This window comes from Cloeon dipterum, chromosome 1 (assembly GCF_949628265.1).
Source record: "Cloeon dipterum chromosome 1, ieCloDipt1.1, whole genome shotgun sequence".
Taxonomy (NCBI): Eukaryota; Metazoa; Arthropoda; class Insecta; order Ephemeroptera; family Baetidae; genus Cloeon; species Cloeon dipterum.
Genome location: NC_088786.1, coordinates 41,915,171 through 42,059,349, shown reverse-complemented (window position 1 = coordinate 42,059,349; position 144,179 = coordinate 41,915,171). Strand labels below are relative to the sequence as shown.

General features: G+C 37.6%; 6 protein-coding genes and 4 long non-coding RNA genes across 13 annotated transcripts; 3 read left to right on the top strand and 7 right to left on the bottom strand.

Moving 5' to 3' along the window:
- Window positions 1-32,660: 32,660 nt before the first annotated feature.
- LOC135947824 (uncharacterized) lies at window positions 32,661-37,482 on the top strand. Of its 2 annotated transcripts, none has more exons than XM_065496779.1 (3): window positions 32,661-33,253; window positions 33,517-33,649; window positions 36,273-37,482. In XM_065496779.1, exon 3 carries the CDS (start codon window positions 36,521-36,523, stop codon window positions 37,079-37,081), a length of 561 nt encoding a protein of 186 aa, XP_065352851.1. In that variant the 5' UTR covers window positions 32,661-33,253; window positions 33,517-33,649; window positions 36,273-36,520; the 3' UTR covers window positions 37,082-37,482. The 2 variants fall into 2 exon arrangements, with proteins under 2 accessions (XP_065352851.1, XP_065352850.1); XM_065496778.1 differs by having other exon boundaries at window positions 33,512-33,649.
- Window positions 37,483-45,076: 7,594 nt separating this feature from the next.
- Window positions 45,077-45,717, bottom strand: LOC135948505 (uncharacterized). Its single transcript, XR_010575828.1, has 3 exons — window positions 45,469-45,717; window positions 45,315-45,417; window positions 45,077-45,264 (listed from the first exon to the last, which is right to left on the bottom strand). It is a non-coding gene; the product is annotated as an uncharacterized LOC135948505 (long non-coding RNA).
- A 3,565-nt stretch (window positions 45,718-49,282) lies between these two features.
- LOC135936920 (uncharacterized) lies at window positions 49,283-49,743 on the bottom strand. The gene is made up of 3 exons (XR_010574406.1): window positions 49,693-49,743; window positions 49,523-49,640; window positions 49,283-49,472 (listed from the first exon to the last, which is right to left on the bottom strand). It is a non-coding gene; the product is annotated as an uncharacterized LOC135936920 (long non-coding RNA).
- Window positions 49,744-54,921: 5,178 nt separating this feature from the next.
- LOC135934276 (uncharacterized) lies at window positions 54,922-55,667 on the bottom strand. Its single transcript, XR_010574098.1, has 6 exons — window positions 55,589-55,667; window positions 55,451-55,529; window positions 55,372-55,394; window positions 55,161-55,181; window positions 55,045-55,103; window positions 54,922-54,989 (listed from the first exon to the last, which is right to left on the bottom strand). It is a non-coding gene; the product is annotated as an uncharacterized LOC135934276 (long non-coding RNA).
- Window positions 55,668-76,495: 20,828 nt separating this feature from the next.
- LOC135947783 (uncharacterized) lies at window positions 76,496-80,409 on the bottom strand. Of its 2 annotated transcripts, XM_065496720.1 has the most exons (7): window positions 80,156-80,409; window positions 79,920-80,075; window positions 79,048-79,721; window positions 78,415-78,696; window positions 77,996-78,171; window positions 77,667-77,934; window positions 76,496-77,332 (listed from the first exon to the last, which is right to left on the bottom strand). In XM_065496720.1, the coding sequence occupies exons 2-7, from the start codon at window positions 80,073-80,075 to the stop codon at window positions 76,504-76,506; spliced, it is 2,385 nt and encodes a 794-aa protein (XP_065352792.1). In that variant the 5' UTR covers window positions 80,156-80,409; the 3' UTR covers window positions 76,496-76,503. The 2 variants fall into 2 exon arrangements, with proteins under 2 accessions (XP_065352792.1, XP_065352791.1); XM_065496719.1 differs by having other exon boundaries at window positions 79,920-80,409.
- Window positions 80,410-81,027: 618 nt separating this feature from the next.
- On the top strand, window positions 81,028-85,745 carry LOC135947962 (uncharacterized). Of its 2 annotated transcripts, XM_065496976.1 has the most exons (12): window positions 81,028-81,631; window positions 82,466-82,715; window positions 82,784-82,953; window positions 83,020-83,375; window positions 83,435-83,776; window positions 83,847-83,941; window positions 83,996-84,046; window positions 84,119-84,199; window positions 84,253-84,404; window positions 84,465-84,663; window positions 85,080-85,250; window positions 85,627-85,745. In XM_065496976.1, the coding sequence occupies exons 2-12, from the start codon at window positions 82,490-82,492 to the stop codon at window positions 85,647-85,649; spliced, it is 1,866 nt and encodes a 621-aa protein (XP_065353048.1). In that variant the 5' UTR covers window positions 81,028-81,631; window positions 82,466-82,489; the 3' UTR covers window positions 85,650-85,745. The 2 variants fall into 2 exon arrangements, with proteins under 2 accessions (XP_065353048.1, XP_065353049.1); XM_065496977.1 differs by lacking the exon at window positions 83,996-84,046.
- A 4,307-nt stretch (window positions 85,746-90,052) lies between these two features.
- On the bottom strand, window positions 90,053-91,008 carry LOC135943508 (procathepsin L-like; the record flags this gene model as incomplete). The annotated part of the gene is made up of 3 exons (XM_065490072.1): window positions 90,053-90,270; window positions 90,424-90,781; window positions 90,916-91,008. Coding segments are annotated over 3 exons (669 nt in total), but the record flags the coding sequence as incomplete, so codon positions are not given.
- A 13-nt stretch (window positions 91,009-91,021) lies between these two features.
- LOC135943709 (uncharacterized) lies at window positions 91,022-91,429 on the bottom strand. The gene is made up of 3 exons (XR_010575237.1): window positions 91,356-91,429; window positions 91,150-91,302; window positions 91,022-91,098 (listed from the first exon to the last, which is right to left on the bottom strand). It is a non-coding gene; the product is annotated as an uncharacterized LOC135943709 (long non-coding RNA).
- A 20,201-nt stretch (window positions 91,430-111,630) lies between these two features.
- Window positions 111,631-113,046, bottom strand: LOC135943498 (procathepsin L-like). The gene is made up of 5 exons (XM_065490061.1): window positions 112,948-113,046; window positions 112,742-112,894; window positions 112,507-112,689; window positions 111,998-112,355; window positions 111,631-111,854 (listed from the first exon to the last, which is right to left on the bottom strand). Exons 1-5 carry the CDS (start codon window positions 113,044-113,046, stop codon window positions 111,631-111,633), a joined length of 1,017 nt encoding a protein of 338 aa, XP_065346133.1.
- A 26,957-nt stretch (window positions 113,047-140,003) lies between these two features.
- On the top strand, window positions 140,004-143,072 carry LOC135948573 (protein yellow-like). Its single transcript, XM_065497919.1, has 5 exons — window positions 140,004-140,063; window positions 141,054-141,369; window positions 141,515-142,117; window positions 142,414-142,570; window positions 142,635-143,072. The coding sequence occupies exons 2-5, from the start codon at window positions 141,064-141,066 to the stop codon at window positions 142,928-142,930; spliced, it is 1,362 nt and encodes a 453-aa protein (XP_065353991.1). The 5' UTR covers window positions 140,004-140,063; window positions 141,054-141,063; the 3' UTR covers window positions 142,931-143,072.
- The last annotated feature ends 1,107 nt before the right edge of the window (window positions 143,073-144,179 follow it).

The following is a 144,179-nucleotide window of genomic DNA, read 5'->3' as shown; positions in this document are numbered from 1 at the left end:
TTGCGGGTTCAACCCTCAAACCCGCGACCCGCGCAAAGCACTAGAGCGTTTATCCTCTTTAAAAGGTATTAACATTTTTAGAGAAAAGAAACAATTTATTTCCAAAATTCCATTAAAAAGAATTAAATTCAAATTGAGAGATTCTTCGAATGAAACATATCTTGTTCAAGAAATTACACTAATTTATTTATATTTAATTCGTCGTACTGAACATTATTGACATTCGTTTTTTCCAGATAATAGTAATTTCCACTAAATCAATTCAAAACTGCCTGTGTATGCCTACGTTTACTCATAAAGCGCGCAAATGCGCCAGCTAAGAAATTCTGCCACCTGTGTTTGCCTGCAGTACTTCTTACCTGGCGCATAAACGCGTCATATGAGTGAACAGGGGCTGGCCTACACAAGCATTATCCCTTTAGTCTATTTAATACCGTCAGGGGTTGGGTCTGACTGGTGATAGAGTTTCTATTAATACATTTGCATCACATCCTAAGGAGCGCAGTTCACGAGCAAACTCGTGGAATTCTTCTTCTTTGGAACGTGGGTAATCGCGAGGGACGCTATACCAAATGTGCAGCTTAGTCAACTTGGTCAAAATCTGGCGATTTCTAATCTGGTTCAAAAGTGACCCTATGTCACCCAGGTCTATTGGGACACTAGTGCGGATGTAAATATTTTCCAGAAGAGGCGCAGAAAAAAGTTTGTCAAGTGCTAGGGTTCCGTTCCAATTTACGAGAAGCCTGTAAAAAATAATCGAGTTAGATTATCGGCTAGTTTCAAAATATGTATCTTACAAGTGTGTCCAGAAAAATTTTTTCAATTGTCCAAAAGAAGCAATTGGATCTTCATGAGTCACACAGCTGTCGCATAATGCAAGTGTTTCCAGCACATGGCAGTGATCAAAGATATGCTTGAAAGTGATATTGAATTCTGGCCTCAAGGAGTCGAATCTAAGAGTTTTTAGGGTTCCTCCTATTCTGGGCAGGTTGCGAAGTATACAGCTTCTTCCGCTTTGGATGTCAGCCATTATGCAGTCGAAAATCTTCAAAAAAATCATTTTATAATGAATAATTAACAGCTGGGCCAAAAATATCTTACTTCTATATTCGTCAAAGCTGAGGGAATCAGGTCCAGGAAGTCATTGGAAAGACGACCCTTTGCTCTTCGATAAGGTTGAACATTTCTTGTCTTCATCAAAGTTATTTCAATTTTTCTAGGAAACTTCAATTCCTCATACTCTTGGAAGTCAAACTTGGAGCCGACAGTCTCCAGAATGTTCTTCATGGAATTAGTTGGTTCCATGTCGACCAGAATATTATTTGCTTGAATGGACTGCAAGTTGTGGCTTTCTCTGCAGACACGCACAAATTCCGTAAATTTGATGGAAACATCGTGAATGCCGACTTCCGTTAAGTTTTCCATATTCAAGAGCAGGTCAGTGGCAGCTGGCTGTAGCCGTATTTTTTTGAACATTTTCCCTTCGGAGCATGAATATGCCGCCCTTGGGTCCTTAATCTCGAGCTTTTTCAAGTTTGGTACAAAGTCAACCAGGTATTGGAGGAACTAAAACCAAAAGAAATATTATTAATTATGTTAATTTCGACAACACGGCTCTATTTTTACCTCTTCCATTGAAACGCAAGCTTCAGAAAAACCTCCTGTTTTTCTCTTCAAGCGGAAAATACTGGCAAATTCTTTGGTCGAAAAATTTTCAGTCGTCTTGTGCTGGTCAAGGTATGGAAGAGCAGCCCAAACCTGGTCTTCTCCAATTTCTTTTTTCCTTTCCATTGCTTGGTCAAACACAATTTTGCGCAAGGGTGGAGCTAGAATATTTATTAATTATGGAGAGCTCAAATAATAAATAATTAAACAGTACCAATCTTCTTGGTAATGAGGTCTCTGTAGCCTCCAACATTTTCTACAATTGTGTTAATCGCCCATTGTTGCAAGGGGAGAAGGGAAGGGACGAACCTCACCCCTATATTTAGGGCGTCATTACGATTCATCTGGAAAAATAAATGGTATTTTGGTTAAGAAAAAAGATAGAGTTTCAATGATGCAGTAAATTCAAAAATTTAAATCATTGGTTCCTTATTTCCCATATTTCATATATTTAAACTCGAAGCCAAACGTTTTGGTTTCACGCTGCAACAGCGCAAAATCTTTGGTATGCAGCTTGAGGTTTAAGAATCAGCGGGTGCGGGTTTTTGTGAACGAACCTCACCGCGGGTGCGGGTGCAAATATAGAATCATTGGAGAAATCCGCCGCGGAAATCTGCGATCGCACGCCAGCGCCAGCGGCCGTCAGTGAAGCATCACCAGACAACAAATGACGCCACCAAGCGATCTGATTGGTCAGCCGTCAGGCACAGCTGCTCGGGAAAGAAACATGTGCCTGCGAAGCGACCAATGAGATCGCTCGATGACGTCACTTGTTGTCTGGTGAAGCTTCGCCAACCGCCGCTGGCATGCGATCGTCGCTGCCAGGGCGCGCAGCGATATTGGCAGATTTCCGCGGCGGAATTCTTGAAACCACTATTGTTATCAGACTCGGGTTCCGAGCTATGATATTAAACAACTCGTGCAATTTCGATTGACACCAAGAACTCCGCGAGTGGCTTCATAAAGTTAGCTGTAGCGCCAATCGCGTGCGCTCATTTTAACATGGGAAGAGATAGGGAAGCGGCGGTGCGCCGGCCACAGCCGCATTTGTCACTTTCACCCGCTTACTCTCGTTGTAATCACTCTATCCTGAGACCTTTTTGTGTTAATTTAATCTAGTGTAATTACAAACTCACCTTAAATTTGGTTGGAATCGAGAAATTTGAAAGCAAAACTGCTGGGTAAAAGCGCACACGAAGCTCCGATAGCGAGACGAGATGTAAACAAATCTTCTAGTTATGGCATTGTGGCGCTTGCGAGCATCGGAGCTAGGGATGCCAGCTGCTAATATTTTAAAATATGAATTTGCTGAGTGTAACATTCTAGAAACGGGCATTTTATAGTCGATTCTGTTGAATTTTATCATATTAAGCAGGATTTTGTGCCCAAAACGATCTGAACCTTACTGCTTATGAAACATCTTTGCGTCAATTCTCACATGTGGCAAGCCCATCAGTGCATAGTACCAGCTGGATTCTGCTGGACAGATTTCAATTGTTTTTTATTACTCATTTGAAATATATACGTGCATAAATTATTACGATTTATGAACAATTGCTGAATGAACACGCGAAACAAAAAATTGGTTCGCTCTCGTCACGTGCCGTAAATTAATAAATTAGTTAATACTCGCACACATTTAAAAAAAACCGTACAGAAACTAATCGCTAAGGGGGATTTTAATGCGTCACAGTCCTTCAAACTCGGTGGCAGGTCGTTTCAGGGCTTTTTTGCGCGCTAAAACTGACCCGCCAAAACGCGGGAGGCTGTCGGCCGGTTTCGATACACACACATCCTGCTTCGTGCAACTCAATGAAAGCAGCTGACTTGAATGGTGTTGTTGCATCCGGCCGGCCGGTACATCCCTGACAAAATTTTTATTCCCTCAATGTATGGGGTGAGTGGCTGCTTTTAGGCCGATTTGCCAGCAATCACAATGCGCCAGGTGCCTTTTGTTCCGCTCTCGGCTTTCACCCGCTGCGATGCAGGCGAGCGGGCCAAGAGTCAACAAAGTGACAAGTGCATCTTCCTTCTCGAGCCGGCACTGCTTGCTATTCGAGTTAAATTTTATCTCAAAATCAACTGTTTCCAGAGTGGTTAATTAAAATTCTATTTAAATATGACTAGTAGAACTGTTTCTGCACAAAAAGTATTTTTTTTTAAATTCACTGGACGTGTAATTTATTTTTTACTTCCCATCGTTGGCAGTGTTTCTCCTGTAGTTCTTCATCCATTTGTTATTCTTCCTGAAAGGTCCGACCTTCAAAACTAGTTTTGCTGCCGGCTTGACGAACTTTTGTCACAAGCTTCCGCTTTGTCTTGATCTGAAAAAGGTTTGCCACGTACTTGATTTGTCGTCCTCTTCGGCCAACAACTTTATTTCACTGACTTCACTACAACTATGCTCGCTAGAAGACACGCCAGTCACTATATAAATTTATTTTAATAGAAAAATTGGTAGCAATTTATTTCAAATATGAATTTTCCGTTTAATAAATTGAAATTGGGAAATTTTCTTTGAGTGAAATGAATTTTTAACTAAAAATTACAATTATTTTGTTTCAATTTTATTTATCGTAATAAACATTGTCATTCGCTTTATCCTAATATTAGAATTTTAACTAAATCAAATCAAAATTGTCTTTGTATAACCTACACAAACATAGCCTATTATTCTATTTACGGTAAGATTCAGAGTCTGTTTAATACTATCGTCTAATTACAGATACATTTACATGACATCCTACAGAGCGCAGTTCACGAGCCAACTCGTAGAATTCTTCTTCAATGGAATGTGGGTCATTGGGAACTACGAAATGATGTATCTTTATCTTAGTCAATTTGGTCAAAATCTCTCGATTTCTAATCCTGTTGAGAAGTGACCCTATGTCACCAAGATCTAATATGAGGTAAGTGCGGATGGACATTTCTTGCAGATGAGGCGCAGAAAAAATTCTATGAAGTTCAACGTTGCCATAATCTGCTGATTCTCTGCGGAACCTGTAAATTAATAATCGCGTTAGATTTGTATTGTTTAGTTTTAAAATATATAGATTACGGGTTTCTCCAGGTAAAGCTTTTCAGTTGACCAAAAGAAGCTAAAGGACCTTCAAGGTTAAAAAAGGAGTTGCTCAATTCAAGAGTTTCCAGCTCATGGCAGTGTTCAAAGATATCATTGAGCTTGATATTCAATTGTGGTCTTAACTTTTCGATGATTAGAGTTTTTAGAGTTCCTCCTACTCGGCGCAGGTTGCGTAGCATACGGTGTCTCTTGTTTTGGAAGTCAATTGATTGCCAATTATAAATCTGTAATATAATATATCACATTTTAATGATAATCTGCACAACATTAGGGCATAAAATATATTACCTTGAGTTCCGTCAAACCAATCGGGATCAGGTCAAAGAAGTCATTCAATAGAGTGACCTTTGCTTCTCGATGAGGTTTAGCATTACTTGTCTTCTTCAAAGTTATTTCAATTTCTTCAGGATACAGCCATCCATCATACTTTTGGTAGTCAAATTTAGAGGCGAGGGTCTCCAGAATGTTCTTCGTGGAATTAGTTGGTTCCGTGTCAACCAGAATATAATTTGCTTGAATGGACTGCATGTTACGGCTTTCTGTGCAGACTCGCACAAATTCCGTAAATTTGATGTTAACTCCGATAAAGCTGATTTCCGTTAAATTTTCCATCTTCAAGAGCAGGTCAGTGGCAAGTGGCTGTAGCATTATTATTTTGAACATAGTCCATTCAGAGTATGCCCTCCTTGGGTTCTCAATCTCGAGCTTTTGCAAGTTCGGAGCAAAATCAACCAGGTATTGGAGGAACTAAAAGAAAAATAATTATTATTAATTATGTTTCGACAACACGGCTCTATATTTTACCTCTTCCATTGAAACGCTAGCGTCAGAAAAACCTCCTGTTTTTCTCTTTAAGCGGAAAATGCTTGCAAAATCTTTGGTTGAAAAACGTTCAGTCGTCTTGTGCTGGTCAAGGTATGGAAGAGCAGCCCAAACTCGCTCTTCACCAATTTCTTTTTTCCTTTCCATTGCTTGGTCAAACACAATTTTGCGCATGGGAGGAGCTAGAATAAGTTAAATATTAAATAAAGTTCAAATATGTGATGATTTTGCAGTACAAATTTTTTTCTTAAAGAGATCTCTGCTGTAGCCTTCAATATTTTTGACGATAGTGTTGATCGTCGATTCTTGCAGGGAAAGAAGAGAAGGGATGAACCTCACCACTTTAATTTTTGCATCATTACGATCCATCTGGAAAAATAATTGGCATTTAGATTAGAAAATTTAGCATGTTTAAATGAATAAGCAAGTTATACAAATTTATATCATTTTTTTCACATTTCCCGTTTTCTTTAAATTTTGAGAATTTAATACGGTCGAACTCTTTAGTTTTGAAGCGAAATCGTTAAGGATAATTGAGAATTATAAAAACGGTGTTTTTTGGTTTATTTCTACTCAAAATATTTATTGTTTTGGTCTCAGTTTGCCATTTTTCAGCGTTAGAATAAGTTATTTTTAATGGAATATCAAACCTACATAGTGAAAAAGACATGAAAAGGCCAAAAATGCCTGCTTTCGAACGGCGTGGCTTAAAAGTCGTGAATATTTTGATTTAATCGGCCGATATTTGAGGCCACGGGAATCCGGATACCCATTTAAAGTACTTAAGCAAGGGTTCTTTGAGTAATTTTTTTCTATGTGTGTTCATAACTCACCTTAAATCTTGTTGGAATCACGAAATTTGATAGCAAAACTGCGGAGAATTGGACGAGCCTCCGATCGCGAGAACGAGATGTAAACAAATGCTCAAGTTACAGCTTGCTGGCGCTGGCGAGCACGGGAGCTAGGGATGCCAGCTGTTTATACTTAAAATATTAATTCTCCGAGTGTTCTGTGCTTCTAACGGGCATTTTATTGTCAAATCCGGGGAATTTAATTACATTCGGCACTTATTAATGCCCAACAGGATCCTAACCTTATTGATTATGAAACATCCTTGCGTTAATTCTCACATGTGGCAACCCCAGCAGAAGAAGGGATCAGCTGGGAAGTTTCCATTTGATTACCTGTGAGTTAGAGCGGGAGAATTCAAAACTTTTTCCTCCTCATATAAACAATTTTTGTTACTAAAACCACTGGTTCCGCAAATTCCTTGGTGACTTTCTCTAGGGCGCTATATTTGCTGTAGCTTTCGTGTATTTCCACAAAATTGAGTCACGCAGAAGTACGGGGTGTGGCGTGGCGAGCTTTCAAACCCGAATATGCGGCCGCAACGTAATCCCGTCCCTTGCACTTGCCCTTCTGGCAGTGGCGGTGATTCGAGTGCACGTCTAAACTTGAAAGCCCTATGGAAATCAGGGTAAGCCAGTGCTCGGCTTCTGGGTGAATCTTTGCCGGGAGCAACACTAGAGCCCTGCACGGGTGGACTTTGTTTCACCCGCACCAACCCACAGAATTATAAATTTGAATCAGCGGAGAGGTTCTATGCAAGCTGATACCCTCAATGATTGGTCTGCAGAACGTTTAACTTCTTTAAATGTTTTTTTAAATTAAAGAAAGAAAATGTTCTTTATTTTTCCAATTTAATATATTGAAATTGAGTATCTCTTTGAATTAATAAGTTTTACAAAACTTTCATGTCAATTTCATTCTTCGTAATGAACATTACCATTCGTTTTATCCTAATAATAGAATTTTAAACAAAATCAAAATAAAATTGCGGTTTTTCCAAAGTATGATTACCAAATAGTATGGTGGGGTGTCTGAACAATGATCGGGGTCTAACGATTGTTACATGTACATTGCAACCTAAAGAGCGGAGTCCATCAGCCAACTCGTTTAATTCTTCTTCCTTGAATCGTGGATAATCGCGAGGAACGTAAGAACAAATCTCCATATTATTCAGTTTGGTCAAAATCCTACGATTTCTAATCCGGTCCAAAAGTGACTCTTTGTCACCCATATCTAATATGAGGTTAGTGTCGATGTAAATGTCTTGCAGATGAGGCGCAGAAAAGATTCTGTCAAGATGTAAGGTGCTGTACCGTTCAACTTCTCCACCAATCCTGTAATTAATAATCGAGTGAGTTTTAAAATTTAGATTCAAAACATTAATTTTACTGTTCTGTCCAGGTGAAGCTTTTCAATTGACCAAAAGAAGCAATCGGATCATCAAGACTCACATAAGAGTCGCGTATTTGAAGAGTTTCCAAATCATGGCAGTGTTCAAAGATATGTTTCAACGTTATCTTCAACTCTGGCTCTAAGTCTTTGATGATTAGAGTTTTCAGAGTTCCTCCTACTCTGCGCAGGTTGCGCAGCAAACGGTTTCTTTCGCTTTGAGTGTCAATTGTTTTACAGGGGGAAATCTGTATTTTAATTAAAATGATTATCTGCACAACATCAGGGCATAAAATATATTACCGTCAGTTCCGTCAAACCAATCGGGATCAGGTCAAAGAAGTCATTGAAAAGAGATACCGTTGCTTCTCGATGAGGTGTAGCATCGATTGTCTTCCTCAAAAATATTGCAAAAAATATTGGAAAATACTGTCCACTGTACATTCGGTAGTCAAATTTCGAGGCGAAGGTCTCCAGAATGTTCCTTATGGAATTAGTTGGTTCCATTTCGACCACAATATTATTTGCTTCAATTGACTGCAAGTTAAGGCTTTCTCTGCAGACACGCACAAATTCCGTAAATTTGATGAAAACTCCGAAAATGCGGACTTCCGTTAACTTTTCCATCTTCAAGAGAAGGTCAGTGGCAGCTGGCTGTAGCCGTATATTTTTTAACATCGTCCCTTCGTAGCATGAATATGCCGCCCTTGGGTCCTGAATCTCGAGCTTTTGCACGTTTGGAGCAAATTCGACCAGGTATCGGAGGAACTAAGCAAAATAATTATTATTAATTATGTTTCGACAACACGGCTCTATTTTTACCTCTTCCATTGAAACGGAAGCTTCAGTAAAACCTCCAGATTCGTACTCCAAGCGGAAAAAGCTAGCAAAATCCTTGGTTGAAAAGCGTTCAGTCGTCTTGTGCTGGTCAAGGTATGGAAGAGCAGCCCAAACTTGCTCTACACCAACTTGTTTTTTCCTTTCCATTGCTTTGGCGAACAAAATTTTGCGCATGGGAGGAGCTAGAATTTGTTAAATATAAACGAAAGCTGAGATAATAAAAATGATTAAACAATACCAATCTTCTTGGTAATGAGGTCTCTGTAGCCTCCAATATTTTTAACGATTGTGTTGATCGCCGATTCTTGCAGGGGTAAAAGAGCAGGGATGAACCTCAACACTTTGTTTTCTGAGTCGTTTTCATTCATCTGGAAAAATAAATGGGATTCAACTTTGGAAACCGATAGCGTTTATATAATTGAAAAATTCAACGAAATAAAATCAATTAGTTTCTTATTCCATAAATTTGGTAAATTCCATTAGGACTCTTTAGTTTCGAAGATAAAGTATTTGGAGTAATTTATAAATTAAAATAACAAATTTGATGGTTAGCTTTATTTTTAATTTGTTCTGTCTGTTGATAGATAAATTTACTGTTCAGGTCTACCTTTGTCTTTTATTTAGTTCTAGAATTATTTTTTTATGTAATTTTTAACTAACAAATGGAATAATTCTGTTAAAGTTTCGGAAAAACTAAATATTTCAGCCTTCAAACGTCTTATCGAACGCGTGGTAAAAAATTAATGAATATTTTTATTTATTTGGCTGATATTTGACGCCTCGGGGACCCTGATAAACCTTTTAAATTAATTGACGAGGCTTCTTTGAGCTAATTTTATTTCTTAAAATACCTAACTCACCTTAAATTTGGTTGGAATCGAAAAAATTTGAAATAAAACAGTTCTCACGCGCACGAACCTCTGGTAGCGAGAGCGACGTGTAAACAAATACTCTAGTTACGGCTTGGTGGCGCTGGCGAGCATGGGAGGTAGGGATGCCAGCTGCATTTACTTTGGAATAACAATTTACTTTGTGTTCTGTTCTAGAAACGAGTAATTTACTGTGCAATTCGTAGAATTAAATCATTTTGAGCGGGTTATCGGGCCCAACTCGACCCTAACCTTATTGATTTTGAAACACCTTTGCGTTAATTCTCACATGTGGCAACCCCAGCAGAAGATGGGATCAGCTGGGAAGTTTCCATTTGTTTACCTGTGAGTTTTAGAGCGGGTAAATTCAAAACCCATCTTGTCTCTTTACACAATTCAATTTACTGTAAAAAATGCCACTGAAATTTCTTTGGTGACTGTCTCACATACAAAAAATGCCTTTTCACAAAGAAGAAAATAAAAGAGATAAAAAATTTAGTCCATGCTGTTGCTGAGAGGAAACAATTTTTCTTTTTTTTTCACTTAATATCATCCTGAAGGCAACGCACCTTTGTCACTTCTCTTGATCTTTGTTTAAACTTCCCACTCTGTGCCCTCGAAGGGTGAGGAAGCAGGCAATTTTTACGAGACTTATAGGAAGTAGGACGAATTTTAATAAACCCCAAGTGCAAATAATTATGAGTAGTTTGTATTTTCCTCAGACAGAGTTTCAGACAGAGTTTTGGACGCCGAGGTTGCAACCCTTCCCCCATCTGAGATGGATTTGGTTGGTTTCCGGCTTACAGCACTATAGGAGTGCCGACCGGCGTAACATTACAATAAAACCGAAACTCTAGACCAGTTTACTGCGTTGCAATAGTAAATTTGATAATCAAATATTTTAAATTAATTCGCACAAAATTAGTTCTGGTATGAATAATCTCCAATAATGTAACTTAGAATTTCACGTAAATAATTGAAAGCCACTAATGAAGGAGAAATTGACAAGATGGCAGCACTTGGCCAGAAAAAGATTTTAAGAAATCATCTGGAACTCAGCAGCAGGGGCTCGTCACGTCAAGAATCCGTCACACAGAAAATACTTTTTCCAAATAAAATATTCCATAACAACTCGGTCCTTGCGGACCGTAGAGTAAAAAACATTTCTCCGTCGCAATCATGCTGCAATAAATAAACGTTAAATGGACCTGATAGCGGGGCAGTTTGTCCCCACAACCCAAAAATCTGCACAAAAAGTATTTTTTTAAATTCACTGGAAGTGTAATTTATTTTTTACTTCTCATCGTTGGCAGTGTTTCTCTTGTAGTTCTTCATCCATTTGTTATTCTTCCTGAAAGGTCCGACCTTCAAAACTACTTTTGCTGCCGGCTTGAACAAAATTTTGTCACAAGCTTTCGCTTTTTCTTGAGCTGAAAAAGGTTTGCCACGTACTTGATTTGTCGTCCTCTTCGGCCAACAACTTCTTTCGCAGTTCCGAGTTCTTGAGCGTTAGGAGGACGAAGGGGATTATTGGACTAAGAAACTTAAATTTAGTGCTACCCTACACTCGATCATTATTTCACTGACTTCACTACAAATATGCTTTTTAGATGACACGCCAGTCACTATATCAATTTATTTTCATAGAAAAAAGGTAGAAATTTATTTCAAATATGAATTTTCCGTATAATAAATTGAAATTGCGAATTTTTCTTTGATTTAAATACATTTTTAACTAAACAATTCTAATTATTTTTTTCAATTTTATTCTTAATAACAAACATTGTCATTCGCATTATCCTAATATTAGAATTTTAACTAAATCAAATCGAAATTGTCTGTGTACAACCTACACAAGCATAGCCTATTATTCTATTTACGGTAAGGTTCAGAGTCTGTTTAATACTATCCTCTAGTAACAGATACATTTACATGACATCCTACAGAGCGCAGTTCACGAGCCAACACGTGGAATTCATTCGAATGTGGGAAGCGACGATCAACGTAATAACAAATCTCCATGTTAGTCAATTTGGTCAAAATCTCTCGATTTCTAATCCTGTTGAGAAGTGACCCTATGTCACCAAGATCTAATATGTAGTAAGAGGTGATATAAATTTTTTCCAGAAGAGGTGCAGACAAAATTCTGTGAAGTTCTACGTTGCCATAACGTGCTGCTTGTCTGCGGAACCTGTAAATTAATAATCGGGTTACATTTACAATTTTTAGTTTAAAAATATATATATTACGGGTTTGTCCAGGTAAAGCTTTTCAAATGACCAAAAGAAGCTAAAGGACCTTCAAGACTCAAGAAGAACGTGCTTAATTCAAGAGTTTCCAGCTCACGGCAGTGTTCAAAGATATCATTCAGCGTAATATTCAATTCTGGCGTTAAGTATTTGAAGATAAGAGTTTTCAAAGTTCCTCCTACTCTGCGCAGGTTGCGCAGCAAACGGTTTCTTTCGCTTTGAGTGTCAATTGTTTTACAGGCGGATATCTGTGTTATAATTTAACATTTTAATGATAATCTGCACAACATCAGGGCATAAAATATATTACCTTCAGTTCCATCAAACCAATCGGGATCAGGTCAAAGAAGTCATTCAATAGAGTGACCTTTGCTTTTCGATGAGGTGTTACGTCGTTTGTCCTCTTCAAAGTTATTCCAATTTTTTTAGGATATTGCTCTCCATCATACTCTTGGTGATCAAATTGGTCAAGCGTCTCAAGAATGTTCTTCATGGAATTAGTTGGTTCCATGTCGACCTGAATATTATTTGCTTGAATTGACTGCATGTTACGGCTTTCTCTGCAGACTCGCACAAATTCCGTAAATTTGATGAAAACTCCGTTAAAGCTGACTTGAGTTAAGTTTTCCATCTTCAAGAGCAGGTCAGTGGCAAGTGGCTGTAGCCGTATTTTTTTAAACATCATCACTTCGGAGCATGGGTATGTCATCGTTGGGTCCTCAATCTCGAGCTCTTTCAAGTTCGGAACAAATTCAACCAGGTATTGTAGGAACTAAAACCAAAATAATTATTATTAATTATGTTTCTACAACACGGCTCTATTTTTACCTCTTCCATTGAAACGCAAGCCTCAAAAACACCTGTAGATTTTCTCTGCAAGCGGAAAAAGCTAGCAAAATCCTTGGTTGAAAAGCGTTCAGTCGTCTTGTGCTGGTCAAGGTATGGAAGAGCAGCCCAAACTTGCTCTTCTCCAATTTCTTTTTTCCTTTCCATTGCTTGGTCAAACACAATTTTGCGCATGGGAGGAGCTAGAATAAGTTAAATATTAAATAAAGTTCAAATATGTGATGATTTTGCAGTACAAATTTTTTTCTTAAAGAGGTCTCTGCTGTAGCCTTCAATATTTTTGACGATAATGTTGATCGTCGACTCTTGAAGGGAAAGAAGAGAAGGGATGAACCTCAACACTTTAATTTTTGCATCATTACGATCCATCTGGAAAAATAAATGGCATTTAGATTAGAAAATTGAGCGTGATTAAATAATTAAGCAAGTTATACGTATTTATATCATTTTTTCCACATATCCCATTTCTTTAAATTTGGAGAATTTCATAACAACTCTTCAGTTTTAAAATGAAATTGTTAATGATAATTGAGAATTATAAAAACATATTTTTTGTTTTATTTATACTCAAAATATTTATTGTTTTGGTCTCAGTTTGCCTATTTTCAGCGTTAGAATATGTTGTTTTTAATGGAATATCAAACCTTCATATTGAAAAAGACACGAAAAGGCTAAAAATGTCTAATTTCGAACGGTGTACGTGGCTTAAAAGTCGAGAATATTTTGATTTAATTTTTTTTGCTCTTTTTATCCCTGTCCGAGGACCGGGAAGGGCGCGCACTGCACTAGCACGAATGCTGAAACCCGGTTCCCAATAACACCGCGAACGGATAACATGGGCGCACCGGGCCGCACAGGGACCCAGCCCACTGAAGGGCCACTTGCCTCCGCACCGAGGACTGCATTCGTGTCCCGTGAAGCCCAATCACGCGTGTTGGAAAGGTGCAAAGCAGCAAGTAGCGAGTCGGCGCCGGTGCGCCTCCCAGCCCGTTGAGCAATTTGAGCAATTCGAGTCACTAAACTAACCACTTTTTGCCATCTCTGACATTGGGTAGCCAGTATTAGATCTCCGAACTGCTCAAATACCTCCCATTGCTTTGACACTCCTGAGAGTGCCTTAACAATGCGAGCCAACGGGCCGATATTTAAGGCCACAGGAACCCGGATACCCATTTAAAGCACTAAGCAAGGGTTCTTTGAGGTAATTTTTTCTACGAGTATTCATAACTCACCTTAAATATTCTTGGAATCGAGAAGTTTGAAAGAAAACCTGCGTACAAGTGGACGAGCCTCTGAATGCGAGAAGGAGATGTAAACAAATCCTCTAGTTACGGCTTGCTGGCGCTGGCGAGCATTGGAGCTAGGGATGCCAGCTGTTTTTACTTAAAATATTAATTCTCTGAGTGTTCTGTGCTTGAAACAGGCATTTTATTGTCAAATCCGGGGAATTTAATTATATTCGGCACTTATTAATTCCCATCAGGATCCTATCCATATTGATTTTGAAACACCTTTGCGTTAATTCTCACATGTGGCAACCCCAGCAGAAGATGGGATCAGCTGGGAAGTTTCCATTTGTTTACCTGTGAGTTAGAGCGGGTAATTTGAAATCCTTGCTTCTCCCTACACACAATTTATGTTACTTTAAATACCCTTAATATCCCGATGCTCTAGTAGCAGGTGTAATAATAAATTTTCGTAATTAATAATGGAATGAAAAGGTAATTATTAAGTTGAACCATTGATATGAAAAACACCGCTGGGTCAGCCAAAATCATCTCCATGAAATATAGTTTTCATCCAGAGACGCTTGTTTATGTTTTTAGAGGGAAAGTCAAAACAGACTGCTTGTGAATAACAAAAAGAACCAAATTCGACGCGCACATTATCTAGTTATTGTTTGTATGAACAGCATAAATAACTCCAGACCGAGAGAGGGTGACCGCCCCTGGCAACAGGACCCTGTGTACTGGAGAACAAGGTAAAAGACATTCATGAGTAAAAGTGACCAATGAGTGCATCTTTGAAAATAGCAAGGCTAAACTTCTGGTTATTTAATTAACCGCAATCAAGTTCAAAAGATTTCGGACGCGCAGGAGAGAAGGTCGGCGTCCGAGAGGAAGAAATCAGTCTCTCGAGACTGCCGAAACGACTGTCTCCTCAGCCCGCGTCCAACCGTGAAAAGTGAAAGTGCTAACTGAGGCCGCAGACTCTGAGCAATCAGGCCCAATCAGTCATCTGGACATAGGTTCTCTGTGGGTTTTCCAATGTCTGCGTGTCAGCAATCCAAATGGACAAAAGTTTTCCTGCTCCCACTCAGGAAAGGTCTGCAAAACAGCCACTTTCTAAGGGACCACAAGGACACTCTGTATGAAAAATTCTGCAACAGCGCAGAGGTCATCTATACCATATAGGTATATATATACACAGTCAAGCCGCGAAGTTCTTAATTTGCTAGAGGGGTGTCCTCCCAGGGACGAGCCGTCCTTATTTACGTACGACCAGCTTAGGCTACGCAAGAATAAGTCCGAAGAAACTGGAAGGAACACCAGCTTCATTTGAGGAAGAGAAAACCAACTGCATCTCGGCCTGATTCTTGAGTGCTCATTAGCCCTACCAGATGCAGCCTACGTCCTGGAAGAAGAAAGGTTTGAAGAGCCTTGAACTCAGGTGGGGCTGTAAATTTATTCGGAGACCGGCATACGAGTTTCATCCTCAGAGCGATCCTAAAATAAACAGTTGACACGAAACGTCCGTACCTCCGCTCGTCTTCGCTCAATGTAAGACGCCTTAGAGCATCTCTTGACAGAAGAAAGAAGACGAGACTTGCAGCTAATTAATTATTATATTGACATCTATCGGTACAATCTTAGGTAACGTTAAATATGTGTGAATCGCTACAAGAGTAAATAAATTAAAACAACACCCGTCAGAGTTGAAACGCGGCTTTTCTTTGAGGTTTAATTTTCAGTGAAACTAAGTTTAGAAAAAACACCGTGTTACAACGACACTGGCGCGGAAGTGGCGCCTTATCCTAAGAATAAGGCCTTGTTATAGCTCGCGGTCGATCCAGATGGGAGCTTTCGCTATTTTGCTACTCTAGCTTCGATTGGCCGCAATGCGTCGCCCAGAAGACACTGGCTAACCCTGCGATTACCAAATGGGGTTTCAGTTTAGTCGTTCACTCGAGTCCCGCCACTGCCAGAGGGGAAAGAGCAAGTAATAGAATTACGTAAAAAATATTAATAAAAAATTGACTTTCTTGGGAAAACTCGAAAATAAATACACAACTCATTTATAGCACTCATATTTTATTTGGGGAAATTCAAGTCTTAACAGAATAATCACTTCTTCGCCCGCAAAGGACGCAAAAAGGTGACGAGCGTTGACTTTTTAAATTAAATTGGGAGGGAAAACGTTTTAGTCGCCGCTGCAGAGACGAAAAGAAAATAGATTCGGCGGCATTCGGGTGTGTAAAAACACCACGTGAACCACGTACTTCTGCGTGGCTTAATTTTGTGGAAATCAACAAAAGCTGCTGCAAACCTAGCGCTCTGAAGACTATCACCCAGGAATTTGCAGTAGCAGTGATTGTAGTAACACAAATCATTTATTTGGAGAAGTCGGGTTTTGAATTTACCCGCTCTTACGAACAGGTAATCAAATGGAAACATTCCAGCTGTTCCAATCTTCTGCTGGGGTTGCCATATGTGAGAATTAACGCGAAGGTGTTTCACAATCAATAAGGATAGGATCCTGTTTGCCCAAAAACCGCTGAAAATGATTAAATTTTCCGAATTGGACAGTAGCTTTCCCGTTTCTAGAACAGAACATCCGGAAAATTATTTTATTCCAAAGAAAATGCAGCTGGCATCCCTAGCTCCCTTGCTCGCCAGCGCCACCAGCAAGACGTAAGTAGGGGATTTGTTTACGTCTCCTTCTTGCTATCGGAGGTTCGTGCGCGTGAGAACTGTTTTGTTTTCAAATTTCTCGATTCCAACCAAATTAAAGGTCAGATAGGAATTGTAAGAAATAAAGTTCAAAAAGAAGCCTCGCTTATTACTTTAAACGGGTAGCCGGGTTCCTGAGGCGTCAAATATCAGCCAAATAAATAAAAATATTCATTAATTTTTACCACGCATTTGATTAGCCGTTTGAAAGCTGAAATATTTAGCTTTTCCGAAACTTTAACAGAATTATTCCATTGTTGGTTAAATAATACATAAAAACATAACTCTAGAACTAAATAAAAGACAAAGGTAGACCAGAACAGTAAATTTATCTATCAACATACAGAACAAATTGAAATCAAATATAACCATCAAATTTGTTATTTTAATTTATAAATTTCCCGAATAATTTATCTTCAAAACTAAAGAGTCCATATGGAATTTACCAAATTGAGAGAATTTAGGGAATAAGAAAGTAATTGATTTTATTTCGTTGAAATTTTTAATTATATAAACGCTTTCGGTTTCCAAAATTAAATCCCATTTATTTTTCCAGATGAATGAAAACGACTCAGAAAACAAAGTGTTGAGGTTCATCCCTGCTCTTTTACCCCTGCAAGAGTCGGCGATCAACACAATCGTTAAAAATATTGGGGGCTACAGAGACCTCATTACGAAGAAGATTGGTACTGTTTAATCATTTTTATTATTCGAGCTTTCGTTTATATTTAACTTTAAATTCCAGCTCCTCCAATGCGCAAAATTTTGTTTGATAGAGCAATGGAAAGGAAAAAAGAAATTGGAGAAGACCAAGTTTGGGCTGCTCTTCCACACCTTGACCAGCACAAGACGACACAACGTTTTTCAACCAATGATTTTGCAAGCATTTTTCGCTTGGAGAGCAAATCTGGAGGTTTCTCTGAAGCTTGCGTTTCGATGGAAGAGGTAAAAAATAGAGCCTTGTTGCAGAAACTTAATAAATAATAATTCTTGTGCTTTTAGTTCCTCCAATACCTGGTTGAATTTGTTCCGAATTTGAAAGAGCTCGAGATTGATGACCCAAGGACAGAAACGAGCCGGGGGTATTACAAAAAAATACGGCTACAGCCACTTGCCACTGACCTGCTCTTGAAGATGGAAAATTTAATGCAAATCAGGATAAATGAAGTTTACATAAAATTTACGGATTTTGTGCGTGTCTGCACAGAAAGCCGAAACTTGAGGACATTTGACGCCCAAAATATTTTGGTCGACATAGAACCAACTAATTCCATGAAGAACATTCTGGAGACGTTCGTCTCCAAATTTGACCACCAAGAGTATTATCAATGGAAATTTCCTAGAAAAATTATAATTACTTTGAAGAAGACAAACGATGTTACACCTCATCGAGAAGCAATAGCTTCTCTTTCGAAAGAATTTCTTTACCAGATTCCTTTTGGTATGACGAAACTGCTGGTAAGATATTTACTCCCAGCTATTTCTAAGTTATTCAAAATAATATTGTTTCAGATTTGCGCCTGGGAAACAATTGACTTCCAATGTGAGAGAAACCGTTTGCTACGTTACCTGCGCAGAGCAGGAGGAACTCTGAAATCTCTTATCTTGCAATACATAAGGCCAGAATTGAATATCACTTTCCAACATATCTTTGAACACTGCATCGCATTGGAAAAAATTGAGCTACGCCATTCCTTTATGAGTCTTGAAGTTCCAATAGCTTCTTTTGGACAGTTGAAAAGTTTAGTATGGACAAACTCGTAAGATGTATATTTTGAAACAAAATAATTCAAAAACAACTCAACTATTTTATTAACAGGATAGGCGCTGGACAAATACGGTACGGCACCGTACAACTTGACAGAATTTTTCCTGCACCTCTTCTGGAAGACATTTCTATCTGCATTCCCACCAAATTAAATCTGGGTGATAAAGAGTTGCTTTTGAACCAGATTAAGAACCGTAAGATTTTGACCAAATTGACTAAGATGGAGATTTGGTATTATGTCGAATACAATTACAATTCCAATGAAGAAGAATTCCAAGAGTTGGCTCGTGAACTTCGCTCTGTAGGTTGTTATGTAAAATTATCAATAATTAGACGACCTTTTAGGAGACCCATTACCTTACCGTAAAATAGGCTAAAGAGCGTATCAGAAAACATCGAATCGAAAAATACAAAGAAAGAAATCTATACATAAAAAAATGGTTCATTCAAAGATAATCTTTCTATTTCATCTTATTGAACGGACAATGTATATTTGAATTAAATTTTCTGTAAAATTATATTGATATAGCGACTGACGTGACATTTTTGTAGTGAAGTCAATGTAATAAAGATGGTTAGTTGGTAGTTGGGTAGCACTAAATGCTATTTTCTCATTTCAATTATCCTCTTCATCGTGCAAGATGTCAGTTCTTACCGGACAGCTGATAACATTTTGGACAGGCTCCCCTTCGGCCTTCGTAGAAATTAACAGGGATAACACACCATCTCATTTGGCAGCGAGAATTCGCGAATTTTCACGTGCAAGCACTACCACGTTTATTGTCAAGAATTTCCGCCATGGCCGACGCAGCAGTTGAAACTGAGCAGCTTCTCATCGGGCTTCATGGACAGTCCCAAGATCCAGTCTTACGACCCAGAGAACGAAGACGGTGACCACGCCTTCTTGGACCACATGAAACTATCACTACGAAGAGCAGCGCAAGATTGTCTACAGGGACAAATGCTTCCGTAGAAAACAGGCAGCCGTATATGAGTCTTTGTCCAAATTCTCAGCAGACGTCGTCGACCTGAGCACCAAATGGTGGTACAGCTCAGAGACGAGATGCCGAAGATTGTGTCGGGGCTCAATATCTCGGAACTGCGAAAGAGGGGGTTTGGTTGAAGAGGAAATCAAGCCGATGAAGTACAAGTAGACGTGACAAACATTATTTCAGCTGAAGACAAAGCGGAAGCTTTTGACAAAGGGTTGTTCAAGTTGGCAGCAAGAGGTGTTTTGAAGGTCGGCCTTTTTTAGGAAAGAAATATCAAATAAAAATGATCTTTTTGAGCAGATTTTTTTGATTGAGACGACGGACGAGACCCGCTTTCAGGTCCATTCAAAGTTTAATTTAATTATGATTCCAATGGAGTAATGTATTTTTCCTCTACGATCTGCAGGAGATGAGCTATTATAAGGATTATTAATGTAGAAAAAGTCTCTTTTTTACTTTTTATCTGTTTCCGGGACGGAGAAGCAGGGCATGACACCCGGGTCCCAGTACATAACGGATAACATGGACGCGCCAGGCCGCACAGTAGGAACCCCGCCCACTCTGAAGGGCCGATTGCCTCTGCGCCCTGCGCCAAGGACCTTTTGAAACGCTAGGACTGTGTTTCAGAGTAAATTAATTGAAGCAACACCCGTGAGATATGTAACAAAGCTTTTCTAGGGTTTTATTATGAATTAATGTTGATTAATTAATATTAACCATATAACACGGCCTTGGCGCCAAATGGGCGAATTAGCCTAAAAGCAAGGTCTGTTTAAGACCACGGTTACCAGAAGCCGGCACTGGCTAACCCTGATTGCCAAATAGGGTTTCAATTTATACGTTCACTCGAGTCTCCGCCCCTGCAAGAAGGGCAAGTGCAAGGGATAATAAAATTACGTGTAAAAGTAATCAATGCAAAGTTGACTTTCGTGGGAAATCTCGAGATTAAATACACAACTCATTTATTGCATTCATATTTTACTTGGGGAAACTCGCGTCTTGCCGTCTTAGCGGCTCTAAACAGAATCCTAGACCTCTTCGAACGAAAAGGACGCAAAGAGGTGACGAGCGACACCATATTAAATTAAATTTGGGGTTGGGGAAGAAGCGTTTTTGTCGCCGCTGCAGAGACGAAAAGAAAGAAGATGCGGTTGCATTTGGGTCTGAAAAATCGCAACGTAACACCCCGTGCTTCTGCGTGACTCAATTTTGTGAAGATGAACGAAAACTACAGCAAATATAGCGCCCTAGAGACAGTCACCAAGGAATTTGCGGAACCAATGGTTATGGTATCAAATATTGTTTACATGGAGAAGAGGATTTTGAATTTACCCGCTCAAACTCACAGGTAAACAAATGGAAACATCCCAGCTGATCCCAACTTTCATAATCAATAAGGTTAGGATCGTGTTGGGCCCGAAATCCTTCTCAAAATGATTAAATTATCTTAACTGGACAGTAAATTGCCCGTTTCAAGCACAGAACAACCGAAATATTATTATTCCAAAGTAAATGCAGCTGGCATCCCTAGCTCCCATGCTCGCCAGCGCCACCAAGCCGTAACTAGAGTATTTGTTTACATGTCGCTCTCGCTACCAGAGGTTCGTGCGGCTGAGAACTGTTTTGTTTTCAAATTTCTCGATTCCAACCAAATTTAAGGTGAGTTAGGCATTTTAAGAAATAAAATTAGCTCAATGAAGCCTCGTCAATTAATTTAAACGTTTATCAGGGTTCCCAAGGCGTCAAATATCAGCCAATTAAATAAAAATATTCATTATTTTTTTTACTACGCGTTTGATTAGACGTTTGAAAGCTGAAATATTTAGCTTTTCCGAAACTTTAACAGAATTATTCCATTGTTGGTTCATTATTACATATAAACATAATTCTAGAACTAAATAAAAGACAAAGATAGACCTGAACTGTAAATTTATCCACAGATAGAACAAATCAAAATTAAATCTAACCAACAAATTTGTTATTTTAAATTACATATTCCTCCAAATAATTTATCTTCGAAACTAAAGAGTGTCCTTATGGAATTTACCGAATTTAGAGAATTTTAGGGGATAAGAAAGTAGTTGATTTTATTTCGTTGAAATTTTTTACTATACAAACGCTATCGGTTTCCAAAATTAAATCCCATTTATTTTTCCAGATGAATGAAAACGACTCAGAAAACAAAGTGTTGAAGTTCATCCCTGCTCTTTTACCCCTGCAAGAGTCGGCGATCAACACAATCGTTAAAAATATTGGGGGCTACAGAGACCTCATTGCGAAGAAGATTGGTACTGTTTAATCATTTTTAATATTTGAGCTTTCGTTTATATTTAACTTTAAATTCCAGCTCCTCCAATGCGCAAAATTTTGTTTGATAGAGCAATGGAAAGGAAAAAAGAAATTGGAGAAGAGCAAGTTTGGGCTGCTCTTCCATACCTTGACCAGCACAAGACGACTGAACGTTTTTCGACCAAAGAATTTGCCAGTATTTTCCGCTTGCAGAGAAAAACAGGAGGTTTTACTGAAGCTTCCGTTTCAATGGAAGAGGTAAAAAATAGAGCCGTGTGTATTGCAAAAACTTAATTAAAAAATATTGCTTTTGCTTTCAGTTCCTCCAATACCTGGTTGAATTTGTTCCTAACCTGCGAAAGCTCGACATTGAAGACCCAGGGACGGCATATCCTTGCCCCGAATGGAAAATGTTAAAAAAAATACAGCTACAGCCACTTGCCACTGACCTTCTCTTAAAGATGAAAAATTTAACGGAAGTCAGGATGCACGATGTTTCCATCAAATTTACGGAATTTGTGCGTGTCTGCAGAGAAAGCCATTACTTGCAGTCAATTGAAGCAAATAATATTGTGGTCGACATGGAACCAACTAATTCCATGAAGAACATTCTGGAGACCCTCGGCTCCAAGTTTGACTTCCAAGAGTATGCTGATTGGATGTTTCCTGGAAAAATTCGAATAACTTTGAAGAAGACAAACGACGTAACACCTCATCGAGAAGCACAGGTCACTCTTTCGAATGACTTCCTTGACATGATCCCGTCAGGTTTGACGAAACTGCAAGTAATATATATTTTTTTCCAGCTGGTACAGCAGTTTTTCAAAATAATACTAAATTACAGATTTGTGCCAGGAAAACAATCGACTTCCAAAGCGAGAGACACTGTTTGCTTCGCAACCTGCGCAGAGTAGGAGGAACTCTGAGAACTCTTATCCTCGAATACTTACGGCCCGATTTGGAGATGACGTTCAAACATATTTTTGAAAACTGCCAAGATTTGGAAACACTTGAATTACGTGACTCCTGTTTGAGTCTTGAAGATCCGATAGCTTCTTTTGGTAAATTGAAAAGTTTCTCCTGGATAAACGAGTAAAATTAATATTTTGAATTTAAATAATTTATAACTAACTCTATTTTTGATTACAGTATCGGCGTAGGAGTTAAACTGTCCGGAACCCTAGGACTTGGCATAATTTTTTCCGCCCCTCTTCTGCAAGAAATATTTATTCGTACTTCCTATATATTGGATCTGGGTGACATAGGGTCACTTTTGAACCGGATTAGAAATCGCTTGATTTGGACCAAATTGACTAAGCTGCGCCTTTGGTATCGCGTCCCTCACGATTACCCACGTTCCAAGGAAGAAGAAATCATGGAGATTGCTCGTGAACTTCTCTCTTTAAATTGTAATGCATATGTATTGATAGTAAGTCTATCATCGAACACACCCCCCACCTTACTGTAAATAGACTAAAGGGCTATGCCTTTGTAGGCATACTCAGGCGATTTATATTTTATTTGGTTTAAAATTCTATTTTAAGGATAAAACGAATGACAATTTTCATTACGAAGAATTAAATTGAAATTAATGTATTGTAATTTTTTAAATAAAATATAATCACTCAAGGAGATATTAAATTTTAATATACATATTTAATTGGAAAAATAAAACAAAATAATTCCTTTCTTTAATTTAAAAAAATGAAAAAGTTTAAAATGTTCTGCGGACAAATTATTGAAGATATCTGCACCCATTCAACCTCTCCAATGATTAAAATTTATAATTCCGTGGATTGGTGCGGGTGAAAGAATGTCCACCCATGCAGGGCTCTAATGTTGCTCCCGGAAAAGATTCACCCAGAAGCCGAGAACTGGCTTACCCTGATTTCCATATAGGGCTTTCAAAGTTTAGTCGAGCACTCGAATCACCGCCACTGCCAGAAGGGCAAGTGCAAGGGATGGGAATACGTTGCGGCCGCATATTCGGATTTGAAAGCTCGTAACGCCACATCCCGTGCTTCTGCGCGACACAATTTTGTGGAGATAAACGAAAGCTACAGCAAATCTAGCGCCCTGGAGACTATCACCAAGGAATTCGCGGTAGCAGTGGTTTTAGTAACAAAAATCGTTTATATGAAGACGAAAATGTTTTGAATTTTCCCGCTCTTACTCACAGGTAAACAAATGGAAACTTCCCATCTGATGCCATCTTCTGCTGGGGTTGCCAAATGTGATAATTCACGAAAAGGTGTTTCATAATCAATAAGGTTAGGATTGTGACTGGCCCGAAAACCTGCTCAATACAGTAAAATTCACCGGAATTGACAGTAAAATGCCTGTTTCTTGAACAGAACACCCGGAAAATTATGATTTCAAATTAAATGACGCTGGCATCCCTAATCCCTTGCTCGCCAGCGCCACCAAGCCGTAAGTAGAGGATTTGTTTACATCTCCTTCTCACTTTCGGAGGATCGTGTGCGCTTTCGCAGTTTTTGCTTTCAAGTTTCTCGATTCGAACAAATTTTAAGGTGAGTTGAATAGAACTAGATATTATCAGTTTTCTAAACCCAAATGCATTTTATTTTTCCAGATGGTTCAAAACGATGCAAAAATTAAAGTGTTGAGGTTCGTCCCTGCTCTTCTTTCCCTGCAAGAGTCGACGATCAACACTATCTTAGAAAATATTGAAGGCTACAGCAGAGACCTCTTTAAGAAAAAAATTTGTATTGCAAAATCATCACATATTTGAACTTTATTAAATATTTCACAAATTCTAGCTCCTCCCATGCGCAAAATTTTGTTTGACAACGCAATGGAAAGGAAGGAAGAAATTGGACAAGACCAAGTCTGGGCTGCTCTTCCTTACCTTGACCAGCACAAGACGACTGAACGTTTTTCAACCAAAGATTTTGCAAGCATTTTCCGCTTGGAGAGCAAATCTGGAGGTTTTTCTGAAGCATCCGTTTCGATGGAAAAGGTAAAAAATAGAGCCGTTTTGCCGAAAACTAATTTAAAATATAAACATTTACTTTTAGTTCCTCTTATACCTGGTTGAATTTGTTCCGAACTTGCAAAAGCTTGAGATTTTGGACCCAAGGACAGGTTTGATGATAAATTGGTATAAAAAAATACGCTTAGAACCACTTGCCGCTGACCTGCTGTTGAAGATGGAAAATTTAACGAGCGTCATACTATGGGATGTTTACATCAAATTTTCGGGATTTGTGCGAGTTTGCAGTGAAAGCCGAAGCTTGAGGTCAATTGTAGCACACAGTATTTTGGTCGACATAGAACCAATTAAATCGATGAAGAACATTCTGGAGACCCTCTTCTCTAAGTTTGCCTACCAAAAGTATGATGAATGGAAATTTCCTGCAAAAATTCGAATAACTTTGAAGAAGACAAACAATATTACACCTCATCGAGAAGCATTAGTGTCTCTTTCGAAAGACTTTTTTGACCTGATCCCGTCACGCTTGACGAAACTGCACGTAATTTAATTTTTTGTCCGGGTGTTTTGGAGTTTTTCAAATTTTTTTTATGTTTCAGATATGCGGCTGGGAAACATTTAACTTTGTAAGCGAGAGAAACTGTTTGCTGCGCAACCTGCGCAGAGTAGGAGGAACCCTAAGAACTCTTATCTTCGAAGACTTAAGGCCAGAATTAAGGATCACATTCAAATATATCTTTGATCACTGCCGTGAGCTGGAAACTCTTGAATTAGATTCAAAAATAATTTATTGCAGATCAACAGGGCAACTATGCCCCATACATCCCCATCGAGAACACAACCAAAATATATAACAAAGCATTCTTTGTTTTGATAACAGACGCAAAGTAAAATTAGTTTGTCAGTCAGTATTTGGCTAGAAACATTTGGCTTACTTTTTTTGAATGCACTTTAGTTCTCGTTCACAAACAGATTCGGTGACAGGGTGTTCCACAGACAATAGCAAATGACTTGAAATCACTGCTGAGACACTATTACACTTTCAAACGGAGCCCGATGTTGCATTCGATTCGCCCGCGACCTGCCCAAAAAATCGACATCAGTGCTTCAAATCACCCAAATATTCAGGACTGTTATTATGCAGAATTTTGTGAGTCTGCACTATCACGTGTAATTTGTGTCGATCAGTAACATTTGGCATTTGACAATTTTTATACAATGTGTAGAGTTGCTGCCCACTTTTCACTCTGAAAATAAACCTATGAGATGATTTTGCAATAATTGTAGCCTATTTATCTGCGCCGCGCTCAAATTACAAAACACAACATCAGAGTAGTCGAAATGGGGCAGTATCAATGCTTTAACTATATTTTAATTCTGATTTTTTCAGGAGTCACATTTCTAAATTTCTCCAAAGTTTTTAACGCACCATTGACTTCTTTAAAATTCACGAGACTTGCCCTTCCCATGATAGGTTTCGGTCGAAAACAATGGCTAAGTTTTTAACTCGGTCGCTGAAATCAGAAAACTAGACGTAATATCTACATCCACCTCGTCGCGATACGGCAATACACCGTTTCCATTGTGTGCACATTACTCAAGTCCTTTTTAAGTATCGAGCCTTGAGTGAATTCTCTCAGACCCCGACCAGCAGAATTTGCGTTTTCCGCGGGTTCAGCGTAAGGCCGTTTCGCTCAGACATAACGTCTTTTAAGATAGCATTCATTACTGAGACAGAATTTTCAATCTCATCCGGTCTGACGCTCAAGTATCCATTATTATGTCGTCAGCGTAAAGGTGATAATTGCAGCGCCCTTCTGCGGAACATTTCTATCTGCATTCCCTACAAATTAAATTTGGGTGACAAGGAGTTGCTTTTAAATTAAATTAGGAATCGTATGATTTTGACCAAATTGGCTAAGATGCAGACTCGGTATCACGTCGAACATAGTTACCCACGTTCCAAGAAAGATGAATTCAACGAGTTGGCTGTTGAACTGCGCTATTTAAATTTTGACGTAAAATGTATTGATAAATAGACTATCATCGGTCAGACCCAACACCTTTCAGTAAATAGACAAAAGGGCTATGCTTTTGTAGTCATACACAGGTGATTTATATTTTATTTGATTTAAAATTCTGTATTTAGGACAAAACGAATGACAATTTTCATTACGAAGAATGAAATTGAAATTAATGTATAGTAAATTTTTGAAATATAATATAATTCACTCAAGGAGATATTAAATTTTAATTTATTTAATTGGAAAAATAAAACAAAATAATTCCATTTCTTAATTTAAAAAAATTAAAGAAGTTAAATGTTCTGCGGACAAATTATTGAAGTTATCTGCACTATTCTGCACCCATAGAACCTCTCCGCTGATTCAAATTTATAATTCCGTGGGTGGGTGCGGGTGAAACAAGATCCACCCGTGCAGGGCTCTAGTGTTACTCCAAGAAATGCGTCACCCAGAAGCCGGGCACTGGCTTACCCAGATTTCCATAGGGTTTTCAAGTTTAGACAAGCACTCGAATCACCGCCACTGCCAGAAGGGCAAGTGCAAGGGATGGGATTACGTTGCGGCCGCATATTCGGGTTTGAAAGCTCGCCACGCCACAGCCCGTGCTTCTGCGTGACTCAATTTTGTGGAAATACACGAAAGCTACAGCAAATCTAGCGCCCTGGAGACTATCACCAAGGAATTCGCGGTAGCAGTGGTTATAGTAACACCAATTGTTTACATGGAGAAGCAGGGTTTTGAATTTTCCCGCTCTAACTCACAGATAAACAAATGGAAACATCCCAGCTGATGCAATCTTCTGCTGGGGTTGCCACATGTGAAAATTATTGCAAATGTGTTACAAAATAAATTTGGTTAGGGTCGTGTTGTGCCTGAAAACCTGCTTAAAATGATTAAATTCTCCGAATTTGACAGCAAAATGCCTGTTTCAAGCACAGAACACCCAGTAAATTATTATTTCAAACTAAATGCAGCTGGCATCCCTACCTCCCTTGCTCGCCAGCGCCACCAAGCCGTAACTAGAGGATTTGTTTACATGTCGCTCTCGCTACCAGACGTTCGAGCGCGTGAGAACTGTTTTGTTTTCAAATTTCTCGATTCCAAATAAATTTAAGGTGAGTTAGGCATTTTAAGAAATAAAATTAGCTCAATGAAGCCTCGTCAATTAATTTAAACGTTTATCAGGGTCCCCGAGGCGTCAAATATCAGCCAAATAAATAAAAATATTCATTAATTTTTTTACCACGCGTTCGATTAGACGTTTGAAAGTTGAAATATTTAGCTTTTCCGAAACTTTAACATAATTATTCCATTGTTGGTTTAATTATTACATAAAAACATAATTATAGAACTAAAAAAGGTCGACCTGAACAGTAAATTTATCTATCAACTGACAGAACAAATCAAAAAAAAATATAACCATCAAATTTGTTATTTACATTTATAAATTCCTCCAAATAAATTATCTTCAAATCTAACGAGTCCTTTCGGAATTTACCAAATTTAGAGAATTTAGGGATTAAGAAAGTAATTGATTTTATTTCGTTGAAATTTTTAATTATTTAAACGCTATCGGTTTCCAAAATTAAATCCCATTTATTTTTCCAGATGAATGAAAACGACTCAGAAAACAAAGTGGTGAGGTTCATCCCTGCTCTTTTACCCCTGCAAGAGTCGGCGATCAACACAATCGTTAAAAATATCGGAGGCTACAGAGACCTCATTACCAAGAAGATTGGTACTGTTTAATTATTTATTATTTGAGCTCTCCATAATATTTAAATATTCTAGCTCCACCCATGCGCAAAGTTTTGTTTGACGAAGCAATGAAAAGCAAGGAAGAAATTGGAGAAGACCAGGTTTGGGCTGCTCTTCCATACCTTGATCAGCACAAGACGACTGAACGTTTTTCGACCAAAGAATTTTGTAGTATTTTCCGTTTGGAGAGCAAATCTGGAGGTTTTTCTGCAGCTCGCGTTTCAATGGAAAAGGTAAAAAATAAAGCCGTGTTGCAGAAACTTAATTTAATATTTTCCTTTTAGTTCCTTCAATACCTGGTTGAATTTGTTCCAAACCTGCAGAAGCTCGACATTGAAGACCCAAGGATGGCATACCCATTATTCAATAGGAATTTGTTCAAAAAAATACGGCTACAGCCACTTGCCACTGACCTGTTCTTGAAGATGGAAAATTTAACGGAAGTCAGCATAGACGATGTTTACATCAAATTTTCGGGATTTGTGCGTGTCTGCAGAGAAAGCCATTACTTGCTGTCTATTGTAGCAAATAATATTGTGGTCGACATGGAACCAACTAATTCCATGAAGAACATTCTGGAGACCCTCGGCTCCAAGTTTGACTTCCAAGAGTATGATGAATGGAAATATCCAAGTAAAATTCAAATAACTTTGAAGAAGACAAACGATGCTCCACCTCATCGAGAAGCACAAGTCACTCTTTCGAATGACTTCCTTGACATGATCCCGTCAGGTTTGACGAAACTGCAAGTAATATATTTTTTTCCAGCTGGTACTGCAGTTTTTCAAAATAATACTAAATTACAGATTTGTGCCAGGAAAACAATTAACTTCCAAAGCGAGAGACACTGTTTTCTGCGCAACCTGTGCAGAGTAGGAGGAACTCTAAAATATCTTGTCCTCCAAGAATTAAGGCCAGAATTGAAGATCACGTTCAAACATATCTTTGAAAACTGCCACGATTTGGAAACTCTTAATATACACAACTCTCATGTGAGTCTTGACGATCCGATTGCTTCTTTTGGCCGATTGAAAAGTTTTACGTGGGATACCGAGTAATATAAAAATTTTGAAACTAAATTAATTTAATACCACTTCAATTTTGAATTACAGTATCGGCGGAGAAGTTCAACCGTACAGAACTCTAGGACTTGGCATAATTTTTTGCGCCCCTTTTCTGCAAGAAATTTCTATCTGCACTGCCTCCATATTAGATCTGGGTGACAAAGAGTCTCTTTTGGGCCGGATTAGAAATCGAAAGATTTTGACCAAATTGGCTAAGATGGAGATTTGGTATTACGTTCATCTCGATTACCCACGTTCCATTGAAGAAGAATTCCAGGAGTTGTCTCGTGAACTGCGCTCTTTAGGTTGTAATGTAAAGGTATTGACAGGAAGACTATCATCGGTCAGACCCAACACATTTCAGTAATAGACTAAACGGCTATGCTTTTGCAGGCATACGCAGGTAATTTTAATTTGATTTAGTTTAAAATTCTATTATTAGGATAAAACGAATAGCAATTTTCATTACGATGAATGAAATTGATATAAAAGCATTGTAAAACTCTTATTAATTTATAGAGATACTCAATTTCAATATATTAAATTGGAACAATAAAAAACACTGTTTTCTTTCTTTAATTTCAAAAAATTTAAAGAAGTTAAACGTTCTGCAGACGAATTATTGAGGTTATCAGCTTCCATAGAACCTCTCCGCTAATTCAAATTTATAATTCCGTTCCGTGGATGGGTGCGGGGTGCGGGTTAATCAAAATCCACCCGTGCAGGGCTCTAGTGCTGCTCACGGAAATGCGTCACCCAGAAGCCGGGCACTGGCTTACCCTGATTGCCATAGTGCTATCAAGTTTAGTTGCACTCGAATCACCGCCACTGCCAGAAGGGCAAGTGCAAGGGACGGGATTACGTTGCGGCCGCATATTCGGGTTTGAAAGCTCGCCACGTCACACCCCGTGCTTCTGCGTGACTCAATTTTGTGGAGATTAACGAAAGCTACAGCAAATATAGCGCCCTAGAGCAAGTCACCAAGGAATTTGCGGAACCAGTGGTTTTAGTAACAAAAATCGTTTATATCAAGAGGAAAACGTTTTGAATTTACCCGCTCTTACTCACAGGTAAACAGAAGGAAACTTCCCAGCTGATCCCATCTTCTGCTGGGGTTGCCACATGTGAGAATTCACGAACAGGTTTTTCAAAATCAATAAGGTTAGGATCGTGTTGGGCCCGAAACACTTCTCAAAATGATTAAATTTTCTTAATTGGACAGGTTTCTTGGTGAAAAAGAATGGGACTGCATCTTACGACTTGGCAAAATTTTATCTGCTTCTCTTCTGGAAGACAGTTTTATCTGCACATCTGCCAAAATAGATCTGGGGGAAAAATAGTTGCTTTTGAACTGGATTAGGAATCGAAAGATTTTGACCAAATTGACCAAGTCGTCGCAGATTTGTTATCACCCAAAATTTAATGATGAAGAATTTACACGAGTTGGCTCGTGAACTGCGCTCTTTAGGATGTGATGTAAAAATATTATTAATACTTAATTTGATGAGAGTATCAAACAGACTCTTAACCTTACCGTAAATAGAATAATAGGCTATGCTTGTGTAGGTTATACACAGACAATTTTGATTTGATTTAGTTGAAAATACAAATATTAGGATAATGCGAATGACAATGTTTATTATAAAGAGTAAAATTGAAACAAAATAACTGTAAGTTTTAGTTAAAAATTCATTTCACTCAAAGAAAACTTCCCAATTTCAATTTATTAAACGGAGAATTCATATTTGAAATAAATTGCTACCAATTTTTCTATTAAAATAAATTTATATAACGACTGGCGTGTCATCTAGCGGGTATTTTCGGAGTGAAGTTTGTGTAATAAAGAAGGAGTGTGGGTAGCACTAAATGCTTGTTTATCAGTGCAATATTAACCTCTTCGTCCTCCTAATGCTCATGATATATTAACTGGAAATCTGATATCATTTCGGAGAGGCATCCCTATCAGTAGAAGTAAACGCAAATTAACGCGCCATCTCATTTCGCGACGAAGATTCACGGATTTTTTGCTTGCAAGCACGACCACGAACATTTTCTAGAATTTCCACCATGGCTGACGGATCAGTGGAAACTGAACAGTGGGCAGGCTTTTCATCGGGCTTCATGGACCGTCCCAAGATCCAGCCTTACGACCCAGAGAAGGAAGACGGTGACCACGCCTTCCTGGACCACATGAAACTATTTCTACAATAAAGAGCAGCGCAAGATTGTCTACAGGGACAAATACTTCCGCAGACAACAGCAGCCGGAAGAGCCATCGTCCGAACTCTTAACTGACCTCGTCGAGCTGAGCAGCAAATCGTGGTTCAGCTCAAACGAGATGCCGAAGGTTATCTCGGGGTTCGAAAACTCGGAACTGCGAAAGAAGCTGTTGGCTGAATAGGACAACAAATCAAGTACGTGGCAAACTTATATACTCAAGACGAAGCGGAAGCTTGTGACAAAGGTTTGTTCAAGCCGGCAGCAAAAGTAGTTTTGAAGGTCGGACCTTTCGGGAAGAATAACAAGCGAAACACCGACAGCGATGAGATTAAAAAGGATCAGACAGATGGACAGGGGATGGACGAGCCCCGCTTTCAGGTTAATTAAACGTTTAATTGCAGCAGGATTCCAACAGAGAAATATTTATACCCTACGGTTCACAGGAGCCGAATTATTATGAATTTTTTAATGTGGTAAAAGTCTCATTTGCTACGGATCCCTGACGTGCCAAACAACAGTTGGTGAGTTCCAGCTGATTCCTTTAAATTGTTTTAGGCCTAAGTGCGGCCATCTTTTCAACTTCTCCGATGGGTGTAGCTTTCATTTATTTACGGGAAATCCTGAAACGTTGAAGATTTATTATTCCAGAACTCAGAAACACAATCAAGGATGACTTCATTTTGTGCGAATTAATAGAAAATATTTAATTATCGAATATATTTTATTGCATCGCATGAACCAGTCTAGAGTTTCGGTTTTATTATACTGTTACGCCGGTCGGCGCTCCTGAAGCTGTCCGGAATCGGCCTGCCTTTCGCGACCGCTGGCCGCACTCTCTTCTGGGGAGGCAGCGTATTTGCTAACTTTAGTAAAAGTTAACTTGGGTTCGTCGGGACACGACGTCGCAAGCCGGACAACAACCAAATCCATCTCAGATGGGGAAATTGTTGCATCCTCTGTTCCCAAAGCTCTGTCTGAAGGACAGTGGCAAAAAAGGAGCATTACGTGACTTGTACCCCAGGTGCCATTCTCCGTGGATCCACCGGGGGAATCCCGGGGGATGCGTCCACCGTTTTAGAAGTTGAATTTTCTAACGTAAAAGTCACGCGAAGTTAATTAATATTGCTTAGAGCTATTCTATTTGTAACTTGGATACCGAAAATGACGATAAAAGTGGGTATATAGAGCGAAAATTGAAGAGAGATCATTCTAGGAGGATCCACCTCGCGGTGGACCCAGCCACAACTTTCCACCACGAAAAAATCCAGATATTTACATTAAATATGCCTCCAGACAACTCTTCATGTCATAATTAATTGATAAAATTAACCCTCTCACTGCCGAATGCGTTCGGCGGCCGAATAAACTTCATCATTATCAGCCGGCTAAACTTTCGCGCCAAGTTTCTGCCGGGCATGCGTGGCAACACCGCTCATCACCTGTTCGCGACGGAGCATAACAAATGGCGAGCTCGCCGGTCGGGTGTTTATAATATGTTTGTCGTGAATTCTGTTGATTTTCTGCTAATTTATCTTGGAAAAGCGTATCGGCCTTCGTCCTTAAACCTTTATTAGGTGCCAAAGTATCGTTCGGACTACACGCAGCTGTTCAACATCCACGCAAGGTGCGATTTTATCCATTTCATTTTTACGAGTACATACATATTATACGAATTGATTATGTAGTAACTTACTATTTTCCAATTATCATTGCTTTAAATTGATGGGATGACTCACGCTTTTCCTATCACTCACATACTTCTCGCTCTGATGGGAAGAATCAATATCCAAGCGGGTAATGTGAGTTTGGCGAAAAGTGTGAGTCTCGAAAAATTCTGCTATAAATCATGAAAAATAAATTAAAGCTTTTAATTTTGTCACAGAACAGCTGGGCAGCTTCATTAGAACATTAAAAGCGTACTGTTCACCCAAGAGCTTGATGATGGGATATGGGTTGGAGAGGAACATATGAAATCGCTGCAGTTCTTTGGATCACAGAGAGGTCTTTCGTGCAAGCGGAGGTGAGTTTGAGATAAACCAGCCTGAAGGGCGCAAGACAAGTATGCCCTCTGATATATTTTAATATTTTTTCTTTTTGGAATTCCATTTTTCGTATTTTGTTGTTGCCCCTTATTTAAATTAAGCCTTGTTATTAATAATGAGATGACAATATTTGACAGTCAAAGAGCAGGTTGCAAAAATTGCTAGATTGAATTATTTTCTGCGAAAATTAAAAAATGATTTGAAATATTAAAAGTTTAAAATTCAATAAGATCTGAGCATGATTAAACCAAAATATTTTGCGTTATGAACGTTAAAAATATTTGAAATCTTAGAAAAATAACCCATCATCAAGAAAAACTAATTTTGATTGAGAGCAGTTCTCCGGGAATTTGGAGGACGATTTCTCGCCACTTTTTGTTTTGAAAGTTGAAATTGTTAGGTGACAATTAATTATATTTGCTAAAAGTACTTCTTCCTAAATGGATAAATTCCAAGTTTGAAGTTCGGGAATTCCCTATTTATTTCAGTATTTTAAAATTCCCCCAAAATCAAATTCTAAACTGTAACTCTTTACTGCGTTATGTTATCACCTTGAAATTTTCACTGCCCAATCTAGTATTCGATTCTGAACAACTTTTCAATTTGCAAAAAAAAATGGTAGGTCGAAGGTCAAGGTCTCCTTTTGCGACCTTTTTTCGGAAATTCAAAATTAAGGATAGATTTCCCCCTTCAATTTTTTGTGGGGTTCAAGACTGAAATTTAGCACCTGAAATTCTGCACAAGCACTACATTACAAGTTTTATTGTTTCGGCGATTGTTTTGCTGCAATTCGAATTGGATGTTAAAAAACCGGCTCGAGGCCGCTTGAGCTCGCATAATAATCGCCTTTGGGCAGCGAGTTCGCCTCTCTCTCTCTCTCATAAAGTATATATTTTTTCGCATTTAATTTGCTTACAAACACCAAGGAGGCCTAAGGTGGACCTATGAAGGTCGAAATCGACCTTTAGGGCCTGTCCCTGACGTGACCCTGACATCAAAAAATTCGAAAATTCCCAATTTCATCGATCTTGGTGTCTTTTTGTTGGTTTTCCCCAATGCAGAGCTCACATATAAAGCAGAAACTACCAAGTGACATTCCTGAAACCGGTCCTTATATAATTGTGGTAGCTATTAATCTTCGCGTGATGTCAAAACACTATTAAAATTTTGAAATCTTTAATTTAAGAAGAAATACAGACCTGAAGTTTATATTTCGTGCTGAAAACTAACGATGTTGTTGCAATGCAAAAAAATTTGATTCCAATAACAAAGAGTATTTAAAAAAATACCTAAAAAATTAGGGAACAAAAAGTTTTAATTTGTAACAGTAGCCTAATTGTTATTGCATTTTATAGTCATTATTTTTTACATTGTAAAAATAAGATTATCTAGTTTCAACAGGAAATATGAACTTCATGTGTACAAAACAAGTATTTATTCATAAATAAAAGATTTCAAAATTCTAATAATTTTGTGACATCACGCCAGGATTAATAGCTACCACAATTATTAAAGAACCGGTTTAAGGAATGTCATTCGGTAGTTTCTGCTTTATATTTGAGCTCTACGGAGGTGAAAACCTATTAAAGGACACCAAAATCGATGAAATTGGAAATTTTCGAATTTTTTGATGTCAGGGTCACGTCAGGGACAGGCCCTGAAGGTCGATTTCGACCTTCATAGGTCTACCCTGGTGGTTCTAAGCAAATGCGAAATATATATATGAATATACTCTTAAGAAAAAGAGGCGAACTCGCTGCTGACAGGACAGCCGTGGCCGAGCGGCGTTAAGCCGGTTTTTATTTATTTAATTCGAATTGCAGAAAAACTATTGCGATTGAATCTATGAAACTTGGTGTGCTTGTGCAAAATTTTACAGGCTACATTTCAGTCTTTAACCCAAAAAAATCGAAGAGGACTATCATGCTATAGTTTTGAATTTTCAAAGAAGGTCACGAAAGGTGACCTTGACCTTTGACCTGCGATTTTTTAGAAATGCAAAAGATTTTCGGGATCGAAAACTAGGTTGGTCAGTGAAAATTTCAAGGTGATATCTCAACCTAGTCAAGAGTTAAGTCTACCTTTCAATTATAGAATTCAATTTCCGGGTATTTTTGACATGCCGAAAAGTTGGGAACGCCTTTATTTTCGAGCTTTGAATTTGGAATTTCACTATCTATTAACAAGCAATATAATTATTGTCACCTAAAATATCAATGAAAAAATGGCGACATCCAAATTTGCAGAGAACTGCTCACAAGAAGCAGATGCAAAAGGCCTGGAAAATAAATTAAAAAGTTTTTTCAGATATCAAACACAATTGCACCTTCTAATCATTCTCAATATCTGAAATAATATTTTTAACGTTGTTTTTATGCTCAGTAAATATAACAATCTATCTACTTCATATCTGGCAACTCTTTCGAAGGAAAATATTAAAACGGCAGTTTGTTTTTAACCTCAGAATGTAAGAAAAAGGATCCGGCATTTATATATTTAGATTTTATTTTTCTTATACTTCATCCACGTGCAATTATTTCTTTTTAGTCATTTTAAGACCCTCATTTTGACGTGTTCTCTTCATTAATGGCTTGATTTTAGGTACTTCAACCTGCGGGGCTACTTCTACTGAAAGATCTTCTCGACGCTCAACATCGGGTTCAACCGCGTGAGCAAGAAAGACCCAGTGACCCATGGCCTTGACATCTCTGTGCACTGGCTGGGCCTGGATGTGTGTCTTCTGGTCGCAGCCTTCGTACTGGTTGGATGCATTGTGGCCACCTTGATCCTCGGGCTGCTGCTGACGCTGACCGTTCTTCTACGCCATCTCGAGCAGCAAGGTGTTCTCGATGGATCTGCAGAGCCTGCCCGACCAGCTGTGTCAGGCCTTGATCACCTACATCCCAAACGGCGCCGAGATCATCGCCCTCGACGCGTTCGATGCGCAGGCTGACGACCTGGTGGATGGCATCACGAGCGTCAAGCCAGCGTTGGCCGGCAAAGTTCCGCCTAGCCTAGCCTCTTTTCTGCTCCAATTGGGCGTGGCGGGCGGATCTCTGCTCAAAAGCGTTGCCCAGAACTGCTTCTCGCTCGAGCTGTTGTTCGCACCGTACCACCTGTTCCAAACACCGCTACCAGCCAGCTGCGAGATTGTGTGGCTGCTGTGTGGTGGTGACGAGCAGAGGACAAGCTCTACCTCTGCTATCAGGAGGAAACGCTGCAGCCGCTATTTCCAGAGCTGCACGAGCTTTCTTGCGGTGACATCCTCTGGATTGACGTCGTCTACTCGCTTGAGCGGCACAGACTCATCACTGAGCTCCTCGCCCTCTCCCTTGAAGTGGTCCACATCATGCAGCATAGTGTGGACCAAACTGTGCAGTTACTTTAGCAATAGTTTGACTGAATATTGATAAAATAAAATAAAAATTTGAAAATAGTGTTTATATTTCTTTTCGTGCACGAAATAAATTATTTCGCAAATATATAGCAATTTTCTAAAAATTAATATGGCTGCTCCTTTTTTAACCATATGATCCTCTGCATGCTCCTCTGTTGACCGGATTCCAAGAATACAAGAAATTGAAACAGGAATTCCTGCTTTTCCCTGGAATTCCGGCAGGACAAGAAATTATTTTCAGGAACAGGACATAACGGGAATTTTGTTTCAGAACAATTTCAATCTTGGTCTATATAAATCACGTTTATATCAAAAAATAAATTTGAAGATATGATAATATAGACTTAAAATACTGTTTTACGATGTCCAAAAACATTTCACAAAAATCATAATTATAAATATATAATCTGATATCCCTGTGATAGCAGTGTTGTTACTATATATATTTATAAAGTGCAAGGACCATATTGTAATTAATGGAATTTAATTAAATAAAAATTAAAAATCAAAAAAATAAAATCAGAAAAAGCAGGAATATAAGCTGACCGAGCAGACAGGCCAACATATTCGAATAGGAACAGGACAGGAAAAAGGACAGGAAAAAACCAGAAAAACCTTGAATATGCGCTTTATTCCTCTTCCACCACCTCGTCACTTTATTCCGCATCATCCTCGGTTTTGTTTACACAAGACGAGAAATATCTTTTACCAATTATAACAAGAAAAAATCAAAAATAAAAACATCTGATCAGCTTCTATCATTGTTTGTGGGATTGTGGGCGAGGTGATTGCGATCAGCCGTTCGGCGTGGAGGGGAGCGGTGTTGCCAATGAACCGGCTCGACCGGCTGAAGACGTTGCGCGGCAAATTGAAAAAACAGATCTAAATGGCTTTAATTAACCTCTCCTAATTAACTAATTAGTAAGTTTTATGACTGAAATGCGTGACAAGACCAATAAATATTAAGTTATTTCGCTTTTGGCTTCATATCATGACATTTCTGAGTGATTTTTATGAGGTGGAATGAGATCGAAGGGGATCGTTCTCTGGGGATCCCCCTCGCTCATTCTAAGTCGATTTATTTCCCAAATTAGGGTGAAAAAGTGGGGTGTGGGATCTAAAATCATCATTTTATGAACATATAGACCGACATAAGTGTGTTTCATCGCATCAATGGGCAAATTTCACTTGTTTAAGGAGTTCGCCAATTCTCGGGGGAATCCCCTCGCTCGTTCTAGGAGGATCCCCCGGGAATCCACGGAGAATGGCACCTGGGGTAAATCCCAAGTCTTCAAACTTAAATTAAATTACGAAAGATCTGAGGAAAATACAAACTACTCATAATTATTTGCACTTGGGGTTTATTAAAATTCGTCCTACTTCCTATAAGTCCCCTTAAAATTGCCTGCTTCCTCACCCTTCGAGGGCAGAGAGTGGGAAGTTTAAACAAAGATCAAGAGAAGTGACAAAGTTGCGTTGCCTTCAGGATGATATAAAGTGAAAAAAAAGATAAATTGTTTCCTCTCAGCAACAGCATGGACTAAATTTTTTATCTCTTTTAGTTTCTTCTTTGTAAAAAGGCATTTTTTGTATGTGAGACAGTCACCTAAGAAATTGCGGTGGCAATTTTTAGAGTAAATTGAATTGTGTAAAGAGAAAAGATGGGTTTTGAATTTACCCGCTCTAAAACTCACAGGTAAACAAATGGAAACTTCCCAGCTGATCCCATCTTCTGCTGGGGTTGCCACATGTGAGAATTAACGAAAAGGTGTCTCATAATCATTAAGGTTATGATCCTGTTGGGCATTAATAAGTGCCGAATGTAATTAAATTCCCCGGATTTGACAATAAATTGCCCGTTATAAGCACAGAACACTCAGAGAATTAATATTTTAAGCAAAAACAGCTGGCATCCCTAGCTGCAACACTCGCCAGCGCCAGCAAGCCGTAACTAGAGGATTTGTTTACATCTCGTTCTCGCGATCGCAGGCTCGTCCACTTCTCCGCAGTTTTGCTATCAAATTTCGCGATTCCAACAAGATTTAAGGTGAGTTATGAACACACATAGAAAAAAATACCTCAAAGAACCCTTGCTTAAGTACTTTAAATGGGTATCCGGGTTCCCGTGGCCTCAAATATCGGCCGATTAAATCAAAATATTCACGACTTTTAAGCCACGCCGTTCGAAAGCTGACATTTTTTGCCTTTTCGTGTCTTTTTCACTATGTAGGTTTGATATTCCATTAAAAATAACTTATTCTTACGCTGAAAAATGGGCAAACTGAGACAAAAACAATAAATATTTTAAGTATAAATAAAACAAAAAATTATGTTTTTATAATTCTCAATTATCCTTAACAATTTCGCTTCAAAACTAAAGAGTTCGACCGTATTAAATTCTCAAAATTTAAAGAAAACGGGAAATGTGAAAAAAAATGATAGAAATTTGTATAACTTGCTTATTCATTTAAACATGCTAAATTTTCTAATCTAAATGCCAATTATTTTTCCAGATGGATCGTAATGATGCAAAAATTAAAGTGGTGAGGTTCATCCCTTCTCTTCTTTCCCTGCAAGAATCGACGATCAACACGATCGTAGAAAATATCGCAGGCTACAAAGACCTTTTGAAGAAAAAAATTTGTACTGCAAAATCATCACATATTTGAACATTATTTAATATTTAACTTATTCTAGCTCCTCCCATGCGCAAAATTGTGTTTGACCAAGCAATGGAAAGGAAAAAAGAAATTGGTGAAGAGCAAGTTTGGGCTGCTCTTCCATACCTTGACCAGCACAAGACGACTGAACGCTTTTCAACCAAGGATTTTGCTAGCTTTTTCCGCTTGGAGTACGAATCTGGAGGTTTTACTGAAGCTTCCGTTTCAATGGAAGAGGTAAAAAATAGAGCCATGTTGCAGAAACTTAATTAAAAATATTGCTTTTGCTTTTAGTTCCTCCAATACCTGGTTGAATTTGTTCCGAACTTGAAAGAGCTCGAGATTGAGGACCCAACGATGGCATACCAATACTCCGAAGTGATGATGTTAGAAAAAATACTGCTACAGCCAGCTGCCACTGATCTTCTCTTAAAGATGGAAAACTTAACTCAAGTCAGCTTTAACGGAGTGTACATCAAATTTACGGAATTTGTGCGAGTCTGCACAGAAAGCCGTAAAATGCAGTCCATTCAAGCAAATAATATTCTGGTCGACATGGAACCAACTAACTCCATGAAGAACATTCTGGAGACCTTCGCCTCGAAATTTGACTACCGAAAGTACTGTGGACTGTATTTTCCAAGATATTTTGCAATATTTTTGAGGAAGTCAATCGATGCTACACCTCATCGAGAAGCAACGGTATCTCTTTTCAATGACTTCTTTGACCTGATCCCGATTGGTTTGATGGAACTGACGGTAATATATTTCCACAGCTGTTATGCAGATAATCAGTAAAATGTTAAATTATATTACAGATAAATGCCTGGAAAAGAGGTGACTGTCAAAGCGAGAGAAACTGTTTCCTGCGCAACCTGCGCCGAGTAGGAGGAACTCTAAAAACTCTAATCATCGAAGACTTAAGGCCACAATTGAATATCACGCTCAATGATATCTTTGAACACTGCCATGAGCTGGAAACTCTTAAATTAAGCATGTCTTTTGTGAGTCTTGATGATCCGATTGCTTCTTTTGGTCAACTGAAAAGCTTTACCTGGAGAAACCCGTAAAATATATATTTTTAAACTAAACAATACAAATCTAACCGGATTATTTATTTACAGGTTACGCAGAGTAGCAGCAGATTATAGCAACGTAGTACTTCACAGAATTTTTTCTGCGCCTCTTCTGCAAGAAATTTCTATCTTCTCTCGCAGCATATTAGATCTTGGTGACATAGGGTCACTTCTCAACAGGATTAGAAATCGAGAGATTTTGACCAAATTGACTAAGATAAAGATAGATCATTTCGTAGTTCCCGATTACCCACATTCCAATGAAGAAGAATTGCACGAGTTGGCTCGTGAACTCCGCTCTGTAGGATGTCATGTAAACGTATCTGTTACTAGACGAGAAGTATTAAACAGACTCTGAACCATACCGTAAATAGAATAATAGGCTATGCTTGTGTAGGTTGTACAAAGACAATTTTGTTTTGATTTAGTTAAAATTCTAATATTAGGATAATGCGAATAACAATGTTTATAATGATGAATAAAACAGAAACAAAATAATCTTAGTTTTTGTTAAAAATTCATTACACTCAAAGAAAAATTCCCAATTTCATTTCGTTAAACGGAAAATTCATATTTGATTTAAATTGCGACCATTTTTTCTATGGAAATAAATTGATATAGTGACTGGCGTGTCATCTAGCGAGCATATTTGTAGTGAAGTCAGTGAGATTAAGATGGAGTGTTGGGTAGAACTAAATTTAAGTTTCTTAGTTCAATTATCCTCTTCGTCCTCCTAACGCTCAAGAACTCGGAACTGCGAAAGAAGTTGTTGGCCGAAGAGGACGGCAAATCAAGTACGTGGCAAACTTATTTCAGCTCAAGACAAAACGGAAGCTTGTGACAAAATTTTGTTCAAGCCGGCAGTAAAAGTAGTTTTGAAGGTCGGACCTTTCAGGAAGAATAACAAATGGATGAAGAACTACAAGAGAAACACTGCCAACGATGGGAAGTATAAAATAAATTACACGTCAGGTGAATTTATAAAAAAAAATACTTTTTGTGCAGATTTTTGGGTTGCCGGGACAAATTGCCCCGCTATCAGGTCCATTCAACGTTTATTTATTGCGGAGAAACGTTTTTTATATTACGGTCCGCAAGGACCGAGTTGTTATGGAATATTTAATTTGGGAAGTCTTTTTCTTTGTTATGGATTCTTGACGTCACGAGCCCCTCTGCTGCTGAGTTCCAGATGATTTCTTAAAATCTTTTTAGGCCCGAGTGTGGCCATCTTGTCATTTTCTCCTTGATGAGTGGCTTCCAATTATTTACGTGATATTCTTAAACATTATTGGAGATTATTCATTCAAGAACTGTGAGAAACGCAGATCAAGGATGACCTTAATTTTTAATTGCGTTCGAATTAATATAAAATATTTGACTATCAAATTTACTATTGCAACGCACTAACTGGTCTAGAGATTTGGTTTTCTGAAAACGTTACGCCGGTCAGCACTCCTAGATAGTGCTGTCCGGAATCGGCTTGCCTTTTCGTGACCGCTAGCCGCACTCCCTTTGGGCGGCAGCGTGTTTGCTAACTTTTATAATTAATGCATGTTAACTTGGGTTCGTCGGGACACGACGATGGAAGCCAGACGCTAACCAAATCTTTCTCAAGTGGGTGGATGGTTGCGTCCTTGGTCCCCAAAACACTGCCAAAAGAGGAGCCATGCATACGTGACTTGTTAATCCCAAGTATTATTATCATGAAAGAAACTACGAAAGATCTAGGGAAAATACAAACTATTCCTAATTGTTGGCACTTGGGGTTTAAATTAAAATACGTCCTATATTTCCTATACAACAGCCTGCCTTCTAACTCTTCTAGTGCAGGGAGGGGACACATTAAACAAAGGTCAGGAGAAGAGGGAATAAGGTTCGCTGCATTCAGGTTGATAAAATAGGAATATAAAAGAAAATAAAGGTTCCTCTCAGCCGCAGCATGGACTAATTTTTTAATCTCTTTTAGTTCGTTATTTGAAACGAGGGCATTTGTATGTGAATGCTCTGTACTAGAAACAATGCTGACACCCTGGTCCCAGTAAATAACCGCGAACGGATAACATGGACGCGACAGGCCGCACAGTAGGAACCCAGCCCACTCTGAAGGGCCACTTCCTCTGTTGCAAAGGGAGCTTCCACTATAATTTGCTACTCTAGCTTCGACTGGCCGCAATGCGTCGCTTAGAAGCCGGGCACTGGCTAACCCTGATTGCCAAATGGGTTTCAGTTTAGTCGTTGACTCGAGTCACCGCCACTGCCGGAGGGGAAAGAGCAAGGGATAGAATAGCGTAAAAAATATTAAAAAAGTCGTCTTTCGTGGGAAAGCTCGAAAATAAATACACAATTCATTTATTGCACTCATATTTTGTTTGGGGAAATTCAAGTCTTAACAGAATGATCACATCTTCGCCCAAAAAGGACGCAAAGAGGTGACGAGCGTTGACTTTTTAAATTAAATTTGGGGAAAACGTTTAAGTCGCTGCTGCAGAGACGTAAAGAAAATAGATGCGGCGACATTCGGATCTGTAAAAACACCACGTGAACCACGTACTTCTGCGTGGCTCAATTTTGTGGGGATCAACAAAAGCTGCTGCATATCTAGCGTCCTGCAGACAGTCACCAAGGAATTTGCGGTAGGAGTGTTTATTAGTAACTTAAATTGTTTATTAGGAGATGTCGGGTTTTGAATTTACCCGCTCTTACGAACAGGTAATCAAACGGAAATTTCCGGCTGATCCCAACTTCCACATGGGAGAATTATCGCAAAGGTGTTTCAAAATCAATAGGGTTAGGATCGTGTTGGACCTGAAAACCTACTAAATGTAATTTAATTCCCAAGAACTCAATAAAATTCTAGTATCTAGAAAAGAACACTCGGTAAAATAGTATATTAAAGTAAAATCAGTTGGCATCCCTAGCTCCCATGCTCGCCAGCGCCACCATGATGTAACTAGAAGATTTGTTTACATCAGTTCTCCTCGCTGATGGTCGCGCGCGTGTCCGCTATTTCGTTTTCAAATTTCACGATTCCAACAAAATTTAAGGTGAGTTAGGTATTTTAAGAAAAAAAAATTAGAAGCCTCGTCAATTAATTTAAACGTTTATCCGGGTTCCTGAGGCGTCAAAGATTAGCCAAATTAATACAAGTATTCACTAATTTTTTTTACCACGCGGTCGATGAGACGTTTGAAAGCTGAAATATTTAGCTTTTCCGAAACTTTAACAGAATTATTCCATTGTTGGTTAAATATTACTTAAAAATCAAATTATAGAACTAAAAAAAGACAAAGGTAGACCTGAAAAGTAAATTTATTGATCAATAGGCAGAAAATAAAAAATAAATCCACTATTCTAATTTGTTATTTTAATTTTTAAAGTCCCCAGATAATTTCTCTTCGAAACTTAAGAGTCCGTATGAAATTTTCCAACTTAAGGGAATTTAGGGGATTACTAAGAAATATTGGTTTTATTACGTTGAATTTTTAGAATTATATAAACGCTATCGGTTTTCAAAATTGAATCCCATTTATTTTTCCAGATGACTCAAAACGACTCAGGAAACAAAGTGTTGAGGTTCATCCCTGCTCTTTTACCCCTGCAAAAGTCGGTGATCAACACTATCTTAGAAAATATTAGAGGCTACAGCAGAGACCTCTTTAAGAAAAAAATTTGTACTGCAAAATCATCAAATATATTTGAACTTTATTTCATATTTCACAAATTCTAGCTCCTCCCATGCGCAAAATTTTGTTTGACGAATTAATGGAAAGGAAGGAAGAAATTGGAGAAGAGCAAGTTTGGGCTGCTCTTCCATACCTTGACCAGCACAGGACCACTGAACATTTTTCAACCAAAGATTTTGCAAGCATTTTCTACTTGCAGGGAAAATCTGGAGGTTTTACTGAAGCTTGCGTTTCAATGGAAGAGGTAAAAAATAGAGCCGTGTTGTCGAAACATAATTAATGTTATATCAATTGGTTTTAGTTCCTCCAATACCTGGTTGATTTTGCTCCGAACTTGAAAAAGCTCGAGATTGAGGACCCACGGACAGAATCAAGCAGGAAGTTGTACAAAAAAATACACCTAGAACCACTTGTTGCGTAAAGAAGAATATAAATTTCGAGACTGACTCAAAATCCCAATAATGTTCTCAAGAATTCGAAAACTACACTCTCCCTTTATGAGTGGGTCCTCCGAGCCAGGAAATCCTCAATAAATTCCTCGACGAAAATTCTTATTGGAAATATCAGAGATAATTAATATGCGGACCAATCAGTCAAAAAATAATCTTTAATTTACATAGTTTAGAGCACACAGAAAAAACATAGATGGTACTCGGAGATTAGCCTTCACGCCAATATCTTCCCTTCTTCGCTCGACCACAAACCCGTGTCCGCCCTGCTACGCCGATTTCTCCGGCGAATTTCCAGCAGCGACTAGACCCAACACTCGCCGATAGCCTAAAAAGGAATTCTAAGTGAGGGTCCCTGTCTGAATGGAAATGCCCTACCAAATGGCCTTCGACGGGGCCCCCACAGCGGACGTCCTCGGCCAGTCCACGCGCGCCCACCAAAAGGGTCAGTTACCTGCAGATTAGTCGCTCTCAGCCTGCCCTGCAGATCAAATAATCAGCCACTAAACTAACTTCGGCGTCTAACACTTACTTGGTATACGCGTGAACCACGATTCCCCTCTGTCCGCCTAAATTCGGGCTTTTATAGGTCGTCTCTCCTCCTGGCTTAGGCTCCTCCCCGTTTCCCGTCCACGTCCTTCCGGCGCCCCACAATATTGGGACGATAGGTTGGCCACCCCTGAGTAACAAAAGAGTTTTAGCCCCCTCCAACATCCCTCTAAAACGGCAGCGTCTCTCTCTGCGGCAGCCACCTTCCAAATCCGTGCCCTTGCTTCACATCACACTCGCCACTGACCTGTTCTTGAAGATGGAAAATTTAACGGAAGTCAGCATAGACGATGTTTCCATCAAATTTTCGGGATTTGTGCGTGTCTGCAGAGAAAGCCACAACTTGCAGTCAATTGAAGCAAATAATATTTTGGTCGACATGAAACCAACTAATTCCATGAAGAACATTCTGGAGACCCTAGGCTCCAAGTTCGACTTCCAAGCGTATGATGAATGGAAATATCCAAGAAAAATTCGAATAATTTTGAAGAAGACAGTCGATGCTCCACCTCATCGAGAAGCAAAGGTCACTCTTTCGAATGACTTCCTTGACCTGATCCCGTCAGGTTTGACGAAACTGGACGTAATTAATTTTTTGTCCACCTGTAGCGCAGTTATTCAAAATAATATTACATTTCAGATTTCCGCCTGTGAATCAATTGACTTGCAATGCGAGAGAAACCGTTTTCTGCGCAACCTGCGCAGAGTAGGAGGAACTCTGAAAACTCTTGCCCTCGAATTTTTACGACCAGATTTGGAGATCACGTTCAAACATATTTTTGAACACTGCAATGATTTGGAAACACTTGCATTACGCGACTCCTGTGTGAGTCTTGAAGATCCGATAGCTTCTTTTGGTCAATTGAAAAGCTTCACCTGGATAAACGAGTAAAATATATTTTTTGAATCTAAAATTATTTAGAACTTACTCGATTCTTAATTACAGGATTGGTGGAGAAGTGAAACGGTACAGCACCTTGCAACTTTTCAGAATCTTTTCTGCGCCTCATCTGCAAGACATTTACATCCGCACTGACCTCATACTAGATCTGGGTGACAAAGAGGCACTTTTGAACCGGATTAGAAATCGCCAGATTTTGACCAAATTGAATATGATTGAGATTTTGTATTTCGTTCCTCGCAATTACCCACGTTCCAATCAAGAAAAATTCCAGGAGTTGTCTCGTGAACTGCGCTCTTTAGGTTGCGACGTACATGTTTTAATAGGAAGACAAAATTATCGGACAGGAACAACACCATACCGTAATAACCAAAGGGCTAATTTTGTTTAGGAATTCACAGACACTTTTGATATGATTTTGTTTGGAATTCTAACAAAACGAATGACAATGTTAATTATGAAGAATGAAATTGAAAAAAGGTTTTGTGAGTTTTTCGTAATAAACCAGTATTACCAGTCCGGGCCTGGATGGCATTGTTGCGAAAAATAAAATTAGAACATTTCACCGAGCGGTTGCGGTGAACAGAAGAGAGTGCGATTCTCTCATATAGGTAGCATAGTTTGATGCGAGATTTGTTTTATTATTCAAAAGGCACACTCAGCAATCTACTCAGATATCAGACGAATTAATTGTTAATTGAGATTTAAATGCAAGAATCACGAGATTAAAATTAAATTGAATGAAAAGGGACAAGTTCGCAACCTGCTTGGCAGTAGAGAGTTGCACGTTGCATATTTTGCAGAGTGAAATCGAAAGACTCCCTGCAAGCAGCTGTGCTGCGGCATTCTTTATTCTGCACCTTGATATGACATAAATTTTGGAGCAGATTGATATGAGGAAACCGATTTTGCAAGAAACCAGCGATATTTTCACCTGGAATTAAATAATTAATTTTTACCTGCCTAAAAAATATTTTTTCCCTTTTAAAATTTTTTCTCATAGGGAAAATCCCTAGAATAGCTGCTCGCCTTCGCCTTCCTCCGCCATTTCCGATGATGTCACCAAAATACAAGCGATAGCAGCGGCATCTGATAGTGAGTCCATTTCACAACTCGATGCTGCTGGGGGATGGGGAAGGCGAGCCGCGGGTATGTACCTCAACCATAGACCTACATTCCAGGCGTCTCCCTTCACAAATGAATTTCATATAACTTGTATTATTTCTACTTAAACGTGCATTTTTGCTATCTAGGAAGAAATTGAAGAAAATACCAATCATATTTCCCATTTGCTCTTTTTGCTTGAGTTTTTTTTCAAATTTTCGTTTTTAATGTTAATTTTTTCAAATTAAAACTCAGTTTGGTAAGATAAAGCCTCCCCAAACTCACCCCTTGTGCCCACGAGCATCGCTGTGGGGTGTTCCTGGCCCTTGAGAACTTAGGAAGTCTATATAGATATACACAAAATATACTATACTAAAATAAAAATGATAAATACTACTTTTCATTATTTTATTAGTTCCAAATGTAGTTTCTACAATCGACAACGTAAATCAACTTTCTGATAGGATAAAACAAAGAATTTTAAATAGTTAAATGTTGCAATTAACTAAAACTAATTGCATTCACAAAAAGAAAACTCTAAAAGTGGTAACCCACAAAAGAAAAAAAAACAAGCTGCTCATCTTGACTATATTTGTTACATTCCATTTTTGCTAAATTAGCTCGCAGAGAAACCGCTCAAAATTAATAGCCACTTCAGACGCGACAGGGTATACATTTCCAGTGACTTCTGTTCTAAGATTGGTCTTGGGATCAATTACTTGCAGCCCAATGGCAACATTAGTAAACTGATATACACTGAGTACGAGGAGCGACGGAATGCATTGGTATCTTGATTGCGGATCGAACATGTCATCTGTCAAAACGGTGCGGCTGCGACACCAAACCTCGTGCGTCTGGTTGATGAATTCTGTCTCGCCCAACATCACGGCATTAGTGAGACCTGCATAAATTAAATAAATTAAGATTCCTTAACGCTGCGTTGGGTGTATTTTTTTCTTTGTCAAACAAAAGATGGTTTATATTTTTGTACGTTGATCTTCCTAATGGACAGTGAAGTTTAAAATATTCGAATCAACGATGTATGCAAATTGGTATATTTGTAAAAGTTTATTATTAATTTAATATTTAAGGAAATAACATGGAATAACGCATACCAAAGTATGATGCAAGAAATTTACTATCCGCAAGTGTTTGAGGTTCTACGAGACGCATTCCAAGTTCGCAGCACTGAGTGTAGGCTTCATATGGAGTCTAAAATAGCAAGAGCGTCAATTTCGATAGCCAAACTTGGTGAAAATATTTACAATGAATTTGCCTCCAAAAGATACATAAAATGTCTTGTTGTTAAGAGTCTGTAAGTATCCCGATTTGTCTATATTGTTGATACGTAAAATTAGAATTATTCAGATCGTTACATTCTCACTAAAACCACATTTTTTTTATATTCCAACTGATTCCTAAGGATCAAAATAGGTGGGATTTAGAAATTTCTGGATCGAAAAATTTATTGTGACATGCGAGCAGACTTTGCTGAGGCGCAAAAAGCAAAACGCGTGTTTCCTTTTGGCTCCCACAACGCATTTTTTAACCAAAATGTAAATTATCCCATATATTTTGACCCTAAGGAATCGATTGGAACAGAAGAACTAATAGTTTCAGTGGATATAAATTACAATATCCAGTATTTTTGATCAAGTCGATTGCGGTTTGCTATAATTTAAAGAAAATCTTAAATCCTGAAAACCAACAATTAATAATTTACGTTTTGTATGCAAGATGAAGTGTTCGAAATCCAACAAGTTCGGCGCACCGGAACACAAGGAATTGGTGGCATCAGCTTTAAATCAATTGGTGGGGAATACAGCAAGTTCATTTTAGAATTAATTAGGCTCAAATTATTATTTTTCTTACGACAGATGCATCATCATAATTATTATAAATTATTGCCGTAACCACGCTAGGCACCTTCTGTTGGCAGCACTTGTACATTTCGTAGGCAGTCGTGCAGTCGTCATTGAACTCTGAATAAAGCAATTAAATCGTTCTTAAAGTGGAATTAAAAAAGTCAGACTAATTGCGCTGCACTGGAGAAAGGCAGCCATTGCCTGTTCAAGCAAAACAGGATTTTCCTGGGCTACGAGCTCAATTTGCCGCAAAACTTCCATGCTCATTGCCTTTCCAAAGTCAAACTATAAATTAAAAAAATCTGTAAAGCGTTCAAAAAATAAATAAAAAACAAACCAATCCCATTTCAGACCCAACGCATTTTATGAAGCACTGAAAAATTTTTAAATTGTTTTTTATTTAATCCAGGTTGAAATTTCATTTACCATCAGGTTCTGCGAGACGCTTGCCGAGAGGAAGGCAGTGGCATTAAAAAGCAGGTCAATTTGTTCTGAATCAAAATTAATTTAAAATCAGAATCCCTGCCGAATTTTCGTTTCAACCTGAAGGCACATCCCAGATTTCTGCGCATTCCATCTTCATGGCCACTCGAGAAGTGGCTTTTTTTCGAACCTCACAAAGTGGATTTTTCTCCTCTGCGCAGTCAGCTGTTGCCAGCAGTGCCGTTCCGTTTCTAACCTCGAGATAAACGCAGGCAAGACCTGCCTTTGGATGTCCAACCTTCCACTTGATTTCGGCGGGAACAAAGTCTCGGTTTCTCGAGCACCACCGGAATTTTGAAGGGCAACCCTGGTCCGTTCCAGAGAGCCAGAAGTCGCCATTTCCCTCTGGATTTTTAATTGTTTAGAAGATGCCAGAGTAAAATAATTTCTCACTGTTGATGAGTTTGGAAAAGCAATTCAATTTTCCAGCCGACTCCATCGTGGCTAGGGTCAGGCCGATTTCGCAACATTTATCCCGAGCTGCGGTCCAGTTAGCCTGAGATTTCGGGTAAGGGGATCAAAACATATTTAAAATTAAAATAATCTACCGCGCTTTTAGTGAAGTTTAGAAACATTCGTCCACATCCTTCGTACCACTCTCCATAACGGAGATAGTCTTTTTATTTTAAAACGTTAGTTGACCATTCGTTCACTCTCTTCAATGACAATTAACAAACCTTTTAGCTCTTCCAGATTGGAACGTGAATTATAGTTAAATAGCATGTACTTAAAAAAGAATTCAATTGGACTTTTAATTAAAATGATTAATATATTAATTTAACTGATCGTTGGCAGCTCCTAAATGGACAAGAAGAAACACACATCAAAGGAGGTTTGATGATCGCAGACTAAAATTTCCTCAGTTAAATCGAAATTCACATTTCTCTCATTTAAATACCTTGCACGCGAAACTGTAGCGGTTTGCACAATTCCTGTCGGACAAGATTGTTCCTGTTGAGTTAAAAATGAAGCGAAAATGGATGCAGTTCTCATTGCCGCCTTTTTTGTCTGGCTGTCCTTTCTCCCACGTGAGATCTTTGGTGAAAATTGCCGGACCATTGGGCTCGCACCACGACCATTGACCGGCTGACGAGTCCTTATTCGTTCCAGAGGTCCAGAAATTGGAGGTTGCCTTCCAGTTGGCTTGCAAATAGAGATATTTGTTCAAAGTTCAATATTGAATAAGAAGAAAACAGAATTTTAATCTGCACGTTACACACTAGTCGAGCAATTATATAATGAACTAAATTAAGAAATCACATTTTGAACGATTGGTCAGTGCATTCTGCTCGGCCAGATTATCTATATTGAACGCCTCCATTCCCAAAGCGCAACAATGCACGTAGTTCTCCAACCAAGTCATCTGAAAAAAATCAATTATTTGTAATATAGCCTTTTCTATTGATTTTTATATTAATTGAGCGAAACCGGCTTATTTCCAAAGAGATAAGTGTAGTTTCCGATGACAGTCCAAAACCCGTAAGAGGGCGCATCTATACAGTAAAACGCATTACATCCATTTGCATCTCAATATATCCTCATTTTACCAATCAATTTTCCAGAAGAGTCAAACAAAGAATTCTAAAAGAATTAATCTGCTTAAGTAATTTCTCTTTAAAAAAGTATTTTTCACGTTTTTTATGCAAACGTCGCTGCTGGGACATTCAACGGTGTGCTGGCAGATAAACGGCAGGCTCTCATTGCAGTATTTGTGCACCAAGCCATTGACAGAAGTGGCAGAAATGGCGAATGCCAAACAGTGTTCTGCAGGAGTCGGTGCTGCCGTTGTTGAAAGCCAGAAATTATTCGAGGACATCAACGTGGGAGACATGTTGTAGCCCGTCGAACACCACGAGTACTGACTCAACGGCGCACAAAGCGGATCCACGTTCGAGCCACCCGTCCAATAAGTTCCAGCTGATGAATATTTAGTATTTTGGCAAGATTAAATCATTTTAAATTACCACTTAAGCTAGATAAGCAATCAAACTCCTCGAGAGACGTAATGGCCAAGAGAACCATGTTCAGCGCCTTGCACCGCAATCCAGCCTCGTTTCTTGGAACCTTGTAATTTGCTCCAAGTAATACATTCGAGTTAATACATTATAAACATTCCTACATTAACGCTTGAAATGAAATATTTCCTATGTGTGCAAATTGGTGGAGCTATTGCTGAGCCATCGGCTGAGATACAATGTTATTTTAGTTTTTAATTTTCGTGTTGTTCAAACCTGTGTTCGGCATTGGCGTTGGATTCTTTCAAAACAATAGAATTGGTTAATTAAAATAATTAATAAGATATAAAACGACTTGAAGATCGTAGCCACAAATATTGATAGACTCTATTGAGATTTGAAAATTACCGCCAAAAAGTTGTCAAAATCTGCACAGTCAAGAAGACATGGGGAAGGCTACATAAAAATGTACAATTTTCAAAAACGATTTTTAAGATTTCATTAGCATTTACAGTAGTTGTAGTTGTTGTCGTGGTTGTTGTTGTTGTTGTTGTCATCGTCGTCGTCGTCGTCGTCTTGGTTGTTGTTAATGTAGCAGTGGTTGTTGCGATTTTAGTTGTGGCTGCTAAAGTAGTTATAATAGTTGTGGTAGTAGTAGTAGTAGTAGTAAGAATGCTTGTAGATGACGTCGCCCAAGTGGTTGTTCCAATTGACAATCTAAAAACACATCACTTTAACGAAAAAAATTGCAAAATATATAAACATTTTACGTAGGAATTGGAGTGGTTGGAGAAGTTCGCTTAATGGTTGTCACAGGTGTGGTCGCTCTGAATTAATTCACATAACATCATGTAGTAATCTAAATTGAAACTACACTTTTTCTTCGTAGTTGTAGCTTTGACGGTGGTTTTCATTCCTGGTGGATCAGGCACCTCGCAAACAAAGTTGGAAACCATGTCGCACGAGATTCCCTCGAGACCCAGAGCGCTGAGACCGAGACAGTCGCCATCTTTTGACGGGTCTTTCGGTGGGAGAAGCGCAGAGGCCAAATCTCCCAGCCAATCTGTGCCCCCGTCGGTGACCTTTTTCATCGAGGTCAATAACGTGGTTGCTGAAAGGCCTAATGAGAGCGAGCATTTAATCAAGTATTCCTTTTCTAAATCACCAATGTCTCCGAGAAAATCCTTAACTGGGTCGAGCTCAGCGATCGAGCCGAGAGACATAAGCTCCAGACCTTTGTCTTTGCAAATAGTTGTAGCCTCGGGAATCGTAGCTCGGTTCTCGGGAATTATTAAGTTTTTTCCTCCGACAAAGTTCATAACCGCTAATTTATGAAAATTAGATAACAATCCTGAACTGAAAAATTACATAATAACCATCTTCAATTGAAGTCAAAGAGTCCAAACCCCTGAAAAAGTATAATAAAGTCTTGTCAATAATTCTTTTTACATGTCATAAAAATTACATAGTTGATGCATCATCCTCTTTCGGATTTTCGCAAACAAAATGGTTTTTAGAATCGCACGAGGCGTTGAAAAATTGATTCTTTTGTTGCACAAGGCAATTTCCCGGACCTCCAGGAGGATCGTCAGATCCCCAATTCGATAACAAATTTGCTCCTTCCGAAATTAGAGAAGAAAAAGACGAGAATACTGGGCTATCGAGCAAATCTACAATCACAAATTGTGAAAAAGAGAAAACAATTTAAATTTTTGTTATCTAACCAATGTACTGCAAATAATTTGAAATGTTTTCAGCTTCGATCGGGCTATCTAAAGTAGCTATTTCCATTTGGTCTTGTTCGCAAATTTTCTTGGCATCAGGGAAAGTAGCCTGTCGATTAATTTAGTAAATATTTTAGCATTTCTTAAAAATTAAAAGTCACCATCTCGTCTGGGAACTTGTACTGTTTCGCTCCAATCTTGACCTTTTTGTTAGAAGGTGCTGTAATGTGGTTGTGACAATTATAGTTAAACCTATTTAATTTTATATGGTTTACAATTGAATTCTGTCCGCCATGCTGAAAAATATCACGTGATTAGAACATGACGTATTTCAACTGAAGTATTCGTGGGGGAAACAGGAATTCCATGAATTAAAGTAATATGATTTTATAAAATTTGACGAAGTGCAACGTCAACAGTTGGGTATGATTTTTTAAAATTGAATACACAGATAGATATACCGTCGGTTCTTGTTGTGGCTCTCCTGAAAGATTGTTGCTCTACAATTTTAATAAAGAAATAAATTTCTAAATTTACGGTTTTGTGGTGGTTTTTCTTGGCGGACGTGTCGTCATTCCCGGTGGGTCGGGCACCTGGCACACGAAGTTGGAGACGGTGTCACACGATATTCCCCCGAGACCTAAAGCGCTAAGACCAAGACAGTCGCCATCTTTTGACGGGTCTTTGGGTGGGAGAAGCGCAGAGGCCAAATCTCCCAGCCAATCGGTGCTCCCGTCGGTAATCTTTTCCATCGAGGTTAAAATTGTGTTTGTCGGGATGTCTAAAACTATTATTAATAGTTCCTAGGGATATCGTTTTATCTAAAATACCAAAATCCTTAATAAAGTCCTGTACAGGTCCGAGTTCGACGAGTGAGCTCAGGGACATGAGTTCTAAGCCTTCGTCCTTGCAAATGTCTTTCGCCTCGGGAATCGATGCTTGGTCTTCGGGGATCAGCATATTTTTCCCGTTAATAAAATTCAGAACCGCTAATTACGAGATATTAAATGAAAACACGAATTAAATAAGAGCCAAATACAATCTCCGATTGAAGACAAAGAGTCCAAGCCCCTATAAAATTGGGATGTAACTTATTGTAAGTTTTTAATCAGTAAAAAATTTACTCATCCTCTTTGGGATCTTCGCAGATGAAATTGTTTTTCGCTTGGCATGAACCGTTGAAAAACTTTCCTCCCTTTTGCACCAAGCAATCTCCAGGCCCTCCGGGAGGACTTTCAGTTCCCCAATTCGATAATAATTTCGCTCCTTCCTCGATCAAAGACGCGAAAACTGGTTCGTCCGACAAATCTGAACGAAAAAATTTAAATTGGAACAGCCTCAATGCTAATATAATTTTATAAACCTATATACTGCAAATACTCTGAAATCTTTTCAACTTCAATTGGACTGTCCAAAGATGCGATCTCCATCTGATCCTTTTCGCAAATTTTCTTGGCATCGGAAAAAGTAGCCTAGTTAAACATAAATAAATTTATTGCTTCTCGCTTGCTGGGATATATTATTTACCTTGGCAAAAGGAAACTTGTACTTCTTATTGCCAATTTTAACCTTTTTTTGGGAAGGTGCTGATAATAGTTATCTTAGTAAGATTAAATTTTTATATTTATTTCAAAAATATTTACAGTTGAACATCGTGCGCCAACCTATAAAATTAATTTTATAAAATGTGCGTCGTCGATTCAAGCGGAAGTGGTGTTCGCGATGAAAAATTATATTCCGGGAATTGTTAAATTTTAAAATATTAAAAAAGCAGTGCAGAACGCGCGCACACGTCAACAATTTTCAGCATATATATGAAATTATTTGGAAAATTATATGAATCTGAATTCTTACTTTTGTGTTTTGATGTGCCATTTCTGCAAGATGTTAGAGCTTCAATTAAATATTGAAGATAATTTTAAATTAAATTTACCTGTTTTTGTTTGATTTTAAGCATTTCTTGTGGCCACAGCATTTGATTATGTAAGATCTCCGTGTTGAGGTGGTTTTAACTTGAAATATATTCAATAGAAATGGTGAAAAGAGGAAATTAAAAATAAAATTTATATACTGATGATTTTTCGGTCCAGAGGGGCGGTTACACTGATTATTTTTCCTTTAGTTTTTATGCCCGTGGAAGTGTTTCGGTCTAATTTACTTAATTTTGTTAGAAAATTCATAAATTTCCATCGTGTATACGAACCAACAGCTAATTTCTTGGTGGATCCTTTCTTTGTGTCTGATTGAGCCTGAAAATAAAGTCTATACTCTGGGAATTCTCTCAAATTATGAAAATCATACGAGAAAACATATAAATATGCAGAAGAAAGCATATTTTGTTGATTTCATCGTTACATCAAATTAAGTTTTCGAACTGACGGCAGGCACGATACTGTTTTTGATGCTAGAAGCAGAGCACAGCAGTGGTGCTTATTTCCTGTGCTAGTTTGTGCGACGGAAGTGAGGCGCTCGTGTTTGGTCGAGCGAACAGAAAATTCCACGAGTTATATCAAGGCCATATCGCAGCGAAGCGAGGTACGTTGAAATATTAAACCACGTGCAGCTCAAACACGCGTCCCTTTCACTTTTGGAAAAAAAGCTAAAAAATTCACGGTAAATAGGTTTGAAAGAAAGCCTGCAGAGTGTTTGAATCATTCCTTTTTCATCAACAGAGTGCCACAATTTCAAATACTCGCTGCTGGTTTTTTTTACCACAGCTCAAGGGTTGCAGAAATTTCTAGTAAATCTAATACCAAAAATCGAAAGCAATGCTTAACACTGGAAGCAAGAAAGAGCAAAACGACTAGCATTTAAGCAGTTGAATTTATTATTTCTAACAAACAGTATGGGACTATATATACTTTCCAAACGTTCATATCTAAATTGTAATCATAATTGTATAATTGTATCATTACTTTATGGATGTGTGCTGATTTGGGGCAGAGTTGCCCTGTCAGCCCATAATAAACTTAAATTTTGAAACTAAATTGGATGAAATTTTTCATTTTATTCTGAAATTTCACATAATTCTGTTTCATCGATGATTATATGCAACACGCACGACCCGTTTGTATCTCTTGTTGTGAACTTTCCGCTCTTGCAGACACTGAATTCTCCGAAGCTTTAAGCAATTTGATATGCATTTTAACTTCGGATGTTAATAATACACGTTGCATGGCATTACAATAATAAATCTTTAATTAGAACATTTCACCGAGCGGTTGCGGTTGACAGAGTGCGATTCTCTCGTCATCGTCATTATAAAAAATAATGAGCTTAGTTTGATGCGATATTTGTTTTATTATTCAAAAGGCACACTCAGCAATCTACTCAGATATCAGACGAATTAATTGTTAATTGAGATTTAAATCCAAGAATCACGAGATTAAAATTAAATTGAATGAAAAGGGACAAGTTCGCAACCTGCTTGGCAATAGAGAGCTGCACGTTGCATACTTTTCAGAGTGAAATCAAAATAATCACTGCACGTCGTGATAAAAAATTGTGCGCAGGAAAATCTAACCACATCAAAAGCTGGAAGAATTTGCCTCTTAATAAGATGGCACTAGCATCGCTTGTATTTTTGTGACGTCATCGAAACTCGCGGGGAGAAGCAGGTGCAGGCGAGCAGCACCTGAACACCCGACATTCCATATATGCGCGGAGGGATTTCCCTAGTCCCTTCACAAAGCATTCCATTGTGTTTTGTAGTATTTTTACTGAGATGTCTGAGAATAAACGCGTATATTTTGTCATCTGGAAAGGATTGGATAAAAATACCAGTCATTTTTCCAAAGTCTTTTGAAGTAAAAGTTCAATTTGTTGTTGGTTAAACTGCTGTTTTATTTTCTAATCTTTATTTAAGATTTCTAATCGTCTTCGTTTAATTTTATTTTGTACAAAATTACTTGAAAGATTTGAATTTACACTAAGTTTTTACCGTAAAACCAAAATTAATCTAAATTTTAAGTGGCAAGTACTGTAAAATGTTGAATATAATTAAAACCAGGCTTCATCCTCGTTGTCAATTAAAGAGAAATTCGTCTTCTTTATTTCTCGACCAGTTTCGACGTCATCAAGTACGTCCTAATCATGAGTTACAATTACAATCCAATACAAACAATGCAATAATGTCACATCTAAAAACATATAAATTCCATACAATTCTTAAAAACACCCACCTATTCATGAGGCACTTGAGGCAAGCTCCAAAGACCAAATGTAACAAATTCTAAGCCACCCCTTTGTTAAATAACAACGAGGATGAAGCCTGGTTTTAATTATATTCAACATGAAAACAACCTCGAGTGGTCGCACTTTTCAAATACTGTAAAATGGATCTTAAAAATACTCTTAACATTTAAGAATCATGTCTCGTCACTTGGAAATCAGCTATAGTCCATCTACATTATCAAAAGTACACTTCACATACCGATTGTGCTTATCAAGTGCATTCAGGCTCATTTCTCTGCCGCATTTGGCACATTTTTCCATTGTGTGACACCACTTGACATGAATTTTCAAACCTGTCTCCGACGCAAACACCTTGCCACACTTCATCTCTCCGCATCGTAATTTCTTCTCCGAATGCATGAGTTTTCAAATTATCTTCTCTATCTGTGGAGTGATGGCAAAATTGGCAGCAGAATTCCTTGCGCTCCGGATGCTGCCACTGCTCGTGTTCGATTCTGTTGTGGGCCGAGTCGAAATATTTCTTGCAAACGCGATCACTGGCGGTGCACTTTTCCAACTCTCCGTTGTGCTTTCTCTTGGAGTGATAGAAAATATCGGTATACACCCTCTCGCATTCCCAGCATTCACCACTATTGCCTCGTTTTTTGATCTCATTTGAAGACGTAGACTTTTTCGGTAATTTTGCTTCTTGGTTTTCCTCCTTCTTTCCACGGTGGTCGTTCTTTCTCTTCAAATTCCGATCTTTGTTCGCACCTGATGGATCTAACTCAGCACCTGCAAATTCCTGCGGTTCAACTGGATTTTGACTCAATCTATCCATTTTAACCTTAGAGCTGTCAACAAAAAGAAAATTAACACCGCATTCATCCTGATTTTCACCTTTTTTCTGCAGCAAATGGATCAATAATTTACCTTTTCTTGCGTGGCATTTCAGCAGGAGATAAAAATGTTTCCAACTTATTAGCAAGTAAAAAACACGAGCAACCCAAACGGGAGGAGACATCCGACTGACGAAAGGAGGAGAGAGCGCAGCAGGAATGTGAACGATTCAAAGAGTTTCATATAATATTTTTGTTTCAAAATACTTTCCACGAATTTTCTAGAAATTAACAAAACATCAATCCAGTGATTTCTCTCTCCTGCATTGATACAGGTTAAATTTTGTGCGTTTTAAAAAAGTGAGCTCTAAGCAATCCAATATTATATCTGCAGTTTTTGGACATGATTTGCATTGTAATGTGCCTCTATGTTCGGAGGCACAATGAGCATCCTGCAATAATTCTACTCTTCTTTCATTATTCTTTTGAAACAATGTGTTGCAGTCACGTACAATTAACCATTTCATATCCCCCATATGAACCTTTTTAATATGTCTTTGAAAACCGTTGCTTTGTACCATATCTTCGAAGCATAATTTTAGAGTTACCTTTTTTGCACAAAAATGGGCATGTCATTCCGACGAAAAATTCCACCTGTGCGTGCAGGTCTCCGGTCAGCAGACTGTTTGTTCAAGGAACTATAATAACAATTGACACAATTTAATACCGCATTTAATTGATATAATTTCTACAGTTTTAAGATAAGAACAAATTTCAATCTACCGTTCATGACACGCGGTTCTGCAATAATAAAAAGAAAATTAAACTAAAAAAACCTTTTTGATTGGAAATCAATCGTTTTAAAGGATCAAATCATTGGGAAAATAATCACAGATCCTTGCTTTTGATTGGGTATTTTGTTTCATTCGTCTCGAACAGGAAAAATTTGTGAATGTACACGTATTGGTACAGATTAGGGCAGGACAGAACTGGATTAAATGAGCCCTTACTTAGCAAAATAAAGGTCAACTCTTCTGTGTTCAAGGAACAAATAAAAATTAAATTAAAGTTTATTTTTAAATAAACCAATTGTGCACATATGTCATAACGTACTATTCAAGCTTTTAATTAAAAAGTTATGCTAAAATATAAAAAAATGAAATTATTGCATAATCAAATTTCTGCTCTATTTTCCATAAATTTGAGGCATTTTAGGATACATAAAAACGCAAGATTTCAATGCAATCCTAAATTTTATTTCTCAATTTGTATTTTACATATTTTTCTATTCACCAAACATGATCAGACGATTTTGATGACATATTGCTCTCATTGAAAATCAATTGTCATTCCTATTCATCATCGTCAATATACTCAAGAGGATGTGTTTCAATGTGATTTTCAACATCCGATTTTTCAGTTGAGGTGAAGTCACATTTTGGGCAGTAGAATATCTCTCGAGGTGGAACGCCTCTTTCCTCATTCCTGTGTTTCTTGGCATTCATGTGAGTTTTTACCCAACATTTTTTTACTGAGCAGTAATCATCGCAGTGCGGACATTTATAAAATTTTCGGACTAATTTGCTCGGCAAACATAAATGTTTCCTTTCAATGTGATATCCCAAAACCCAACTTTTGTCTGAGGAGTAATGGCAATGTGCACAGCGACGTTTCTTCCTTTCTCGATGTTCGTTGCGCTCGTGCTCGCGCCTTTCCTCCCATGAGGGGTAAAATCTCCTGCATCCAGGCATTGAGCATTGTTGCAGCCTAGGATGACCTTTCTCCGTCAATTGGTGATCATAAATGTTGTTTTGGTATTGTTCCTTGTTGCATGTAGCTGCTGCACAATAACCGCCATTTCCGTCCTTTTTCTCACATGTCTGTTTATCTCCTTTCTTCTTCAAGTCTGAGTCAGATTTGGCTTCTTGCGGATCCTGCGCTCTTTTCCTCTTCAAACTTCGGACTCCGCTGCTATCAGAACCTCCTATTTCAGTTCAATTAAATTAACTTACAGTTATTAAAATCACAATAGTTACCTTGAGCCTTCTTTTGCTCATCTGCTGATTTGTCACTCCGCTCTGGAACTTGACCTTGAATCAAAAGTTGATTCCATCCGTGCGAAGTTCCAGGCATATCATAAGCAACTAAAACAAAATTTTGTTAATTTTTATTCAGTAATTTAAGTACAGAATTAAAGATCTTCTTACAAGGAGCTCCTCTTGTCGATGAGTTAGTATGGCCGTTTCCACGATGATCCAGATATTCGTTTAAAATTCCAAACAAATTAGGTTGTCGGCATGTTGCTCCCTGACCCTGGTACATAGCTGCGAGCCGAAAAGTATGCTTTGCTGGAAAAAGGAGTTATACCGATCTCAAAAAGCTTTAAAAATCAATATCAGCCTGCCCACTGGCTTGCATTTTGTATTCTCATAATATTGAGCCATTTTTTTAGATTGTGGAGTTATTTTTATTATTTTTGCAAATATGTTCTAATTGTTTTGGCTTGGAAATCAATCAATGAGGTTCTTACCTCGTGTCCTGACATTGTCTCCTGAGGATGTAGCTCCAAGACACACTACCAGGTAAAAATTGCATAGTTAGTTTAAAGAATTTGTTCTTCTTACCTTGTGGCACTTCAAAGGGTAGACTTTCAATTGGTCCACGACTCTGTTGCTCAATCAGATTCTGGGAACGTCCTCTTTTAGGAATCAATTTTTTGTGATATTGTTCTAGTTTCGCTAATGTTGTTTTAAAGTCTTCCTTCTCTGAGTGAGGTTGTTCTGGTAAACCGACGCCGGAAGCTTCTGAGCAACCAGGAGCTGCTGCGACATTTTGAGTGAATGATAATAAATTTTTAAACAAGATACCTCTTTGCGAAGAACTGGCACTTTCTGCTGAGGTTGCAACTCCTAGATTCACTGCTGAGAAGAAGAAATAGTGATTTGAATTTTTTATTGATATTTTTTTACCATGTGGCACATCAGAGGGAAGATTTGGGTTTGGTGCACCCTGATTCCGCAAACTACTCGTTGGATTCTGGGAACATCCACTTTTAGCAATCAATTTTTTGTGATATTGTTCTAGTTTCGCCAATGTTGTTTGAAAGTCTTCCTGGTTTGAAGTTGAAGCTTGATCTTGCTCTGCGTACGGTACATTTAAACCGAGCGAAGATCCAGGCGCTTCATTTGCCCCTGTTTTTGACAAAGTCTCAAATATTTTTTAGTTTTAAGGTAAACTTTCTTCGTACAAGAAACAGAACTTGTCTTAGCCTGTGCAATATCAACTCCAGGATCCTTTGGTAAATGCCGTTCTGGGAGACAAAACGAGGTTTCTCGATCCTGCTGTCGACCATCTTGACCTTGAGATACGTTGGAAAAATCGGGGTAATTTTTCTGCGATTCTCTGCGATTTATACCGACTGCAATTGTTCATTTTATTAGTAAAACATTCAATTTCAAATTAAATATGTTGCATTTATGAGATCGATTCTAAGCACAAAATAGAAGAAACTAAAAACGCACGTGAAACTTGTGGGGCATTCATCTGCTGAAACTCGGATATTCCTCGAATCTGACATTCTTCCTCATCTTCAGACTCTGAACTGTATTTTCCGAAATTTAATCGGTAAGTTGTTTGAAACTTATCGGCTGAATATTTCTTACCTTTGAACAGGACCCTCTGAGGCAGAAAGTTCGCCCTTCGGCGGCATTTCTCTGCAGCGAGACATGCCGAAACAAGGAGAGAAAACGTAAGACTGAGTCACGCCGGAGAGGAAATTGCGTTTCACTACCAAGCAGATATCTGAAAAACTTCGATCACATCCGACAACAATGATCTAGCGCGTTCCAGGAACGCATGTAATTTCAAATATTCGGCTCTTCTAATCTGCTTTACTTTTGTCATTTGAATTGACGATTTTGATTTTATAATAATCGATTTTGAAAATCTGTCGGAATGCTTAAAAATTGATGATTCATACTTATTTGATAGTCCGAACATCGTAAACGCAAATTAAAAAATAATCGGTTTTGCACTACCCTAAAAATTACTCACGATATTTGGGTTTTCGGTCCTTCTCCGTCAGCTGTGTGGCGTGAATCGAAAGCTAAGAGCTGTCGTGCAGGCTCCTCAGTTCAGGAAAACTTATCGCTAGGAGGTTTTTGATCTCAACCAATCAAAAAGAGCCACGAGAATTCAGGCAACCAATCAAAGAAGAGAGTGGCTCTCCCTTATTGGCGGTGTCGCTCTTAGCTGGTAAGCCAGCCAATCGGGGAGTTGCTCATCCCTTCTCTGATTAGTCGGCAACGTTCTTGTGGTACAAATTAAAACCTCATTTAAGATTTTACCTTTGACGGGCAAAATGTTTGAGGTTGAAGTCTGGTATTCCCTCAGCATTCTTTTTTTCCAAAGCATCATCTCAGAACAATAACTTCCACGGATGAGATAAAGAGGCTACTTCCAATGTGTTTACGGATGAATAATCTGTCTTTGAGAAATACGAGAATTTTTAATATTTTTTCATATAAAAAATACTTTAAATTCTACTATATTTCGTCCTTGAAATATTGAACCTTCTAAATTAAAATTATGTCAACTTTCCTTTCTTTCAAGAAATGGGTAGTCGCGAAAAATGCGTTGCCCAAGTCGAAAGAAGAGAAAAGCTGAAAATAATAATATGTCAATGAAAGCAGCAGAGAATTTCTCTTTCCAAACCGCATTAGGAATAAATGATCTGACATGTTGCGTAATAATTTTTAAAATGGTTCACTGAATATTCTGCATTCCGTATTTCTTTGGAAAGACCATACACACCATCTTGGATTTGACATTTTACCGTTAGGAAATGATATTTCAAATCGCATCTTGCCCCTGGCCTCTGGTGCTTTTATAAGTTTGAGAAAATGCAATTTATCTAAGATGGGTTTTCATTAAAATGATCTTACAATTAAGGCTAAAGGGTACGACAGCTTCGAAATCGAGGGCAACAAGACGCATTATTTTACTCACGATTTTTAGGATCTAGGTCCTTCTCTGTCGGCTGTGTGACGAATATTAAAAGCTAAGAAGGGTGGTGTGGGCTCTCTAGTTCAGGAATAATTGCTAGGAGATTTGTTTATTCAAGGAGGTTTTTGATCTGAACCAATCTAAAATTTCCACGAGAATTCGAGAGACCAATGAGAGAAGCGAGTGGCTCTCTCTTATTGGCTGCGTCGCTTTGATAATTTTGAATTTTTGCAGAACGGACAGACTGTAGAAGCGACACGTTTTCCTAAAGTTGTCTTCTTTAACACTTTTTATCTATCAGTCTCATGATCCTTCTGTATATATGTGATCCTCGAGCTCTTTCGGTGTTTTGAATTCTCGTCCGCAATAGTAAACCATGCAAAAGTGCAAATTTTTGTGCTTGCTATAAATGTGTACGCAAATTTCCAGCAGAGCTGACCAATTAATAGTCTTCACAGTGAGGGCACTGAAACTTATTCTCATCCTCCGATGCATCTAGAAAGGGAAAATAAAGAGAAATGCACTAAATTCTTGCACGAAAACATATATGTATAATATCGATCAATTTTAGAAAATTTATGATTTATACCTTGCGCTAAAGTCCTTTTTTGTGAAGATTTGACAGTTTCAGCTGCAGGATTCACGCAAAATGTGTTTTAAAATTAATAATTTAAGAATATTTTGGAAAACCAATTTACTTCTCTGTGTACCACTTGCAACTTGAGAGAGCATGAGATGGTTTTGATTAGTTAATTGCAACTTGGTGCTGTGTCGCAAACGTAGAATTCATTTGGTTTTGGTAGTTATAGGCTTGGTTTGGCAAATACGTAGTCTGCTGAATACCCGCGTGTCCTCCAGAAGCTGTTAACATTGGCTGGGATGGAGTGACCAATTGTTCATGACATCTATGTTCGGGTCGATACTCTCCGAGCGCAGTTCCGGGCATGCCTCTGGTGCCTGTTTTCAGAAATGTTTATATTTTATTGATAAATTGTTCTTAATTCTACTTACAAAAGTTTGAACCGGTCGAGATGTGAGGAATTCCGACCCCAAAACCCGGCATTCTTTGTCTTTCCATTGAATTCAGCTCTCCGGAACGATTCAAAGCTGCTCGTCGATTTTGAGGATCGTGGGAAAAATAAGATACTTCTGGATGTTTTCCAAATGCAATTGGTAATTTTGTAAATACAGTATCCCTTTGTATAAAATTTTGACCCTTTATACCGGAAAGTTTCAAAACAAAAATTTTTAATATCTTTGCGGCCTCACAGATTACGACGCAATGGCGCGCATCACCGAGGGCCGCGTGCACCGCGGCGACGACCCGCTGCATCCGCGGCTGCAACAGCCACCAGCGCGCACCGAAATCGGCCAGTGTGTGTTTGATTTTCGAGTCGTCACTTTTTGGAATGCTGCACGACCTGCATTGAAAGACTGTCAGTGGCACAGTTTCCTTGCAAGTGTAAGGCGTATGTGAGTGCGTGTTTCTAGTGCAGCTTAATTCCCCTCCTTTCAAGGCCCATTCCGGCTCTGCCCTCCTGGGTAAAGTTTTAGCGAGATGTTTGCCAGGAATGGTGCCTTTTCTCACTTGTGCTTTCTTTTTTTAACTGTTGACAAATTGTTTTTTAACATGTATGTACACATATCTTTTGGTGAGAATAAACAAGCAATAATAATAATATATATTTTTATATATTTTCTGATAAGCTCTTTTGATAGTAAATTGTAAGATAAATGAAAGAAATAAATTATTAATGCAGTAACAAGTTAAAATTAATTATGAATCAATCATAACCATCTTGGGAAACATTTGCTGCGTAATATGGCGATACTTGATGTGGGTAAGGTGCATTCCGTGGCGGATTATGAAAGGAACTATGGCCGTGGTCCTGAGAGAATTGACTTTGTTGGGATTCAATGCTTTCGCTGCACCTGGAAATATATTATTAAATGGTTGCCAAGACAATAAATATTAAAATTTCCACTTCGCACTTATTTAGTTGTTTTTTTTGCTCTTTTTATCTCTGTCCGAGGACCGGGAAGAGCGCGCACTGCACTGGCACGAATGCTGAATTCCGAGTGCGAATAACACCGCGAACGGATAACATGGGCGCACCAGGCCGCACGCAGGGACCCAGCCCACTCAAGGGCCACTTGCCTCCGCACCGAGGACTGCATTGAAACGCTAGACATTCGTCCCGTGAAGCGCATGCTGGAAAGGTGCAAAGCAGCCCGTTGAGCAATTCGAGCATTTCGAGTCACTGAACTAACAACTTTTTGCCATCTCTGACGAATTGGGTAGCCAGTATTAGATCTCCGAACTGCTCAAATACCTTCCCATTGCTTTGACACTCCTGAGAGTGCCGCTGAACAATGCGAGCCAACGGGCTGGTCTTTCTTTTTAGTTTTTTCATACGTTTTTTTAAATTTGAAATACATAATGCATGGAGAATGCTTCGTTTTAATTTGAATTAAAATTAGTCGTTACTTTGGTGTCAAGGTCGTATTTTTGTTGACTTACTTAATGTACACGTATTGGTGCAGTTTAGGGCAGGACACGCAGAACTGGATTAAATGAGCCCTTAGCAAATTAAAGGCAAACTATTCTATATTCAAGGATCAAATAAAAATTAATAATAAAGTTTAATGTTAAATAAACAATTCTTCCAATTCTGCACATTTGTCATTACGTACTATTCAAGCTATAAATTAAACTTTTCAGTTTAAATATCAAATAAAGTTAAAATTATTGCATATTAAAATTTATGCTCTTTTTTCCATAAATTTTGAAGCATTTTAAGATACATAAAAAGAAGATGATTTCAATGCAATCCTAAATTTTATTTCTCAATTTGTATTTTACATATTTTTCTATTCGCCAAAAATGATCAGAAGATTTTGATGACAAATGGTTCCCATTGAAAATCAATTGTCATTCCAATTCATCATCGTCAATATACTCAAGAGGATGTGTTTCAATGTGATTTTCAACATCCAGTTTTTCAGTTGACGTGAAGTCACATTTTGGGCAGTAGAATTTCTCTAGAGGTGGAACGCCCCTTTCCTCATTACTGTGTTTCTTGGTATTCATGTGAGTTTTTACATTAGATTTAATTACTGAGCGGAAATCATCGCAGTGCGGACATTTATAAAATTTTCGGACTAATTTGCTCTGCAAACATAAATGTTTCCCTTCAATGTGTTGTCTCAAAAATATTTTTTTGCTTGAGGACTGATGGCAATGTGCACAGCGAAATTTCATCCTTTCTCGATGTTCGTTGCGCTCGTGCTCGCGCCTTTCCTCCCATGAGGGGTAAAAATACCTACATCCTTTCATTGAGCATTTTTGCAGCCTAGGATGACCTTTCTTCAATTGGTGCTCATAAATGTGGCTTTGGTATTGTTCCCTGTTGCATGTATCTGCTGGACAATAACCACCTCTTCGGTCCAATTTCTCACTGGTCTGTTTATCTCCTTTCTTCTTCAAGTCTGAGTCAGATTTGGCTTCTTGCGGATCCTGCGCTCTTTTCCTCTTCAAACTTCGGACTCCGCTGCTATCAGAACCTCCTATTTCAGTTCAATTAAATTAACTTACGTTTATTAAAATCACAATAATTACCTTGAGCCTTCTTTTGCTCATCTGCTGATTTGTCACTCCGCTCTGGAACCTGACCTAAAATCGAGGGATGATTCCATTCGTGCGAAGTTCCAGGCATATCATAGGCCACTAAAACAAAATTTTGTTAATCTTTTTTTCTCTAATTTAGGTACAGAATGAAAGATCTTCTTACAAGGAGCTCCTCTTGTCGATGAGTTAGTATGGTCTTTTCCACGTTGATCCAGATATTTGTTTAGAATTCCAAACGAATCAGGAATTTCGCGATGCTTTCCATCAGGAAAGTTCTGTTGCCTGCATGCTGCTCCCTGACCCTGGTTCATAGCTGCGAGCCCAAAATGTTGCTTTACTGGAAAAAAAGAATTATTCTTATCTCAATGAGCTTTAAAAATCAATATCAGCCTGCCCATTGGCTTGCATTTTGTATTCTCATAATATTGAGCCATTTTTTTAGATTGTGGAGTTATTTTTATTATTTTTGCAAATATGCTCTAATTGTTTTGGCTTGGTAATCAATCAATGAGGTTCTTACCTCGTGTCCTGACATTGTCTCCTGAGGATGTAGCTCCAAGACACACTACCAGGTAAAAATTGCATAGTTAGTTTAAAGAATTTGTTCTTCTTACCTTGTGGCACTTCAGAGGGTAGACTTTCAATTGGTCCACGACTCTGTTGCTGAATCAGATTCTGGGAACGTCCACTTTTAGCAATCAATTTTTTGTGATATTGTTCTAGTTTCGCTAATGTTGTTTTAAAGTCTTCCTTCTCTGAGCTAGGTTGTTCTGGTAAACCGACGGAAGCTTCTGAGCAACCAGGAGCTGCTGAATGAATGAGAATAAATTTTTAAACAAGATCAGGCATCTATTCATACCTTGTTGCGAAGAACTGGCACTTTCTTCTGAGGTTGCAGCTCCTAGATTCTCTGCTGACGAAAAGAAGAAATAGAGATTTGAATTTTTTTTTTGATTTTTTTACCATGTGGCACATCAGAGGAAAGATTTGGGTTTGATGCATCCTGAATCTGCAAACTACTTGTTGGATTCTGGGAACATCCACTTTTAGCAATCAATTTTTTGTGATATTGTTCTAGTTTCGGTAATGTTGTTTTAAAGTCTTCCTTCTCTGAGTGAGGTTGTTCTGGTAAACCGACGCCGGAAGCTTCTGAGCAACCAGGAGCTGCTGCGACATTTTGAGTGAATGAGAATAAATTTTTCAACAAGATACCTTGTTGCGAAGAACTGGCACTTTCTGCTGAGGTTGCAACTCCTAGATACACTGCTGAACAGAAGAAATAAAGATTTGAATTTTTTATTGATATTTTTTTACCATGTGGCACATCAGAGGGAAGATTTGGGTTTGATGCATCCTGAATCTGCAAACTGCTTGTTGGATTCTGGGAACATCCACTTTTAGCAATCAATTTTTTGTGACATTGTACTAGTTTCGCTAATGTTGTTTTAAAGTCTTCCTTCTCTGAGCGAGGTTGTTCTGGTAAACCGATGGAAGCTTCTGAGCAACCAGGAGCTGCTGAATGATGAGAATAAATTTTTATAAAAGATCAGGCATCTATTCATACCTTGTTGCGAAGAACTGGAACTTTCCTCTGAGGTTGTAGCTCCTAGATTCACTGCTGAGAAGAAAATATAGAGATTTGAATTTTTTGTTAATTTTTTTTACCATGTGACACTTCAGAGGAAAGATTTGGGCTTGGTGCACCCTGTTTCTGCAAACCACTCGTTGGATTCTGGGATCGTCCACTTTTAGCAATCAATTTTTTGTGATATTGTTCTAGTTTTGCCAATGTTGTTTTAAAGTCTTCCTGGTTTGAAGTTGAAGCTTGATCTTGCTCTGCGTACGGTCGATTTAAACCGAGCGAAGATCCAGGCGCTTCATTGGCCCCTGTTTTTGACAAAATCTCAAATATTTTATAGTTTAAAGGTTAACTTTCTTCATACAAGAAACAGAACTTGTCGTAGCCTGTGCAATATCAACTCCAGGATCCTCTATTCTTGGTCTTTTTGGTAAATGCCGTTCTGGGAGACAAAACGAGGTTTCTCGAGCCTGTCGACCATCTTGACCTTGAGATTCATTGGAAAAATCAGGCGAATTTCTCTGCGATTCTCTGTGATTCATACCGACTGCAATTGTTTATTTGATTAGTAAAATATTCATTTTCAAATTAAATACGTTGCATTTATGAGATCTATTCTAAGCACAAAATAGAAGAAACTAAAAACGTACGTGAAACTTCTGTGGCCTTCATCTGCTGAAACTCGGATATTCCTCGAATCTGACATTCTTCCTCATCTTCAGACTCTGAACTGTTTTTTCCGAAATTTAATCGGTAAGTTGTTTGAAACTTATCGGCTGAATATTTCTTACCTTTGAACAGGACCCTCTGAGGCAGAAATTTCGCTCTTCGGCGGCATTTCTCTGCAGCGAGACATGCCGAAACAAGGAGAGAAAACGCAAGACTGAGTCACGCCGGAGAGGAAATTGCGTTTCACTACCAAGCAGATATCTGAAAAATTTCGATCACATTTGACAACAATGATCTAGCGCGTTTCACGAACGCACGTAATTTCAAATATTCGGCTCTTCTCGTCTGCTTTATTTGTTATTTGAATTGAGGATTTTGATTTTATAATAATCGATTTTGAAAATCTGTCGAAATGCTTAAAAATTGATGATTCATACTCATTTGATAGTCCAAACATCATAAACGCAAATGAAAAAATAATCGGTTTTGCACTACCCTAAAATTTACTCACGATATTTGGGTTTTCGGTCCTTCTCCGTCAGCTGTGTGGCGTGAATCGAAAGCTAAGAGCTGTCGTGCAGGCTCCTCGGTTCAGGAAAACCTGCTAGGAGGTTTTTTATCTGAACCAATGAAAAAGAGCCACGAGAATTCAGGCAACCAATCAAAGAAGAGGGAGGCTCTCCCTTATTGGCGGTGTCGCACTTAGCTGGTAAGCCAGCCAATCGGGGAGTTGCTCATCCCTTCTCTGATTAGTCGGCAACGTTCTTGTAGTACAAATTAAAACCTCATTTAAGATTTTATCTTTGACGGGCAATGTTTGAGGTTGAAGTCTGTTATTCCCTCAGCATTCTTTTTTCCAAAGCATCATCTCAGAACAACAACTTCCACGGATGAGATAAATAGGCTACTTCCAATGTGTTTAGGGATGAATATTCTGTCTTTCAGAAATACGAGAATTTTTAATATTTTTTTTTTCATATAAAAATACTTATTTTTTGTCCTTGAAATATTGAACCTTCTAAATTATGTCAACTTTTCCTTTCTTTCAAGAAATGAGTAGTCGCAAAAAATGCGTTGCCCAAGTCGAAAGAATAGAAAAGCTGGAAATAATAATAATATGTCAATGAAAGCAGCAGAGAATTTCTCTTTCCAAACCGCATTAGGAATAAATGATCTGACATGTTGCGTAATAATTTTTAAATGGTTCACTGAATATTCTGCATTCCGTATTTCTTTGGAAAGACCCTACAATCTTGGATTTGACATTTTACCGTTAGGAAATGATATTTCAAATCGCATCTTGCCCCTGGCCTCTGGTGCTTTTATAAGTTTGAGAAAATGCAATTCATCTAAGATGGGTTTTCATTAAAATGATCTTACAATTAAGGCTCGCTATAGGGTACGACAGCTTCGAAATGGAGGGCAACAAAACGCATTATTTTACTCACGAATTTTAGAATCTAGGTCCTTCTCTGTCGGCTGTGTGACGAATATTAAAAGCTAAGAAGGGTGGTGGTGGGCTCTCAAGTTCAGGAATAATTGCTAGGAGATTTGTTTATTCAAGGAGGTTTTTGATCTGAACCAATCTAAAATTGCCACGAGAATTCGAGCGACCAATCAGAGAAGCGAGCGGCTCTCTCTAATTGGCTGCGTCGCTTTGAACTGGCAAGCCAGCCAGTCGGGGAGGCGCTCATCCATTCTCTGATTGGTCGGCAACGTTCTCGATGTTTGTACATATAACGATTGGATCATAACGAACTTTAGAAGCGCGGAGGAATAGAACGAGAACGACGAGAAAGTGCTTCAGAACAATCATTTACTTTAATTTAGAGAGAATAAACGCCACATTTTAATTTGAACCATCAGACTGTTTTATACAGATTAAGTGTTAAGTGGAAAATGGATAAAATTTCGGGCAGTTGAACCCTCGCCGATTGAGCGTTGTGGTTTTATTATTCCGGAAAAAATAATTCCATTCTTTTAATTAACATCAAAGTTGTACACAGGTTAATTTCAAATAGGTAGTTCTTAGTTCAAAATTTAAAAAATAATAATAAAAATCAATCATTTTGCTGATAAAATTTGTTTTTATATCGAATATTTTTTGCAGTAGGGTCTACATAAATTACATGTAAAGTTAATATCAAGAAGAAATACCCTTTACTGCAAATTGTGAGCTTCGAAAAAGTGAGCTCTCAGCAAACCCATATTTTTCAGTTCTAGTTTTGAACATCTTCTACACTTAACTTTACCTTGATGGACACTGGCACAGTGCTCATTCTCCGATTCTTTTCCTCTTTTAGTCGTTTGAAACAACATGTTGCACTTAAGTACAAGGCACCAATCGTAATCCCCATGACAATTTTTCAGATGCCTTTTAAAAGAACGGCGTGAAGAAAATGTTAGAAGCTTTCCACGAGTGTACAATCTTGTGCACATAGATGGGCATGTCATTCCGACGAAAAATTCGATCTTAGGTCTGTCTCCAGCAATTGGTGCTCCGTCAGCGGACTGGTTGTTCAACGAAATATTCTCTGGAAAAATAATCCACAATCATCATAATTTAATACCGCATCTTATTGATACAATTTCTTAAATTTTGCGAATAGTAAAAATTAAATCTACCATTCATGGCACCTGGTTCTGCCGGAAGAGGCGCTGATGCATTCTGGACATGGTGAAGTGGCTGGTGAAGGGCACAATCAGGGAAATGAGTTTCCTGGAGATTATCCATGCACGTCGCTTCTTGATTTGGAGGTAAATTTTGGGTCAGTTGATCTTGACCTTGAATCGGAGGTTCCATCGAACCGAGTGAAGATCCAAGCAGGTCATTTTCCACTATATCGAATGTTAGAATTGAGTTCAAAATGATTATCAATCAGAGTTCTTCTTACAAAGAGCAGCACTTGTCGATGTGCTAGGAAGGTTTGGTCCAAAACCCGTCATCCTTGATCTTTTTGTTTCATGCTCACGTTCAGGAACAATCTCAAATCCTTGAGCCTGCTTTTTTAATTGACCTTGAGGCGTTGAGCAATTACTTATACCATCATTGAATCCCATGGGTCTCTTAAGAACTGAAATTTAAATAAAAGAAAAGTGTAAAGAAAACGGTAATTTCTTCTAGAAATTTTTGATATTATAATAACAAGATTAAATTAAGAATGTACCTTTTTGCACTACACTTGCCGGGTCATATTGCGACGATTGCCTTGCTTGAGCGACGTATGGTGCATGCTGTGGTGGTTGAAAAGAACTTTGGTCGTAGTGCTGAGAAATCTGACTTTGCTGGAAAGAAATGCTTTCTGCTCCTGGAATTATTTTTGTGAATGGTACACTAGATGCTACTAATAGAATTTTTTCACTCTGGTTATTGAATTTTGACAGTTTTTCAAACAGGGTTGGGCATGGATATCAAGTGTTTTTTTAGAGATTTTCTTCCGCATTATTGGAGCCCATGAAAACTTAGATTTAAAATGTTTAAAACCCCATGAGTCAACAGTCAACAAAGAGTAATGATAAAGTCAAAAGAATGAATTAAGTAAAAAGTATCAATAAAGTAATAAATATTAATCCAAAAACCCGTTCTGTCTCTCAATATAGGGCATTTTGCAATATTATTACAATGATGTGCAAAAAAAACAGTGCACTGCAAGCTTGGGGAATCTCCCTATGGGAAATACTCAGCCCTGCTTTCAAAACAAGCTTATATTTGACTATACTACACTTTTTTGGATTTGCTGAGGATGCGTGTAAGGGTCCTTAGGTTGAGCTTCAGAGCTGCGATTCATCGGCTGTTGACCCTGATTGAAAGGCATATGAGTGTACTGCTCAGCTGGAATATAGAGCGTTAACTTATTTGAATTGCATTAAGCATGATTAACACATTTTTCAAATTTGATACGATATTTTTGGTCCACAGCAATGAATATATTCAGATTTAAGGATGCAGTTCTTTGTATTGGTCGATCGAGTTAATTAGCCTATAAATTAACAAAAAAGTGGATCTCGAATTTACCATAGCATTGATTTTTGTTTCCATAGATTGGATTCGCAATCATATTTCCACTGCAATTCGCATTCGAAGAAGCTGAGACGTCATAAAGACTGGAGGAAGCTGAAATCGCATTTGTTATATACACAATATTAAAATACTCACTAAAGCGTGGCTATATATTATACATGCCTTTTTGGTTTCTCTTCGGGGGCAAGAAGTGATTCTGAGCATTTAATTCTGTTGATTGCGAAACACTTAGAGGAAGAATTGATGAAAAATTGAATTGCTGCACCTCATCTTGCCTTTGATTGAAAGGCATCTCAAGATCCTGCTCAGCTGAAATAAAAATTATTTTCCTGCCCCTGGTTTTACAAAATTTAAGTTAATCTGTACCAGAATAGAGTGGTGGTGGGTTCTGGTTATTCCTGCAAACACATTGGTTTTAATAACAGTATATAAACCGAACAAAAGATAAAATACCATGCATGGCATGGACAATAAGCGTAGGAATTCCCATCCGCTTGGAAATGGTTTCCACATCTGCTGCAAATGGCCGCCATCAATTTCTCACCTGGAAGACAACTTAAAAACTGGCTTTTCTGTAATATAATTTAATTTTAAGTGTTAGGTGGTTGTACTGATCGTGTCAAATGCCGTTCAATTCCTCATTCGAGTTATCCAAATATCATAAAAATGAATTAAAATTAATGAAAACCATGCATTATTTCGATTCGATATTAATCGTGTTTTAAAAGATCAAAAATCACAGGGAAAAATAATCAGGCTCAAAAATTGCTGATTTGAACTTTTGATCGAGTATTTTTTTCAATTTGGGAAACAAATCAATTTAAAAAGATACTGTTACGCTTAAAGCCTGATCAAAATAAAACAAATCTACTTTTTCCTCTCACCTATTCTATCGTTTAGAGTTCCCTCTAAAAAAACACCTGATTTTCGTAGCTTCACTCAGAATACTGAAGGTTCATTCGGTTAACTCAGGGCGTGAGAGCCAGGTGGCAGGTGAGTCGCAGACGCAATTTTTGTCAACGGTCAGTGGCGGGTAAAATTGTTTCAAATACATATAGCAACTATATACAAAGCAGATTTCGCTCCAGTTACAAACTTTCAGATGTTAAACGAACTCGGAAAAAATAAAAAAATCTTGAAATCAAAGCTTATTTATTTGACACTCAAACTCACTACGTGTAGTAAACTCTGAATGCTACTTTGTTGTCTATGAAAATTATTTTAAAAAGCAAAACCTCAAGGAAAAAGAAGCATCACAGTAATTGCATAAATACTTTCTTATTTATTTGAGATGTTGAAGATGAAAATCCCAAATTATTTATTTATTTATGAATTAAATGGCAAAATCTAACTAAGAAGATGAAGTGATGCGCGCAATGACCACGACGTCTTGATTCAATGAGAGTCGCACTTTTGGAATCCAAAATGGTGCTGCTGAATTTTATCGTTCTTCTAAGTTTTTTCATACATTTTTTTAAATTTGAAATACATATAATGCATGGAGAATGCTTCGTTTTAATTTGAATTGAAATTAATCGATACTTTGGTGCGAAGGTCGTATTTTTGCTGGACTTACTTAATCTATAATGGGAATATTTTTTTGGTGAGACAATAATATTTTAATGTTCTCGAACAGGAAAAACTTGCGAATGTATACGTATTGTTGCAGATTAGGAAAGGGCAGAACTGGATTAAATGAGCCCTTAGCAAAATAAAGGTAAACTCTTCTGTGTTCAAGGAATTAAATAAAAATTATTAAAGTTTATTTTTAATAAACCATTCTTCCAATTCTGCACAAATGTCATAGCGTACTATTCATGCTTGTAATTAAAAATTTAAGTTGAAATATCAAATAAAGTTGAAATTATTGCATATTCAAATTTTTGCTGTATTTTCCATAAATTTGAGGCATTTTAGGATACATAAAAACGTAAGATTTCAATGCAATCCTAAATTTTATTTCTAAATTTTTGTTCATCGAATCAATTTTTCTATTGGCCAAACATAATCAGACGATTTTGATGACATATTGCTCCCATTGAAAATCAATTGTCATTCCTATTCATCATCGTCAATATACTCAAGAGGATGTGTTTCAATGTGATTTTCAACATCCAGTTTTTCAATTGAGGTGAAGTCACATTTTGGACAGCAGAATATCTGTCGAGGTGGAACGCCTCTTTCCTCATTCCTGTGTTGCTTGGTATTCATGTGTTTTTTTAACTTAGATTTATCTACTGAGCAGAAATCATCGCAGTGCGGACATTTATAAAATTTTCGTACTAATTTGCTCGGCAAACAAAAATGTTTCCTTTCAATGTGTTCTCCCAAATCCCGTCTTCTGTCTGAGGAGTAATGGCAATGTGCACAGCGAAGTGCCTTCCTTTCTCGATGTTCGTTGCGCTCGTGCTCGCGCCTTTCCTCCCATCCCAGCAGAAAATCTTGAGCATTAATGAGCGAGCAAGGCTGCTCATTCTTGCTCGAGTTGCTTTTTTAGGCATTTTTCATGCTCAGCTCGCTCATCGCTAAAATCGCTCGCGAGCAATTCTTGGTTTTTCTTGCTCGAGCGGCTCGCATCAAAAAAGAGCAGAAATTGCTCGCGAGCAATTCTTGTTTTTTCTTGCTCGAGCGGCTTGTATTAAAAAAGAGCGTAAATTGCTCGTTTTTTCTGGCTCATTTCCGCTCTGCTCGCTCTTGCTCACTTTTGCTCATGAGCAACCCTTGCTTTTTTCAGCTCAACCTGCTCGAGCTTAATTGAACTCGCTAATTTTCTGCTCATTCATGCTCTGCTCGCTCTTGCTCACTTTTGCTCATGAGTAACACTTGCTTTTTTCAGCTGACACTGCTCGAGCTGAAAGTGTCTTGCTAAATTCGGCTCATTTCACGCTCGGCTCGCTCTCGCTCATTAAACTGGCTTGCGAAAATATTTGCCAAAATATAGACAGTCGCCAATGATTTATTTTGGTTTTATATTTACGAATCAAATTGAATGCTTCAGATTAACATGCATGCATGAGACCAAAACGAGGATGGGTTATTAATGATAGATAAATAAAACTGTATATTATGCTTTTTACTGGGCCTCTTCATTATTTGGTGGAACACTAACATACAACTTTCCATTTGTCATTTCCATCAAAATACAAACACCCTTGACCATTTCGGCATCTACCACCCTCAATCGCTGGTGCGCCACACTTGCTGAATAAAGATGAGGGAGCTTCAGGTCTTCCATATTCAGTTCACGATCGCCCGACCTAATTGTGCACTTTTTGATGATGTGTGGCGTGCAGTTCAAAGATAAAATTTTTAATCTGACTTTGTTGTTTTCAACAATTTTCATGACATCTGTGACGATACCAAATGTATTGTCTTTCAGTTGCACGCAAGAGTCACATTTGCGTGTACCCTTCTGACTCTCAAAAGTTCGAAGGACAAATCCTGACCACAGTGCTTTCTTGAAGTGCTTCCCTTCAGCATCTTCAGACGTTGGTGGGCCTCTTGTCTCAGGTGGTCCGACTTTGGTAGATTTGCCTTCTAAGAGTTGGGAAACGTACTCTTTTGTTTGTTGCCTCCTGAGCACTGTCTGTGCAATGTGAGGGAGCGATTCTCTCATGATTGCACGCTCCATTACCTGTTGTGCGGTAGCTTTCGTGCTGCTGATGTCTTTTTTGATGTCTGGGAACTTTCCTTCATACTGGTATGCCGAAAAGTTTTGTAACGGACCCATTCGAGCAACAGCCAATGGCCAGTGAAGAGACTGATGAAGGTTTGACGTCATGACCAGAGTTCCGTAGAGTGTCTCATATCCTTGAGAATGCTCCTCTAGGTAGGTTTGAGCAGTAATCAGATCAGTCTCCGTAATCGTGGACTGATTAAGGAGCCAATATGCAGCGACAAATCTGTAAAGCAAGTAAATATAATAATACAGATGGGTGTAAAGTGAAAGTATAGAACAGGCTGGAAATATTTATATTTAAGAGAAAATCAAATGACAAAAGATATACGTTTTAACTTCAGGGAAGAGATTTCATTTTTCTACTTAAATAAGAGTTTTGAAGATAAAAACAATTTTCGATTAATTTTAATTTGTAAAATTTAAAAAATTTACTTGCATAATTAAAAATTTAAGTAGATATAATTAGAAGATTATTAAGTATTTGGGCAGATTGCCGCATAAATACAGTATTATTTAATTATTTGCAATTATAAATAAGTTTTAGAAAAAACATTTACCTTGCCCAAACCGCTACATCTTTTGGCTTCTGTACCTCAATGAGCAATGGCACACTCAAGTGAAGAGTCCACAACTTTGCCTGGCTAGCTTTCCATGATTTAAAGTCTGTAAATTTTGTGAGCAATCTTGCATTTTTCAGAGTCGGCAGTCGCACCTCAGACATATTTTTGTCGAGGAGCATTCGCTTTGCAGGAGTGTAAATGTAGTAGTCTTGGCGAAAATTGCTTGTCCACAATTTCAGGACTGTTTTTGAGTGGCCTACATCAGCTAAAAAAGAGAATATCAATTTAAAAAAGTGTAATCTTCTATAATTAAATAAGTAATTTACCCGCGTGCATCTGCTCAACTCCAATATTTTCAGGGATGAGAAACCCTGGTAGATCCAGCAGAACGCTTTCATTTTGAACACCCTTGCAGGGCTCACCTGTGCTTAAGGCAGTGTCCAAATCCTCTTTCCAGGATACGTTAGTGCGTAGTGGCGCACATGGTTCTCGAAAAGTATACCTGGCAAATATCGTGTATTTATGAATGATAATCAATAGAAGCAAAAAGCAATAATTAACTGGTGTATAAATTTCAACGCTATATATATATATAAAATAGCTAGAGGGGCCACAAAAAGTCAAAAACTGAAAAGCGCGCAGCTTTAAAAATAGAAATATATTAATTGCTTTATGAATTTACTAGAGATGCACAAAGTAGTGGTTAAATATTAAAATATTTAATGTTCTCTCATTTTCTACGTACCTGTTGTACGACTGCCCAATGGCGTCGTTGGGGTGATAACACCAAGTGCATCCAAATTGAGCATTGTGTACGCATGACCCGATCATCTTGGGTCTCGCGACCGAGTCTGCGACTGCTGTGAGTGGGAAAATTTTACAGTTTCTCGCTTCTCCGTTGTGGTCCGTCCACTGAATTCCTTTTTCAGCAATATACCTAGCCTCTTTAACAAAAGGCTGTAGAAGAACATTCATATCAGGCTCTTTTCGGCCCACCCAGATTGCTGCTAGCTTCACGTTTCGAGACCTAGAGATAGGGAATAAATAAAAGAGTTGCATATATTAATTATTAATTAGAGAGGGATCAAATAATATTTTTCTGTAGCTACTAAATTTAGAACTTTATAAACGAAAGCATGTAATATATTTATCAAGCAGTTATTCAGATTTATTAAATAAAGCTGCTGCGCAGAAAATCGACCATCAGCTTCTAGATCTGCGAGTATTTGTATTTTTGTCGTTAAATTATTATATTTTCAGAAAGTTGTGCCCTATTATTATTAGCCTGCATATGTATATATATAAAATTTAATGAAATACTTAGTCATATTTATTTAGCCATATTCATTCAACCACATATATATATATACACATTTACCTCTCCGATTTTTTAATAAAGTTTGGAGCCAACATCAGAGCAAAAATGGATTTCTTCGAGGCTTCGAAAGCAGGTGCAGCATCCCCGAAAATGTTGTAACTATGAATGGAAGGTCCGAATTTTCCACGAAGCGAAGCGTGGATGCTTCCATCTGGGAGATCAGAAAAGACTTTCTCTTCTCCATCTGCCCTCACTAATGGCATTTCAGCAAAGTTTCCATCATAGCTCTCGCTATTCTTCTCAAGTGTTGATGACAAAATATTCTTCAGCTTGGCGGTAAAGAAGAAATTTTCTTCCTTTTCTGATTTTTTGATCAACTCATTGCATGATGGACAGAGTAACTTTTCTTCTTTCAATCCCACATATTTCATGCACTTCTTGCAAAAAACATGACATTCCATTGTGTCACTGGTTGCTTTGTAAAGTTTTTTCAACTTATACTGGTTGTCCGGAAAGTCATTAGTTCCAAGGAGAAGATTGAGTCCGCGGAAAATCTCGGTTTTCAAAGAGTCAGTAGAGTTGTGTTTAATGAGTATTGATAAAATGACAAGCGTCATATCTGCCACACTTGGACCATCAGGAGGGTAAAGGGGGACCTGTGGCAACTTCAGAAAAGGAGCAGCGAAACTCTCGTTTTTGTCAAATTCCTCTGGTAGTGAGTCCTCATTTGACTCCTGAAATAATAATAATCATGGCATAAATTTTAATTTTTGGGAAATATATAATTTATGAGAAACTAAAGATTATAATTAAAGAAAATTCATTAATATTAATTGACGCATTTTCCCAGCAAAGTTTAAATTCCCAGTTTAAAATGTACCATAAAAGCAAAAATAATATGATGAAAGGTGAGCATTTAGCTATTAAAGTACCTCCTCTTGCTGCCCATTATTAATTTCTTCGTCGCTATTATCCTCGTCGACGTCGCTCTCATCAACTTCAGAATCATTGAGAGAGGAAACAGACGTCGTTGTAAAATCATCAGCATCGGCGTCAATCTCGGAGGAGGGAGAAGCTCGTCGTTCCATCTTGGCAAAATAATAATAATGAAAAACATCACAATAAATACTTTCTTCTTAATTTTAAACATTAAATGCAACTGTATTACTTCACATTCAGGCTCTTCTTCATAATGGCCATCATCGCTTTCTGGTGATGGTTGGTCATCGTTGTCACTGCATCTATCAACTCCTCTTTCATCATGCGTTATACGAGTCTGAGAATCTTCATCATTTTCACTTGCCTCACGGTCATATTCATCTCCCTTAAATTTTTTTAAATAAATTATATATTATTATTATTAACGTCTCAAAATTGATTTTCTTGTTTGTATTTTTATCAAACACATTAATATTAAATTTACTGTGGTATTTTCATTTTTTGTTATCATTTATAAACATTGATTTAAAATATATTTAAAAAATATGAACAAAAAAGTCATGTATTGTAACCATTTTCGATTCAATTTATTTGTTTGTTTCTCAGGTGATGATCTTCTCAAAATGCACACTTTCTGATTATTGAAAACAATAATGTAAAAAAATGCAAAAGGAAAAACAAACATTTATAACAATACAATCATAGTAGTTTTACAAAATGGAATTCCAAATAATATTCTAAAATGTGCCAAATAAAATTGTGTTACCTTCACGATAGTTCCATATTAATTTTTTTCTAAATTTTATAGATTTTTAAATTTTGCAAAAAGTTAATTGAAAATTTTAAAGTAGTGAAATGAAAATAATTTTTTTAAGTATAATTACTGCAAAACCACAACCCCAAAAATTTCAACAGACTCATCAATCATTGCACACTAATCATCACTAATATTTATTTACAAATTAAATTTTTAAATTCCTCCTGCATACCAGTCAGAGGCCTATTATAAATATTAGAATATTTTCTCATTATAATATTATTTGTATTTTCATTGAAAATTATGAAAAATTATTTTTTCACTTACCGGTGATGACATGTTATTAGTGGTCTCTTCTGCATAAGCTTGATCCATAGCTTGGGCTGCTTTCTTCCTCCAGTTATAAATTGTCTGCCTCGGCAATTTATTATTACTGTGCAACACACGGTAACTCTTCCTTTTTCGTGGTCCTGCTGAACCACTGCTTTCGAGTTGTTGATCCATTTTGGTCCTTTTATTATCAGAAGGAAACCAAAATGTAGATCAGTATATATGCTATATGCACAGGCAAACTCAAAACCAAAACAACAATCCATACGCAGATTCGTTCATATGGAAGCCCAGGCAGAATGCACGAACAACCAGCGCGCGCTTTCTAGGTAAATTAATTTAGCGGGCAAAGCGTTGCACACACAGAAGCCAATCAGCGTTGAGTGTCGATTTGGTCTCCAGACGCCACCGCAGACCGCACACTACTGCATTGCTTCCTTACCTCACGATCGGTAATTTCATTATTGTTGTCTCGCACTCTGTTCCGGCTAAAATATTCGCCGAAATCACTCTTGCGATCAAAACAACGAGATAGTCGTGACAGTGAATGTAGAAGAAAACGGACTACATCTTCTTAATAATAAATTACCGACTCTTGTTGGAAACACAATAAGCAAGGTTAGTTCCTAAATAAGTGTTGATTATGTATTTTTTGTTTGTGTCAATGCATGTCCCGAATTTTAAGTGCGCGCAGTTATATTTGCGAAGTCACACATGTAAATAATTGAAGATAAACTGTGTAAATGTATGTACATGCACACATGATAATGCATGAACATGCATGCATGAATGTACTTTGTGCATGTTTCGTAAATGCATGTACTTTGTGCATGTGTAAATGGATAATTATATAATGACATAGATATGCACAAAAAATGCATATTGCACATACATGCATGTACATATTGCATTTATTTACATGCATGTACATAATGCATTTACATGCATGTATGTACATAATGCATTTACATGCATGTATCTACGTAATGCATTTACGTGCATGTATGTACATTAATGCATTTACATGCATGTATGTACGTAATGCATTTACGTGCATGTATTTACATAATGCATTTACATACATGCATGTACATAATGCATTATTTACTTGCATGTATGTACATAATGCATTTACATGCATGTAAATATGTACATAATGCATGTACATGCATGTGTACATAATGAATGCACGTGCATGTGTACATAATATTGCATGAATATTGCACATACATTTACATGCATGAATGAATATGCATACTTAATTAAAGCACTGAATTCTGACCAAAAGTCTCAATTGGATTGTTATTTTTGTTGATTTTATTCTGTGTGCATGTTTTTGCTCAGCAGTGCAAAAAAGAATCAGAAACAGCAATAATGAATACTTAAATTTTGTTAATTATTTCGTCAATTTCATTTGTAAATGAATATGTTTTAATTATTTCTAATTCATAGGTTGCTCCAGTTAAACTTTTAATCATGACGAGCCAATCTCGACCTTCACCAGAGAAGGCTAATCAAGAAGGACGTAATTACGTCGTTATTGAATGGTTCCAGTCGAAAAAAACGCAAGTTTGTTTGGTTGACGAAGTAAACAATATGGATGATCCCCCCAAAAAAGGAACCAAGAAGTACAACGTGATTTCTGGAAAAGATAAAAGTGGCAGGCTTGAAACAAAACCAGCTCTGATTTTACATGGCCCAGGTAATTTTTAGTTTTTAACCATCTCTAAAGTAAGTTTTGTTTTTATTAATAATTATTTGTTAAATTAGGCACTTTTTGTGAAATGCAAGAGATGGAAAAATTGAGGAAACTTGACGCTGACTGTGTTTTCCCTGGAGAGAGACCCAAAAGGATCCGAAGGTTGCCTGCCAAAAATTTAGAAACTGCCGATGAGGAAGATAGACCGAGATCTCCGTCAAAGAAAATGGGGAAAAAAGCGGTATATATAAATATATCTATATATTTTTATCAATTGTGTTGCATGTTTCATTATATTAATTTCTAGCATGGAACCAGTAACATGCAAATTGATCTGTTAAATGCAATATCAAGAGCTAAAGAGGTGAATTTGCCAAGCGATGAAGACGAAAACAACACCTCTCTTGATGGTCCAGGAGCCACTCAAGAAAATCTGGGCAAAGAACGCAAGAAAGCGAGCAAGAAATGCAGTACTCAAGAGAAAAGGGCGCCAAAGACGAACACTGTGACTAAGACTGGAGCTGCTAATAAGGACACCACCACCCAGAAAGTCAATATTCACAGTTCCCAAGAGAGGAGCAGGCCTCTGGCCAAATCCGCTGGTTCCATGAGGCTGGACGGAGGTCGTGGAAATAACAGGCCGACTGCTGGATCGTCTAAGATGTAATGATATCAAATTATTTGATTTTTGCAATTGGTAATTTTGTTTCTACAAATGAAAGGCCTGAGAAAGGAAAGGAGAAGGTTCAGTTTACTGAGAGTTTAGCAGCAGGAACCGGTGATGGAGAAGATAGCGACACCTCTTTTGATGGTCCAGGAGCAACCCAAGAAAATGTGGGCAAAGAAAGCAAGAAAGCGAGCAAGAAATGCAGTACTCAAGAGAAAAGGGCGCCAAAGACGAACACGGTGACTAAGACTGGAGCTGCTAATAAGGACACCACCACCCAGAAAGTCAATATTCACAGTTCCCAAGAGAGGAGCAGACCTCTGGCCAAATCCGGTGATTCCATGAGGCTGGACGGAGGTCGTGGAAATTACAGGTCGACTGCTGGATCGTCTAAGATGTAATGATATAAAATTATTTATTAAAATTTAGCTTTTTCAATTGGTAATTCTATTTTACACATGTCACAGGCTTGAGAAGGAGCATGACGAAGATGCTGACAGCACAGATCATCGTGAAGTTGAGACACATTCATCCGAAGAAAGACGGCGTCAGATTCAAAGAGGTAAAAATTATAAATGATCATTTTTTATATTATGCACTTAAATTTAATTCTTAGAGTGGTCATCTGATGGCCTTTTTTCTGATTGGGATGACGCTGTCGTTCAAGGTGCGATAAATATATATCTGTTAGCGGGCAAAATAAGGGCTATTCACCCAACTGTTTAATTGATTTTTGTAGGTGAGAGCAGTCACGAGGTTGACCCTTTACCATCAAGGTCGTCTCAGTTTGTGGGTAAAAAACCAAGTCTGGCCAGTGAAGGTGAAGTTTTGTTTTTTATTTATTTTTATGTATATAATAAATCTCAAATTTAGACCGATCTTGTTGCTGCTCAGTGGAAATGCTACAGTTAATTCACGTGCTGGATAGCAAAATTGACCTGCTCCTTAAGTCCAGTGCTGCTATGAGAGGAACGCAAGCTGCTTCCGATGAACCTGATTTGCTACAGATTGTGTGCAACAATTACGTAAGTCAATTTTAATTTCAGTTTTCATATCATATTTTGATCCCAAATTTCATGATACAGAACTACATCGGCAATGGCTACGTGCTCCTGAGAGGAAGATACGCTTCGGTTGATATGTACACGAGTCAGCGTCCTGCGAGATTTGTCACTCAAATGACAAAGGCCGTGTTTGGAGATGACATTTTGAGCAGGTCCCGTCTGAATGCTGAGCGAGGAGACTTCCTTGCACTTGACTGCAAGCTCGTTGAGTGCATTTTCCGTAAGTGCCTCTCTCTTCTCCTTTTGGTTATCTGAATACTTAATTCTTTAGAGCTTGCTTTCACTGTGGTTATTATATGTTAGATTTTTTAGGCAAAAATATGCAGCTAATTTCAGGTCTGAGAAATTTTGAGATGGCTAAATTAATGTTGTACAGTTTGAGAGAGCGCAAAACACGTAGTTTTTCTTTGAAAATTTCACCATTTGCCATTTATTATCCTAAATCACGTGTAGGAGTTTTAAATTTTAAAATGCTTTGAGTTTAAAAAAAACCGAAAAGTCAATAAAGATAATTATTATTTTACGTGTTTATTATTTTTCTGTTTTGCTGCATGAAAGAATTTATTCTGTGAGGTGATTGATTATATTAAATCATATGAGCATAAAGGTAATCTTGCAAAACTTTTCTAATTTTAGTAAGCCAGAGAGCGTACTGCGAGATGAACAATCTCACCCCACTGACTATGGCAGCAACCAGAAGAATCGTTTCGAATGTTTGTCAGCGTGCTAATCCCAACACAAGTGTGTGGACCAGCCATGGCTATCGACAGTTGACAGAAGTTGTTCCCACTGCTGACTGTGATGATGGTGAGTAATTATTTAAATTGTGATCCTTTCTTTTAAATCTATATATTACTAGAATTGCTCAATGAAAGTAGAAATAATAGTACCACATTAAAATACGCATTAATTAATTTTTTAAAAATTGCCTTTCTAATTTGATACAATATCGTAAACAAATTTTATGCCGAAAATATCATACTTTCCGGCCAATCATCATTGAATCGTCGAGATAGATGCATATCATTGATTTTGTTTCTGGTTTCTGTGACGGTTTATTTGGATGGCAAAGATGAACCTGTTTTTTTTTTAATTTTTGGGATTAGGCTATGGCAAATTTATCAGGAAAACGCGAGTTGCACTTTTTTTAAATTAATGTACATCTCAATTGATTTGTTTTTAGCTAGCCACACAGACACAGAATGATCCGCAGCTTATGAGGTGAGAAGTTACTCCAAAAAGTTTATTTTTGTATTTTGAAAATCGGTATCAATAAAATACAGCAATTTAGGTTCCTAAAAATGCAAATTTTATTCAAAATATTGCCATTTATGGTTTTCAAGCAAAGCTGTTTCATATGTTTAAGCAATATTATCGCTCAATCTTATTTAATAATTTTAATTAATTTATTCTTTAATTATTTTCTCGTTTGCATTTCATGAGTTCATTAATTTTGGAATTTTCTGTAAGAGCAAAGACACCTAAGACAGGCAAAAACTTTAAAGCAGCAAAACATTTCCTTTTATTGAGAAAAAAAATGAGCTTTTTTAGATCATGTAATTAACACACAGCTTTTATGAATTTAATACAAGGCTTAAAAACGTATTAGTGAATTTAAATCCCCTGTTCAGTTATAACGCGCTTGGCTTGGCTAGATAGCATATTTCTTGCTTCTTGCTCATTACCACTTCCATTATTGCATAAAAAACATGCTCTTTTTTGGTTGCAGTTATTAACGAACAAGAAATATGCATACTTGAGCCATTCTGGCTCATTTTTATTTTCGATCGCTCATTTATTTGGAACATTCCTGCTCTCCACCTCAGTTCTCGTGATTTGCTGGCTAAGGCGTGCATATTTCTTGCATGTAAACGCTTTTTGCTTTTTATTGCCTCCTCATATTGTTGCAATAATGCAAGCGTTAATGTGCAATAAAAATGAATTGACTGTCAAGTCAGTGCTAGCGCGTTTCAGCAGTAAATGGGATTAAAAAAAACTAATTTGAATCAAACGGGAGGGAGTACAGAGCTGCAATTGTGAGCATGAATGAGCCAGAATAATCCTAGAAACGAACTGAGGTTGCGAGCAACAATGTTTAAAAAAGTGTCTATATATGAGCGAGCAACAGAGGCGTTTTTGAGCGAGTAGCTTGAGCAGATAAAAGCACCTTTGAGCGATAAAAAGCACAAATGAGCCAGAAAAATCCTAGCGAGCAAGAAAGAGCCAATATGTTCCATATACGTGCCTAAATGAGCGAGCAACAAAAGCGTTTTTGAGCGAGCAGCAAGGGCAGCAGAAAGCAGCATTGAGCGAAAAATAGCAGAAACGAGCCAGGAACCGAACTTAGGTTGCGAGCAAGAAAGAGCAAGAATGTCCCAAATACGTGTGTAAATGAGCGAGCAAGAAAGAGCGGCAAAAAGCCGCTCAGAATTTTCTGCTGGGCATGAGGGGTAAAATCTCCTGCATCCAGGCATTGAGCATTGTTGCAGCCTAGGATGACCTTTCTCCTTCAATTGGTGATCATAAATGTTGCTTTGGTATTGTTCCTTGTTGCATGTAGCTGCTGCACAATAACCACCGTTTGGGTCCAATTTCTCACTGGTCTGTTTATCTCCTTTCTTCTTCAAGTCTGAGTCAGATTTGGCTTCTTGCGGATCCTGCGCTCTTTTCCTCTTCAAACTTCGGACTCCGCTGCTATCAGAACCTCCTATTTCAGTTCAATTAAATTAACTCACAGTTATTAAAATTAAAATAATTACCTTGAGTCTTCTTATGCTCATCTGCTGATTTGTCACTCCTCTCTGGAACTTGACCTTGAATCGAGAGTTGATTCCAACCGTGCGAAGTTCCAGGCATATCATAGGCCACTAAAACAAATTATTGTTAATTTTTTTCAGTAATTTAAGTACAGAATGAAAGATCGTACAATGAGCTCCTCTTGCCGATGAGTTAGTATGGTCTTTTCCACGATAATCTAGATATTCGTTTAAAATTCCTAACAAATGAGTAATCTCGCGATGCTTTCCATCAGGAAAATTCAGTTGCCTGCATGCTGCTCCCTGACCCTGGTTCATCGCTGCAAGCCCAAGAGGTTGATTTGCGGGAAAAAAAGAATTATTCCCATCTCAGAGCTTTAAAAATCAATAAAAGTCTGTCCATTGGCTTGCATTTTGTATTCTCATAACATTGAACTATTTTTTTAAATTGTAGTCATTATTATTTTTTATTTTATAAAATATGTTCTAATTGCTTTGGCTTGGTAATCAATCAATGATGTTCTTACCTTGTGTCCTGACATTGTCTCCTGAGGATGTAGCTCCAAGACACACTGCCGCAGGTAAAAATTGCATAGTTAGTTGGATTTTAAAAGAATTTGTTCTTCTTACCTTGTGGCACTTTAGAGGGTCTACTTTCAATTGGTCCACGACTCTGTTGCTGAATAAGATTCTGGGAAAATCCACTTTTAGCAATCAATTTTATGTGATAATGTTCTAGTTTCGCCAATGTTGTTTTAAAGTCTTCCTTCTCTGAGTGAGGTTGTTCTGGTAAACCGACGGAAGCTTCTGAGCAACCAGGAGCTGCTGCGACATTTTGAATGAATGAGAATAAATTTTTAAACAAGATCAGGCATCTATTCATACCTTGTTGCGAAGAACTGGCACTTTCTGCTGAGGTTGCTGCTCCTAGATACACTGCTGAGAAGAAGAAATAGAGATTTGAATTTTTTTATTGATTTTTTTTACCATGTGGCACATCAGAGGAAAGATTTGGGTTTGGTGAATCCTGTTTCCGCAAACTACTCGTTGGATTCTGGGAACATCCACTTTTAGCAATCAATTTTTTGTGATATTGTTCTAGTTTCGCTAATATTGTTTTAAAGTCTTCCTTCTCTGAGTGAGATTGTACTGGTAAACCGACGCCGGAAGCTTCTGAGCAAGCAGGAGCTGCTGCGACATTTTGAATGAATGAGAATAAATTTTTAAACAAGATACCTTGTTGCGAAGAACTGGCACTTTCTGCTGAGGTTGCAGCTCCTAGATACACTGCTGAACAGAAGAAATATAGATTTGAATTTTTTATTGATTTTTTTACCATGTGGCACATCAGAGGGAAGATTTGGGCTTGGTGCACCCTGATTCTGCAAACCACTCGTTGGATTCTGGGAACACCCACTTTTAGCAATCAGTTTTATGTGATATTGTTCTAGTTTCGCCAATGTTGTTTGAAAGTCTTCCTGGTTTGAAGTTGAAGCTTGGTCTTGCTCTGCGTACGGTCGATTTAAACCGAGCGAAGATCCAGGCGCTTCATTTGCCCCTGTTTTTGACAAAATCTCAAATATTTTATAGTTTTAAGGTAAACTTTCTTCATACAAGAAACAGAACTTGTCGTAGCCTGTGCAATATCAACTCCAGGATCCTCTATTCTTGGTCTCTTTGGTAAATGTCGTTCTGGGAGACAAAACGAGGTTTCTCGAGCCTGTCGACCATCTTGACCTTGAGATTCATTGGAAAAATCAGTGTAATTTCTCTGCGATTCTCTGCGATTTATACCGACTGCAATTGGTTTATTTTATTAGTAAAATATTCAATTTCAAATTAAATATGTTGCATTTATGAAATCGATTCTAAGCACAAAATAGAAGAAACTAAACACGCACGTGAAACTTGTGGGGCATTCATCTGCTGAAACTCGGATATTCCTCGAATCTGACATTCTTCCTCATCTTCAGACTCTGAACTGTTTTTTCCGAAGTTTAATCATTAAGTTATTTGAAAATTATCGGCTGAATATTTCTTACCTTTGAACAGGACCCTCTGAGGCAGAAATTTCGCCCTGCGGCGGCATTTCTCTGCAGCGAGACATGCCGAAAGAAGGAGAGAAAACGCAAGACTGGGTCACGCCAGAGAGGAAATTGCGTTTCACTACCAAGCAGATATCTGAAAAATTTCAATCACATCCGACAACAATGATCTAGCGCGTTTCACGAACGCACGTAATTTCAAATATTCGGCTCTTCTCGTCTGCTTTACTTTTATCCTGGTGTCCATTTTAGGATAAGCCAAAACATGTGTTTCTCGACTAACGAAAGTTTTATACTGACAATGATATAAACATAATTGGGTTGGTTTGAGTGTTGCCGACCAATCAGAGAAGGCAAGAGCGACTCCCTGATTGGCTGGCTTACTAGCTCTAAGCGACACAGCCAATGAGAGAGAGCCGATCGCTTCTCTGCTTGGTCACCGTTGTTCTCCTAGCTTTTATTGATTGGTTAAGATCAAGAACCTCCTAGCAAGATTTGCTGAACTTCTTAGCGACACTTCTTAGCTTTAATTTTTGCGTCACACAGCCAACGGAGAAGGACCTAAATCCCAAATATCGTGAGTATTATCGACCGTTTCATAACTTAATTTGCAAGCCGCGTTTACCCTATACAGCCATAATTGTAAAATCCGCATTTAATTAAAATCCCTCTTTTGTGGGTTTTCCTTTTTTCAAAGTTATAAAAGCACCAAATCAAGTATGCCTCTATTAAAAAGAGTTGCATGAATGCTTTGTATTTCAAATTAAACAACAGTTTATTTAAATTTTAAACTTTTATTTGAACAAAATTAACTGGGTGAATCGTACAAGGGCAGATAAATTTTATTAGTGATGCCGCAGAAATTGTTCATGTTGCGTGCTATTTTAATGTAACCTTCTTCACCCCACCAATTGCCCCATGAGTTTTTGACTAGCCAATAATCTTGACCGTTTTCCGTTCCGTATCCCACAATTGCCATGCTGTGATTTTTACTATTTGCTCTGCACTCTGACGCCGAGTAAACGCCTGCAACATTAAAGAAAATATTTAACAATTTTAATATTGGCCGAAAAAGTGCGTTCTTGGGCATGAATCGGTTAATCAACTCTTTGGCTGCAGACAATATGGGGTTTTCGCTCATAAGATGCGGGTATTAAAACTTATTCCAGTGATACTGACCCTTTTTGTAATACAGAAAAGACGCGACTGCGCCGTCAAAAACCATGGCAACGGGTCCGAGCAAGCCGACGGCCTTCTTCAGATCCTCCTCGTTCCCCCAACATAAGCTGAGAACCTTTGAGACCTTGGGGTGTTTGGAGCAGCCCTTCCATTTGCACTCGCACGGTCCTTTTACGTGCGTATAAGGGTAGTCAACCTCGCGTGCTATTCCGTGTTTCGCCACGAATTTGAAGGCATTCAATGTACGTCCACCGTTGCAGCCTTCGGAGTGAGTATCGCAGTCGAGCAGGCTCTGCTCGCTCAGGTCGGTCAGGTTGTTTCCCGTCTGAATCACGTATTGACTCTCCAATGCAGCAGTCTATCAAATTAATTCAGCATGAAAATCAAAATTCTTGCCGCATATACGGCTGTCAATCTTAAAAGGAACACAGCAGGAACGTGTATTTATGAAATGATTGGTTTCTGATTTTAAGATTAATGAGTAATATCTACCGCTCCAAATGTCCAACACGATCCGCATGGTCCTTGATCTTTGACTGGTGTGACGACGCCTTTGCTCCTCCAGTCGATTTCCTTGGGCGGAATTACAGAGCGAAAAAAATCAGACGGCAAGGTATCAAACTCCTCTGGATCATCGGTCGGCAATTCCCCGGTAAAATATCGCTCGTCCTCGTACTACAAGAGAGTTTTGGAATAAAAAACGATTAGCTCTAATCATTCACGAACGGAGTCGGCGAACTGGTTGATTCCTTTTTCGAAGGTTTCCAGGCCCTTTTTATAGCGTTCGTTGTGCTCATAAATTTCGCGGCAGTTCCTCAGGTACGCTTTCATCCGAGAGAAGAATTCCGCGGGCGAAGAATACTCTTTGTTGTATTTCCTCTACCATAAAATAAGTTATTAACTGTGTTAAAAAAGAAGTAGAGTACTCTTACGATGAAATGGACAAATCGTTGAGCTCTGCATTCATTGGCTCTGGCAAAAGAACCGAGAGCGCAGAGGGACGCGACGGTAACGAGAAGCAACAGTTTCATCTTTGAAAAAGAATTTTAATAATGTTGGCCAAGATTGACCTTAGAAGTCGAGATTAAATAATATATTTAGAAATATTCACCATGAAACACGTTCGCTGTACAAGCAGACAAAACTCGGACTGAAAATATTAATGAACTTTAAAGCCTTTTAATACTAAAGGAAATATTAAAATGGTATTTAACGAAATATTAGTATGCTTCTCATCTTGTTTATAATTTCAACATTTTGTTCATTATGAAGTTCTTAATAATGTCTGCTATTATATAAATCTTCTAAACCTAAACGGAATTAAATTTAACACTCAATATATAAATGAATAGAGAAGGTGTTGTGACATACATATCGTCGAAATGTACTTAATTTTAGTTAATTTAGTGAGTTTAAAACTAGTATAGAGAGATTAATAATCTTTATGTCTAATATTCTTTTGTTTATACTTTTCAAACCTTTTAATTACGATAATCATTTCCTATGTAGAGATAACAAACGCAACCTTGAATATTTCAGATATTAATGTCGCTTAATTGTGTCTTTTGATGCCTTACCGTTGCATTTTTTTTAATGTTTCTCTCTTCTGTATATTGATTTTATTCCAACGAGTGCACTCTTACGACGAGTACACGTCTAAAATTGTGGACGCAAAGGCATTACACAAATAAAATATGTCTTCACTCACAGGAAATCGCGTTGGTGGTCTTTTCAAAATTGTTAAAAATCCTTGAATCAAATATGAAGGAATTTAGAAGAGCAGAGCCGAATTTTTGGATTAACGAGCAATCCTGAAACGCCAGATCATTCTTCACGAATGTAACACAAACATATTGTAGATCTCTGCCTGGCAGTGAATAACCATTTCAGAACAATATCACGAAAAATTGATTGCTAAAAGTGGATGTTCCCAGAATCCAACGAGTAGTTTGCAGAATCAGGATGCACCAAACCCAAATCTTCCCTCTGAAGTGCCACAAGGTAATAAAATTAATAAAAAATTGAAATCTCTGTTTATTTTTTCTTGGTAGTGTATCTAAGAGCCGCAACCTCAGAAGAAAAAGCCAGTTTTTCGCAACAACAAAAGGTATGAATAGCAGCCTGATCTTTTTTAATGATTCTCATTCGTTCAAAATTTCAGCAGCTGCTTATTGTTGCTCAAAAAAATATGTTGGTTTACATGCATCGACCAGAACAACCTCACCTGGAGCAGGAAGAATATCAAGCATTGGCGAACCTAAAACAATTTCATAAACAATTTTTTGCTCACTGTAGATATGTTCTCATAGAATCTGATTGAGCATCAGAGTGGACCAATGGAAAGTGTACCTAAAAATGAAACTAATAAAAGCGGTTAATTAGGTTTTCCTTACATAAATCATTCAGCAAATCAAATGAAAATTTTTAATCGTGAAAAACGTTGTTTAAAAACATCATTTTCAAAACAATTTGTCATTCTTTCATGAGATAAACACAAAAAATAAATTCTTCTCGTTCAGGACTCCCATTTAGCTTCTTTCAACAGATTAAAATTCTTGTTCAAAACATCTTTACACGAAGAATCTAATTAAATTTAACAAAAATTAATATTAAAAAAACGCAAACGATAAAAGAATAAATTATGTTTATGCAGTTCACCAGCATTCTCTATGCAATTAAAATTCAAAACCGTTAGAAAAGTGCGAGTTGATGATATGTTTCGCTCGTCATGGTCGCTTTGCGGCCGCAGCGGAGGTCACGGAGTTGGTCAGCACCAGACGCGACGAGCAAAACGGGGCCGGCCACAATTATGTTCAAGACAATCTTTAAGTCAGGATTTTTGTAATTGTACATCTTGGAGGAATCCGCAAGGATTGGGATCAGCCGCCATGGAAGTGGTCAGAGGGGTGCTGGCAGAAAAGCCATCTAAGGCTTGTTCGAGCGCCAATGTCAACTTGACAGGGTTTATCCTTGTCTCGGTGAGATTTATTTGATACAGTGTAATGTTTGGAGCTATGCGCAATTTTTACGGCATCTTTTGAAAGCTTCCTCAAGTGACTTATTTTACAATTACTTTTAATATGCCACATGAAAATAAAAAAAGCCATTTTTGATAGTAAAATTAATGATAAAATGCTTCCCTTGTTTTCTTTATACACAATCGAATTTACATTTAACAAAATAAATTAATTCCCTGAAGAGCAGTAAACAATTTGAAAAATGCGCTTTGATGGGCTCGAAAAAGTCGATAACCGAGAATCGTTCGAATTTTTCTGCTATTCTCATTGCCAGTGAAGCAAATTCCCTTCTCTGAGCAACACAAGCGTTATGATTACTCTCATCCGTGGGAGGTTTTAGTCGGAGATAATGGCTCGGAAAAAAGGAATACCGAGTAAAATCCCGGCTTCAACCTCAGACACTGGCCACCAAAGGTAAAATCTTCAATAAGCTTTGAATTTTCATTGATTTTAACCCTCAAAACCTCAGTCCAGCGTCAGAAGTAGAGGAAGTGAGGCAAATTCCAGCGTCACCATTACCCGACGCCCCACTTGATTTGGCGGGTATGTTTTTTTCTAAACCCTTCTATTTTTAAGGCTGCTAACTCTTCCTAATCAATCTTAACTGCAAGAATAAGCATTAAACAAATTGTTTAATCAAATGTCCATAATTTTTTCTAACGGAAAACTAATGTTGCAGTTCGAACAGGTCAGACCCAGTCCTTGAGAAATGTCCCTGAACCTTCAAATGCGTCAAAAAGACATCAAGATGGACGATCAGGTCAAGACACTCCTTCTTCTTTTGGAGTATCGAAGACGCCGAAAAGACAAAAGATGGATCGTGGAGACGAAATTGTTCTCCCACCAACAAGTGCTTCACGTTGTAAGAAAACTCAAGGACAATTCCATCCTAGCCTGCTGCCAACTTTTGATCTCAATTATTTTACTGGCCTACCCTTATATGCTTCACATAACGCCGCACCTTTCATTCCAATTCCTGGTAAATCATTTCAGATATTTGTTATTTCATTGTCACTTATATATTTTGGGGTGTTGAATGGCTTTTTGGTACCGGTTGTTTTTAATCATGATACTAGCATTTTTAAAGCTCTTTGAGATCTAAATAATTCCTTTTTTCCAGCAGAGCATCCTCTTAGGCTTGCAGACATGAACCAAGGTCAGGGAGCAGCACTCTGGCAACTAAACTCTCCTGCTCAAAAGCATCACGAAATTCCTGATTTGTTTGGAATTCTAAACGAATATCTTGATCATCGTGGAGTTGACCACAACAGCTCATCGACAACAAGTGCTCCTTGTAAGAAGAACTTTTTTACTGTGGTTAAATCACTCAATAAAAATTAACAATATTTTGTTTTAGTGGCTTATGATATGCCTGGAACTTCGCACGGATGGAATCAACTCTCGATTCAAGGTCAAGTTCCAGAGCGGAGTGACAAATCAGCAGATGAGCAAAAGAAGGCTCAAGGTAATTATTGTGATATTAATAACTGTAAGTTAATTTAATTGAACTGAAATAGGAGGTTCTGATAGCAGCGGAGTCCGAAGTTTGAAGAGGAAAAGAGCGCAGGATCCGCAAGAAGCCAAGTCTGACTCAGATTTGAAGAAGAAAGGAGAAAAACAGACCAGTGAGAAATTGGACTCAAGAGGTGGTTATTGTGCAGCAGCTACATGCAACAAGGAACAATACCAAAGCCACATTTATGAGCACCAATTGAAGGAGAAAGGTCATCCTAGGCTGCAACAATGCTCAATGCCTGGATGCAGGAAATTTTACCCCTCATGGGAGGAAAGGCGCGAGCACGAGCGCAACGAACATCGAGAAAGGAAGGAACTGCGCTGTGCACATTGCCATTACTCCTCAGACAAAAGATGGGTTTTGGGATATCACATTGAAAGGAAACATTTATGTTTGCCGAGCAAATTAGTCCGAAAATTTTATAAATGTCCGCACTGCGATGATTACTGCTCAGTAAAAAAATGTTGGGTAAAAACTCACATGAATGCCAAGAAACACAGGAATGAGGAAAGAGGCGTTCCACCTCGAGAGATATTCTACTGCCCAAAATGTGACTTCGCCTCAACTGAAAAACTTGATGTTGAAAATCACATTGAAACACATCCTCTTGAGTATATTGACGATGTTGAATAGGAATGACATTAGATTTTCAGGGAGAGCAGCTTGTCATCAAAATCATCTGATCATGTTTGGCCAGTAGAAAAATGATATGAAAAACACAAATTTATAAATAAAATTTAGGATTGCATTGAAATCTTGCGTTTTTTTAATTTCATCGCCTCATATTTAAAAAAAAACTAAGCATGACGATACAATGCACCAGCATTATTTTGGATTTAAAAAATCCGTCTCTCTTTGAATCAAGACGTCGTGGTCATTGAGCGCATCACTCCTTCATCTTAGTTAGATTTTGTCATTTAATTCATAACAAATTGAAAACCAAAACAATGGTTAAAACAATAATAATTAAAATTTTTAATTTTTCGCTTATATTCCTCTCTGTCTGAAATCGCTATTTGTGCGAACGTCTTAAGTTTGTAGATAATTTGGTATTTTCATCTTACACATCTCAAATAAATGAGAAGGTATATTTATCCAATTACTGTGAAAATTTGCATCTTCCAATTATTTCCATAGACAACAAAGTTTCATCCAGAGTTTACAAAGTGAGTGTCAGTAAGTTAGTAAAGCTTATTTGATTTGATTTTTTTTCCAAGTTCTTTTTACATCTGAAAGTTTTTAACTCGAGCAAAATATAAATAAACATATTTTTAATGATCGGTCAAAATATATTTTCGTCATTTCCCGTTTAAGCAAGTCGAGTAAAAATATTAGTAACACACGTACGTCTGCTTACGATATTTCCACTAAAAAACAAAAACGTAAAACAGAATATCACAGTGAATGTAAACCTCGCGACAGCGCGTAGCGAGTCATTTCAAAGAACCACCAGCCACGATGCCCAGCATGTTCGACAACGTGAGTATGACGAAAGTTTAAGTTGAAATATCACATTGAGAGTCAACTCATAAATTTAGTTGTAATCAAAGTATTGATTATTCTTGTGAAATTTTGTTTTTAAAGGTATGTGAGAAGTTTACAAAACGGGAATTTGAGATTTCTAAAACTACGTACGCAAACTTAAAATGCAAGTGAGTTCTTGAAATTAAAAAAAAATGATTTATTATTTTTGAGAAAATGGTGAATATAATGCAATATTTTTCTAGGTTTTATTTGCGACATTTACCTTGGTGCATTGCCATATTGAGCATCGTAATTACGTTCTTCTCATTCCTTGAAATGCAAGGAGATGTAAGACTCAAAGACTGTAGAAAATCATCAATATCAGGTAAATGATGCTTGAGGGCGTCCCGTTCTCGGACACCATCGTCAACCCCCCAAATGCTCTTTGCAAGCTCAATTTGCTTTCTTTCCATTCAATTAGTTGCAAGACTGACTTCTTCAATCGACACAAGCGTCGATCCGTGCGACGACTTCTTCCAGTTCGCATGCGGAAAATGGATCGAACAACACCCTGTTCCCGAAGGCAAATCGCACGTGGACCAGTTTCAACTGCTCACTGAGCAAAGCAAGAATAAAATCAGAGGTTTTTACACTCATACTGACCGATAATAATATAACGAGACACGCATTTCGATTCGTGTAGAAATCCTCGAGGCTGATGATTCATATATGACGGTGATTCCTTTGATGCAGGCGAGAAGTTTGTACCGAAGCTGCTTGGATGAAGGTATAGCTTCGCTCTAAGAATTTATTTTTCTTAATTTGAACATAAATAATGAATATATCCAAAAAATATATTTTTTAATTTGAACCAAAATATTAATACAGATAACAAATTGACAACCTCAGATATAATGTGTATTTTTCATAGACAAAATACAAAAGAAGGGCGTGCAGCCTATTCTGGAAGTTTTACGCTCTCTAGGGCTGCCGCAAGTGCCAGAATTGAAGAAACAAGAAAGATTTTCGTGGCAAAGGGCTCTAGTCAACGCAGAAAAGATGCTAGGCGATAGCATTTTCTTCTCGTTAGACGTCATCCAGCATCCACTAGACAACTCCAAACACGTGTTGCAGGTCTGAAAATGGTTTACAAATAGAATAATTCATCCAGTAAAAATTTACACGAATGAAAAAGAAATATTTTGAGCGAATTTTGTATTGATTGCAGGTTCAACAAGGAAGCTATGAGGAGTTGCCAGAAACCCAATGTCAGGGTGATAGAGATACTGTTGAAGCTTTTATCGCTGACTACATCAGCATGTTCATCAAACACGTAATTTTTATTTCAATTGTGCTTTTTTACAAGACCCAAACATTCTATGTGAAATTCGTAGGTTCCAGGCGCGACTGTGGACGCTAAGCGAATCGCTGGCAATATATACGCGTTTCACTCGGAACTGAGAAACCTGACGATGACAAATGCGGGGCATTACCAGGAAATGAGCTTGAGTGAATTGCAGGAGATCACTGACAAGCATATCAGCAAAAACTCCACCAACAGGGTAACTTGACTAATAAAGTTTTTTCTCAACTCTCAACCTTTTCGTTAACTCAATCGCAGTTTAACTGGTCTGTGTACTTCAACCAAGTGCTCGTTGGCGACGAAGACGCCAGCCTTAAGAGAAAAGAAAAGGACAAGCGGATCATAGTTGGAGATCAGCAATATTTCGAACGGTGGTCGCGACTCTTTCAAACCAGCAGTCCTGAAATGATCGGTGAGAGATATTTTGCATAGAGTGATGATGGAATATCTTTTTAAAATCAGAGATGTACATCTGGTGGAGAGTTTTTTCGTCCCTTGCCCCTTACACAAGAAGAGAATTCCAAACGAGGCAGCGTAAACTGTGGCAGAAGGTCAGTGGCATCCGCGTAATTACTCCAAGGTGGAAGGTTTGCGTGGAAATGGTCCACAAAGCGTACGGATTTATCATTGACTTTGAATACGCAAAGATTCACCTCAACAAAGACCTGAGAAAAGAGGTGAAGGAAAAATTATTTGTTAAATATATTGCTGCTTGGTTGTACATGAATTGAGTTACGCGTTGCTTAAAAAATCTATCATAGTGACAGAAAAAAGAGTATTTTTTATGATTTTGTGTGGAATCTTATATTTTATTTTCCTAAAGTTGATAAAAAGGATTAATAATTATAATTATACTTTCAGGCATTAGAGATGTTTAGTGACATGTCTAGTAAAATGTTGAGGAAAATTAGAAAAAATATAAAATTCAAAAGTTACGACATGGAATTGTATTGGATGGACGCAGAGACCAAGGAACTGGGACTAAAGAAAATCGAATCGCTAAGAGCCAATGTGGTTAACTACGATAAGCCGCTGTTCCCCAGCAAACTAGAGCATTTTTACTCCTTGGTAGGACTTTGAAAATGAAACGGTGGTTGACTATTTTATTCTGTTGTTAGAACAAAAATCGTCTAAATTTACGAATAGCTATTATATATAATGTTTCTTGTTAATTCAGATCTATTGCGACGTTGGTGATTTTTTCGAGTTGCATTTGAAGATTCTGGCCGCCTTGGAAGCATCAAAGTTGAATTCATTGTACCTTACTCCGAAGAAAGAGGCTACTTTAATATATGACAGTGACCAGAGCAAGGCCATTGTCCATTATGATCCGGAAACCAATTCGATTTGTATGGAAACAAAGACTTGAACAATCAGCATTGAGCAAATTAATTATTTTCATTTCTGTGCCAGCAATCCCAGTAAGCGTGTTATTGCAACCTCCATTCAATCAACTTCGTAAAAGGCGAGTGAATATTTCATAGATTTTATTGGCGCAACAAAAATAATATTTTATGTGTTCTCAGCCTTGTGAAGTACGCAGCGATCAGCAGTCTTTTGGGCTTAGAATTCACCCGCGCCTTCAATATAGGACGTGTGAAGAGGTTTAAAGAAGAGCCAATTTGTAACGAAAATCACAATGAGAGCAATTCCACAACTTCAAGTAAACTGCAAGACTGGGAAAGTCAGGTAAATTATCTAAACATATTTGTTCCTTCCCGATATCTTGCCATTTAATTCTTGATAAATAATTAGTCTCTTCAATCTGGTGTTCGATTACGACTGTTTAGATATTGTTAGAAACTTGCGATAAACCAGATTTTTCAGGTTAAATATAATTCCTGTTTTTTTAGACGTTTCGAAGATTTAAGCGAAGATTTAAATTCTCTACAACTATAGTGATAAAAATCCTTTTTTTCGTTTAGGCAACGCAAGACGAATGGCGGGCCTACATCTTTGGGCTACGACTTTCCCTTACCATGTACTTCCATAATTCTGCCTATGGTTGTGTGAAAGATTACTCGAAAGAGCAACTCTTTTTCCTTAGTTTCGCGAACGTAAGTTTTACACGATTCTTTTACTTCCTGATGTGAATTTGCGCTTGTTACAAAAAATAATTAAAAGCGTTACATAACTTCGATAAATTTGCGTTTGTTGCAGATGTGGTGTTCGAACACGTCGCCCACCTCTGTGAATAATTTGTTGCCTGGCCGGTCCTTGGTGCTGGGAACCCTGTCGAAAATGAACGGGTTTGCAGATGCGTGGAGTTGTCCAAAAGGCTCTAAAATGAACCCCTGATGATAACATAACTTTTGAATCTAAACTGAGATTTTCCCATTTGTTGCTTGTATTTATGATACACATAAAAATAAATCAAAGTGGTTATTTGACAAAAAAATTATTCTTAATGCATTTTCATCTTCGGTTTCCACTTCGTCTTCCCTCTTTGTGCAACCATCAGCATTTGGTGCATATTATGTGTGAAATAAAATTTTGGAATCGGTTGCATTTATATAAAATAATATAGTAAAAAACGCTGTAGAATATGAAATATAGGAAAAATATTTAAAATTTCTTAATAAATATAGATAATAGATAATTTAAGTTGTTTTGAATAAACCAGAACGCAGTTTAATGATATTTTTTATATAAACCTAAATACATTTTTTTGCATCTTAATATTAGTAAGGTTTCTCTACAAACAAAGTAATAAATAATTATTATTTTAACTCTTTTGGGACACACTTGATTGGTAACACGCTTAATTTATCGAGATAGGTTAAAAATATGAAAAATAATTTTTACGGATTTCCAGGGGGAAGTAAACGGCTCGAGGGGGGCTACTGGCACCCTTCATGATCACTTTTGCATTACCTAGCATTACGTATCAGAGAAAGGATGGCCAACTCCCTGATTGGCTGGCTTACCAGCTCTCAGAGCAACACCGCCAATAAGGGAGAGCCTCTCTCTTCTTTGATTGGTTGCCCGAATTCTCGTGGCACTTTTATTTTGATCGGTTATGATCAAAAACCTCCTAGCAGGTTTTCCTGAACTGAGGAGCCTGCACGACAGCTCTTAGCTTTCAATTCACGCCACACAGCTGACGGAGAAGGACCGAAAACCCAAATATCGTGAGTAAATTTAAGCGTTTCGTTTTATAGCCTTCCCCATTTTCAATCTGTTGAACCTTATAACCTTAATTGTAAAATCATTTTAATTAAAATCCATCTTAGGTGAATGGCATTTTCAAACTTATGAAAACACAAGGGGCCAGGGGCGGGATGCGATTTGAAATAATATTTCCTAACGGTCAAATGTCAAATCCAATATGGTGGTTTTTATTTAAAAAAATTAATTGCGTGAAGAGCTGAATCTTTCACAAAAGAATAAAATAAAAAATTGAAAAATGCGCTTTGATGGGCTGGAAATGGTCGATGATCGAGAGTGTTTCTAATTTTCGCTACTTTTCTCACTGTGTGACAGTGAGGAAAATTGTCTTCTCAGATCAACACAAGCGTTGCGATTACACACATCCTTGGAAGATTTTAATTCTTGAGATTATGGCTCGGAAAAAAGGAACACCGAGGAAGATTCAGACTTCACCCTCAAACAATGCCCATCCAAGGTAAAATCTTAAATGAGGCTTTAATTTTTACTGACTTAATCCCTTAATCCTCAGTCCAGAGCGAGAAGTTGAGGAAGTCGAGCAAAATTCAGAAACACCAGCGTCACAGCAAGGCGATACCCCACTTGATCTGACGGGTATGCTTTTTTTTGTTCAAATCTCGTCCTTTTTTAAAAATTTTAACGCTGTACATTCTCCTTGTCAATCTCAATTGCCTTAATTTGCAAGAAATTAGCATTTATTAATATAATGTTAATTGGAGTTGTGCAAACCCTTAATGTTTGAAGCCGCCTCCAGCAGATGGTGCAATTATAATACCTGTAACCACACCTACAATAAGAGTGTGTAAGATTAACATAATACCCATACTAATTAAGTGAGATAGGCGCATAAAATATATAGAGATTCACAATAGCATAGTAAATAGTATATGTAGAATCCTGGGGTTAGTTTAATTAAAACTTATGTTTTGGAGAGGAATTCTTAAAAATTGTTTTATGGCGCCAGGAACTTCGCTCGGTAATATACCAGCGCAGTTTCCATCAACTTCCAATGCTCAGGTCTGTCATATCAAGACTGAAATCGCTGCTTCTGAAGGTAGATTTAAAAAAAAATAATTTTTAATTTGTATCGATCAATCGTCTAGATGTTTTTGTGTGAAATTGCTTTTTGATATTTTGAAATTAATCCATTCTTGACCGATACCAAGAATAAGCTAAGCATGTAAACCAAGGGTGTTTTTATTTTAGAGTTGTCCTTAAATGAATTTTAAAAATTAATCTCTTTTTGAAAGGCACCAGTGGCAGAGAGAACCAGACCGACGAGTCAAATCTGTCCAAAGAGTCCCAAAATGAGAGCCAGGAACAGTCCCAAGGAATCACCCTGGAGGAAACTGGATTTCAGTTTGAAGCAATGCCCATTTATAAAAATTCAGAGCGTAATGAAGAATCGGCAGATGAGCAGCAGCAGGCTCAAGGTAATTTTAATACATTTTATAAAGTTTTTTTTAATTTATTTGAATTGAACTGAAGAAGGAGGTTCTAAAGGTAGCAGCGGAGTCCAAAGCTTGAAGAGAAAAAGGGCACAAGATCCGCAAGAAGCCAAATCTGACTCAAATTTAAAGAAAGGAGAAAAACAGACCAACTACCACAGAGGTTATTGTGCAGCAAAAAAATGCAACAAAAAAGTTAGTAACATGCATGAGCACCAATTTAAAAGAAAACATCCCAGGCTGCAAAAATGCTCAATGAAAGGATGTAGGTATTTTTACCCATCATGGGAGGAAAGGCGCGAGCACGAGCGCAACGAACATCGAGAAAGGATGAAATTTCGCTGTGCACATTGTCATTACTCCACAGAGAACAAACCCCATTTAAAAAGCCACATCAAAAAGCATTTTCGTGCCCCAATTTGTTCAGTTCAAAAAACACATGCATGTCCGCATTGCGATTACTTCTCAATAAAAATGTCTGATGTGAAAAAACACATGAATAGCTCGAAACACAGAAATGAGGAGAGGGGCGATCCAACTCGTAAGAAATTCTGCTGCTCAAAATGTGAGTTTTCTTCATTCGAAATAACAGATGTCACGAATCACATTGAAACACATCATCCTCTTGAGTATCTGGACGATGATGATTAAGATTGTCCTTGGATTTTCAAGGATATCTGAGCAGCTGATCTTTTCATCCAAATTTACTTTTCTCTATGATGATCATGGCTTTCACCAATATTTGAGAGTGATATAAAAAACTGAAATAAAAATTTGCTGAGATGAAGCGGAAAACATGTTTTATTTGAATCGGCCGGAAGACCCGGAAAACATCGACTTTAAACACTCAATTCGAAATATCTCGAAAACGAAAAAAAAGTGTCACCAATTTTTTATATATTATATGTTTTTACCATGGATATGAGGCTAATTAGAATTTACAAAATTTTTGTACTTGCGGGTATGCGGAATTTTTTTGGAAAGTTTGACCCCAAGTTACTGACCTTGACCTTTGACCTACGAAGTTGGTCATCGTAGGAAAGTTGTTGGGCATTAAGCGTAGATCATTTCGGGAATTAAATTATTTTGTGTTTACCACTATAACAGAGTCCAAGTAACAAATCGCCAATCGCCGTTTTGAAAACATCGCCTTTTCAAAAATCTCAAATTTTGAACCCTTGTAAAATGGGAAATGTTTTTAATTTAGATCCAATATTTTAGATTTAAACTTAAGTCCTTAAGGCAACAACTCCGCCGAATTTCATCAAGATCTGAAGACCACTTGCCAAAGAATGGTTCATTCTATTTGGATCCTTAACAAATATTTTTTGCTACATTTTTGGTTTTATTCTAATTAAGCCATTCCTTTATTGGCAAATAAGTGAAGCACAGGCAAAATAAACCCGTGTTTGTTCTTGTGCACTTTCTCGTCGTGCTCGGCCTTTTCCACCGCGCTTTATTTAAAGTACGGTAGGTACCACAAGAACATTGCCGACCATTCAGAGAAGGGATGAGCAACTCCTTGATTGGCTGGCTTACCAGCTCAGAGTGACACCGCCAGTAAGGGAGAGTCTCTCGTCTCTTCTTTGATTGGTTGCCTGAATTCTCGTGGCACTTTTTGATTGGTTATGATCAAAATTCTCCTAGCGATAAGTTTTCCTGAACTGAGGAGCCTGCACGACAGCTCTTAGCTTTTAGCTTTTAATTCACGCCACACAGCTGACGGAGAAGGCTCGAAATCCCAAATATCGTGAGTAAATTTAAGCGTTTTATAGCCTTCTCAATTTCCAAGCTGTTAATTGTACCTTAATTGTAAAATCATTTTGATTAAAATCGATCTTACGTAAATGGCATTTTCAAACTTACGAAAGCACAAGGGGCCAGGGGCGAGATGCGATTTGAAATAATATTTCCTAACGGTCAAATTTCAAATCCAATATGGTGGTTTTCATTTAAAAAATTAATTGCGTAAAGTGCTGAATCTTTCACAAAAAGAATAAAATAAAAAATTGAAAAATGCGCTTTGATGGGCTGGAAATGGTCGATGATTGAGAGTCTTTCTAATTTTCGCTACTTTTCTCACTGTGTGGCAGTGAGGAAAATTGTCTTCTAAAATCAACACAAGCGTTGCGGTTACACTCATCCTTGGAAGATTTTATTCTTGAGATAATGGCTCGGACAAAAGGAATAATACCGAGTAAAATCTCGGCTTCAACCTCAGACACTGACCACCAAAGGTAAAATCTCAAATGAGCTTTGAATTTTCATTGATTTTAATCCTCAAAACCTCAGTCCAGCGTCAGAAGTAGAGGAGGTGAGGCAAATTCCAGCGTCACCATTACTCGACGCCCCACTTGATTTGACGGGTATGTTTTTTTCTAAACCCTTCTATTTTTAAGGCTGCTAACTCTTCCTAATCAATCTTAACTGCAAGAATAAGCATTAAACAAATTGTATAATCAAATGTCCATAATTTTGTCGAGCGGAAAACTAATGTTGCAGTCCGAACAAGTCAGACCCAGTCCTTGAGAAATGTCCCTGAACCTTCAAACGCGTCAAAAAGACATCAAGATGGACGATCGGGTCAAGACACTCCTTCTTCTTTTGGAGTATCGAAGACGCCGAAAAGACAAAAGATGGATCGTGGAGACGAAATTGTTCTCCCACCAACAAGTGCTTCACATTGTAAGAAAACTCAAGGACGATTCCATCCTAGCCAGCTGCCAGCTTTTGATCTTAATTATTTTACTGGCCTACCCTTATATGCTTCACATAACGCCGCACCTTTCATTCCAAATCCTGGTAAATTATTTCAGATATTTGTTATTTTATTGTCACTAATATATTTTGGGGTGTTGAATGGCTTTTTGGTACCCGTGGTTTTTAATCATGATACTAGCATTTTTAAAGCTCTTGGAGATCGGAATAATTCCTTTTTTTCAGCAAAGCAACCTCTTGGGCTTGCAGAAATGAACCAGGGTCAGGAAGGAGCACGCTGGCAACTAAACTCTCCTGCTCAAAACCATCGCGAAATTCCTGATTTGTTTGGAATTCTAAACGAATATCTGGATCATCGTGGAGTTGACCATAACAGCTCATCGACAAGAAGTGCTCCTTGTAAGAAGAACTTTTTTACTGTGGTTAAATCACTCAATAAAAAATAACAATATTTTGTTTTAGTGGCTTATGATATGCCTGGAACTTCGCACGGTTGGAATCAACTCTCGATTCAAGTTCCAGAGCGGAGTGACAAATCAGCAGATGAGCAAAAGAAGGCTCAAGGTAATTATTTTAATTTTAATAACTGTAAGTTAATTTAATTGAACTGAAATAGGAGGTTCTGATAGCAGCGGAGTCCGAAGTTTGAAGAGGAAAAGAGCGCAGGATCCGCAAGAAGCCAAATCTGGCTCAGACTTGAAGAAGAAGAAAGGAGAAAAACAGACCAGTGAGAAATTGGACCGAAGAGGTGGTTATTGTGCAGCAGCTACATGCAACAAGGAACAATACCAAAGCCACATTTATGATCACCAATTGAAGGAGAAAGGTCATCCTAGGCTGCAAAAATGCTCAATGCCTGGATGCAGGAGATTTTACCCCTCATGGGAGGAAAGGCGCGAGCACGAGCGCAAGAAACATCGAGAAAGGATGAAATTTCGCTGTGCACATTGCCATCACTCCGCAGATAACAAAAGGGGTTTGGGAAAACACATTATAACGAAACATTTTTGTTTTCCGAGCAAATTAGTACGAAAATTTTATAAATGTCCGCACTGCGATGATTTCTGCACAGTAGATAAATCTATGGTAAAAAGACACATAAATACCTTGGAACACAGCAATGAGGAAAGGGGCGTTCCACCTCGAGAGATATTCTACTGCCCAAAATGTGACTTCACCTCAACTGAAAAATCGGATGTTGAAAATCACATTGAAACACATCCTCTTGAGTATATCGATGATGATGATGATTAGTAATGACATTTGACTTGCAAGAAGTGCTGAGTAGCTGAGCTTTGCATCAAAAGGCCCTAACGCCTATCCGTCGGAAATTGTAAATTGTGCGAGCCTCCAATTCACGAAAATCTTTGTAAACAGAATTGACAACTAGAAAACAGCGAGTTTGGTTATCCGATCGGATTAATAATAAAAAAATATTCATGGAAAAAATATCATATTGCATCATTTAATTGAAAAATACCTAATTTTCTCAGGAATAAATTTTATCAGAATTGGACTTGTGCCAGAATTTAAAAGACATTCACGACGCTATCTGCTATTTAGAAATCAAAAATTTATGTTAAAGATATCAATAAAAAGATTTTGTCAAAAATGTTCCATCGAGAGTCTGCAAGTTGGAACCTGTGGAAATAAAAGGATGCGAGGCAAACTAGGAAATTACAAAAATTTAAATAAATCGTAATCGAGCAAAAATTTGTTGGGGTTTTCACCTGCCAAAGGCAGGTAATGATCATGCCTTGTCTTAAAGGACGAACGTATGCCTTCTTCCAGTTCCGACTAACTTTTTGTAAAACAGTTTTTTTTCTTTTCAAACAATGTAATAAAAACTAAATTGCTAGGAATGAAATTGAATTATTATGATGAAACCTTAATATTTCTTGACCTCGGTTCGTTTCAGTGGTTATTTTTTAGATTAAATTTAAAATTTTCCGTAGAATATATCAGGTTTCGATCCAATTGGTGTTTTATTTACCTCGTAGAAAACTTGAAAGTTTTAATCTTTCGGTAGATCCTTTTTTAATTATTGCAAATTTATAAACAAATGTATAAATTAAAGGCTTGTTGCATCCATTAATCCATGCATTTTTTCAATTTTCATCCTGCATCAGTCTCATTCATCAAGCTATTATGTTTAACGAAACTTGGCAACACTGCGAGAAGCGCTATCCTGTCCGCACATGCGCAGCTGCCAAGAATAATCCTCCCCATATCCACCTTAAATTCGGAGCCAGTTTGTAACCTACTGTCAGCAGGTAAACACGTGTTTCAGATTCAGAGCAGCTCTTCCTGCTCTCATGGACCAAAAAGAAATGGGTAAAGATTTAAAACTGTCCTCAATTGTACTAATGTTCTGTTGACGAGTTTGATATTTAATTGATGTTCCGCAGATGGTCAAAATCTGCAGCAGTTTCTGGATGTTCAAAGCAACGAAACGCAGCAGGTGGACCAAAGCGCCTATAAGTGTTTTCGAGATAAAAACAAAATTGAATTTATCTTCATAGGATTTAGTTTAATGCATGATACGTATTTATTATTATCATTATTATAATCAAAAGACGTGTAATCACAAAACTGTATCGCGGAGGGCACAATGTTTAATAATAATCACTTAACATCGTAGCCAAAGTCTTAATTTAAAAAAAATAATTCAGTAAGCAAACCAGAGAATTATGATTATTTAATTAGTTGCGATAACAAAATGTCGCGAATAATCTGAAAGTTTTTTATATAGGAGCCAAATATATGCTTTGTGGTGGATATGTGTTTTAATTAATATATTTGCCCGCCATTGACGGTTCAAATAGAAATAAGGCGTTCCCGACTGACCTGCCACCTGGCTCTCACGCCCTGAGTTAACCGAATAAACCGTTAGTATTTTGGGTGACGCTACGAAAATCAGGTGATTTTTAGAGGGAACTCCAAGCGATAGAATTGGTGAGGCAAAAAAGCTGATTTATTTCGTTTTAATCAGACTTTAAACGATACATAATCTTATTAAAGAGTGTGACTATGACTATCGGAACTCAATAAGATTTATTTGATCAAATTAATACGAAAATCTGCGATCTTTTTTCACTCAGCAGCCGGTTTTTAGTCCTTTAGAACGAATGAACTCCAATGGAGTAAAAGGAAGTTTTATTGATTTTAATTCATATTTATGATGTTTTGAGAACTCAATTAACATGAGATGAGTACAAATGTCTAACAAAAAAGTTAAAAAGTGTTTCAGAAGTGTCGTTTATGAGTTGGGATTTCGTCAGGGTGAGTAATTGATGGCGGCCATTTGCAGCACATGTGGAAACATTTTACAAGCGGATGGAAATTTCTACTGTGCACATTGCGCATGCGTATACTACAATGCATGGTATTTTTTGCTTTCTTTTGCTTTGTATATTCTTATTGAAACTAATATGTTCGCAGGAATTACCAAAACCCACAACCAGCAGCGTATCCTGGTACAGATTATCATATAAAGTTAGAGGAAAGAACAGCAAAGATATTTTTATAATTTTATTTCAGCTGAGCAGTATAATGAGGTGCCTTTCACCCAAAGGCAAGAGCAGGTGCAGCCATTCAATCATTTATTGGATCAACCTCAATTTGCTTCCCAATCAATGGAGCCTCACTTCTTGCAACCGCAGCAATATCAAACAGGCATCTATTTTTCTTATTTTCCTCTGATTGTTTGATGTGTATAATGAATACGGTTTCAGCCTCCTCCAATCCCTATGATGGCGACACTTTTTATTCGAACACGAGCAGCAGTGGAAGTGTGCATGCGAGTTACGTGAACGGAAACCAAAATCAATATTACGGTAAATATCATGCGTTCCATATTTTTGTTAATCTGTATTATTTGGGAGTTTGGGTCACCCAAGTTTGCCATTTAAAAATCAGTCGAAACACGTTCGTACTTATAAAATTGCATTTAATCAAAAATAATATGATATGATTTCAAACCTGTGTGTTACACGCAAAATAAAAGTTGAACACTTGATTCCAGCCGAGCACAACTCTTGCATGTCTTTGAATCAGAGCCAACAACCGATGAATCCCGGCTTTGAAGCTCAATATATGGTACCTAACATGCAGCCTCAAGAAATTGAAACAGGTAATAAAATGCGAGCTTCTTTTGAAAGACCATAAAATTGAATGTTCAATCTTGATGGTCAAACCAAAGTCTTATAATGATCGATTAATTTTTCTATCATTCTATTTCTAGTAAGTGGATTGAATATTCAAAAATTGAATTTAAAGAATGAGCCGCAAATTTAGGAAAATGGTATTACATCTATACAATGTCGTTAACGCTTTTTCAGCTTTTCCAGACCAATCTTTTCCGGTCCTGCAATGTAAGGAAGAAGTAAAACTACCAGGAACTGCTGAATTCGGGGAATTTCAAGGTAGCTGGAGTGCAGGCCAGAGTCAAGGTTTTCAGCAACTAAATTCAGTTGGACAACATCCCTCAGAACATTTGCCTAATCTGAACAACCAAAATGTTGCAAATTTCTATGCAATTCAAGCTTACAATGGTGTGTTTATATGTTTTATTTCTTCGACATAAAAATAATGATCGCATTAAAGGCTTCAGTGGCAGAGAGAACCAGACTAACAAGTCAAATCTTTCCAAAGAGTCTCAAAATGAGAGCAAAGAACAGTCCCAAGGAAACGGCCAGGAGGAAACTGGATTTCGGTTTGGAGCAACGCCTGTGCCCTTTTCAGATTTCGTTGATGATCCAACCATTCATGAAAATCCTGAGTGGAATGAAGAATTGGTTGTTGAGCAGAAAGAGGCACATGGTAATTATTTTGGATTTAATAAACGTAAGTCAATTTAATTGAACTGAAATAGGAGGTTCTGATAGCAGCGGAGTCCGAAGTTTGAAGAGGAAAAGAGAGCAGGATCCGCAAGAAGCCAAATCTGACTCAGATTGGTTGAAGAAAGGAGTAAAACAGACCAGTGAGAAATTGAACTCAAGCGGTGGTTATTGTGCAGCAGAATCGTGCAACAAAAATTGTAGTAACATCAATGAGCACCAATATAAAAGAAATCATCCCAGGCTGCAAAAATGCTCAATTTTAGGATGCAGGTATTTTTACCCCTCATGGGAGGAAAGGCGCGAGCACGAGCGCAAGAAACATCGAGAAAGGAAGGAACTTCGCTGTGCACATTGTCATTACTCCACAGAGAACAAACACCGTTTAAAAAGACACATCAAAAAGCATTTTCGTCCACCGATCTGTTCAGTTCGAAAAACACCTGCTTGTCCGCATTGCGAATTCTTCTCAAAAACATCATCTGTGAAAAGACACATGAATAGCTCGAAACACAGAAATGAGGAGAAGGGCGTTCCAACTCGAAAGAAATTCTGCTGCTCAAAATGTGAGTTTTCTTCATTCGAAATAACAGATGTCACGAATCACATTGAAACACAGCATCCTCTTGAGTACATCAACGATGATAATGAGGAATGATGTTGAATTTTCAAGAAGAGACACAATAAGCTTGTCAGCGATAATATCTTTATCAAGGTCCTTTTGATCATATATATAAAGAGAAATATAAAAATTCATAATTCCAAAATATGTATGTATAATAAATAGCAGTGCATTCAAATCTTGCCTTTTCCTATTTCTTCTTTGCTACACACCTATCGGAATATTTGTCTTAAAGTGATTAAATTTTGTTCAGACATAATTATTAGGATTACAAATGTTTGAAATCATTCGTTTTGGCTGAATGGAAAAACCAGAAAGATGAATATCATTTCTTTGCTGCTTCACCTACTTTTGCGAATTATCTGTTTGCGAAAATATCCTAAAATTTGTTTAGTGGTAGTCACGTTTTTTCACGCCAAATATGAAAAATTAAAATCTAAATTTAATTGAAACTATTTTTACTTAACGAAGAGATTTAAATTTTTTTTAAGAAATGAGAAAAACATCCTTGAAAATCATGTCTGTCAATGTCACAAAATAATTGTTTTGTTCCGTAATATAAAATGCATCAATCCTGATAACGCGCATTCCAAACAATCTGGATTATTATTGAAGGGTTAGAAATTAAAGCATCCAAAAAGGTAACTGGCTTAGACTTTCGTAGCATTCTTCCTCGTTCAGTCAAAAAATTTCACTCCCTCGAGTTTTGCCCTTACTCACCGCTACTCCAAAATAATGTCTGCATTTGAAGGAAAGCCAACAAGGAACGTGCATCAACGTGCGATGCCTCTCTAAGACCCTGATTATATTATCTTAATTCTCCTAATGAGCTAGTAGCTTTCGTTTTCTTTCTTTTTTGTAACTCTCCTTTAGAGAAAACATATAATTACTCGTTAATGAATTATCGTCTATTAAAAGCAGACCGTCTTTGACGAAGTTTCTGAGCTCACTAATCCATTCTTGAGGGCCGAATTGGGTAAAGTGGATATTTTTACGACCAAAATGAGCAGCGTGATGTTTTTTTTTACAATTACACTTTTATTTGATTAAAAATTACCAGGGTCGTCTTGTCTTGTACATAGGCAGAAAAACATTAATAGCGATGCCACAGAAATTGTTCTTGTTGCGTGCTATTTTAACGTAACCTTTATCACCCCAATAAGGACCCCACGAGTTTTTGACTAGCCAATAATCTTGGCCGTTTTCCGTTCCGTAGCCCACAATCGCCATGCTGTGATTTTTAGTATTTCCTCTGCAATCTGACGCTGAGTAAACGCCTGAAAAATTAAAGAAAACAATGAACAATCTTAACATAGATTGGCTGCCGAAGATGAGCGACTCTTGGGAATAAATCTGTTAATCAACTCTTTGGCTGAGGACAATGGGGTTTTCGCTCATCACATAATCCAGTGAAACTGACCCTTTTTGTATTGCTGGAAAGACGCGACTGCGCCGTCAAAATTAAAGGCGACGGGTCCGAGGAAGGCGACGACCATCTTCAGCTCCTCCTCGCTATTCGACCTCAGCCTGAGAACCTTTAGGATCTCGGGGTGATCGGAGCAGCTCTTCTCTTTGCACTGGCACTTGCCTTTGACGTGCGTGTAAGGGTAGTCGTCGTCGCGTGCTATTCCGTGCTTCATCACGAATTTCACAGCATTCCATGTCGATCCACCGCTGCAGCCAGAGGAGCTAGTTTCGCAGTCGAGCAGGCTCTGCTCGCTCAGTACGGTCAGTTTGTTTCTCGTCTGCAGCACGTATTGACTCTCCACTACCGCAGTCTACCAAATTAATTATTTCAGCTTGAAAATCTAAATTCTTTTGCTGCATTTACGGCTGTTTATTTTAAAATAGACACATCAGAGGATCAAATATGAAAAATGACAGTGAATTTTGGCGTCTGATTTTAAGATTAATGAGCTATATATATACCGCTCCAAATGCCCAACATGATCCGCATGGACCTTGATTTTTGACGCGTGTGACGACGCCTTTGCTCCTCCAGTCGACTTCTTTGGGCACATCTATATTTCGAGAGAAATGATAAGGCAAAGTTTCAAACTCCTCAGGATCATCGGTCGGTAGCTCCCCGGTAAAATATCGCTCGTCCTCGTACTACAACAGAGTTTTGAAATTTAAAACAATTTATCTCTTATTTTTCACTAACGGAGTCTGCGAACTGGTTGATCTCCATTTCGAAGGTTTCCAGGCCCTTTTTATAGCGTTCGTTGTGCTCATAAATTTCGCGGCAGTTCCTCAGATACGCTTTCATCCGAGAGAAGTATTCTGCGGGGGAAGAATACTCTTTGTTGTATTTCCTCTACCATAAAAGAAGTTATTAACTGTGTTAAAAAAGAAGTAGAGGAATCTCACAATGAAATAGACAAATTGTTGAGCACTGCATTCATTGGCTTTGGCAAAAGAGCCGAGAGCGCATAGGGACGCGACGGTAGCGAGCAGCAACAGATTCATCTTTGAAAAAGAATTGAAATAGGTTATTAAGATTGACCTTCGAAAAGTCGAGATTAAATAATTTATTTCGGTATACTCACAATGAAACGTTCGCTGTAAAAGCAGTAAATTGTATTTAACGATAGTTAGAACTTAACTAAACTTGTTTTTAATTTCAAAAAGTTGTTTCTTATTTAAGGTTACCGTCTATTACCTATTACAGTGTTTTCTTCAAAACCAAAACAAATTTTAATTCACATTCAATAAACAAATGAAAATAAGATGCATTTGGAAAGGAATAACGTCAAAATGTACTTAACTGTAGTTTCATTATTTAATGAGTGGAAAACTTATATAGATATTATGAATCAATTCTGCTGTTTCCTCAGCAAAATGTAACACAATAATATATTCACAAATTATAAGAATTCAGTAATAATTACTCAACAGTTCAAATAACTTTGTTTAAATATAAAAACTGTAGGCTAGTTAAATGGTCGTCTTATGGACCAAAATTTAAAGTCTTAATATTCTTAACATTCAAGCAAAATTTCCAGACAAAAATCTTATCGACATTTATTTATTTAACTTTCATGTATTTTTTTCAGCACCTTTTTGAATCCCGTGGAATCGCGCTGGCTGCTGCCGTCGTCGGTCACGATTGGAGAAAACACAAAGTTGGAACTGGACGAGACAGAAAAAGACAGCCGTTTTTTGACCTGGGCGACCTGGAAGACGTCCCTCCAGGTTACGGACGGGAGCCAGGTGACAATCGAGATTTTCTTCGACGAGCCGTGCCTCTTCAGAAGGGCCGCCTAGCAGTTTGAACAGAATGGTGCCTTTGAAGGCATTCTTTTCCAGTTCAAAATGTTCGAAAAAGAAAAAAAATAGCGTGCGGTTGGAAGTGTTGGACCGCGGCGTCAGCATCTTCAAATGCTTCGCTTTCTTCAAAGTCTCATTTTTCTCGCGTTTTCTGATCATTTTCAATTTTTTAATTGCAAATAAATAAAATTTTGCTTGAAACATATGATTTCGTTTCCTACTTCCTGGCTTTTAACGAATAAAATGTTAAAAACCTGAACAACATTAATGCGTCTAGTGGCAATGCAATTTTATTAATTTTTCCCGCCACTCACTGTTTAAAAAGCAATCGCGTCACCGACTATCCTGCCACCTGGCTCTCATGCCCTGAGTTAACCGAATGAACCTTCAGCAGTATTGTCGGTGACGCTACGAAAATCAGGTGATTTTTAGAGGGAACTCTCTTAGCGATAGAATAGGTGAGTTTAAAAATAGTTTTTTAGTTTTAAAATGCTTCAATCGTAACATTTTATCCGATTAAAATATGATATTCCCAATTTTACAAAATGCGTGATCAAAAATAAAAATCTGTGACCCTTTTTCGCTCAGATTTCATCCTTTAAAACGATTGATTTCCAAAGAGTTAAAACCTGGATCTATGGTTGATTTTATTTCCTATTTATCCTCTGTTTTTATTCATCAAATATGGAATTTAACGATCTTTTATGATGTGATAAATCCAAACGCCTAACATAAAAAATTATAAACTATTTCAGAATTGAAGTTTATGAGTTAAGTTGCCGTCAAGCAATCAAATTGATGGAGGCCGCCTTTTGCAGTGGTGGAAATTCCTGTGCACATTGCTTATACCTTGAAGCTTGGTATTCCTTTCTCTCTTCTGTTCAATTTGGACATTTATTGAACCAATTTTTTTTTTTTTTCAGGAATGCCATTAACCGGCCACCAATCAATTCTGGTACAGATTATCTTAAATTGAGTTTAAGGACTAGCAAAATAAGTTTTATTTCAGCTGAGCAGCATAATGCGATGCCTTATTTCAATCAAACGCAAGATCCAATGCGGCAAAGCAATTATTCATCTCCGGGAGGAGACACGGATTTTCAGGATGCATATTCTGCAAACCAAGCACAATGTCACCAAAAACGAATGAATCCTATGTTTGCAACACTTCTCCAAGTTGCAACGAATCAAAACCACCTGCTCTCTCCTCAAGTTGCGAACGGTAAACAGAGAAATAAATCGTGATTCTAAAATATTATATATAAAATTATCACATTTCGAATCCTGCAGGTGATATATACTGTCAGATCGTTGATTTGAAATTCTGCATGGTGCATTGTTTTAGTGGTAGATCGAAAGCCATCGTCACGTTTCTCTTTATTTTCCCTTTCCAGATGCATCGGAGGATGAGAATAAGTTTCAGTGCCCTCACTGTGGTGACAAATTGTGCAGAGCTTATGATTTGCGTCAACATATATCTAACAAGCACATAAATTTGCACTTTTGCATGGTTTACTATTGCGGACGAGAATTCGGAACACTGGAAGAGCTCGAGGATCACATGGAGAAGGATCACAAGGAAGAAGACAGAGACAAAGTGTTAAAGAAGGGAACTAATGGAGGACGGTCTTCTACCGTCTGTCCGTTCTGCGAACGATCAATAGCAGCATCTAGTATTTACAGGCACTTCGAAACTACTTGTTCAGCATGTGGCTCATTGTCAGCATCGGCAGTCCGCAAGTGTGAATTGCATATCCCATGCACGATGTACTTCAAAAATGCGGAGGAGAAGAAGAAGCACGACGAGACAGTGCACAAGAACCATCGTGGATTTATTAAGTCTGCGATTCACTTTTAACGAACTCAAATTTTAGATTTAAAAAAATCCTTTAGTGACGCAAAAATGTAACAATTCAATCTTTTAGAAGTGCCGATAGATGATTGATTCATTAACTGGTGTGGTCCACTCATGTACAATGAACAGAAATAGACATAAAAGTAGTCCCATCTAAAATCTTCCTTTTAATCAATGTCAACACAAATACAAAACCCAAATGCATGTGTATAAGATATTTAATATTTCCATCAAAAGCCTTTAACCTTTCAAATTGCTCAATATAATCAGCAAGTGCGCTGATCATTCATTCTTCGTTAATGCTAACCAAATAAAAAATTGGTTTATTGGGAATTATCCTGCATGGAACTCTTTTGTTATGCAAAAGGATCAGTAATTTCAATCTGAATTAAGCAATAAAAGATACCGCACAATGTTTCTGAAGGCTTTTGCCATTCATGTATGCGGAAAATCCGGAGAGGACGCAAAAATCCCGGACGACTTGATCGCCTGCAATGATTGGAACAAATGATTGATGATGCGGTGTGCTAATTGTCGAGAGGGAAAAATTCCCAGCGTGTATATGACGGGAAAGCCATCATCACTTGAGTATATAAAATGCTCAGCATAGAAAACACTAAAAAAATTAAGATGATGAGGAAGCCTAAAAGGTTCAAAACGTATATAATTCCATTTCTGTCAGCCAGGGAAATTTTATTTCAATCTTATTTTTTTTTGTTAACATGCCTATTGGAAATTTTCCTCAATAAAATTAACTAAGCTTTTAAAATTGCTGTTCTTTTTTTGATTAAAATAAGTTTTGTTTTACATCATCTGAAATATTTAAGTACCTCGTGACTTTCCAGCATCACAAATATAATTTGGCTAAAATTATGGACAGAACTAATTATTTTAATCGCTATCCAATGGAAAATTCGTGTCACATTAATTAGCTGATTTTTAACTTTCACCCTGAGTACCTGGCGTTTAGATATAGTTAGGAAAGAATACCGAGTCCACAGCTACTATAGTGAGCATGAGAATCACATTATAGCTATGATTTGAAGAAAGTTTCATTTTCATTTTTATCATTTGAAAAAATCTGATATATTTTAACCGGAAAAACATGATCTACGTGCAGACGTTATGCATTTGTTTGTTTTTTATTTTTACCCGCCACAGACCGTTGAAAAAGAAAGCGCGTCACTGACTAACCTGCCACCTGGCTCACACGCCCTGAGTTAGCCGAATGAACCTTCAGTATTCAGGTGACGCCACGACAATCAGGTGATTTTGAGAGAAAACTCTGAGCAATTGAATAGGTGAGTTTAAAAAACAGATTTAATTTAAATTGGGCGCTTTTAACGTGATATTTTATGATGTGTTACCGAATTTGATAAAATACATAACCGATCAAAAGTTAAAATAGGTGATCCTTTTCATCTGTGATTTTTGATCGTTAATGATTTCCGATTGATACAAATTTGTTCGATGCTTTCTATTAATGATATTTTAGTAACTCGAAATAAAACGAACGGCTTTACAACCACAAACCACTAAAAATTAAAAATTATTTCAGGAGAGTACATAGATTAAGAGTTGAGTGTCCATCACGGTGAGAAATCAATGGTGGCCATTTGCAGAAGATGTAAAAAGACTTTACCAGCCGGTGGAAATTCCTATATAGATTGCACATACTGTGGTGCAAGGTATTTTTCTTTGGTTCGTTTTGGAATGATATTGAAACAAACATGTTTGCAGGAATTACCAGAACCCACCACCGCCATATCCTGGTACAGATTATCATATAAAGTAAGCGGAGGAAGCAGAAAAATCATTTGTCTTTTAATTTCAGCTGAGCAGTATGAAACTTTCAATCAAAGTCAAGATGAGATGCAGCCATTATTCAATCATTTATTTGATCAACCTCAATTTGGTTCGCAATCAGTGGAACCAATTAGACAGCCAAACTTCTTGCAACCGCAGCAATATCAAGCAGGTAGTTTTTTATAGCTTCTTTCCTGTGAATATTTCATGTGAAATATGAAAACGATTTCAGCTTCCTCGAGTCATTTATTTGACGTCACATCTTCTTCGAGTGCCAATTACAGTGGAAGTTTGATTGCGAATCAAGTCAATGGGAAGCAAAATCAATACTATGGTAATAACTTTGAAATTCACTTTACTCGTCGACCAAAATTCACCAGCTCTCTTGTTAAAAATCTAATGAAGTGCACACCTAAAATAAATCTAAATGCATTCATTGGTCTTGATTAAAAATATCTTGTCGAATTTCAAATAAGGTGTTAAGCGTGCAAAATGCAAGCAAAATAATTTAACCACTTTTAATTCCAGCAGAGCACAACACTTGTATGCCTTTCAATCAGAGTCAACAGCAAGCGCAAGCGATGAATCCCGGCTCTAACCCTTACAACCACCCTCAGCCAAACCAAACAAGTAATATAGTCAATTAAAAGTCTATGAAATTAAAAATTAATGACTTTATCTAAATTTACTCAGTTCAATTATGTTGTCGAACAAATCTATTGCATTGCTACTACGATGATAAATATTCAATAATAGATTTTACATTGTTCACTGCAACTTTTAGAATTAACATGTCTACAATTAATCTATAGAATCTCGTTCACTCTATTTCTGCTTTTCCAGGCCAATCTGATCAGCAAATATCGTTTGACCTGCATTTTATGGACGAAGTACAACTACCAGGCACAGCTGAATTAAAGAACTTGCAGAATAGCTCGAGTGGACAATGTCAAGGTTACGAGCAACTAAATTCAGTCGGACAATATTCTAATCCATCAGAACTTTTGCTTAATCCGAACAACCGAAATGATGCAAACATCCATGAGAGAACATACAAACCGAGGTGTGTTTATTTTTTTTTTTTTTTTTTGAAAAATCTTAAAATTTGGAGAAATATTGGAGAAATAATCTCTGAAAAGGCATCAGCGCCAGAGAGATCAGGACCGACGAAGATAAATGTTTAAATTTTTTCAATATTTTTGATGATACAATTTGTGAAGAATCGCACCTCTCTTGATCAACATTGAAATAATTAGTTCCAGACACAACAAGCATGCAGGTCCCTCAGAGATTTAACCAAAGGAATTTCAACCAGCCGATCCAGCATCCTTATCCTCCAGCGCTTTCGCAAAACGTTCCACCAAATGCTGTCCAAGAAGGTAGAATAGTTAATTTTATCTCAATAAACATAATCGATTTCGTCAAAAAAATGGAGTGAACAATTTTAATAATTGGTATCTCGTGCACCATTTAAAAATAAAATTCCAGGTGCCGCAAGCATTGCTTTCCAGCAAAGTCAGATTTCTCAGCACTACGACCAAAGGTCATTTCTTCCGCCACAACAAGCACCTTACGTCGCTCAGGCAAGGGGATCTCAAGTCCCGCAACATAACGCTGCTAGTGATGTCCAAATTGGTACATTTTTATTATTGTAACTTATGCTCTGTAAAAATGGATAATTTCTACAATTAAGTTATGTTTCGAGGAATTTTTTTCTAATATATTCTTCAGTTTTGTTTATTTAATGAATAATTAATGCTTTTGTTTAGTGACTTCTGACAAGCCTGAAACTTCTCTCGTTTGGAAAGGACCCTCTCAACCTAGTTTCAAAATTTAAGTTTATTATGGGCTGACAGGGCAACTCTGCCCCAAATCAGCACACATCCATAAAGTAATGATACAATTATGTAGGAACGACATTTGGAAGGAAGTAATTAATGGTAGCTTGAGAATATTGCTTCTCAACCTACCCAATATTTTTCGCCAAATCAGGGAGCAAGAAGCATGAATCTCCAGCAAATGTCTGCTCAGCAGTCGCCCCAGCATGGTCCTCTTTTCCCTCCAGTGCAGCTTCCGTCAACCTCTTCTTCTCAGGTCTCCCGAAATGTGGCTGCAAACGCTGCTATCGATATAGGTAGTGTGAATCAATATGATCAAATATTTTCAACAGTAAATTTCTTCATTTAACTTTTCCAGGTGAATCAAATCGTCCCGAGAAGATATATCAGTGCCCTTACTGTAGAGATAAGAGATACAAAAACATTCAAACATTGCGTGATCATATTGACGGTGGGCACAGTCAATTGAAATTTTGTGATGTTTACCCTTGCGGACGAGAATTCGATACTGATGAAAAACTGAGAGACCACAAACGCAAGGATCACACTCAAGAAGAAATCGATGACCTGACAACTCCGGATGGCATGACGTTCTGCCCGTTCTGTAAAAAACTTTGGAAAGATGGTGGAGGAATCTCTAGCCATTTCAGAAGCTGTCCTTCTCGTCCCAATGGGCAGGATGCCTTGATTTGTGAATTACATCCTACCAATATGTACTTCGGAAACGCAGCGGAAAAGAGGCAGCACGACGAGAAAGTTCACGAGCACCATTATAGGCTTACTTAGTTTCGTAGTTCGTAATTATAGGCTAAAGGTGCTGCATAAAACTTCTGTTTGATTAGAAACGTTCCTAATGATGAAAAAGTAATCAGAATATCGGTCTCTTTCATTTAACATCGGCGAGACCTTTAATTTCGAAGTGACACTACATTTTGTAAAAAGAACATTAGGCGATTTTTAATTGGAAATAAATAAAATCTGTCATAAAAAAATGATTTCATTTATTAAACCTTGTCTTTTAACTCATCAACAGTTATAAACCTGTAAAACATATGGGTGTGGTGGCTATGCAATTGTGTTAATTTTACCCGCCATTGACCGTTGAAAAAGCAAACGCGTCTCACCGACTAACTTGCCACCTGGCAGTCAAGCCTGAATTAACCGAATGAACCTTCAGTATTGTCGGTGACGCTAAGAAAATCAGGTGTTTTTTTAGAGGGAATTGTCGTGAGCGATAGAATAGGTAAGGCCGCTAAAATACTTTGAATTTTAATTTCGTGGCTTTTAACGTAAGATTTTCTGATGAAAATTTATTTATTTTTCGATTTCAACAAAACACAATATCAAAAGAAAAACTATGATCTTTTTCCCTTTTGATTTGATCATTTTAAACTATTCATTCCCTAAGGATTGACAAATAGGATCTTTCATTGATTTTTACTCCAGTTAATTTTTTTAATCAAACAAGAAAATTAACAGCCTCTTTTCAGGTAGAGTTAAATTTCAAGTCTATATTTTTTTGTGAATTTCTAGCAAATTATTTCATATTATATTCTCTTAATGTGGTGCTGTCACGGAACCTTCGCTCGTCATTGGCGAGGCCTTAATCTCGAAGCAAGACGGCTAGTCAAGTTCAATTCCTTTCATAAATCTTTCATCTATTGCATCAGTTTACAAGAATTTTGTCTTGGAATCTCTGAAATGCCTTTTCTATTATTACATCTTTAAAAATCTCAAGAATATGAGAGAAATGACGGGAATTCTTCTCCATTTCTCGCATAGTATCTATTTTCGTGGATCAAATGCATCCATAATATTTCGCTGCCTCTCTGTGTAACGTACGGTCTGTCATAAAAGGATCATATTTAGCCTGTTTTCCTTGTGAGTTAAGAATTTTCTCTTGTCATCGGTTCCGATGAATATTCAGTGTGATCCGTTGAAAGAAAGAAAAGCAAACCAAACTCACAAGTGTGAATATTTCGAAGAGAATTCTAAATATTTTGTTTATGAATAAAATAATTCTTATTTCTGAAACACAGAATATTCATCCCTATTCACAAAATGGGAGAATATTTTCTTCAGGATTGGGTCCCATACAATTTTACTAAGCAATCTCAATCATTTTTTACAGTTGGATCGATTATTTCTTTCTCCACTCGCCGTGTAATATCGGAATTCCTCTTGAAATGGATCCAAAAAATTGCACAAAATGCAACGAAATTCACAAGGATGACCAAGAGTTTTGTGAAAACCGGAATTTGAAAAGGTGAGGATCCGATATATTTTAGGTTGCATCAAAAATTGCATCAACTTTTAGAGAAAGAGAGCAAGTGTTGCAGAACCCAGTCCAGGTCGATCCTCCCGCTGAAGAAGCATCTCCACAAAAATTTTACAGACCCTGGGCAGACGAAACCGATGAAGCAGGACCATCTTTTCAAGGTTCCCAAGCTGCTGGTAAGCGCGGGTGTCCATTTTATTTTGAAGCGATTCCGATTTTTGTGTCCAGCAAATCTACCAGAGAAACCTGACCAGGAAGCCCCGAACCAGGGTAAGGGAGAAGAAAGAGAAGCCCATCATAGCCCTCCAGCTGAAAATAGGGGCCAACCTGGAGTTCACGCTTCATGCGATGCCGTGCCGTTCATTCCAAATCCTGGTAAATCGCATGTCAGATTTTCTCTATTTTCAGCATTTGATTTCCAAAATGGTAATCTCGCAAAGAGTTTTTGGTAAAAGGTTTTCTCTGGCTCAAATCAAAAGTTTAATTTCAGGTGAAGAGATGGGCATTGGTGTCCTGCAGAATTGGTTTCATAGCTATTTTAGAGATGCTGCTCAACATCAGGCAACCCTGCCTCGATCTCCGCTCATATTGCATCGACACCCGATCAGAGGTCGAGTCCCGCCGACCCAATATTTCTCGCCAAATCAGGGAGCAGTGGGAAACATGAATTATTTCCAGCTAATGGCTGCACAGCAATCGCCCCTGCTTGGTCCACGTTACCCTCCAGCGCCGCTTCCCTCAACCTCTTCTTCTCAGGTCTCCCGAAATGTGGCTGGAAACGCAGCTAACAATGAAGGTGAATTTTAATATGATCAAATATTTTCATCCGAAAACTCTGAGTCAAAAATTGCTGAAAAATGGCAAAAATGAAAAAATACTTATTTTAAAAGTTAGTTAAAAACCTAAATTCAAGTAAGATAATGTCAGATTTTCCCGAGGTTATACAAAAAATAATTGTCTAGTGTTTCTTTAATCGTTCCAAGGCGAATATTCAGTTTTATAAAATCGAAAAGGAAGAATAAATTTCTTTATTTCCCTTTTCCAGGTGAATCAAATCGTTCCAGAATGAAACAGTGCCCTTACTGTCGAGATGTGAGATATAAAACCATTTATAATTTGCGTGTTCATTTTAAAAAAGAGCACAGTCAATTGAAATTTTGTAATGTGTATCCTTGTGGACGAGAATTCGATACTGATGAAAAGCTGAGAGACCACAAACGCAAGGATCACACTCAGAAAGAAATCGATGACCTGACAACTCTTAATGGCATGACGTTCTGCCCGTTCTGTAAAAAACTTTGGAAAGATGGTAGAGGAATCTCTAAACATGTCGAAAAGTGTCCTTCTCGTCCTAAGTGGCAGGATGCCTTGATTTGTGAATTACACACTAAAAATATGTACTTCGGAAACGCAGGAGAAAAAGAGCAGCACGACGACAAAGTGCACAAGAACCATCATGGGTTTATTTCGTCACCTACAGGATAAATGCTTAAGACAATTCCCAAAACTTCTTTTTTGAATAGAAAAAAATACTGGCGTTGAAAAATTAATCAGAATGAACTTAAAGTTTTTTGAAAAAACCTAATTGATTTTTTTAATAAGGATTCCCTTTTAAAATAAGCATGATATGTAAAAAAGCCATAAATGCTTTTGAAATTCATTTTCGATCTCACGGCAGCATCTGCTGGTTGTAATATTTATATAATATTCAACCAGAAGAAACCAAAAGACGGACGTTTGGCTTCTATCGCCTGTTTGTTTTGCGAAACTTCAAAACCAGTAACTAACTTAGTACTGGTGGCGAACAAATCCAATCTTGTGCTGTTCCACTGTCGACCCTCCAAAAGTGTGAAATTGCATATTCCATGCGCTGTTTTCCATACAAGAGCAAAGGAGGCTTTCCCTGATCCGAGCATGCGCAGTAAAGTAGTCAAGTTTTACACAATTGAACTTAAGCGGCTACCAAAAAAATTAGTAGAAAATAATGAATACTCAAATTTAAGAAAATTTTAACTCTCGAGTGCGGCAAAAAATTAATTTGGACCTTCAGGTACTCAGGATGACAGGTAAGATTAACTGAAAAATGGTACATGATTTTCTCTGCGGAAATCTCCTAAATTATAATTAATTTGAACAACTCACGCTAGGAAATTTTATCACAACGCAGAAATCAAATGAGTTCCATTCTCCAGTTTATCGTCCGTAGAAAAAAATTTGCAAAAATATATATTACATGAATTTTCAAATGGAAATATCTATAAACCTGAGTACCTCGCGTGTCTCGAAATAATTTTAATTTGGCTGAAATTTCGGGTAAAACTAACTATTTTAAGTGTAATTGACCAGTTACATCCTTAGTGTTCAAAGCCACCAACAGATGGCGCAACCACAGACTTTCTTAAAAAAAATTTTTAAGGCATTTCCGCTGCGATTTCAGACTCAATCTAGCTATTTTGCATTCTTCAATTAATTTGCTTTTTTTGACGAGCTGAAAACCAAAATTGGTTCAGCCAATCGCCGTAGAAACGTTGGAAAAGATTTTTTTTATTTAAAAAAAAAGTTTTTCACGATTCTACGGCGATTGGCTGAACCGATTTTGGTTTTCAGCACGTCAAAAAATAGCAAATTAATTGAAGAATGCACAGTAGCTAGATTGAATCTGAAATCGCAGCGAAAGTGCCTTAAAATCGAAAGTTTACGGTGGCGCCATCTGTTGGTGACTTCGAACACATAGGGTTTATGCAACTGGTGAATTCCGTTTGAATATTCGTTCCACCCTTATTACCTGATTTTTACCTTTGACCCAGAGGGTAGTAGTAGGAATAATGATAAAAGCATGCCGAGTCCACAGACACTAAAGTGAGTTTGAGAATTACTTTCAATCTTAGAATTGAACAAATTTGTTCACTTTCTTTAATATCATCTTAAAAAATTGAAATATTTTATCCGGAAAACACAATCTATGATCAGTAGTTATGCATTTTTTATTTGTATATACGCGCCACAGACCGTTGAAAATGAAACGAGTCACCGACTGACCTGCCACCTGGCTCTCACGCCCTGAGTTAACCGAATAAACCGTTAGTATTCAGGGTGACGCTACGAAAGTCAGGTGATTTTTAGAGGGAACTCCAAGCGATCGAATTGGTGAGGCAAAAAAGCTTATTTATTTCGTTTTAATCAGCCTTTAAACGATACATAATCTTATTAAAGAGTGCGACTTTGGGAAATTAATAAGATATTTGATCGAATACGGAAATCTGCGGTCTTTTTCTCTCAGCTTGAAAATCCTATAGAACGAATGAACTCTAATGTATTAAAAAGGGGTATTATTGATTTTAATTCTTTTTTGTGACCTTTTGAGTATTGAAATATAGTATATTATTTGAAGTATACAGATAGCCTAACACAAAATTTAATAAGTGTTTCAGAAGTGTCGTTAATGAGTCGAGTTAATTTCGTTAAGGTGAGTAATTGATGGCGGCCATTTGCAGCACGTGTGGAAACATTTTACCAGCGGATGGAAATTCCTACTGTGAACATTGCGCAAGCGTATTCTACGATGCATGGTTTTTTTTCTTTTCTTCGCATTGCATTCTTATTGAAACTAATATGTTTGCAGCAATTACCAAAACCGACAACCACCACCATATCCTGGTAGAGATTATCATATAAAGTTGGAGGAAAGAGCGGCAAAGTCATTTTTATGTTTTTATTTCAGCTGAGCAGTATGATAAGCCTTTCGATCAAAGGCAAGAGCAGGTGCAGCCATTCAATCATTTATTGGATCAACCCCAATTTGGTTTGCAATCAATGGAACCAATTAGACAGCTTCAATTCTTACTACCGTATCAAAACCAAATAGGCATGTATATTTATAGCCTGCTCTTTTGCTCCAAGTATTTTATGTTTGTTGAATTTATATGATTTCAGCTCCCTCCAATCCCCATGGCGACGCTTCTTATTCGAACACGAACAGCAGTGGAAGTGTGCTTGCGAACCCTGTCTATGGAAACCAAAACCAATACTATGGTATATTTCTTGTACAATTTGTTTTGTTAATTTGTAGGTTATCATTATCTAAGATGACCAAATCACCAGCTATCCCGTTAAAAATCTAATGAACTGCAAACTGCATACAATGAATGTGCATTATGCCTTAGACAAAAAATATCTTATCTAATTTCGAACATTGCGGGTTAACCAAGCAAAATTATTTTCCTTTTTTTAATTGCAGCAGGGCAGAACACTAGTTTGCCTTTCAATCAGAGTCAACACCAAGCGCAGCAGATGAATCCCAGCTGTAACCCTTACAACCACCCTCACAATCAGCAAATCCAAACAAGTAATAAAGTCAAATAAAAAATTATTTTGAAAGACTTATGAAATTAAACATTAATGACTTTAGATTGATTTACTTAATTCAATCTTATTGTAAAAAAGTCCTATCTCATTCCATTTTTACTGACAATGAGATGATAAAATCTATTGAATCTCTTTTACGCTCTTTCAGCTTTTCCAGGCCAATCCAATCAGGAAATGTCGTTTGGCCTGCATTCTATGGAAGATGTTCAACAACCTGGAAATGCTGAATTCTGGGAATTTCAAGATAGCTGGAGTTGCCAAAGCCATGATTTCCAGCAGCTTAATTCAGTCGGACAATATTCTAATTCATCAGAATTTTGGCCGAACAACCGAAATGTTGCAAATATCTCCATGAACACTCATGCAAACCAAGGTGTCTTTTATTTTTTGAGTAATCTATAAATTTGGAACGCTAATCTCTTTTTTAAAGGCGTCAGCGGCAGATTGAACCAGACTGACGAATCAAATCCTTCCAAAGAGTCGCAAAATGAGAGCATGGAACAATCCCAAGGAAACAGCCAGTTACGGTTTGAAGCAATGCCTGTGCCTTTGTTTGATTACCTTGATGAGCAACCCATTGATCAAAATGCAGAGCGTAATGAAGAATCGGCAGATGAGCAGGAGGATGCTCAAGGTAATTTTAATAACGTTTTTTATAATTTATTTGAATTCAACTGAAGAAGGAGGTTCCAAAGGTATCAGCGGAGTCCAAAGTTTGAAGAGGAAAAAAGCGCAGGATCCGCAAGAAGCAAAATCTGACTCAGACTTGAAGAAGAAAGGAGAAAAAGAGACCAGTGAGAAATTGGACGGAAAAGGTGGTTATTGTGCAGCAGCTACATGCAACAAGGAACAATACCAAAGCCACATTTATGAGCACCAATTGAAGGAGAAAGGTCATCCTAGGCTGCAACAATGCTCAATGCCTGGATGCAGGAGATTTTATCCATCATGGGAGGAAAGACGCGAGCACGAGCGCAAGAAACATCGAGAAAGGAAGGCACTTCGCTGTCCACATTGCCATTACTCCTCAGACAGAAGTTGGGATTTGGGAGAACACATTGAAAGGAAACATTTTTGTTTGCCGAGCAAATTAGTCCGAAAATTTTATAAATGTCCGCACTGCGATGATTTCTGCTCAGTAGATAAATATAATGTAAAGAAACACATGAATACCTTGGAACACAGCAATGAGGAAAGGGGCGTTCCACCTCGAGAGATATTCTACTGCCCAAAATGTGACTTCACCTCAACTGAAAAACTGGATGTTGAAAATCACATTGAAACACATCCTCTTGAGTATATTGACGATGAATAGGGATGACATTAGATTTGCAAAGAGGGCCGACTTGCTTAGCTTTTCATAAAAAACCCTTATAATGCCTATCCGTCAGAAATTTTATATCGTGCCATCATCGATTCATGAAAATCTTTGTAAACCGAATTGACAACTAGAAAACAGCGAGCTTGACTATCCGGTTGAATGAATAAAAAAGAAATATTCACGCTCACAATTTCTTTTGATAGTTTAATTCAAAAATACCTCATCATCATTGTAGGAATAAATTTAATCAAAATTGGACTTGTGCCAGAATTTAAGAGACATTTCACGACGCCATCTGCTATTTAGACTCTAAAACAATATTTAAGATGGTAAAGACAATTAAAAAATGTTTCTTCGAGAAACAGCAAGTTGAATAGTGTGACCATTTTCAATGCGAGGATGTATTAGTTTGCAAATATAATTTTTATTTTTATTTGGAATTGAATTACACAGAAGGTCTGTTTTAACCGAGATTTTCAGTAGAAAAAGACGGTGTTGAACAGAACCAGAACGCCGATGAGCATTCCAATAAACAGCTTAGACGTCCAGAAGCTCGAGAAGTTGTCCGCGTGATCGCGAACTTCCTGGACGAGTTTTTATCGATGATCGGCTGGAACATGTCGTTGAATCGCACCATTTTCATGGCCATGGAGCACAGCTGGCTGAGAGTGGTGGCGCTGGTGGGCGTGGCCGAATGAACGGTGACGTCACCGTGGATATCGACGACCAAGGGGTTGGTGCTGTTGACCGATTCGGCCAACGCGAATCCCCTGACCAGCTCAAAGTCTTCCCTAATTGGGCCCAAAAGTCACGTTTTCTTGGTCGCGATCCAGGTCTTCAAAAGCCACGCGGCATCCGAATCTTCGACTTTGACAGTTTCGTATTTAGGGAGCAGAAAATTAGTGGAAAATCATTGAAATAATATGTGTATATTATGTAATCACTAATATCTAATTAAAACGATTTAATTTTCAGACGAAAATGCGTCACTTCTTGATCATCGCCTCCGGCCGATCCGTTAGATGACAAATGTGCCACTTTCGCGACAAGCAACGCCAACTGGAATTCCCAAATTCCAATGAACGGTTGCGTCTCCTCCCCGACGAAAGCCCGGAAGCTGGAGATTTGCTTGCAAGTTTCTTTGTTTCGACAAAAATTGTTTAAGAACATGAAAACAATACCCTCCCTTTCCGATCGAAAGGCATCGCTATGAGCACTTAAGAAAATAAATTAATAATTAAATTTTGGATAGCCAGAGGCTTAATGGCACCACCAAGTTATCATCAAGGCATATTTTTCTAACTTATGCTATAGTCAGAGAGATTCTAAAGCTATTATAGCTGTTTAAAGCAACCATTTTGCTACATATGAATTAACTGACGTAATTTTTTCAGATTTTGAGATTACTCTTAAGGAGGCAATGTATGACAAGCCCAATTAATCAGGAATTGTTTCCCTCAAAAACATTCAAGATAATTGAAATGCAAATAGGAAAGCGTGTTTAATCGTCCGAGGGAAAACATTTATTCCAAAAGCAATTGAGCTGAACAATAATTTCACCCAACTTGTACACTGAACGAATAATGATTCTTACAAAAGTAACGAGAGATAAGCGTCTTCTATTGTAATTCTTTATTGATTGATAAAGTATGGACTCGCACTTGGTCAAAGAAAAACTTTGTAACTTTATCAAAAGTTAAGAAATTTCGATTTCTCACAATACAGGATTCAAAGAAATGACTATTCTCACTCTAAGAAATTAAGTTATTTTCATTGTAATGATAATTTTTGGATTGAATTGATTACTTCATATTTTGTCTTCTTATTTCCGAGTTAACTCTAACTTTAAAACAAACAGATAATATTTTAAATCAAATAAATACGGCATATAATTAGGTTAAAGTTATAATTTTTACAGGAAATCCTGAAAATAAAAATAAAATTTTAAGGGACATCCAAACTACTTTGGCGATAGTTTAATAAATAATTGTCAAAATCTTTCAGTTATTTGTTGGTCCCTCATTTTAAACGATTAGCAGAAAAAGAGGGTCTCCTCCATTAGCAGGAAAATTAATCAAAAATTTCCATCCGATTCCATAAATAAATTAAATAAATGTGCCCTTTGCGCCAAGAGCACACACAGCTTTATTTGTTTGCTTTGAAGAAACACCAAAGTTCTGTATAAAGAGTGGGTTGCCCTCTCCACATTCATTCTGTTCTCAAACGAGCATCAGAGAGGTTCAGTCCCGATTCGAAAGCAGAGCAAGAACCAGACTTTTAGACAAAACTGAACAGCGTAAAGCATCAGACTCCAGGTATTTTCTATTTTCTATTTCAGAATTCATTTTCCAACTAGAACCGTCTTAATCAAATATTTTAGATCCTATAAACACTATTTTTCTTTCCAGATTATTGAGAGAAAATGTCGAACCTGGGAGCAGGGTGTCCAATTTTCAACCCTCGTCGTGTGAAGATGCCTAACAATAAACAATGTGAGTCATTCAAGACACAGATTATTCCCTTATTATAAAACAAAACAATTTGAAACTCAATTTTTATTTTATTCCAGATGTTGATTCCCCAACAAATGTCGGAAATAACTCTCTTGAGCCGTATATTGATATTAGACAAGACGCCTGGAAATCAGGAAATGATCCTGAAGAGTGCGGAGGATACAGCTGCCCCTATTGCAGTGATACCTTTGCGACTGAGGAGCTACTCAAGCAGCACATTCGATGTCGGCATTTTTCTAAACTGTAAACAGAATTCAGATACAGAAGAAGCGCTCCATATTGACGATTTTGTTTCAAAGTTATGTATCGATACATAAGTATTTGATAAACACAATTTTGTTTACTGAATAAATTTAATTAAAAACATAATATTCTCATGTTTTAAAGTTTTACTTTTTCTACCCTCCTCATCATTATATATGAATGGTCAAAATACTCTGGCGACTTTTGATGTTTAAGGACTGAAAATTAAATGTTAAATGAGTAAGATATTCTATTTAAGGTTATGGTTTGCCTCTTACTCACAACGATGAGAATAATCGTTGGCCACAAATATTATTGGTGTTTGCTCATAGCCAAACAGATTTGATTCCACCGGATTATCATAGTATGTAAATAATTCAAAAGCAAGTTTTGTAATCCAATAGTAAATAAATTGTTCAATAAGTTATTTCACAATATTTTAGTTTATCCAATTTAAAACTGAATATGTTTCACTAATTAGTAGCTATATTTTATTGAGCGTATTTACGATAAAGTTTGAAGACTTTTGGCTACTCTGGAACAATAACAATTCGCTACCTTTAAGGTTTTCATGTAAAAATGATTTATTTTAGGATGCGAAATATACCCCTTAACGAATCAAATTTCTAAATAGCTTTCAGCTACTTTCACGCTGTTTAAATCAATTGCTAAAACCGCTCACAGTTATTTGGTGCGCAATAAATTTTAAACTGGCTACAAAATTAATCAAATTTCCACCCAATCCCATGTCAAAATTTGACCTTTGCGCCGAACAAACACAGTTTTATTTGTTTGCTTTGTAGAAACACCGAAAAAGAGTGAGTCACTCGTCCCTCTCCACATATTCATTCTGTTCTCAACCGAGCATCAGAGAGAGTTTCAGTCCCGATATACCAGAGCAGAGCAAAAAGGAACAAGACTTTTAGACAAAACTAAACACCCAAAGTCTTTTTCCGACCAACTCTCTTCAAAATTAAGTTTGCAGACTCCAGGTATTTTCCACTTTCTATTTCATGGATAGAGAGTAATCATTTTCCAACCAGAACCGTCAAAATTCTAGATCCAAAACATTATTTTTTTCTTCCCAACAGATTTAGAGGAAATTATCCATCCATAGGGGCCATATATTATTGTTAACTATTCAATCCTCTCGTCGTGACACGCGATGCCCGACAATAAGCAATGTGAGTCATCCAAGACACAATTGATTCGCGCATTATTATTGAAAATTAAAAACAATTTGAAACTCAATTATAATTATATTCCAGATGTTGATTCCCCTGCAAATGTCGGAAACAACTCTCTTGGGCCGCATATTGATGCTAAACAGGATGTCTGGAAAACAGGAAAAGGTTCTGAAGAAAACAATGAATTCATCTGCGCCTATTGTTATCGTACCTTTCCGAATTTTCACGCATTGGTTAGGCACGTTCAAATATGTGCAGGGTGATTGCTGTAACAATAATTCAGGTAGAGGCGCTCCATTGTCGTTGTTATATGTATATAAATGCGGAAGCGTGTTTTGATAAACACAATTTTGTTCGCTAAATAAATTGAATTAAACAAATGCTATATGGTTTTGATTTGCCTCTTGCTGACAACAATGAGAAATCGTTGACCACAATTTGGTATGTTTGCTCGTAGCTAAACAGACTTGTGTCCACCGGATTATCATAAATAAATAAATAATTCAAAATCAAATGAAATCAGATAGTAAAATTGTTCAACAAGGTTTTTACAATATTCTGGTTAATCCAATTTAAAACTGAAAAATAGTCAATGTTTCACTGATTAATAGTTATATATTGAGCGTATTGAAAAATGCGGTAAACTGTTAATATTTTCGGCTACTCCGGAACAATAGAGAGTCGTTACCTTAGAGTTGTTTTAATGTATATTTGATATACTGTATTTTATGATTCGAAATTGGAAAAATTAAGATCACATAAGATATACAAGTTTAAAAATAAGATACCCTAATAATGAATCAAATTTCTAAGGAACTTCCAGTTACTTTCACGCTGTTTTAATTTATTTGGTGAGCAATATATTTAAAACTGGCAACAAAATTAATCAAATTTCCATCCAATTCTATGTCAAAACTTGACCTTTGCGCCGTGAGCAAACACAGTTTTGTTTGTTTGCTTTGTAGAAACACCAAAGTGCTATATATTATAAAGAGTAAGTCTCCCTCTCCACATTCATTCTGTTCCCAACCGAGCATCAGAAAGGTTCAGTTCCGAAACGAGAGCAGAGTTTTCACATAAGTTCTCGAGAATTGTATCTTTGTGACTAGCTAAAGAAGAAATGCAGCAAAACCAAGACGTTTTGGACAAAACTGAACAGCCCAAAGCCGCCTCTTCCGACCAGCTCGATTCAGTTTTTCAGACTCCAGGTATTTTAAAAAATTATTTCATAGACTGAGTGAATTTTCCGACCAGATATAACCATTTTAGATTCTTATAATAATTTTCCTTCCAGATCTAGAGGAAATTTCCATCAACCAGGGACAATTTTGTTTACTTTTTAAGCCTAGTCGAGAGACGATGCAGGACAAGCAATGCTGTAAGTCATTTTTTCAAAATTCTTCCAAAAATCTCTGTTTTGGATTTCATCCCTTGCTATTTTTAGCTTCTACAGTTTAACACTCATTAATTTACGTAATAATATTCCAGATTTTGATCATCCTTCAAATGTCGAAAGCAACACTCTTGAGCCGCTTTGTGAGCCTGGCCAGAATTCCCAACATGCCCTGCAGGAAACGGACACAGACGTTCAAGACCTTGTTGTGTTCCCATGCAAAATTTGCAACCTATTTTTTGTGAGCGAGTTTGCTCTGCAACGTCACATAAACGAAGCGCATCCTGGTAATTAAGGTGATAAGACGACCGCCCTCGCTTCTCTGTGTGTTGGAAACTTCCAGACGCTGCTAGGAAGTTGCAGAAGAATCGATTACGACGCGTATGTCTACCCAAACTGACTTCAATAATTGTTCTAATTAACTAAAATGTCAAAATAATTGATAAAAAATAATACACTGCAAATTCTGACAGTAAAACAAACACTATAATTTCATCCCATTTTATCATATTAAAAATAACTTCGACTTTGAGTGACGTAAAGTTTGACCAACAGATTTCAAGATGCCCTGTTTAATTTGTTAAATAAAGTTAATCGTTCAGTAGTTTGTTTACTTTTCGTGTTTCAGTAATCCGAATCCAACTCCACAATATGGTCTTATTTTAAAACTACGTCATTTTCTTTTGAATAACGATTTTCTTTTGTGAATTGCTACACCCTATATTTTTTGTTAATCCAATTTGTAAGTATATGCATTCAAGTAGTCAAATCCATAAATTAACGTTACAAATATATCATTTAAAAGCCTTTTTAATTTTTATTTTCTAACATTGGTGGGTTTAAACTTTTAAATAGCGGAAAAACCATAATCGACCGATTCAATCTAGCAATTTAACCTTTGAGCTGAAACAATCACAAGAAAATTAAAATACAAATGAGTGGCTGATATTCCAAATACTTTATTACGAAATTTTTTAATAAATAATTGTCAAAATCTTTGAGTTATTTGCTGGCCATGTTAATTTTTAGAGTTTGTTTGCTTCAGAGAAGACTTAAGTTCAATTAGCAAGAAAAAGAATCAAATTTCGATCCGATCCCAACTATAAATCTGAAATTTGCGACGAGAGCAAATACAGATTTATTTTGTTTACTTCGTAGAAACACAAAAAGAGTGAGTCCCTCTCCAAATTCATTTTGTTCCCAACCGAGCATCATGTACTATAGAGCAGAGATTATTTCAACTTATAGTTCTTGAGAATTTAAACTTTGCAATTTGGCAAAGAAGTATTGCAGCGAACGAAAACCAGACATTTCGGTCAAAATTTAGCAGCTGAGAGCCTCTTATTCAAGTTTTTAAAACTCTAGGTTCCATTTTGTAAGCAGTTGGAAATGTCCAGAAGCATGACCCCGTTTTTATTCCCCGTTTTCTTGCTCGGAGTCTCATCCCTGGTCACCGCCACCAAATTCACCTTAATTTACGAGTGGCCAGATAAATTGGACTGCAAGTGGCCGTCCGAGGTGACCAGGATAGCAGCCTTGTGTGACGCAAGACTAGAGCCTTATTCCATGGCTGTGTACGGAACAAGGATCTTCTTCGTTATTAAGCAAAATGATGAAATTCATTCGGCGAAACTGATGTCTTTGTCGACGAGCAGCGCGTCCCCTACACCTCCGAAGATTACTCCATTTCCTTCGTGGGACATGCATGTAAGTAGCAAAATTAAATGCTATCCTTTGTACACAGGGAGAGTTTTATATAGTCTTGCTTTTTTGTTTTTTCTCATTTCATTGTGTGAAGCAAGAAAAATTAAATACTTTTCCTTTTGATCTTCGATCAAACCGGATATAAAATCACAAACATTCAGTTTGACTTAGTTTTAACAGAGCCAATCCATTCCCATTTTTGCAGGAATTTGGAAACTGCCAAAAAATCGAAGAACCAAGTGAACTGGCAGTGGACTCGGTTGGAAGGCTGTGGGTGCTTGACGAGGGAAGCTCCAAATGCAATTCCAAATTATTGATTATCGACCTTACCAACGAGGATCACACGATTCTAATTCATAGGTTTCCTTTTCACGGCTGGTTGTACGACTTGGTGCTCGACGAAACGCCCAACGAAACCTTTGCTTATATCTCGAAGTTAGGTGACAGACACATTGCCGTGTTTAATTTGGAAAGAAATGAATCTTGGATTGTGGAAACGCCAGGAATCAGGGTTTCTTCCATTGCACTGTCCCCTAAGGATCAGAAACCGAGACAGCTCTACGTTGGAATTGATTTGGACTTCACTGACGAATGGAACTCGAAAAAATTGTATTCGATTTCTGTTAGCCCACTCCGCAACGGAACTCGAACTGCAAAACCGAAACTAATCGCAAAATTGACTGGAGAGCCTTACAGGATGGTGGTGGACAACTACGGCACCATGTATGCCGGTTTTTTTAACAACAACTCCATGCATTCTTGGAACGGTTCCCAGCCATTTCAGGAGCAGCGTTTTTTTGAGGTAGGTCTCCAAAGTTTAAAATATCATAATTTATTTCGTTCTAATTTTCCTCGGGATTTCTAACGAGTATTTGGAGTTAAGTGTTTTGATAGGAAATTATTTGTAGATGGAAAACAATTTCTCATTATTGTGTGCAGAAAAGCAGAAGTTCAATAGAATTAAAAATAGTTTTTTTTAACAATACGGAGGGAAAAAGTGAGAGTTGAAAACAATTCTGTATGGTTAGTGCGGATACAGAGATAATGTTGGGCTCATTTTAACAGGATCTAAAACATTTCCTAGCTCACGTGCAACGCAATTTCTCAACTAGATGTAACATTAATCATCGAGAGTGTGCTTTGCTTGCTTTTAGGTAGATGGACTAGATTCTTTTAGGCCATTTACTTTTGCCCTGGACCAAAATGAAACTCTTTGGATAATGGCGTTTAATGAAAACAAAGCAGAGAAAAGAATCCGGCTTTTGAAGGCTGCAGTCGGAGCAGGTAAATTTCCTTATTGTATTTTTTTTTTAAAAATTAGAAGAAACCAATTTTTAACTGAGTATCTTTTGATGACATTATAAATATCATTTATTCCAGCCATTCCAATCGCAAGTACCATTTCCAAAAGACCAATAATAACCACAGCTTGTTACCTTTACAGAACGATTCAGGGGTCCATCTGATTGCATCCTCTCTGACAACACCCTGATCTGCTTCTACCGTGATTCCATCGTTTTAAATCATTATTAATCGTTTTTTATTTGTATCCGAAATAAACAGTTTTTTACCCTACCGAATCTATTTTTATCCAAATCAATCCACCTATTTTCCTTGTAAAGCTGGGAATTCTGCACTAAAATAAATGACGCTTACTTAAACAAATGTACCACAACTTGTGTGAATCCAAATTTCCAGAAATCAGATTCATAGGAGACCGAATTAAAATGAAATTTGTATTTGTTCTTTGTGCATAAAAGTATAATGAAACTATTGTAAACTTACATATGCTCTTTGGAATAAATTGTGTTTTTTGTTGGGCGCTTTAGCACTGGTTACTTTTCGAGCTTCAATCACCTGACTATAACTTCTACAATGGTCTTGTTTTAATAGTACGTCAATTTTAATAACAAATTTACTATTGTGAATTACTATTCCCTACTTTTTGTTAATCCAATTTATAAATATGCCTCCAAGATAGGCAAATAGATTTTAAAATTATAAATAGCAGAAAAAACATGATCAACAAATTCAATCTAGCAATTTGACCTTTGAGCTGAAACAATCAATGTTTTGTTAGCTTCGAACGATTAGGATATTCCACTTATTTTTATTCCACAATATTAAATAAATATAGTGTCAAAATCTTTAAGTTATTTGCAAGCCATTTAATTTAAACTTCTAGCAGAATTACTCCATTTGATTAGGCTAATTTTAATTTGAACTTTGAGCCGAATACAACGACACAGTTTATTTGTTTGCTTCAGAGAAGATCAAAGTTCAATTAGCAAGAAAAATGATTTGATTCCAAATATAAATGTGACCTTTGCAGCGTGAGCAAACACAGCTTTATTTGTTTATTTGCATTGTAGAAACACCAAAGTACAAAGTACTATGTGACTATAGCATATATATCTCCGTATATTCATTTTGTTTTCAGCCGAGCATCAGAGAGATTCTCAGTTTCACTCAGAGCAGATGTATTATCACCTTAATTTTTCGAGAGTTGAATCTTTGCGATTTGAAAAAGAATAAACCAGACTTTTCGGGCAAAACTGAACAGCTTAAAGCCCCTCTTCAAGTATTCAAGACTCCATTGGTATTTTCCATTTTGTGAGCATAGTTGGAAATGTCCAGAAGCATGACTCCTTTTTTCGTCGCCATTTTCTTGCCCGGGATTTCATCCCTGGCCACCACCACCAAGTTCACCCTAGTCTACGAGTGGCCAGATGAATTGGACTGCGAGTGGCCGTCAAAAGCGACTAGGACAAGAGACTTTACTGACGAAATTTCCATAGAGCCTCATTTCATGGCTGTCTACGGAACAAGGATCTTCTTCGTCCTGAAGAAATATCCCGAAGACACTCCGGCGAAACTGGTGGTGTCTTTGCCGACGAGCAGCGCGTCCTCTGAACCACCGAGGCCCAATCCATTTCCTTCGTTGGACATGTATGTAAGTAACAAATCTAAATGCTATTTGTTTTACCTTTTAATGGGACAGTTCTTGTCTTGCCTTTTTTCATTTTGTAACGCAAGAAAAAGAGGTACAAAAATTCCTTTTAATGATCCTAAAAAACCGGATTTATTGAGTGTGTGCCGTAAAACAGGACACGAATTAAAATTTTTGTTGCGGTTCCGTGTTTTTCCAGGAATTCGGAAACTGCCAAAAAATTGAAGAACCAAGTGGACTGGCAGTGGACTCGGTTGGAAGGCTGTGGGTGCTGGACAAGGGTAGCTCCAAATGCAATTCAAAAATATGGACCATCGACCTTATCAACCATGATCAGACCAAAGTAATTCATCAGTTTTCCTTTTACGACTGGGTTCACGACTTGGTGCTCGACGAAACGAATGACGGAACCTTTGCCTACATCACGCGGTGGGATGAACAAAGCATTGTCGTGTTTGATTTGGAAAGAAATGAATCTTGGATTGTGGAAACGCCAAAAGTCCAAAGTTTTGCAATTGCCTTGTCTCCTAAGTATCAGGAACCGAGACAGCTCTACATTGGAATTTATTCGCACGAGTTTGGAGAGTGGAACTCGAATGAAGTGTACTCAATTCCCGTCACCGCACTCCGCAACGGAACTCGAACCGCAAAACCGAAACTAATCGCCAAATTGACTGGAGAGCCTTACAGGATGGTGGTGGACAACCACGGCACCATGTATACCGGTTTTTTCAACAAAAACTACATCATTTCTTGGAATGGTTCCCAGCCATTTCAAGAGCAGCGTTTTGTTGGGGTAGGTCACCAATTAAAAATATCATAATTAATTTCGTTCTAATTTTCCTTGGCTTTTCTAACGAGTATTTGGATCATTGAGATATTATTTGTAGATGCAACACAATTTCTCATAATTGTGTAAACATAAAATATTTTCACTCTAAAATCAGCCAGTTAAATAAACAGAAATAAAATATTTCTTTAACAATAGTGGGAAAAGGGCTAAGATGAAATTGATGATGATGTTTAGTTAGTGCGGAGGCAGATAAAGTTAGGCTAATTTAACGAGATATGATCTAAAACATTTCCTAGCTCACGTGAAACGCATGCAATTTCTTAACTTGATGTAACGTAATTCACCGAGACTCGCTTTGCTTGGTTTTAGGTCTCTAAACTAGACTCGTTTAGGCCATTTACTTTTGCCTTGGACCAAAATGGAAACCTATGGATAATGGCGTTTAATGAAAACAAAGCAGAGACAAGATTCCGGCTTTTGAAGGTTACAGACGGAAAAGGTAAATTTCCTTATTGTGTTTTTTTAATTAAACCAAACTTTGATTGGATTATCTTTTGATGACATCATCCATTTCATATAATCGAGTCTTTCCAATTGCAAGTACCATTTCTCAAAGACCAATAATAACCAGCACTTGTTACCAATTACAGAACGATTCTGGGATCCAGCTTGTTGCACCTGCACCTGTTTGACATCAACCTGATCTGCTTCTACCAAGATCCTATCGTGTTAAATCATTCTTATTCGTGTCTTATTTGTATTGCTCATAGGAGACTGAATTAAAATGAAATTTTAATTTGTTCTTTGCACATAAAAGTATAATGAAACTATTGTAAACTTAAATATATTTATGCTCTTTGGAATGAATTGTTTTATGTTGGGCGCTTTTAGCACTTGGTCATAAAACGGCCCCTCTTTTTCTCGGAAAACCGTATTCGCATTTTTGGTCAAGAAGCGCCGGGCACTTAATATTTTTCCAAATAAATGCGTGGTTCTTTCATTTCCTTTCTAGCCCAATTTGTTTTATTTTCTTCGTCAAAATTAGTAGAAATTAAATTAAATGCCTCCTAATAAAAACTAAGTATTTCTTGATTTCTGTTCGTTTGCAATATGGTGATTTCATCGGATAAAATTACAAAACATCCATAGAGTATCAGGTTTGGATCCAATTCGTGTTTTATTTACCTCAATTTCTATTTTTCTAACAGTTAAATCAGAGATTGAGGAGTTAAATGCTCCTAATTCTAATAAGTCCAAAGTGTTTCATCGTGGTATGCAATGGTACGACTGCCATGAAGCGCAGGTTGCAGAGATTTGCTTTTTTAAACTCCAAACCAGGTCACTGTGCAAGCGTCAACTCTCTGACGGACGTCACTGCTCTTGAGCAAAATATTATTTGGAATTGAAATCGGTTCGATAGTAAAATGTATTTTTGAAGAAAATAGTGTTATTTCATTACATTTTGTTCCCTACACCCAAAACAATACATTTCATAATCGATTTAGGAGAAAATCATGATCTCGTTTGATTACAATATTAATTTTTATATTAAAAATAATAATTAATGACTTGAGAGAAATAAAAAAGCGATATCAAACCATAATTATTGATTATTGGTGAATGAATAATTTTATTTAAACTAATTTATTAAATTCTTTTATCAGCTTTTGGTGAGAAGCAAAAGTGCCCGGAAAATGATTTTGTTGGAAATTGAAATGCAATTCCAAACTGACAAGAAAATTAAGAATATCAAAATATACATAAAAACACAGATACAGAAATACAGAATCACGTCCGGTGAGCTCTTCTCTTGCGACCCAAAAAATTATCAGGCGAAATGACGTCATCTCCGACCTCCAACCCGACGAGTTATCTCAACTAAAAGCGCTATTTAGACGCTCTCTCAGCGTCGACGAGGCAGTATCTCGTCGGCTCAGCTGACAATTGGGCCGTTCTTTGCTGCATTTAAGGTAAAAGAATCGTCTGATTTATTGAAACTTTGCTTTTCATTTGTGTTAAATATTAAGAAACTCAAAATAATATTATTTTTTACCATTCATTAATAATTAAATAAGATTTTCTGAGATTTTACAGACAGAACCGTAAATATAGAAATTGATACTTAGGTTGATTAAATTTTTTGAGTGAAAAATTGAGACATTGCTTTGGTTAATTGTTTCCTACGTGTTTTTTTAAGAATAATATATATAACAATAACTATGGACACAAAAATTGCTCGGCTTTTTCTTGATTTTTTATATTCATTGGATTGAGCGAACAGGATAAACGGTTGCAGGCGACATTTGGAAGCGATTACGCGACAGGATGTACAGAAAGAGATCGCCTTATCGTCCCTCAGCGCGGATTTTTGATACGTTCGTTCGCTTACACAATCGAGTTTTTATCAATCAAAAATTTAATTTAATTGTTTTGGTTTTCGTGATTTTATCATCTTAACGACGTGCGCGGAGCGTTTGGCAGCTGCTGGAGCCAATAGATAAATTGACTACAACAAAAGGATTTTTTGGAGGCTCCTTTCGCCTTTCCGATAAAATTGATCGACGAGAAAGAGGTTTTATTTTTGTCAAAATTCAACCGCTCGTCCGATCGTCGACCACGAACCCTCGTTGGATGCGTCTCGGTCTACGCTTCAACCTGCTTTACCTTGACGACCTTTTTCAGGGTATCCGACCTGACCTGCTCTTCCGAGCCGGTTTTTTAATGCTTAAATTTTCAGCAATTTCGAGTAATTTTTGACGGTATATATTCGGCAAAAATTTGTACATCACGCAATACCACAACTCGTAATTTTTATACCTTGGAGAATTTGGCTGTTTATATACCTCCTTTCAGTAGAATGAGAAGCATTTCATCAAATAATTTTAACGGAAAACATTTTACTCTTGAGTATCGGTGCTAATTAAAACGAGTTTAATTCGATTTATTGTTTTTGCTTTCAGCTCGACCACAATGTTATTTGCTGCCACCTTATTGCTTGGCTTGTGCGGGGCCAACGCCGTCAACTTCACAACCGTTTACGAGTGGGATAAATTCGATTTCCTCTGGCCACCAGAAGCGGACACCTCAATCGGACAGATTAAACAGAATTTCACTCCGGATAATGTTGAATTTCGATACATGGCTGTTTATGGAGAAAGGCTGTTTCTAAGCCTTGATACGGATCCCGGAATTCCCACCTCGCTGGTGTGGCTTCCAACAAACGGCACGTCGACTGCACCTCCGAAACTAGCTCCTTTCCCATCCTTGGATTTACACGTAAGTCTCTCAGAAGTCTGAAGGAAAATACTGTTTTAAGCTACTGGTGGGAAGATTAACTCGCATTTAATAGAAAAATGTTTATAGCTGACGTCTAAAAAATGTCGGACAAATTCTCAAATAACTGTTTTATTTCTCTTTCCAGAAAAAAGACATCTGCGACAATATTCAGGCGGCGGGAGGTTTAGAAACGGATACTGACGGTCGGTTGTGGGTGCTTGATGACGGGAGTGACAAATGTCCAGGAAAACTTTGGATATTCAACCTTCTCAAGAACGACCAAACCGAGCGCGTTCACCAGTTCCCGGACACAGTCGTCTCTCATTTTTATCTTGGAAGGTCACTGAGTGATCTTGTGCTCGACAAAACAACGGACGATTTGCTTGCGTACATCACGGACGCCAGGTCTGAGCAAATCGTCGTTTACAGCCGAAAAATGGACAAATCCTGGTCTGTTAAAACACCATCAGAAGGACGTTGGTTTTCCTTGGCCCTCTCTCCTAACAGGGAAGCGAGACATGAGTTGTACCTTAGAAGAGCTGGTTCCAATGAACTCTATTCAGTGTCTGTTTCTGAGCTGAAGAATGAAGGCGGAAGCGCTGCTGTCAAATTCATCGGCCAATGGACTGGAAAACCCTACAAAATGTTAATCGACGGTGCCAATGTCTTGTATGCCGCCTCTTGGGGCCAGGATTACCTCTCCAAATGGATTATTTCTCAGCCCTTTAGAGAGCAGCGATTTTATGAGGTAAATATTTACCTTTAAAAATTGAAATTTTGGTGCTGCCCGACAAAATTGTTAAAATTCTGGAAAATCCGCAAATAAAATAAAAGGAAAATATTTTTTGGAAGAAGTTTATAGCTTTTTTATCGTATCTTTTACACACTGAAACAATTGGTGACCCCTTTTTCCAATCTAAGGTAGATTTGCAATCACACATCAACATGCAAATTTTCGTGGAAGTTTAATTTTTAAATGTTTAAAGTCTCATTATATTCCCGACTAATTATTTGTCAGGCTAACAATTTTAAAATCTCTTTTAGGTCGGAGAACTGGGTGCATATTGGCCATTTACTTTTGCCTTGGACGCGAACGGCAATTTATGGATGACGGAGCTAAATGTAAATGGTGGCGGGAATAGGCATAAACTACTCAAGGCTGCAGTCGGCGCAAGATCGAATTCATTCAGCAAATTCACAGGTGAATAAAACCCTAGAGCACTTTCCATTGCGAGGATTACACGTTTATTTGCCATATTTTACAGCTACAAAGTTCCTTGACGAGACCTCAGAACAGGAAATCACAGGATCATCCCTTGATTCTGAATCTACGCCTCCTGGAGAAACGCAGAGTCCACTCGGAGTCCTCTTTAACAGTCTGTGGAAGAGTCGCATTCTTGGGAAGACGCTGCCCCACCCACAAAGATCAATCTCTCTTCCGTTCCTGATCCTTTTGCAGACTTTTCATTGCTTGGCTGACCCTGCTGACGATGGGAAAAATTCAAACCTCTTTCCGGCGTGCGGGAATGTCCGTTTTCCCGGACAGCAAACATTTTTCTAATGAACAGTACCGTGTGTTGCATTTTAATTATTAGGTTAATTATAAAAAAAACCTAGAGATGATCATGTTTTTCGTCTTTTTTAACAAAAGAATCATTAATTTGTAGGAATTTTTCGTGTTAAATAAAAATATAGATTGCATTATCCCATCAATCTGTGTTTTCAAATATATATAGAGGTGTTGGTCATATGTTAAAAATTCATTTCAATTTTTAATTTTCTAATCAAAGCATGCAACAATTTCTCGAGCGTTTGTGCCACGCATTCCTAAAAAAAATCGACAATTTGGTGGCGAAAGATGAAACTTCGAATTTACGAGATTGCAATCAAAATAAAATTGTTATTGACAGGAATTTTTGATATTTCCTTTGATGTGTGTCTTCCAAAGGATCCACATTTGAGCAACGGATCAAAGTTCGAAGTTTTGAACAAATTTTGAAATGGAACGGAACGTCTTGGGAAGAGAAATCGATCAAGATGGAGGATGCAGATGCGGCTTATGCGGTGATTTATTTGACAGCACGGCGGCGTTATTGATTCACGTCAATAATAACGCAATAATGTTTGTCTCACCACTTAAATAGGTCTAAGAGATTTATTCAATTTTATTGAACGATATATGGATTCTATTTTTAAAGACCACGTCATTTGGAACAGCAAATTTTTGGATCACACGATTTGTTGCATATATATTCTTCAAATTGTTCACTTTCATTTGATTTCAAATTTTCCAATCCGAGTTTGCTAACTCATTCATGTTTCCTAGTTTTCTGAGCGAGTATTTCCCGAAGCAAGAAAGTTTCTAACAATAAATTTATAACACGGCGTGTGTTATAAATATTTGGAATCATGTTTTTTAAATTAACCTTTGATACTCCCTTACGAACCAAATTTCCAAGAACTTCCAGCTACTTTAACGCTGTTTTATTTGTAAGCAGAGGTTGCCATCCCCTCAAAGTAATTGATGGGCAAAAATAATTTTCCAGTTCCATTCAATTCCACGTAAAGTTTTGACCTTTGAACCAAGAGCCAACATAAATTTGTTTGTTTGCTTTGTAGAAAAAACAATATACTCTACAAGAAGTAGGTTGCCCTCTCCACATTCATTCCGTTCTTCAACCAAGCTTCAGAGAGGTTCAGTCCCGATTCCAAAGCAGAGGTTTCACATTAATTCTCGACAGTTGGATCTTTTCGACTGGCTAAAGAAGAAACGCAGCAAAAACCAGACTTTTTGGACGAAACTAAACAGC

Coding starts and splice junctions, on each gene's coding strand:
- LOC135947783 (XM_065496719.1), bottom strand. CDS start 80,075: ATGGAACGACGAGCTTCTCCCTCCTCCGAGATTGACGCCGATGCTGAT. Junction 78,172..78,414: donor ATTGGGCAGTCGTACAACAG/GTACGTAGAAAA, acceptor GATATTTGCCAG/GTATACTTTTCGAGAACCAT. Junction 77,333..77,666: donor GATGTAGCGGTTTGGGCAAG/GTAAATGTTTTT, acceptor CTTGCTTTACAG/ATTTGTCGCTGCATATTGGC.
- LOC135948573 (XM_065497919.1), top strand. CDS start 141,064: ATGTTATTTGCTGCCACCTTATTGCTTGGCTTGTGCGGGGCCAACGCC. Junction 141,370..141,514: donor TCCCATCCTTGGATTTACAC/GTAAGTCTCTCA, acceptor TTCTCTTTCCAG/AAAAAAGACATCTGCGACAA. Junction 142,118..142,413: donor GAGAGCAGCGATTTTATGAG/GTAAATATTTAC, acceptor AATCTCTTTTAG/GTCGGAGAACTGGGTGCATA.
- LOC135947824 (XM_065496779.1), top strand. CDS start 36,521: ATGGATCTGCAGAGCCTGCCCGACCAGCTGTGTCAGGCCTTGATCACC.
- LOC135947962 (XM_065496976.1), top strand. CDS start 82,490: ATGACGAGCCAATCTCGACCTTCACCAGAGAAGGCTAATCAAGAAGGA. Junction 82,716..82,783: donor TCTGATTTTACATGGCCCAG/GTAATTTTTAGT, acceptor TTGTTAAATTAG/GCACTTTTTGTGAAATGCAA. Junction 84,200..84,252: donor ACCAAGTCTGGCCAGTGAAG/GTGAAGTTTTGT, acceptor TCTCAAATTTAG/ACCGATCTTGTTGCTGCTCA.
- LOC135943498 (XM_065490061.1), bottom strand. CDS start 113,046: ATGAATCTGTTGCTGCTCGCTACCGTCGCGTCCCTATGCGCTCTCGGC. Junction 112,356..112,506: donor CATGTTGGGCATTTGGAGCG/GTATATATATAG, acceptor TTAATTTGGTAG/ACTGCGGTAGTGGAGAGTCA. Junction 111,855..111,997: donor TTTCCAGCAATACAAAAAGG/GTCAGTTTCACT, acceptor TTAATTTTTCAG/GCGTTTACTCAGCGTCAGAT.